This window comes from Mauremys reevesii, linkage group 4, assembly GCF_016161935.1.
Source record: "Mauremys reevesii isolate NIE-2019 linkage group 4, ASM1616193v1, whole genome shotgun sequence".
Lineage (NCBI taxonomy): Eukaryota > Metazoa > Chordata > Testudines > Geoemydidae > Mauremys > Mauremys reevesii.
This window is the reverse complement of record NC_052626.1, coordinates 109,864,873-109,972,381: the sequence shown is the minus strand read 5'-3', so window position 1 is coordinate 109,972,381 and position 107,509 is coordinate 109,864,873. Positions and strand designations below refer to the sequence as shown.

The following is a 107,509-nucleotide window of genomic DNA, read 5'->3' as shown; positions in this document are numbered from 1 at the left end:
TCTGAAAGTTTTTCGGACTTTCACATGATCCCCAGTTATTAAAAATTACTGCATTTGAAACTTATTTGGATGCATGAGCTGTAAAATAATCCAGCTCACTCTCCCATGGTGGGTTTTTAGTGCCAACATACTAACAGGAATAAAGTAATGAAAATGTCTCAAAGTAAGCTGATGGAAAACTGAATACACACAAGGGCCCATCTGCTAAGTAAAGTGGTATTGCTTTTTTTTTTTTTAACCACAACATCACTTATTTCAACATCAGAACTCCTTCATTGTGGTGCAGATTTTCAGAATTGCACATATTAAACTTGCATCACTCTAGTCAAGCAGTTGTGATTTGTAAAGCAAATTGTGCAAAGTTATAAAAACTTGCACTGATTTTCTGCACTTTCAAGTGAATTTGCAGGTAAATGACTTTTAAGGGTGTGGGGGGGTTTTTGTTTAAGAATTGTTGAGTAGCTTCATCCTAAAGTTTAATGGAGACTCCAGGTGCTCAGCATTTCTAAAAACCAGGCATTTTAATTCAGGTGCTACCATTCCTTCAAATCTTTTGTTCCATTTACACAGTTATCCTGTAGTATGTAACCACAAATTCAAATGATATGGGCTGGTTGTCTCTCTCAGTATCCAGTAAAATACATATCCTGAGTAAAATACTAGTCTCCTTGACAGTGTTTCAATGTGTTACTCTAATCTTAATAGGTTAGTTTTTTGCCTACCCTTTCTGTTTTGTACTAATTACTTATTGAAAATATTGGCAGCCATATTCTGAACAGCAAATTGGATCATTTCGCTATAGATTCCATTAGATATTAGCTAGTCTGGTTCCTGTCAGAGCAGGCTTGCTCCTTACTGTACATTTGTTGACATCCTGTACAAAAATGAGGTTTTCTCTGGATCCCCTAATATCTGGATTAATATTGATCACCTTACCTTTCATCTTCCTTTCAGTATAACTGGCAAGCTGCCTCAGCCTGACTTTCCTTTGCTCTTCAGTCCTTCTGTGCATCCAAGTAGTGCTCTTCCATTCCACTTGGAGCAGTTACAGCTTTGGCTGACCTTGTTGAGGCTGCTGCCCTCTTTCTTGAACTGCATGCATTGAGGTGCAGTGGGTGATTGCACACCACCAGGGCTTGGTGTGAATCTGGAACAGTTTTCAAACTCCCTGTGCAGTCAAATGCTGTATGTATCAGGGAAGAGGGCAGCTGGTGCACAGAGGTATCTGGGTCTGAAGTTTCTTGTTAATATCAGGAGGCTGGTGGGAGTTTTTCGGGGTAGGAGGGAGAGCCAGGGAGGGAGTCTAGAAGGCTAGGAAGGGTGAACAGCAGTGTCATCTCAATGTTAACAAATGCCTATTTCTAATCTGCCAGACTTTCCTGCACTCACAAGGAAAAGCTCTCGCTTCAGTCTATTCCATACCCACAATTTCGTTTGGGCCTGGAGGATTCTCTAGGAGCCCATTAACACTTTTTTCCCCTGCTACATAATTGTTTCAGAGCTATACATATAAACCATCCTCAGCAAGACTTGACCATCTGCCACCCTGAGGTAGTCAAAAACCAAACTATAGAACCCAAGTCTCCTGTGTGGCTATAAAATGCACTAATCATAGAACAAAATCATCCAACCATTAGGTAGACTTTTCATTAGTCAAATAATTGACACTTGTAAGTGTCTTATTAAAAAGAAATGTGTTGGCTGTTGCAGGTCTGTCTCCTATTATATGGTTTAATTGATTAAGAGAGTTCCATTAAAACTTGGTCTAGCACCTCACTAACTTTAATTTGGCATATGATTAATCTATTCTTGCTTTCATATGTAAGAAACAGGAATATGATGAATGCCCACTAGACAAAAATACCTGACCAAATCATGCAGGTGTGGGGAAACACCTGAGGAGCTGTGCTGGTTTCGATATTTCCCAGACTGGTGATCATCAGTTAAAAAGCTAATCATATCATATCTTATTGTAGCTGAATTAAAATACTGACATTTACCATTTAAATAATATTCCAAGGGTGTTACAGTACATTGTCTAATAACACCACATTTCTCCTTGTGTAAACTCTCTCAGCAACCTAACAATTTTTGTTGTCTGATCTCCATCTCATATGTTAGCTTTCTGACAATGAAGTGCCCAGAACTGAATTATTCCTGGTTAAGCTGCACTGGAATCATAGAAGATTAGGGTTGGAAGAGACCTCAGGAGGTGGTCTAGTCCAGCCCCCTGCTCAAAGCAGTACCAACACCGACTAAATCATTCCAGCCAGGGCTTTGTCAAGTCAGGCCTTAAAAACCTCTAATGATGGAGATTCCACCAACTCCCTAGGTAACCTATTCCAGTGCTTCACTACCCTCCTAGTGAAATAGTGTTTCCTAATATCCAACCTAGACCTCCCCCACTGCAACTTGAGACCATTGCTTCTTGTTCTGTCATCTGCAACTACTGAGAACAGCCAAACTCCATCCTTTTTGGAACCCCCCCTTCAGGTAGTTGAGGGCTGCTATCAAATCCCCCCTCACTCTACTCTTTTTGCAGACTAAACAAGCCCAGTTCCCTCAGCCTTTCCTCGTAAGTCATGTGCCCCAGCTCCCTGATCATTTTCATTGCTCTCCGCTGGACTCTCCAATTTGTCCACATCTTTTCTGTAGGGGTGGGAGGACCCAAAAGTGGACGCAATACTCCAGGTGTGGCAGGAGAGTCTGTCTGATGTGGGAGGAGAACGGGGCATGAAAGAAAGGAGAGGAGAGGGAAGGAAGATTCACGTGCAGACAGGGATGAAGGGGCAGTTGGGGGAAGAGTGTTTTATGGAGAGCTGCAGGTTGCAAATAGTTGAGGGTAGTAGGCATAGGAGCTTGAGAGGATGAAGTATTGCTGCTTATCCAAAAAGATGGCAAAACTGAAGAAGAGAAAACAGTGGCAGGAATTTGTGGTTATGGGACCTTCTCCAGAGGTATCCACTGGTGCAGGACTGGAGGAATGGAGTATGGAGTTTGTGCAATGAGACATTTTGGGGACCACTCAGATTGGTGAGAGGTTGTCACCACTTGCCCTTTAACCTTGGCCTTTGTGCTGTGCAACTATGGTTTAGATCCTTGGCACCGGTAGCCAGACCACAAGCATAAGGTCTCACCCTGGATTTCACCAGCCGAGTTACTCTGTGCAGGGTGACACCATTGCCCCTTCCAGTCCTGAGTCTCCCCAGGTTCTTTACCAGACAGACAGACTCCATTCTTCTCTGGTTTGTCACCCCTGCAGGTGTAAAATCAGCCCCCCAATTAGTTCAAATTGGCATACACACTCCCCACAGTTTGCATACCAGAGGCCTGCTTGGGATAAAAATAAAAAGTTTATTTAATAGAAAAATTTGATTCCATGATGAAATAGTAAAGAAAAGCAAATATACAAGTTACAAAGAAAATAAATACAAAGATGCAACCTTGGGCATTACACTTCCATAATAGATAAAGTCCCTTTTTTAATAAGATGCCCGTTGCCTAAAAGAGTTTTCCAGTGTACCCCTTACCTGTAGTAGTGATTCAGCGTTCATGGCAGCCTCCTGCTTCACAACTGTTCCTTAAATTCTGGATTAAAAAAGCTCACTTCCAAGCCTACTTTTAAAAGGCCTTTTTGTTCCTTTAGTCCACAGTAACTCATGGTTAATCAGAGTGGGGGGGAACTCCCTCCTGACTTGATGTTCAAGAGCCATGATTTTTTTTTTCTTTCAATTTGGAGTTCTCAGCATCTTTCCATGAACTCTAATGCTGCATCATTGTCTGTCTGTCTGTCTGTCTTTTCCTGGAATGGACACTGGGTAGTTATTTTAAACCAGTTTTGTGTAAACAACTGGCTTGGGAGATGCATTTCCCTGACTGCTCACCACCCTGCTGGGAGATGGAGCTAAAGTTTCATCACAGATGGGAAACACAGTTTTCTATATACACAAATACATAACCAGGGTCTGTAGGCATCTAATGACTATCAAGCTCAGAACTTTATAAGCTCTCATAAAAGACCTAACTTGATATATATTTTTATAGTATAATACAGTGTGCAATCACTTGGTTTAACTGCTTATTTGGGGGGGCTATAACAGTCTGTTCTCCCCTATGGGTGTCTGGACCCTGATTGTCACAGTATGTGTGTGGCAGGCAGGATTGGCTCTACAGTTTTCACCGCCCCAAGCAGCGCACTGAATTGCCGCCACGGGCGGCGGGGGCAGTCCGTGTGCCCTTAGGGCGGCAGGCATGTTACTGTAGCGGCGGCAATTCGGCGGCAGCTTCTAAGTTTAGCTGAAGCCGCTGCCGAATTGCCGCCACCGCGGAAATGTGCCTGCCACCCTCAGGGCACACGGACTGCCCCCGCCGCCTGTGGCGGCAATTTGGCGTGCTGCTTGGGGGCAAAACAGGGGCTGCCGCCCCTTGCAGATTGCCGCCCCAAGCACCAGCTTGGAATGCTGGTGCCTGGAGTCGGCCCTGGTGGCAGGGGAACGATGCAGAAGAATGAGAAATGATCATGTAGAAGGAGCCATTGCTGGTTAAAGTAATTTGTGGGCTTAATCACTGTAATTCTGTTACAAAGCCACTCTTGGTTCAGAAAAACAGCTGTTGCTTAGTGGCCCTCTGCTGTTCCCACCAAGTTTTGTTCTGCCTCCACAGTTGGCAGATTTGACAAGGAAGGGTTCCTTGCCACAGAGATTTACTGAGAGGAAAATGCTGACATTTTTTTTCAAACTCTTGGCTAACAGGTTGGTTCAATAATCTGGCTAATCCCCAGGTGCATCCAAGGCTGCCTCTGCCATTTGAGGACTTTTTCCTGATGCCCCTGCAGTCTTTAGGGAGAAGATTAAGCTGAGACAGCCAAAGGGAAAAGTCTCTTCTGCTTCACACTGCTGTGTGGTCTCACAGGGGAGTTCTGCTGTGGGAAGAAGGCAGTTATCACAGCCCAACACTGAGTGGGTTCACCTGTGTTCCCCCAGTTTTGTTGTGAACGGAACCCAGATGTGTTGGAAAGGCCAACTCTGGCTAAGATGCATGTCTCCCTCTCCTGAGCTAAAAAAGAGGCAGATACGATGGGAAAAGCCAGTTATCGTGGGATCTTTTCCCATCTCCATGACGGGAGTGACTCCAGAAAGAGGGTATGTCCACTGGAAGAATCTGTGTGAGTCCCTAGAGCCTGCACCAACTGCTTTGCTCCTGATTTGCAAACTTAGCTGCTTCCTCCCTTCAGACTCCAGATGGAGGATGTTAAACACAGAATGGATCCAGATAGTGGGGCAAGGATGGTAACCTGGTCCCTCCCATCTTCAGTACCAATATTCCAGGTTGGGTCAGAGCAGGCAAGGAGACAATCAGTCTTTGAGGGTAAGGAGAGTCCGAATCATCTGAAATATTTGAGTGATCTGAGCCTAATTTCACTCCTCCCTCTGAAGCAGGAGCATAGGCCTGGAAACACAAGGCAAACAAGTGAAAATTCATTCTCAGTGGAGGGAGAGTCAGCCATTTGAATCAGAGGCTCAAAAATATTTAAATAAAGGTATAAACTTTTTCACTCAGGATGGCTTGTACCAGAGCAGGTCTCTTGCTGCCCTAGGTAAGCTATAGTAACTCTCTCCTTCCCAAGCTGTGAAAAGTACTGGGCTCTTGTCCCCAGATGCTGCTGTGGGTCGCCATGTCTTGTTACTGCTAGCCCTCCCCGCCCCCCCAACCCCCGAAGCAAGCCCATGGATGTTTGAAACTGGGAGCAGCCCAGTTTTGGAAGAATAAGCAGCTCACCATTTCCTACTTTCCAGACCTCACCCCCATTTCAGGACCCTAAAAAGTTCCCCAGTGTGCACTGGTTCACGTTTAAGGATTTTGTTTCTTAACTAGTAGATTTTTTTTCACACATGAGTGGGCTCCTTGCTCAGGAGGAATTAAGGGATCATTCTTCTTTGTGAATCAGGGGTCAGATTCAGTTTCAGTCAGTAAAACTCAGCCTGCCTGTTGTGACTGCAGAGTTCCCCTCACCCTGCTTGAGCATGACCCTCTGTGTGCAAGGAACAGAGCTTTCTTGGCATTGGCCATGAATGATACCCACCACAGGAACAAAATGACTGACTGACACTTAGTAAAAGGGCACCACACTTGTCCCTATTGTAGGTGCCTGCTCTTCTGGGAAACATGGCTGCTAAGCCTTTAAGAGTTGTTGGAAGTTTAAGAGTCTGGATGGGCTGAGTAATAGGGGAATTTGGAATTGGCATCTGCATCTGCGCTGAGTTTTCTCAATTTTATTCCATTAAATTCTTACATGGCCAGGTACCTGTCTCATTAATGCTTGTTCAGTTCTTTTTCTTTTCTTCAGTGAGTGTGTTCTGAAGTGAGTTGGAGGAGTGAGAGAGAAGAGGGTCAGGATTGAGCTGTGCTGATGGTCACGTAGGGAAATAGGATTTTATTAGTATGGACTAGGGTTCAGGGGTTTGAGAAGCTTCACAATGGCTCACTGTACCCAAACACACACCATTTTATTGGGAGTGACGTGATTTTGGCATCTGCTGCAAGCTGTCTCACGGAGACAGAAGAAGCCATAGTGTTCATCCAGTTTTCAGAGAAAGGATTGTGGGATCATCTAGTCCTCCCCTCCTGTATAACACACACAAATAGAACTTCCCCAAACTAATTCCTAGCGCAGATCTTTTAGAAAATCGCTTTAACCTTCTCTTTGTTAGACTCAAAGAGCTCAGTCGAGCTTATCACTTTAAGGCATGTTTTCTAATCCTTCAGTCATTCTTGTGGTTCTTCTCTGAGGTGTGTGGTTGAGGGGGCAGAGCTGATGTAGTTCTGGGGGTTGGAGCAGATGTCAGGGCTGGTGGTACAAAATTGTGGGAGTGCATCACTGATGGGGGTTGGGGGACAGAATTAATTGGCATTTGGGGGTTTTGGAAAAAACCTGGAAGTTCTGCACCATTAGGCAGCACGTCATATATTTGTAACTTGATCTCAATCAAGTCTTTTAGAAAGAGCTCCTGTAGGTGGGCCTAAAGTGGCATGGACCACTATGAATTTGTGAGAATTGGCAACACTAGTTGTCACATCTGGGTGGTGTAGGCAGGGGAAATTCAAAAATCAAGAGGCAGACCAAAAATGTAATTGTTTTTGGCCAGTCTCCAGACTTTTGGAGTTGGCTCATAATTTTGACCTTTTTGGGGTTGGCAATATGCTATTCTCTCAGTTGCTCTAGTTCAGGGGTGGCCAACCTGTGGCTCCGGAGCCACATGCGGCTCTTCAGAAGTTAATATGCAGCTCCTTGTATAGGCACCGACTCCGGAGCTGGAGCTACAGGTGCCAACTTTCCAATGTGTCGGTGGGGTGCTCACTGCTCAACCCCAGCTCTGCCACAGGCCCTGCCCCCACTCCACCCTTTTCTACCCCCTCCCCTCAGCCTGTCGTGCTCTCACTCCTCCTCCGTCCCCGCCACGAGCCTCCCGCATCCCATGAAACAGCTGACCGGGAGGTTTGGAGAGGGAGGGGGAGGTGCTGATCCACTGCTGGTGGGTGGGAGGCACTGGGAGCTGGGGGGAGAGGGAGCTAATTGGGGGCTGCTGACGTATTACTGTGGCTCTTTGGCAATGTACATTGGTAAATCCGGCTCCTTCTCAGGCTCAGGTTGGCCACCCCTGCTGTAGGGCATGAACATGTTAAAATCCCCCTGCCACTCCTCCCCCATCAAATATATTTAGAAAAAAATGTATTTGTGTTAAATGAGAGATGGGAAAGGAAACTACTGAAGGAACACACAGATGACATCACTGCTGTGCTAGCTTTTTATTTGCAATTTATTAAACATACATTTAAAAAAGAAATGCATTTCTAACCCATAAAAGTGCAAATGAGAGCACACTTCTCGATAAAGGGCACTGAGCAACTATGGACAAACATTCTGTTAACAGGTGCCTCCTGCAAAAATGCTTCAACCTGACTCCAATTGTCCAGGCTGCCAAACTGTCCTGCAACTTCCAGGCAAACTACAGAAATCTCCACCTGCCTGACAAGTGATTCCTCACACGTTTCCAACTGTTAAATCTTCCCATAATATCCCTCATAGGTGCTCTGAGACCCAGCTACTGAACCCTCTCACACTCCCCAGAGAAACACTTTAACCCAGCCTCTCCTTTCTGCAGAAAGCCCTGCCTTACATCTTGCTGTATAACTTGCCTACAAACCCCTCCAACATCCAGCTGCTGACTCTGCCTCAAGACCCAGTAAGCATGGTGGACTTTCCTGCAATCCCCTCACTAAAGAGCATCCCATGTTTGCCAGCTCTCCCTATTTTTAGCAGAATATTTATTTTTCAGCTGCTGCTCATCCAAAAAGTTCCCCCAGTCTGCTGGTTCCGTGGCATTTTTAAAGGTTGTTTGTATTTTTTCCTGCCTATTTGTCTCTCTTTATAGTACTCATGTGTTGGCAGGTATGTTCCCTTCATCTCTAACACCCTCAGGAAACCCTCACCACTCACAAATAAGTGTGATGGCCTCCCTCCCGGATATCATACCATTCTCTCACTTCCTGGCAAGCCCCTAGGCTAACTTCTTCTCTCCTCTCCTAGTTACTCTTTTCAGATGTCATCCACTTAGCCACTGGCTAGCATTCTATGGATTAACAGATCATTTTATGAATTTACAGAAACACTGCAGCTGTTTACAGTAGAAAGCACATTCTAACCCAATCATCACTTGAACACAGATGTAAAGAATTAGCAGTTCATCACATTGTATTTGAAAGCGCAAAATCCCCATTAGTATTATATAGTACATAATCAGCCAGGCCAGCCTTCAGCATTTGGTTAAATAGTGTCTTGAGCAAGCCAGACACTCCTGGATCCTCCCTTACTCCCCCACAATTTAGAAATAAATTATTCACATCATTTTAATACTATAGTTATCTGCATTCTAGATAACTGCCCGTGTTGTCTCCCTACAAAGCTGGCCCACGTAATCAGCAGAAGTAGACATAAGAGAGGTCATAGTAATGAACAGTCATTGTTTGAAATGTTGTAAATTGTTACCGTGTAATTTCATTTAAAAAAAAATTCTGTTTTGATAGTTTGAAAAGCCCAGCTAGTGTGTGCAGCCATCGTAGTTACATACGCAGCCACCAAATATGATTATCTCCATAACGAGCCTCTTTCCAGGGTGATCTGGGTCTGGGCAAGGCATTTTCAGTTCCTTTTTATGCAGTGTGACTGGCATACAACAGCCACATTCCACATCTACCATCATCTTTGCGATATTTAGCCTGTTAAAATGAAGAGAAATCAAGTATTGGATTAGGCAAAAGAGCTGTTTGCAAGCCCTTAGCACAAGAGATGGGTTTACAGGCCATGTTCTCACTTGTATGGAAAGCGCATATCGTGTAGATTCATGAGAACTTGATCCAGCTGGTTCTGAAGGATTGTGTCATTAACCTGTGCTGCTGACAGTAAGGTCATTTTATGGATTCTGGACATAATACGCTGCTGTGGTGGCATTTAAAACTACAAAGGTCTGTGACATGAGTTAAACCCTTTTGTGCCTCAAACAGGTTAAAATATAAAAAGATATATCCAAATGAATAAATATAAAACTATGGGCCAGATCCTCAGCTGGGGCAAACTGGCACAGCTTCATTGAAGTCAATGATTTATACTATCTATTTGGCCCTAAGATCCTAAATAGATTCAGAAAGCTACATACGCTTAAATATTATAGATGTGTATTTTAAAAAGAAATTTGAAGATCATTCCCTCTTCTTCATATCCCTCCTGTTATAGTGCTGTTTTTCCTGCAAGAATTAATAGAATCCTTAATAGCTAAAGGTCTGTAAGCAATGCAACAACCTCCCCTGTTTTATGGGTTCATGATAACTTTTTGTGCAGGAGAAATATAGAGCCCTGAACTTCTACCCTAACAGATACAAAACAAAACTTTCAATTTACATTTTAAGGCTGGAGCTTCAAAAGGGCATATGGGACTTGCCCACTCAACTCCAATGAAAATTAGTGGGATTTGGTTGCCTAGTTCCCTTTGAATTCCCTTGAGAATTCCAACCTAAATTGTAATTTTAAGGCCATCCATTAAAATATGGCAGTTCTCTGCAAAATGGCTTTGAAATATCTATTGTTTATATGGTGGTTATATTATGCATTAACAACTTCTCTTTGCACAGTTTGCATGTTAAAAAAATGTTTTTTTCCCCTAGCTACCAGCACCAGAATCTCAGCTGAAAATCTGAGAGTCAGGCTATGTCATTTTCTGGTTCTGATGTCAATAACAGAGTAACAAGTAGGAAACTTCCTATGCTGTATCTGTGCTGGTGCTACAGAGCTAACAGGAGTAAAAGTAGTAAAAATTAATTTTAGACACTATGTAGATGAGACTCGGATTCTACCTTGAAGGTGCTATTTTTCACAGTTTTCTGCCTATAGCAAACTACATTTTAAAGAGCAAATTCTGTCACTGTGTGGGTGTGTGTATGGTAGAATTTGGCCTAGAGGTCTCAAACAATTTGTTTGTATTTACAGTAACAATTACATAAACATTTAAATTAGGGGAACTGGAAAATGAAAAGATATTGGTTTTGCCCTTTACTATTCTTATAGCATATGATCTATAAAATAAGGGAAAGATTGGCTCAATTTATATTAAATTATCTATGCTTTAGCCTCTCTTTCCTTGATGATGGTGAACATCCTTGGAAAGATAAGTGATCTCTCTCAAAAATCAGTTTCAGATATATTGTGGACCCTAAAATCTTTCTCCAATCTTAAGATCTTTATTTATTTTTATTTTTTAATTTTTTTTACCCATTTTGTGTTTGGCTACTAACCTGTATTTTAAACTGCTGATGGAAAACTGAACTCATTTATAAGCATGCAGCTTTTTGCTTCAGAATTTACTTATGTTAAATCTTGTAGCCGTTCACTGTTTTCTTTTCAATAGCCTTGCTCTTTATGTTGACTGCTGGGCGGATATAATAAACACTTCTATATTGTTCGAATTAGTGTGTATCACTGCTGGACCTCTCCATTCAAGAAGCAAATTCCTAGTTTTATTGGACCCTTGATCCCTTGCCTGTACAGCTCTATATAGTCACTGGGGCTGTCTGTTTGAGAAATCATTTTCATAACTGTAAACACAACTGATCTATATGCAGCATGATATAGCGGAGATTGCTGAAAAGCCATTATATATAATGTCACCAAATACGAAGTTGGGAGAAATTTCCTGGCTTACTTTCTACCTTTATTTGTAAACTTGGAGATTTTTGACAATTTTAGTCTGTGATGACCTCCTCTGTACAAGAGAACAGAGCAGCTTGGCATCCTTAGAAGTGCCACATGTCTTGGACGTTGATGTCCATGTTTTTATTTTAGGGAAGTGGGGAAATGTAGTTCTCTGCCTTGTAAAGCAGTTCAGCAGACTGGTGCTTAACAAAACACATTCTTTTTAAAAAAGGTAATAAAATAAAGCAGTGTGGTTTAGCTCATCTTTGCTGTGCAATTTCTCATAGATCCTTACTTTGCTGAAGATGGACACATTCCTTCACAGCGGGTCAAGGTGACATTTGTAGTACATCCTTTGTAAGTCACTTGCTCCTCATATTCAATCTCTCTACAACGTTCTGTCAAATGTAAAAGAAAAGAAATATAATGATCAGAAATCTAACTAGAGAAGATATTGAATTAGCTCTGATGGACTGAAAGCAGACAGGCAAAATCTTATGGGAAAACATTTCAATTAGACATTTCCAATAGGCTGAAGAGAACTGATAATTAACAAGCCAATAATACAAAACAAGTAATTTTTAACTTAGGCACCTAGGTTGAATCAGAGCTGAAACAAGAAAACACATTTGAGAAAAAGGTAAGAAACTGGAATCACTAATGAACAAAATAGAATCCAGTTTTAAAGAACAAAGTGAAAATGACACCCAACAGGGAAAACACTTGAACTGTATTACTGATGAGAATGGAAGGATACAAATAACACAGGCTATCAAGCCAGTTCTGGTTAAAAAATCTTTGATTTCTTTGCCTTCTAAATAGCATAGCGGTTAAGGACTTGAAGTATGTCTCTCTGATATAACATGTCCGAAAAGGAACGACAATCTGATATAGCCAACATTCAGAACATCCATGATGTAGCATCGATTGGGCTAATGTTATCAAGTTTTACCTCTCCTCTCCTCCCCACCAGACTTGCATTCTAGGTGGAACACACAATGCTACTTGTTGCTTGGTGACTATGCTCAATGAGGTTACCAAGTGAAATATATTGACATCTTATTTTATATCATGAGGTAACTCAAATTAACACTACACACTGAGCAGTAAGTTGACTGAAAGGTCTAATGGTCCTAGTCTGGGAGTGCTGTGAACAGAGATTGCTTTCCCTCTGTGGCTCAGCATCTCATTCTACTCTTAAGTTATCTTCTCTAATGAGTACTTAGAGCAGTGCTAAGCCACTCATCCAAAAGAAGGGTTGCTGGGCTGTAGGACCAGACTATAGTATTGACAAAGTGAATGGAATAAATTATTAGGAACCGGAAAGTCTATCCTATTAGACACAAGGATGGGATGCCTCCTTCCAACCATTATTTTATAGTCTGTATCTCAAGAGCAATTATTTGAGTCCTTCATTTTGATTAAAACACAGCTTTTTGAAAGGCATTGGTAATGTTCTGAAAGGTCAGGAAATGTATATGAGTTACCCACATAGGGGGTGATAAAGTGTTGGAGGAAAGAAAATAGCATTATAAATAACAAAACATCATGGAAGCCAACACAGCACTATTACATTACCCACTGACTGAGGAACTAACCTTTTGAAGGTGTTGTAGATAGTAAAGTAGACAGTGTGCCTGTGAAAAAGGAATACACAGTAAACCGTGTGAATGAAAAAAAAAGCAGATATCAAAACTTAAAAGATCAAATAGTGGAAGAAATCTTTTGAGATTTAATTTTTCTCCCATTCCAACAAGGGGCTCACTGCCTGAGTGACATCAAAGGCAGTATAGGGTATTTTAATCAGGTATAAATAGCAAAATGTCATATCCTTTAATCAAGGTGCTCAATCTTCATACTACAGAAATTATCTTGGATTTATATAGTCCCTTTCCTACTCCATGGTACAGAAAACACCTGACAAAATGAGTTATACAATCCATTTCAAATGATGGCTGTTGCATGAAATAAGATACTTTTCTCTTTCATCAGAAAAATAGATAGAGCTCTTAATCAGAATGCTTTTTCACATCAGTTACCAAAATAGTCAGCACTTTGGTACAAAGAGAGCATTTGGTTGTCAGACAGGTAATGTGAGTGACGGCAGAATTGTGACAGGCAGTTACACAATTGGTTAAGCAAGCAAAGATCTGCAAAATATAGAGAGCTGTTCTGACTGCAATTATCCTCCAAAATTTTCAAAAGTGTACCCTCCAAGTTATATTTTCAAAAGAGATGTAGGTACCTAAATAAGTCAATGAAACTTAGGTTCCCAAGTCACTAACATGCTTTTGAAAAACATTACCCTCTAACTTTTCCAAACAGCCTATCAAAGGAAAGATCTTCTGAATGAACAACTATGTAACCTTGGGGAAACTCAAGTAATTATCAAATTCTTAACAGGTATTCTCATGCTACATGCACCAACTCACAAACAGTTGGGAATTCATCACTCAAACACAACACTCCCATCCCGCTCTCGTAAAACTGGTGAACGGGAGAAGTAAGCTGAGAGAAAAGGAAGACTCAAATACAGGGGACAATTTAAATCTTCCCATCCTACAGTGTGAAGTACCAATTTTAACAGTAGTCGGTGGTACTTTCAGCTAATTCTAATGCATTTTCTGCTCTAAAAGCTAAAAGTGGAGCTGTTCAATTGTCAAAATTATTTTTATAACAACGAGTTGAAGATGATGGTTAAGCCGTAAACCAATGCTGACAGAACAGCAGGGTTTGTGGCAGGCAAGGAAGGAAAAGGTGTCTAAATACTCCACAGAGCCTAAAAAGAAAGAGAGAAAGGATCAGAAAAATAAATGCAAAATAAAAAAAAATAGTTGGGGAACTTTGTCATTTCCCTACTTTTTTGTCTTGTTGTAAAAGGAACTATTTTCACAGTAGAAAGGTACATAACATTGCAAAAGCTTGTAAAGTTAAAGCATACCAAATTAATAATATAACTAATAAGCTGTGACACTTCTTGGCTATTCTTGCATGAACAGTCTAATAAGGTGAAAAATTTGTCCTGGTTAATGGCTATATTGATGAATCTCTAAATGGCAGTGTTCTGTTCAGAATATAATGAAAAATAAAAAGGTTTTGAATATATCAAAAATGGCATATTATATCACCAAGAAACACTAATGATGATTGTTACATATTTAGTGGTGGGATCTGAAGAAGGCTGCTTAGCTGAATACATTCTGAATGAAATATATTACTTCACATAAAACCCATATTTTTCAGCTGCAGGAGTATGTGTATCAAAATAAAAAGGTGAAAGTGGAATGGAGATAGTGAATGCAATTAGGCACATTTGCTAATGTTCGTTTAACTATCATCTTGTTTGAGGCTTATGACTATAAGATGTATAAGCTCTTACATATAAACAGTCAGAAAAATGATTTTAAAATTATGTTAAAAGTGATTGTAGCCTGCAAAAAACACAACAAACTATAACTGATTGCATAATACTCCATTTAAAACTTACCAGAGGAGTGAAAGCTTGTAGTAAATGCAGTAGAAGCTGTAGTTGTTTCATTGAATAGAGCTGTGGTTTTTGTTGTGGTTGGTGTTATGTATGTAGTTGATTTGACTGTGGCTGTCTCAGTTGATGAACTAGTTGGGGTAGTTGAAAAAGTTGTGATTTTGATGGTTGTGGTTTTCGGAGTAGTGGATGTTATCATAGTGAGTGTTGAAGCCGTAGATGTGGGCGTAGTCATTTTTGATGTCGGTTTTTTGGTGATTGAGGTAGTGGCATTAGGCAGAGTGGTGGATTCCAATGTTGAAAATTCTGTTGAGGTAGAGATTGGAGTAGTTGTTGGTGAAGTGCTTGTAGTGGATTTAATAGAAGAACTGGAAGTTGTGGTTTTTCTAGTTGACTTCATTACTGCAAAGTAAGAGTTTAAAGAAAGGGAAAAATAAACATATGATGTGACTAAATGAAGACACCTCAAACTATCAAACAAGATATTTAAATTAGCATATATAGAATATTTTGGACCAGTGAGCTTTCTGAGATGATCAAAAGAAGGTAACACAGAGTAATGGTTCCAAAATTTTTGAATAAAGAAATCTGTGTTGCATGAAAGCAATTAAAAGACAGGTATTATACCAGTAATTTCCCATGCACAGAATGAAAGGAATGACTAAAATGTACCTGTTGGTGTTGGTGTTGTCCTCATTGTGGATTTAGTTGAAATAGTAGTAGAAGAAATTCCTGTCAGTGTTGTGGCTTTTATGGTGCTTGGGGTGATGGACTCTGATGTTGACCTAGCTGTAGGGACCATTGTCGTCAGAGTGACAGATGTGAGTGTAGTTGGGATGGTGGTTGTGCTGGATGTGGTAGAGGTAATGGAAGGTGTAGGGGTTGTCAGTGATGTGGTTTTTGTGGTGGTAGAGGTAATGGTATGCGGGGAGGTGGACTTTGACATAGTGGTCTCCGTTGAACTAGTGGTCAAGGTAGTTGTCGTCAGAGTGACGGTTGTGGGTATAGTTGGTGTGGCGGTTGTGCTGGACACCGTAGATGTAGTAGATGTCGTTGTCAGAGTTGTGGTTATCAGCCTAGTTTTTGGTGAGGAGGTTGGAGTAGACTCTGTAGAAATAGTAGTTTTGGATGTTGTAGAGACAGATGTTATTGGTGTTGTTTTCGTCGTACTGATGGGAGTAATTCTTTGTGGTGGTGTGCTTTTTATAGTCTTTGTTACTGTCAGGGAGAAATGTGAGTTGATATGGTGAGACTGACAAGAAAATGGTGGATTGCAGAAGAGTTTACCATAAAAAATTATATAAATATGAACAAGGTTTTTAGAGAGAGCCCAACTTTTGTGCTAGATTAAACAAGAAAAAAATTGGAAATAACTGACAAGTGACCCTCTCTCATCCTTCAGTAATGAAGAAATGGGGGAGCACTTCAGGGTGCAAGATTTGACTTGAGGCAGGAGTAGTAGGTTTAGATTACTCCTTTCATGCAAAGCAAGAGTGTAAAGAAAAGAAAACAGCTTGAACCCTATGAGTGTGACTAAAGGAAGTAGGCCTTCTCAAACCATTAACCAAGGCTATTATCAGAGGGGTAGCCGTGTTAGTCTGGATCTGTAAAAGCAACAAAGAATCCTGTGGCACCTTATAGACTAACAGACGTTCTGCAGCATGAGCTTTCGTGGGTGAATACCCACTTCTTCTTCTTCTTGTCTTGCTCTTCATCTGAAGAAGTGAAGTGCTGCAAAACAACTTCTTCTGTTAGTCTAAGTGCCCATTCTTTGTTGCTTTTACAAGGCTATTATATTCACCTAACTGGAAAATAGCTGTGGATATGCATGGAGTGCATATCTGAGAAAGACAGCACTCACATTCTATGACTCTTATTTACAACCCATTTCAAACTCTTGGGTGTGTTTCCTTTCAGCCACATGAGTGCAAATGGTTTTTGGTATGTGCCTTTCACAAGAAGGTGTAGAGATTGGTTTGCACTGGAATGAATCAGGTGTATTGGCCTCTGTGTCCGTACCCAGGAATTAGTTCAAGTTACATATTTACAAGGATCTATGCAATCCTAATGATTAAGAATCTGAAAAGCAGGTGAGATATATTGGAAGAGCGAGCTTTGTGTTGTGAGAAAAAGCAAGTTAGATAGAACAGGAAAAATGCTGTGTTTACACCATACACTTCCTACAAGAATCTCCTATAGTGGAGCTTTGTGACAGGGACTGCTCTTTTCTCACAGTTTCTCTTCCCTACAAGATTCCAAGTTTCCCCTATCCTGTAACTTGCTTCCTCCCCTTCCTTGGCAGTGAGCTCCATAGCAAGGAGACTTGGCTTTGCCTGCTAGGAGAAAAGATTGGGATCCCTCGCTCTGCCAGATTGGAGTGACTGCAGGGAACTGTGGAAGGGGACCTTTGCCAATTAGCCTAAACAAACAAATGTAAGAGGGGTTGGAGGGGTACACAGCAAAGCCAATGAATATAAATGTTGCTATGGCCTTTGTAGGTTTGTTTACCTGTTGGTGTTGATCCCGTTGTGGACTTAGTTGACTTAGTAGTTGGAGAAACTGTCGTCAGCATAGATGTTTTTGCGGTGCTTCGGCTAGTGGACTCTGATATGGTGCTCTTTGTTGAAGTACTGGTTGGGGCCATCGTCAGAGTGACGGTCGTGGGTGTAGTTGGTGTGGTGGTTATGCTGGACTTGGTAGAGGTAATGGAAAGGGTAGGGGATGTCAGCATTGTGGTTTTTGTGGTGGTAGAAGTAGTGGTTTGGGTGGAGGTGGACTCTGAGGTGGTGCTCTTCGCTGAACTAGTGGTCAAGGTAGTTGTTGTCAAGGTGACGGTTGTGGGTGTAGTTGGTGTGGCGGTTGTGCTGGACTGAGTAGACGTAGTGGAAGAAGTAGTCGTTGTCAGAGTTGTGGTTATCAGCCTAGTTTTTGGTATGGAGGTTGAAGTGGACTCTGTTGATGCAGTGGTTTTGGTTGTTGTGGAGACTGATGTGGTTGGTGAGGTTTTCGTCGTACTTCTGGGGGTTGTTCTTTGTGGTGGTGTGGTTCGTACGGCCTTTGTTACTGTGAGGGAGAAATGTGAGTTGATATGGTGAGATTGACAAAAAAATGGTAGACTACAAAAACAAGATTTAAAATGAATATATAATAACCTAAATTTGAACAAGCTTTTTAGAGAGAGCCCAACTTTGTGATAGATTAAATGAGAAAAATGTTGGAAATAACTGACAGGTGGCCAGCTCTCATTCTTTAGTAATAAAGAAATGGGGGAGCACTAGAAATAAGAACCATTAGGGCAAACTTTTTTAAAAAACCATAAACGTGCAATGGTTTCTACTGTTTTTGGAAAGAAACACAGATGTTCCTGAAGGGGAGAGAGAATATGGGTGATTTAATTTGTACTGATGGAAAATATATAAGGAGGGAAGAAACCATGCTGCACTATTTTGAATTAATACATGTCTAAAATGGAAATGGTTTTTGGTAAGTAGTTTTCTGAGGAAGCTATAGAGACTGGATTGCACTGGAATGAAGCAGCTGTATTGGACTCTGGGTCCATACCCAGAAATAGTTCGAGTACAATATCTATAAGAATCTATGTAATCCTCATGATTAAGAATCTGAAAAGGAGGTGCGATATATTGGAAGAGTGAGCTTTGTGTTGAGAGAAAAATCAAGTTAGATAGAAGAGGAAAAATGCTGTGTTTACACCATACACTTCCCACAAGAATGTGCTTCAGTCTCCTATGGTGGAGGTTTGTGTACCTGTTGGTGTTGACTTTGTTGACTTAGTAGTTGGAGAAACTGTCGTCAGTGTAGTTGTTTTTACAGTGCTTGGGGTGGTGGACTCAGATGCTGTGGTCTCCGGAGAAGTACTGGTCAGGGCCGTCGTCGTCAGAGTGACGGTTGTGAGTGTAGTTGGTGTGATGGTTGTGGTGGGCGTGGTAAAGGGAGTGGAAATGGTAGGGGTTGACTTTGATGTTGTGCTCTCTGGTGAGATAGTGGACAAGGTAGTTGTGGTGAAAGTGAGGGTTGTGGGTGTAGTTGGTGTGGCGGTTGTCCTGCTTTCTGTAGAATTGGTGGAAGGCATAGTCGTTGTCATAATTCTTATTGGAGCAGTTTTTGGTGATGAGGTGCTTCTTAGAATTGTTTTTGGTGTAGAGACAGATGTGGTTGGTGTTGTTTTCCTGGTACTTCTCGTTGTTGGGGTTTCTGCGGTCTTAGTTACTGTGAGGGAGAAATGTGAATCGATATGGTGACGTTGACAAGAATATGGTGGATTGCAGAGGAAGAGTTTACTAGGCGTAAGTAATTGTATCATTATGAACAGGGGTTTTAAAATGAGGGCAACTTTGTGCTGGATCAATGGCAATTTTTTTTTTGCAAAAAATTGCGATGTGGCCTTCTATCATCCTTTAGTAATAGAGAATGGGGCAGCGGTTGAAATAAATGATTTAATTACCAACCGTTGTAGAACTGCACCCATTTGCAAGGGTGTTTACTGGTTGGGAAAGTAGTGTGAGGGGGATACTTTCAATCATTCTTAGGGTCTAAAGTCAAAACAGATGAACAAGGCTGATCTAGAATTCAGTTTTTACCCACCAATTGTGGAACTCTCCCCTTGAGACAAGAGTAGTATATCTAGGTAACTCTTTTCATGGAAACCAAGAGTGTAAAGAAAAGAAAAAAGCTTGAATCCTGTCAGTGTGACTAAATGAAGTAGACCTTACCAAATCATCAACTGTGGCTGAGAAATTGACCTCACTGGCAAACAAAATCAATGGACCGGAGTGCATCAACGAGAGAGAAAGCAACCACATTGTTTGACTCGTCTCTGCAACCCATTTGAAACTCTCTTGGTCTCTTTCCTTTCAGCCACGTTGAGAGGAAATGGTTCTCAGTATGTGCCTTTCTCAGGAAGGTATAGAGACTGGATTGCACTGGAATGAAGCGGGTGTATTGGTCTCTGTGTCCATACCCAGGTATTAGTTTGAGTGAAATATCTACAAGGATCTATGCAAACCTAATGCTTAAGCATCTGAAAAGGAGGTGTGATATGTTGGAAGAGTGAGCTTTGTGTTGTGAGAAAAAGCAAGTTAGATAGAAGAGGAAATATGCTGTGTTTACAGCATACACTTCCCACATGAATGGGCTTCAATCGCCTATGGTGGAGGTTTGTTTACCTGTTGGTGTTGATCCCGTTGTGGACTTAGTTGACTTAGTAGTTGGAGAAACTGTCTTCAGCATAGTTGTTTTTGTGGTGCTCGGGGTGGTGGACTCAGATGCGGTGGTCTCCGGAGAAGTACTGGTCGGGGCCGTCGTCGTCAGAGTGACAGTTGTGAGTGGAGTTGGTGTGATGGTTGTGGTGGGCGTGGTAAAGGGAGTGGAAATGGTAGGGGTTGACTTTGATGTTGTGCTCTCTGGTGAGCTAGTGGACAAGGTAGTCATGGTGAGAGTGAGGGTTGTGGGTGTAGCTGGTATGGCGGTTGTACTGGTTTCAGTAGACTTGGTGGAAGATGTAGTCATTGTCAGAGTTGTGCTTCTTCGACTTGTTTTGGCTGAGGAGGTTGGGCTGGATTCTGTTGACGAAGTGGTTTTGGATGTTGTAGAGACAGATGTGGTTGGTGTTGTTTTCCTGGTACTTCTCGTTGTTGGGGTTTCTGCGGTCTTAGTTACTGTGAGGGAGAAATGTGAATCACTATGGTGACGTTGACAAGAATATGGAAGACTGCAGAGGAAAAGTTTACCAGGGCTAAATAACTGTATCACGATGAACAGGGGTTTTAGAATGAGGGTAACTTTCTGCTAGATCAATAGCAATATTTTTTACAAACAATTGCGATGTGGCCCTCTCTTATCCTTTCGTAATGGAGAATGGGTCAGTGGTTGAAATAAATGACCTAATTGCCAACCGTTTTAAAAAACTAGACATTTGCAAGGGTGTTTAGTGGTTCAAAAAGTAGTGGGAAGGGACAATTTAAGTTATTTTGAGTGGCTAAAGTCAGAACAGATGATCAAGGGTGATATACAATCTTGATTTTACTCACCGATTCTGGAACTCTTCCCTTGAAACAGGAGTACACCTCTACCCCGACAGAATGCAACCCGAGATAATATTAATTTGGATATAACGTGATAAAGCAGCGGGGAGCCCCGGGCCCTTTAAAGTGCCACCCGAGCCCCGCTGCTTTACCACGTTATATCCAAATTTGTGTGCAGCCCTGGGTCCTTTAAATCACTGCCCGAGCCCCGATGCCAGAACTCTGGTGGTGATTTAAAGGGACCGAGGCTTCCCGCAGCAGCTTGAGCATCGGATCCTTAAAACCCCCCGCCGGGGCTCTGACAGCCAGGCTCGGAAGGTGATCTAAAGGGCCAGACCTCTGGCTGCTGCGGGGAGCCTCAGGCCCTTTAAATCCCCACCGGGGCTCTGGCAGCTGGGCTCGGGCGGTGATTTAAAATGGTCAGAGGCTCCAGCTGCTGCGGGGAGCCCCGGCCCCTTTAAATCCCTAATCAAGGCCCACTGCCGGACCTTGGGCAGTAACTGAATCTGATATAACACAGTCTCACGCACAAAGCCGTGAGATTTTTTGGCCCCCGAGGACCGCGTTATACCAGGGTACTTCTCGTTGTTGGGGTTTCTGCGGTCTTAGTTACTATGAGGGAGAAATGTGAATCGATATCGTGACGTTGACAAGAATATGGCGGATTGCAGAGGAAGAGTTTACTAGGAGTAAATAATTGTATCATTATGAACTGGGGTTTTAGAGTGAGTGCACTGTTGTCCTAGTTCAGGGTTTCTCAAACAGGGGTCTCCGCTTCTATAGGGAAAGGCCATGGTGGGCCAGGCCGGTGTTTTTCCCTGCCTCGTCCGCAGGTCTGGCCGAGCACGGCTCCTACTGGGTGCGGATCACTGCTCTGGGCCAATGGGAGCTGCTGGAAGCAGTGTGGTCTGAGGGACGTACCGGCCACCACTTCCATTGGCCCGGAGTAGCAATCCGCAGCCAGTGGCAGCCGCGATCGTCTGGACCTGCTGAAGCGGCAGGTAAACACACCAGCTCGGCCCGCAAGGGGCTTTCCCTACAGAAGCAGCGACCCCTGTTTGAGAAACCCTGTGCTAGATTAAAAGCGACAAAATTGGGTAAACAATTTGGAAGTGGTGCCCTCATATCTTTAGTATTGGTGATATTTGGGAACATTGAAAATTGGTATCTTAACAGCCAATGTTGTGAAAATAACAATATTGCATAAAAGCAAATACATTTTCTGTTTTGTAAAGGAACCCACCATTTTTGGAAAGGAGAATCTTGTGATCTGTTGTGGTGGTTTAAATCCTCCAGATGGAAGATATATAGGGCGTCAACAACCCATTTCTGACTTTTGTAAGATAGTGTGTGCCTTTCTGGAAGGTTTTGTGTTATGTTTGTTGCTTCTTTGAGGTACGTTGATCTAAAGCTTTCTGGGTTACACCATACCTCCAGAGAGATAAACTCTTATTCCTATGCCAGCAAATGTTTCTAAGAGAGATTATGCTTGCAGACATTTACCAACCCACTGAAAATGAATGCTGGATTATTTATTCTTGCAAGTTTAGGTCCCTATTGCTGGAGTATGCTGAATGTGTTCTGCTTCCCCTGTTGAAGCTATACGTGGGAACTGGAATCTCTTCACCTCTCAGGGTAGGGTTCTTCATGCTTTGTTAACTCCCTAGCTCTGTTTAGCACTTCAGATGAGGGCACAGCTAGATCTGTGGAACCCTCTGTCTGCTTTTTAGGCCCAGAAAAGATACTAAGGTGCAGGGAGCTATTTTAGCTTCCAGAGGGCATCTTGCCCGTAGTGTCTTAGCAACTTTATCTGGAAGGGCTCAATATGAGGGTCTAAAATCGAGACGAGCAAGGCTAATCTGTAACTCTTATTTTACAAACTGACTGTCAACTCACCAGGTGAGGATGGAGTAGTAGGTTTAGTTGGCTCTTTTCCTGCAAAGGAAGAGTGAAGAGAAAAGAAAAGGGGTTGAATCCCGGGAAGGTGACTAAATGAAGTAGGCCTTCCTAAACCATCAATCAATGCAATTATATTGACCTAACTGGAAAATGCTCCTTGGCAGTGAGTACCACAGCAAGGAGACGGGGCTACGCCTCCTAGCGACATGATTGGGCCTCCATGCTCTCCGAGATGGGAGTGAATGCAAGCAACTGTGGAAGGAGACCTTTGCCAATTAGTCTAAAGAGAGAAATGTCAGAAGGAGCTGGGTAGGGGTCGGGAGGGGATGGGGAGCAGACAGCAAGGCCAATGAAGAAAAATATTCCCCATGCCTTTCGCCATCTAGGTACCAAAGTGTAACGCTTCAGTTATGTTTGGCTGAAGAAGTCTACGTAGCGTCACAACGAGTTGTTATACCAGTAATTGGCAAGGTACGGAAAGATGGCAATGACTAAAATGTACCTGTTGGTGTTGATCCCGTTGTGGACTTAGTTGACTTAGTAGTTGGAGAAATTGTTGTCAGCGTAGTTGTTTTTGCGGTGCTCGGGGTGGTGGACTCAGATGCGGTGGTCTCCGGAGAAGTACTGGTCGGGGCCGTCGTCCTCAGAGTGATGGTTGTGAGTGGAGTTGGTGTGATGGTTGTGGTGGGTGTGGTAAAGGGAGTGGAAATGGTAGGGGTTGACTTTGATGTTGTGCTCTCTGGTGAGCTAGTGGACAAGGTAGTCATGCTGAGAGTGAGGGTTGTGGGTGTAGCTGGTATGGCGGTTGTACTGGTTTCAGGAGATTTGGTGGAAGATGTAGTCATTGTCAGAGTTGTGCTTCTTCGACTTGTTTTGGCTGAGGAGGTTGGGCTGGATTCTGTTGACGCAGTGGTTTTGGATGTTGTAGAGACAGATGTGGTTGGTGTTGATTTCCTGGTACTTCTCGTTGTTGGGGTTTCTGCGGTCTTAGTTACTGTGAGGGAGAAATGTGAATTGATATGGTGACGTTGACAAGAATATGGCGGATTGCAGAGGAAGAGTTTACTAGGAGTAAATAATTGTATCCTTATCAACAGGGGTTTTAGAATGAGGGCAACTTTCTGCTAGATGAATGGCAATTTGTTTTGCAAACAATTGCGAAGTGGCCCTCTCTCATTCTGCAGTAATAGAGAATGGGCCAGCGGTTGAAATAAATGACTTCATTACCAACCATTGTAAAACTGCACCCATTTGCTAGGGTGTTTACTGGTTGGGAAAGTAGTGTGAGGGGGATACTTTCAATCATTCTGAGGGTCTAAAACAGATGAACAAGGCTGATCTAGAATTCAGTTTTTACCCATCAATTGTGGAACTCTCCCCTTGAGACAAGAGTAGTATATCTAGGTAACTCTTTTCATGGAAAGCAAGAGTGTAAAGAGAAGAAAAAAGCTTGAGTCCTGTCAGTGTGACTAAATGACGTAGACCTTACCAAATCATCAACTGTGGTTGAGAAATTGACCTCACTGGCAAACAAAATCAATGGACCGGAGTGCATCGACGAGAGAGAAAGCAACCACATTGTTTGACTCGTCTCTGCAACCCATTTGAAACTCTCTTGGTCTCTTTTCTTTCAGCCATGTTGAGAGGAAATGGTTCTCAGTATGTGACTTTCTCAGGAAGGTTTAGGGTACGTTTACACTTACCGGGACGGTCGACGCGGCGAGTTCGACTGCTCGTAGTTCGAACTATCGCGTCTGATCTAGACGCGATAGTTCGAACCCCGGAAGCGCTAGTTCGAACTCCGGTACTCCACCGCGGCAGGAGGAGTTGCCGGAGTCGACCTTGGAGCCGCGGAGTTCGCTTCCGCGGCGTCTGGACGGTAAGTAACTCAAACTAGGGTAGTTCGAATTCAGCTACGTTATTCACGTAGCTGAATTCGCGTACCCTAGTTCGACCCCCGAGCTTAGTGTAGACCAGGGCTTAGAGACTGGATTGCACTGGAATGAAGCGGGTGTATTGGTCTCTGTGTCCGTACCCAGGTATTGGTTTGAGTGAAATCTCTACAAGGAGCTATGCAACCCTAATGCTTAAGCATCTGAAAAGGAAATGCGATATGTTGGAAGAGTGGGCTTTGTGTTGTGAGAAAAAGAAGTTAGATAGAAGAGGAAATATGCTGTGTTTACAGCATACACTTCCCACATGAATGGCCTTCAATCTCCTATGGTGGAGGTTTGTTTACCTGTTGGTGTTGATCCCGTTGTGGACTTAGTTGACTTAGTAGTTGGAGAAACTGTCGTCAGCGTAGTTGTTTTTGCGGTGCTTGAGGTGGTGGACTCAGATGCGGTGGTCTCCGGAGAAGTACTGGTCGGGGCCGTCGTCGTCAGAGTGACGGTTGTGAGTGGAGTTGGTGTGATGGTTGTGGTGGGTGTGGTAAAGGGAGTGGAAATGGTAGGGGTTGACTTTGATGTTGTGCTCTCTGGTGAGCTAGTGGAAAAGGTAGTCGTGGTGAGAGTGAGGGTTGTGGGTTTAGCTGGTATGGCGGTTGTACTGGTTTCAGAAGACTTGGTGGAAGATGTAGTCATTGTCAGAGTTGTGCTTCTTCGACTTGTTTTGGCTGAGGAGGTTGGGCTGGATTCTGTTGACGCAGTGGTTTTGGATGTTGTAGAGACAGATGTGGTTGGTGTTGTTTTACTGGTACTTCTCGTTGTTGGGGTTTCTGCGGTCTTAGTTACTGTGAGGGAGAAATGTGAATCGATATGGTGATGTTGACAAGAATATGGAAGATTGCAGAGGAAGAGTGTACTAGGAGTAAATAATTGTATCCTTATGAACAGGGGTTTTAGAGTGAGGGTAACTTTCTGCTAGATCAATAGCAATATTTCTTACAAACAATTGCGATGTGTCCCTCTCTTATCCTTTCGTAATGGAGAATGGGCCAGTGGTTGAAATAAATGACCTAACTGCCAACCGTTTTAAAAATCTAGATATTTGCAAGGGTGTTTAGTGGTTCAAAAAGTAGTGGGAAGGGACAATTTAAGTTATTTTGAGTGGCTAAAGTCAGAACAGATGATCAAGGGTGATATACAATCTTGATTTTACTCACCGATTGTGGAACTCTTCCCTTGAAACAGGAGTACACCTCTACCCCAACAGAATGCAACCCGATATAATATTAATTTGGATATAACGTGATAAAGCAGCGGGGAGCCCCGGGCCCTTTAAAGTGCCACCCGAGCCCCGCTGCTTTACCACGTTATATCCAAATTCGTGTGGAGCCCTGGGTCCTTTAAATCACTGCCCGAGCCCCGATGCCAGAACTCTGGTGGTGATTTATAGGGACCGAGGCTTCCCGCAGCAGCTTGAGCATCGGATCCTTAAAACCCCCCGCCGGGGCTCTGGCAGCCAGGCTCGGGAGGTGACCTAAAGGGCCAGAGCTCTGGCCACTGTGGGGAGCCTCAGGCCCTTTAAATCCCCGCCGGGATTCTGGCAGCTGGGCTCGGGCAGTGATTTAAAATGGTCAGAGGCTCCAGCTGCTGTGGGGAGCCCCGGGCCCTTTAAATCCCTACTCAAGCCCCACTGCCGGATCTTGGGCAGTGACTGAATCTGATATAACACAGTCTCACCTACAAGGCGGTGAGATTTTTTGGCCCCCGAGGACCGCGTTATACCAGGGTAGAGGTGTAGTATTTCTAGGTGACTCCTTTCAAGCAAAGCAAGAGCGTAAAGAAAAGAAAAAAGCTTGAATCCTGTCAGTGTGACTAAATGAAGTAGACCTTACCAAATCATCAACTGTGGCTGACAACTGACCTAATTGGAAAACAAATTTCATGGACTGAAGTGCATCAATGAGAGAGAAAGCACCCACATTGTTTGACTGTATCTGCAACCTATTTTAAACTCTCTGGGTCTGTTTCCTTTCAGCGACATTGAGAGGAAATGGTTTTCAGTATGTGCCTTTTCCAGGAAGGTATACAGATTGGATTGCAATGGAATGAAGTGGGTGTATTGGCCTCTGTGTCCGTACCGAGGAATTAGTTCGACTGACATATCTACAAGGATCTATGAAATCCTAATGCTTAATAATCTGAAAAGGAGATGCAATATATTGGAAGAGTGAGCTTTAAGTTGTGAGAAAAAGCAAGTTAGATAGAAGAGGAAATATACTGTGTTTACAGCATTCACTTTCCACATGAATGGGCTTCAATCGCCTATGGTGGAGGTTTGTTTACCTGTTGGTGTTGATCCCGTTGTGGACTTAGTTGACTTAGTAGTTGGAGAAACTGTCGTCAGCATAGATGTTTTTGCGGTGCTTGAGGTGGTGGACTCAGATGCGGTGGTCTCCGGAGAAGTACTGGTCGGGGCCGTCGTCGTCAGAGTGACGGTTGTGAGTGGAGTTGGTGTGATGGTTGTGGTGGGCGTGGTAAAGGGAGTGGAAATGGTAGGGGTTGACTTTGATGTTGTGCTCTCTGGTGAGCTAGTGGACAAGGTAGTCGTGGTGAGAGTGAGGGTTGTGGGTGTAGCTGGTATGGCGGTTGTACTGGTTTCAGTAGACTTGGTGGAAGATGTAGTCATTGTCAGAGTTGTGCTTCTTCGACTTGTTTTGGCTGAGGAGGTTGGGCTGGATTCTGTTGACGCAGTGGTTTTGGATGTTGTAGAGACAGATGTGGTTGGTGTTGTTTTCCTGGTACTTCTCGTTGTTGGGGTTTCTGCGGTCTTAGTTACTGTGAGGGAGAAATGTGAATCGATATGGTGATGTTGACAAGAATATGGAAGATTGCAGAGGAAGAGTTTACTAGCAGTAAATAATTGTATCCTTATGAACAGGGGTTTTAGAATGAGGGCAACTTTCTGCTAGATGAATGGCAATTTGTTTTGCAAACAATTGCGAAGTGGCCCTCTCTCATTCTGCAGTAATAGAGAATGGGCCAGCGGTTGAAATAAATGACTTAATTACCAACCGTTGTAAAACTGCACCCATTTGCAAGGGTGTTTACTGGTTGGGAAAGTAGTGTGAGGGGGATACTTTCAATCATTCTGAGGGTCTAAAGTCAAAACAGATGAACAAGGCTGATCTAGAATTCAGTTTTTACCCACCAATTGTGGAACTCTCCCCTTGAGACAAGAGTAGTATATCAAGGTAACTCTCTTCATGGAAAGCAAGAGTGTAAAGAAAAGAAAAAAAGCTTGAGTCCTGTCAGTGTGACTAAATGACGTAGACCTTACCAAATCATCAACTGTGGCTGAGAAATTGACCTCACTGGCAAACAAAATCAATGGACTGGAGTGCATCGACGAGAGAAAGCAACCACATTGTTTGACTCGTCTCTGCAACCCATTTGAAACTCTCTTGGTCTCTTTCCTTTCAGCCACGTTGAGAGGAAATGGTTCTCAGTATGTGCCTTTCTTAGGAAGGTTTAGAGACTGGATTGCACTGGAATGAAGCGGGTGTATTGGTCTCTGTGTCCGTACCCAGGTATTAGTTTGAGTGAAATCTCTACAAGGATCTATGCAACCCTAATGCTTAAGCATCTGAAAAGGAGGTGCGATATGCTGGAAGAGTGAGCTTTGTGTTGTGAGAAAAAGCAAGTTAGATAGAAGAGGAAATATGCTGTGTTTACAGCATACACTTCCCACATGAATGGCCTTCAATCTCCTATGGTGGAGGTTTGTTTACCTGTTGGTGTTGATCCCGTTGTGGACTTAGTTGACTTAGTAGTTGGAGAAACTGTCGTCAGCGTAGTTGTTTTTGCAGTGCTCGGGGTGGTGGACTCAGATGCGGTGGTCTCCGGAGAAGTACTGGTCGGGGCTGTCGTCAGAGTGACGGTTGTGAGTGGAGTTGGTGTGATGGTTGTGGTGGGCGTGCTAAAGGGAGTGGAAATGGTAGGGGTTGACTTTGATGTTGTGCTCTCTGGTGAGCTAGTGGACAAGGTAGTCGTGGTGAGAGTGAGGGTTGTGGGTGTAGCTGGTATGGCGGTTGTACTGGTTTCAGTAGACTTGGTGGAAGATGTAGTCATTGTCAGAGTTGTGCTTCTTCGACTTGTTTTGGCTGAGGAGGTTGGGCTGGATTCTGTTGACGAAGTGGTTTTGGATGTTGTAGAGACAGATGTGGTTGGTGTTGTTTTACTGGTACTTCTTGTTGTTGGGGTTTCTGCGGTCTTAGTTACTATGAGGGAGAAATGTGAATCGATATGGTGACGTTGACAAGAATATGGCGGATTGCAGAGGAAGAGTTTACTAGGAGTAAATAATTGTATCATTATGAACAGGGGTTTTAGAGTGAGTGCACTGTTGTCCTAGATCAGGGTTTCTCAAACAGGGGTCTCCGCTTCTATAGGGAAAGGTCATGGTGGGCTAGGCCGGTGTTTTTCCCTGCCTCGTCCGCAGGTCTGGCCGAGCACGGCTCCTACTGGGTGCGGATCGCTGCTCCGGGCCAATGGGAGCTGCTGGAAGCAGCGTGGGCTGAGGGACGTACCGGCCACCACTTCCATTGGCCCGGAGCAGCGATCCGCAGCCAGTGGCAGCCGCGATCGGCTGGACCTGCTGAAGCGGCAGGTAAACACACCAGCTCGGCCCGCAAGGGGCTTTCCCTACAGAAGCAGCGACCCCTGTTTGAGAAACCCTGTGCTAGATTAAAAGCGATAAAATTGGGTAAACAATTTGGAAGTGGTGCCCTCATATCTTTAGTATTGGTGATATTTGGGAACATTGAAAATTGGTATCTTAACAGCCAATGTTGTGAAAATAACAATATTGCATAAAAGCAAATGCATTTTCTGTTTTGTAAAGGAACCCAGACATTTTTGGAAAGGAGAATCTTGTGATCTGTTGTGGTGGTTTAAATCCTCCAGATGAAAGATGTATAGGGCGTCAACAACCCATGTCTGACTTTTGTAAGATAGTGTGTGTCTTTGTGGAAGGGTTTGTGTTATGTTTGTTGCTTCTTTGAGGTACGTTGATCTAAAGCTTTCTGGGTTACACCATACCTCCAGAGAGATAAACTCTTATTCCTATGCCAGCAAATGTTTCTAAGAGAGATTATGCTTGCAGACATTTACCAACCCACTGAAAATGAATGCTGGATTATTTATTCTTGCAAGTTTAGGTCCCTATTGCTGGAGGATGCTGAATGTGTTCTGCTTCCCCTGTTGAAGCTATACATGGGAACTGGAATCTCTTCTCCTCTCAGGGTAGGGTTCTTCATGCTTTGTTAACTCCCTAGCTCTGTTTAGCTCTTCAGATGAGGGCACAGCTAGATCTGTGGAACCCTCTGTCTGCTTTTTAGGCCCAGAAAAGATACTAAGGTGCAGGGAGCTATTTTAGCTTCCAGAGGGCATCTTGCCCGTAGTGTCTTAGCAACTTTATCTGGAAGGGCTCAATATGAGGGTCTAAAATCGAGACGAGCAAGGCTAATCTGTAACTCTTATTTTACAAACTGACTGTCAACTCACCAGGTGAGGATGGAGTAGTAGGTTTAGTTGGCTCTTTTCCTGCAAAGGAAGAGTGAAGAGAAAAGAAAAAGGGTTGAATCCCGGGAAAGTGACTAAATGAAGTAGGCCTTCCTAAACCATCAATCAATGCAATTATATTGGCCTAACTGGAAAATGCTCCTTGGCAGTGAGTACCACAGCAATGAGACGGGGCTACGCCTCCTAGTGACATGATTGGGCCTCCATGCTCTCCGAGATGGGAGTGACTGCAAGGAACTGTGGAAGGAGACCTTTGCCAATTAGTCTAAACAGAGAAATGTCAGAAGGAGCTGGGTAGGGGTCGGGAGGGGATGGGGAGCAGAGAGCAAGGCCAATGAAGAAAAATATTCCCCATGCCTTTCGCCATCTAGGTACCAAAGTGTAACGCTTCAGTTATGTTTGGCTGAAGAAGTCTACGTAGCAACACAACGAGTTGTTATACCAGTAATTGGCAAGGTACGGAAAGATAGCAATGACTAAAATGTACCTGTTGGTGTTGATCCGGTTGTGGACTTAGTTGACTTAGTAGTTGGAGAAACTGTCGTCAGCGTAGTTGTTTTTGCGGTGCTCGGGGTGGTGGACTCAGATGCGGTGGTCTCCGGAGAAGTACTGGTTGGGGCCATCGTCGTCAGAGTGACGGTTGTGAGTGGAGTTGGTGTGATGGTTGTGGTGGGCGTGGTAAAGGGAGTGGAAATGGTAGGGGTTGACTTTGATGTTGTGCTCTCTGGTGAGCTAGTGGACAAGGTAGTCGTGGTGAGAGTGAGGGTTGTGGGTGTAGCTGGTATGGCGGTTGTACTGGTTTCAGGAGATTTGGTGGAAGATGTAGTCATTGTCAGAGTTGTGCTTCTTCGACTTGTTTTGGCTGAGGAGGTTGGGCTGGATTCTGTTGACGCAGTGGTTTTGGATGTTGTAGAGACAGATGTGGTTGGTGTTGTTTTCCTGGTACTTCTCGTTGTTGGGGTTTCTGCGGTCTTAGTTACTGTGAGGGAGAAATGTGAATCGATATGGTGATGTTTACAAGAATATGGAAGATTGCAGAGGAAGAGTTTACTAGGAGTAAATAATTGTATCCTTATGAACAGGGGTTTTAGAATGAGGGCAACTTTCTGCTAGATGAATGGCAATTTGTTTTGCAAACAATTGCGAAGTGGCCCTCTCTCATTCTGCAGTAATAGAGAATGGGTCAGTGGTTGAAATAAATGACTTAATTACCAACCGTTGTAAAACTGCACCCATTTGCTAGGGTGTTTACTGGTTGGGAAAGTAGTGTGAGGGGGATACTTTCAATCATTCTGAGGGTCTAAAGTCAAAATAGATGAACAAGGCTGATCTAGAATTCAGTTTTTACCCACCAATTGTGGAACTCTCCCCTTGAGACAAGAGTAGTATATCAAGGTAACTCTCTTCATGGAAAGCAAGAGTGTAAAGAAAAGAAAAAAAGCTTGAGTCCTGTCAGTGTGACTAAATGACGTAGACCTTACCAAATCATCAACTGTGGCTGAGAAATTGACCTCACTGGCAAACAAAATCAATGGACTGGAGTGCATCGACGAGAGAGAAAGCAACCACATTGTTTGACTCGTCTCTGCAACCCATTTGAAACTCTCTTGGTCTCTTTCCTTTCAGCCACGTTGAGAGGAAATGGTTCTCAGTATGTGCCTTTCTTAGGAAGGTTTAGAGACTGGATTGCACTGGAATGAAGCGGGTGTATTGGTCTCTGTGTCCGTACCCAGGTATTAGTTTGAGTGAAATCTCTACAAGGATCTATGCAACCCTAATGCTTAAGCATCTGAAAAGGAGGTGCGATATGTTGGAAGAGTGAGCTTTGTGTTGTGAGAAAAAGCAAGTTAGATAGAAGAGGAAATATGCTGTGTTTACAGCATACACTTCCCACATGAATGGCCTTCAATCTCCTATGGTGGAGGTTTGTTTACCTGTTGGTGTTGATCCTGTTGTGGACTTAGTTGACTTAGTAGTTGGAGAAACTGTCGTCAGCGTAGTTGTTTTTGCAGTGCTCGGGGTGGTGGACTCAGATGCGGTGGTCTCCGGAGAAGTACTGGTCGGGGCTGTCGTCGTCAGAGTGACGGTTGTGAGTGGAGTTGGTGTGATGGTTGTGGTGGGCGTGCTAAAGGGAGTGGAAATGGTAGGGGTTGACTTTGATGTTGTGCTCTCTGTTGAGCTAGTGGACAAGGTAGTCGTGGTGAGAGTGAGGGTTGTGGGTGTAGCTGGTATGGAGGTTGTACTGGTTTCAGTAGACTTGGCAGAAGGCATGGTCGTTGTCATAGTTCTTATTCGAGCGGTTTTTGGTGAGGAGGTTGGGCTGGATTCTGTTGACGAAGTGGTTTTGGATGTTGTAGAGACAGATGTGGTTGGTGTTGTTTTACTGGTACTTCTTGTTGTTGGGGTTTCTGCGGTCTTAGTTACTGTAAGGGAGAAATGTGAATCGATATGGTGACGTTGACAAGAATATGGAAGACTGCAGAGGAAACGTTTACCAGGACTAAATAATTGTATCACTATGAACAGGGGTTTTAGAGTGAGGGTAACTTTCTGCTAGATCAATAGCAATATTTTTTACAAACAATTGCGACGTGGCCCTCTCTTATCCTTTCGTAATGGAGAATGGGTCAGTGGTTGAAATAAATGACCTAATTGCCAGCCATTTTAAAAATCTAGATATTTGCAAGGGTGTTTAGTGGTTCAAAAAGTAGTGGGAAGGGACAATTTAAGTTATTTTGAGTGGCTAAAATCAGAACAGATGATAAAGGGTGATATACAATCTTGATTTTACTCACCGATTGTGGAACTCTTCCCTTGAAACAGGAGTACACCTCTACCACAACAGAATACAACCCGATATAATATTAATTTGGATATAACGTGATAAAGCAGCGGGGAGCCCCGGGCCCTTTAAAGTGCCACCCGAGCCCCGCTGCTTTACCACGTTATATTCAAATTCGTGTGGAGCCCTGGGTCCTTTAAATCACTGCCCGAGCCCCGATGCCAGAACTCTGGTGGTGATTTAAAGGGACCGAGGTTCCCGCAGCAGCTTGAGCATCGGATCCTTAAAACCCCCCGCCGGGGCTCTGGCAGCCAGGATCGGGAGGTGATCCAAAGGGCCAGAGCTCTGGCCACTGCGGGGAGCCTCAGGCCCTTTAAATCCCCGCCGGGATTCTGGCAGCTGGGCTCATGCAGTGATTTAAAATGGTCAGAGGCTCCAGCTGCTGCGGGGAGCCCCGGGCCCTTTAAATCCCTACTCAAGCCCCACTGCCGGATCTTGGGCAGTGACTGAATCTGATATAACACAGTCTCACCTACAAGGCGGTGAGATTTTTTGGCCCCCGAGGACCGCGTTATACCAGGGTAGAGGTGTAGTATTTCTAGGTGACTCCTTTCAAGCAAAGCAAGAGTGTAAAGAAAAGAAAAAAGCTTGAATCCTGTCAGTGTGACTAAATGAAGTAGACCTTACCAAATCATCAACTGTGGCTGACAACTGACCTAATTGGAAAACAAATTTCATGGACTGAAGTGCATCAATGAGAGAAAGCACCCACATTGTTTGACTGTATCTGCAACCTATTTTAAACTCTCTGGGTCTGTTTCCTTTCAGCGACATTGAGAGGAAATGGTTTTCAGTATGTGCCTTTTTCAGGAAGGTATACAGATTGGATTGCAATGGAATGAAGTGGGTGTATTGGCCTCTGTGTCCGTACCCAGGAATTAGTTCGACTGACATATCTACAAGGATCTATGAAATCCTAATGCTTAATAATCTGAAAAGGAGATGCAATATATTGGAAGAGTGAGCTTTATGTTGTGAGAAAAAGCAAGTTAGATAGAAGAGGAAATATGCTGTGTTTACAGCATTCACTTTCCACATGAATGGGCTTCAATCACCTATGGTGGAGGTTTGTTTACCTGTTGGTGTTGATCCCGTTGTGGACTTAGTTGACTTAGTAGTTGGAGAAACTGTCGTCAGCGTAGATGTTTTTGCGCTCCTTGAGGTGGTGGACTCAGATGCGGTGGTCTCCGGAGAAGTACTGGTCGGGGCCGTCGTCGTCAGAGTGACGGTTGTGAGTGGAGTTGGTGTGATGGTTGTGGTGGGCGTGGTAAAGGGAGTGGAAATGGTAGGGGTTGACTTTGATGTTGTGCTCTCTGGTGAGCTAGTGGACAAGGTAGTCGTGGTGAGAGTGAGGGTTGTGGGTGTAGCTGGTATGGCGGTTGTACTGGTTTCAGTAGACTTGGTGGAAGATGTAGTCATTGTCAGAGTTGTGCTTCTTCGACTTGTTTTGGCTGAGGAGGTTGGGCTGGATTCTGTTGACGCAGTGGTTTTGGATGTTGTAGAGACAGATGTGGTTGGTGTTGTTTTCCTGGTACTTCTTGTTGTTGGGGTTTCTGCGGTCTTAGTTACTGTGAGGGAGAAATGTGAATCGATATGGTGATGTTGACAAGAATATGGAAGATTGCAGAGGAAGAGTTTACTAGGTGTTAATAATTGTATCCTTATGAACAGGGGTTTTAGAATGAGGGCAACTTTCTGCTAGATGAATGGCAATTTGTTTTGCAAACAATTGCGAAGTGGCCCTCTCTCATTCTGCAGTAATAGAGAATGGGCCAGTGGTTGAAATAAATGACTTAATTACCAACCGTTGTAAAACTGCACCCATTTGCAAGGGTGTTTACTGGTTGGGAAAGTAGTGTGAGGGGGATACTTTCAATCATTCTGAGGGTCTAAAGTCAAAACAGATGAACAAGGCTGATCTAGAATTCAGTTTTTACCCACCAATTGTGGAACTCTCCCCTTGAGACAAGAGTAGTATATCAAGGTAACTCTCTTCATGGAAAGCAAGAGTGTAAAGAAAAGAAAAAAAGCTTGAGTCCTGTCAGTGTGACTAAATGACGTAGACCTTACCAAATCATCAACTGTGGCTGAGAAATTGACCTCACTGGCAAACAAAATCAATGGACTGGAGTGCATCGACGAGAGAGAAAGCAACCACATTGTTTGACTCGTCTCTGCAACCCATTTGAAACTCTCTTGGTCTCTTTCCTTTCAGCCACATTGAGAGGAAATGGTTCTCAGTATGTGCCTTTCTTAGGAAGGTTTAGAGACTGGATTGCACTGGAATGAAGCGGGTGTATTGGTCTCTGTGTCCGTACCCAGGTATTAGTTTGAGTGAAATCTCTACAAGGATCTATGCAACCCTAATGCTTAAGCATCTGAAAAGGAGGTGCGATATGCTGGAAGAGTGAGCTTTGTGTTGTGAGAAAAAGCAAGTTAGATAGAAGAGGAAATATGCTGTGTTTACAGCATACACTTCCCACATGAATGGCCTTCAATCTCCTATGGTGGAGGTTTGTTTACCTGTTGGTGTTGATCCCGTTGTGGACTTAGTTGACTTAGTAGTTGGAGAAACTGTCGTCAGCGTAGTTGTTTTTGCAGTGCTCGGGGTGGTGGACTCAGATGCGGTGGTCTCCGGAGAAGTACTGGTCGGGGCTGTCGTCGTCAGAGTGACGGTTGTGAGTGGAGTTGGTGTGATGGTTGTGGTGGGCGTGCTAAAGGGAGTGGAAATGGTAGGGGTTGACTTTGATGTTGTGCTCTCTGTTGAGCTAGTGGACAAGGTAGTCGTGGTGAGAGTGAGGGTTGTGGGTGTAGCTGGTATGGAGGTTGTACTGGTTTCAGTAGACTTGGCAGAAGGCATGGTCGTTGTCATAGTTCTTATTCGAGCGGTTTTTGGTGAGGAGGTTGGGCTGGATTCTGTTGACGAAGTGGTTTTGGATGTTGTAGAGACAGATGTGGTTGGTGTTGTTTTACTGGTACTTCTTGTTGTTGGGGTTTCTGCGGTCTTAGTTACTGTAAGGGAGAAATGTGAATCGATATGGTGACGTTGACAAGAATATGGAAGACTGCAGAGGAAACGTTTACCAGGACTAAATAATTGTATCACTATGAACAGGGGTTTTAGAGTGAGGGTAACTTTCTGCTAGATCAATAGCAATATTTTTTACAAACAATTGCGACGTGGCCCTCTCTTATCCTTTCGTAATGGAGAATGGGTCAGTGGTTGAAATAAATGACCTAATTGCCAACCGTTTTAAAAATCTAGATATTTGCAAGGGTGTTTAGTGGTTCAAAAAGTAGTGGGAAGGGACAATTTAAGTTATTTTGAGTGGCTAAAGTCAGAACAGATGATAAAGGGTGATATACAATCTTGATTTTACTCACCGATTGTGGAACTCTTCCCTTGAAACAGGAGTACACCTCTACCACAACAGAATACAACCCGATATAATATTAATTTGGATATAACGTGATAAAGCAGCGGGGAGCCACGGGCCCTTTAAAGTGCCACCCGAGCCCCGCTGCTTTACCACGTTATATTCAAATTCGTGTGGAGCCCTGGGTCCTTTAAATCACTGCCCGAGCCCCGATGCCAGAACTCTGGTGGTGATTTAAAGGGACCGAGGTTCCCGCAGCAGCTTGAGCATCGGATCCTTAAAACCCCCCGCCGGGGCTCTGGCAGCCAGGATCGGGAGGTGATCCAAAGGGCCAGAGCTCTGGCCACTGCGGGAAGCCTCAGGCCCTTTAAATCCCCGCCGGGATTCTGGCAGCTGGGCTCATGCAGTGATTTAAAATGGTCAGAGGCTCCAGCTGCTGCGGGGAGCCCCGGGCCCTTTAAATCCCTACTCAAGCCCCACTGCCGGATCTTGGGCAGTGACTGAATCTGATATAACACAGTCTCACCTACAAGGCGGTGAGATTTTTTGGCCCCCGAGGACCGCGTTATACCAGGGTAGAGGTGTAGTATTTCTAGGTGACTCCTTTCAAGCAAAGCAAGAGTGTAAAGAAAAGAAAAAAGCTTGAATCCTGTCAGTGTGACTAAATGAAGTAGACCTTACCAAATCAACAACTGTGGCTGACAACTGACCTAATTGGAAAACAAATTTCATGGACTGAAGTGCATCAATGAGAGAGAAAGCACCCACATTGTTTGACTGTATCTGCAACCTATTTTAAACTCTCTGGGTCTGTTTCCTTTCAGCGACATTGAGAGGAAATGGTTTTCAGTATGTGCCTTTTTCAGGAAGGTATACAGATTGGATTGCAATGGAATGAAGTGGGTGTATTGGCCTCTGTGTCCGTACCCAGGAATTAGTTCGACTGACATATCTACAAGGATCTATGAAATCCTAATGCTTAATAATCTGAAAAGGAGATGCAATATATTGGAAGAGTGAGCTTTATGTTGTGAGAAAAAGCAAGTTAGATAGAAGAGGAAATATGCTGTGTTTACAGCATTCACTTTCCACATGAATGGGCTTCAATCACCTATGGTGGAGGTTTGTTTACCTGTTGGTGTTGATCCCGTTGTGGACTTAGTTGACTTAGTAGTTGGAGAAACTGTCGTCAGCGTAGATGTTTTTGCGGTCCTTGAGGTGGTGGACTCAGATGCGGTGGTCTCCGGAGAAGTACTGGTCGGGGCCGTCGTCGTCAGAGTGACGGTTGTGAGTGGAGTTGGTGTGATGGTTGTGGTGGGCGTGGTAAAGGGAGTGGAAATGGTAGGGGTTGACTTTGATGTTGTGCTCTCTGGTGAGCTAGTGGACAAGGTAGTCGTGGTGAGAGTGAGGGTTGTGGGTGTAGCTGGTATGGCGGTTGTACTGGTTTCAGTAGACTTGGTGGAAGATGTAGTCATTGTCAGAGTTGTGCTTCTTCGACTTGTTTTGGCTGAGGAGGTTGGGCTGGATTCTGTTGACGCAGTGGTTTTGGATGTTGTAGAGACAGATGTGGTTGGTGTTGTTTTCCTGGTACTTCTCGTTGTTGGGGTTTCTGCGGTCTTAGTTACTGTGAGGGAGAAATGTGAATCGATATGGTGATGTTGACAAGAATATGGAAGATTGCAGAGGAAGAGTTTACTAGGAGTAAATAATTGTATCCTTATGAACAGGGGTTTTAGAATGAGGGCAACTTTCTGCTAGATGAATGGCAATTTGTTTTGCAAACAATTGCGAAGTGGCCCTCTCTCATTCTGCAGTAATAGAGAATGGGTCAGTGGTTGAAATAAATGACTTAATTACCAACCGTTGTAAAACTGCACCCATTTGCTAGGGTGTTTACTGGTTGGGAAAGTAGTGTGAGGGGGATACTTTCAATCATTCTGAGGGTCTAAAGTCAAAATAGATGAACAAGGCTGATCTAGAATTCAGTTTTTACCCACCAGTTGTGGAACTCTCCCCTTGAGACAAGAGTAGTATATCAAGGTAACTCTCTTCATGGAAAGCAAGAGTGTAAAGAAAAGAAAAAAAGCTTGAGTCCTGTCAGTGTGACTAAATGACGTAGACCTTACCAAATCATCAACTGTGGCTGAGAAATTGACCTCACTGGCAAACAAAATCAATGGACTGGAGTGCATCGACGAGAGAGAAAGCAACCACATTGTTTGACTCGTCTCTGCAACCCATTTGAAACTCTCTTGGTCTCTTTCCTTTCAGCCACATTGAGAGGAAATGGTTCTCAGTATGTGCCTTTCTTAGGAAGGTTTAGAGACTGGATTGCACTGGAATGAAGCGGGTGTATTGGTCTCTGTGTCCGTACCCAGGTATTAGTTTGAGTGAAATCTCTACAAGGATCTATGCAACCCTAATGCTTAAGCATCTGAAAAGGAGGTGCGATATGTTGGAAGAGTGAGCTTTGTGTTGTGAGAAAAAGCAAGTTAGATAGAAGAGGAAATATGCTGTGTTTACAGCATACACTTCCCACATGAATGGCCTTCAATCTCCTATGGTGGAGGTTTGTTTACCTGTTGGTGTTGATCCCGTTGTGGACTTAGTTGACTTAGTAGTTGGAGAAACTGTCATCAGCGTAGTTGTTTTTGCAGTGCTCGGGGTGGTGGACTCAGATGCGGTGGTCTCCGGAGAAGTACTGGTCGGGGCTGTCGTCGTCAGAGTGACGGTTGTGAGTGGAGTTGGTGTGATGGTTGTGGTGGGCGTGCTAAAGGGAGTGGAAATGGTAGGGGTTGACTTTGATGTTGTGCTCTCTGTTGAGCTAGTGGACAAGGTAGTCGTGGTGAGAGTGAGGGTTGTGGGTGTAGCTGGTATGGAGGTTGTACTGGTTTCAGTAGACTTGGCAGAAGGCATGGTCGTTGTCATAGTTCTTATTCGAGCGGTTTTTGGTGAGGAGGTTGGGCTGGATTCTGTTGACGAAGTGGTTTTGGATGTTGTAGAGACAGATGTGGTTGGTGTTGTTTTACTGGTACTTCTTGTTGTTGGGGTTTCTGCGGTCTTAGTTACTGTAAGGGAGAAATGTGAATCGATATGGTGACGTTGACAAGAATATGGAAGACTGCAGAGGAAACGTTTACCAGGACTAAATAATTGTATCACTATGAACAGGGGTTTTAGAGTGAGGGTAACTTTCTGCTAGATCAATAGCAATATTTTTTACAAACAATTGCGACGTGGCCCTCTCTTATCCTTTCGTAATGGAGAATGGGTCAGTGGTTGAAATAAATGACCTAATTGCCAACCGTTTTAAAAATCTAGATATTTGCAAGGGTGTTTAGTGGTTCAAAAAGTAGTGGGAAGGGACAATTTAAGTTATTTTGAGTGGCTAAAGTCAGAACAGATGATAAAGGGTGATATACAATCTTGATTTTACTCACCGATTGTGGAACTCTTCCCTTGAAACAGGAGTACACCTCTACCACAACAGAATACAACCCGATATAATATTAATTTGGATATAACGTGATAAAGCAGCGGGGAGCCCCGGGCCCTTTAAAGTGCCACCCGAGCCCCGCTGCTTTACCACGTTATATCCAAATTCGTGTGGAGCCCTGGGTCCTTTAAATCACTGCCCGAGCCCCGATGCCAGAACTCTGGTAGTGATTTAAAGGGACCAAGGTTCCCGCAGCAGCTTGAGCATCGGATCCTTAAAACCCCCCGCCGGGGCTCTGGCAGCCAGGATCGGGAGGTGATCCAAAGGGCCAGAGCTCTGGCCACTGCGGGGAGCCTCAGGCCCTTTAAATCCCCGCCGGGATTCTGGCAGCTGGGCTCATGCAGTGATTTAAAATGGTCAGAGGCTCCAGCTGCTGCGGGGAGCCCCGGGCCCTTTAAATCCCTACTCAAGCCCCACTGCCGGATCTTGGGCAGTGACTGAATCTGATATAACACAGTCTCACCTACAAGGCGGTGAGATTTTTTGGCCCCCGAGGACCGCGTTATACCAGGGTAGAGGTGTAGTATTTCTAGGTGACTCCTTTCAAGCAAAGCAAGAGTGTAAAGAAAAGAAAAAAGCTTGAATCCTGTCAGTGTGACTAAATGAAGTAGACCTTACCAAATCATCAACTGTGGCTGACAACTGACCTAATTGGAAAACAAATTTCATGGACTGAAGTGCATCAATGAGAGAGAAAGCACCCACATTGTTTGACTGTATCTGCAACCTATTTTAAACTCTCTGGGTCTGTTTCCTTTCAGCGACATTGAGAGGAAATGGTTTTCAGTATGTGCCTTTTTCAGGAAGGTATACAGATTGGATTGCAATGGAATGAAGTGGGTGTATTGGCCTCTGTGTCCGTACCCAGGAATTAGTTCGACTGACATATCTACAAGGATCTATGAAATCCTAATGCTTAATAATCTGAAAAGGAGATGCAATATATTGGAAGAGTGAGCTTTATGTTGTGAGAAAAAGCAAGTTAGATAGAAGAGGAAATATGCTGTGTTTACAGCATTCACTTTCCACATGAATGGGCTTCAATCACCTATGGTGGAGGTTTGTTTACCTGTTGGTGTTGATCCCGTTGTGGACTTAGTTGACTTAGTAGTTGGAGAAACTGTCGTCAGCGTAGATGTTTTTGCGGTCCTTGAGGTGGTGGACTCAGATGCGGTGGTCTCCGGAGAAGTACTGGTCGGGGCCGTCGTCGTCAGAGTGACGGTTGTGAGTGGAGTTGGTGTGATGGTTGTGGTGGGCGTGGTAAAGGGAGTGGAAATGGTAGGGGTTGACTTTGATGTTGTGCTCTCTGGTGAGCTAGTGGACAAGGTAGTCGTGGTGAGAGTGAGGGTTGTGGGTGTAGCTGGTATGGCGGTTGTACTGGTTTCAGTAGACTTGGTGGAAGATGTAGTCATTGTCAGAGTTGTGCTTCTTCGACTTGTTTTGGCTGAGGAGGTTGGGCTGGATTCTGTTGACGCAGTGGTTTTGGATGTTGTAGAGACAGATGTGGTTGGTGTTGTTTTCCTGGTACTTCTCGTTGTTGGGGTTTCTGCGGTCTTAGTTACTGTGAGGGAGAAATGTGAATCGATATGGTGATGTTGACAAGAATATGGAAGATTGCAGAGGAAGAGTTTACTAGGAGTAAATAATTGTATCCTTATGAACAGGGGTTTTAGAATGAGGGCAACTTTCTGCTAGATGAATGGCAATTTGTTTTGCAAACAATTGCGAAGTGGCCCTCTCTCATTCTGCAGTAATAGAGAATGGGCCAGTGGTTGAAATAAATGACTTAATTACCAACCGTTGTAAAACTGCACCCATTTGCAAGGGTGTTTACTGGTTGGGAAAGTAGTGTGAGGGGGATACTTTCAATCATTCTGAGGGTCTAAAGTCAAAACAGATGAACAAGGCTGATCTAGAATTCAGTTTTTACCCACCAATTGTGGAACTCTCCCCTTGAGACAAGAGTAGTATATCAAGGTAACTCTCTTCATGGAAAGCAAGAGTGTAAAGAAAAGAAAAAAAGCTTGAGTCCTGTCAGTGTGACTAAATGACGTAGACCTTACCAAATCATCAACTGTGGCTGAGAAATTGACCTCACTGGCAAACAAAATCAATGGACTGGAGTGCATCGACGAGAGAGAAAGCAACCACATTGTTTGACTCGTCTCTGCAACCCATTTGAAACTCTCTTGGTCTCTTTCCTTTCAGCCACGTTGAGAGGAAATGGTTCTCAGTATGTGCCTTTCTTAGGAAGGTTTAGAGACTGGACTGCACTGGAATGAAGCGGGGGTATTGGTCTCTGTGTCCGTACCCAGGTATTAGTTTGAGTGAAATCTCTACAAGGATCTATGCAACCCTAATGTTTAAGCATCTGAAAAGGAGGTGCGATATGTTGGAAGAGTGAGCTTTGTGTTGTGAGAAAAAGCAAGTTAGATAGAAGAGGAAATATGCTGTGTTTACAGCATACACTTCCCACATGAATGGCCTTCAATCTCCTATGGTGGAGGTTTGTTTACCTGTTGGTGTTGATCCCGTTGTGGACTTAGTTGACTTAGTAGTTGGAGAAACTGTCGTCAGCGTAGTTGTTTTTGCAGTGCTCGGGGTGGTGGACTCAGATGCGGTGGTCTCCGGAGAAGTACTGGTCGGGGCTGTCGTCGTCAGAGTGACGGTTGTGAGTGGAGTTGGTGTGATGGTTGTGGTGGGCGTGCTAAAGGGAGTGGAAATGGTAGGGGTTGACTTTGATGTTGTGCTCTCTGGTGAGCTAGTGGACAAGGTAGTCGTGGTGAGAGTGAGGGTTGTGGGTGTAGCTGGTATGGCGGTTGTACTGGTTTCAGTAGACTTGGTGGAAGATGTAGTCATTGTCAGAGTTGTGCTTCTTCGACTTGTTTTGGCTGAGGAGGTTGGGCTGGATTCTGTTGACGAAGTGGTTTTGGATGTTGTAGAGACAGATGTGGTTGGTGTTGTTTTCCTGGTACTTCTCGTTGTTGGGGTTTCTGCGGTCTTAGTTACTATGAGGGAGAAATGTGAATCGATATGGTGACGTTGACAAGAATATGGCGGATTGCAGAGGAAGAGTTTACTAGGAGTAAATAATTGTATCATTATGAACAGGGGTTTTAGAGTGAGTGCACTGTTGTCCTAGATCAGGGTTTCTCAAACAGGGGTCTCCGCTTCTATAGGGAAAGGTCATGGTGGGCTAGGCCGGTGTTTTTCCCTGCCTCGTCCGCAGGTCTGGCCGAGCACGGCTCCTACTGGGTGCGGATCGCTGCTCCGGGCCAATGGGAGCTGCTGGAAGCAGCGTGGGCTGAGGGACGTACCGGCCACCACTTCCATTGGCCCGGAGCAGCGATCCGCAGCCAGTGGCAGCCGCGATCGGCTGGACCTGCTGAAGCGGCAGGTAAACACACCAGCTCGGCCCGCAAGGGGCTTTCCCTACAGAAGCAGCGACCCCTGTTTGAGAAACCCTGTGCTAGATTAAAAGCGATAAAATTGGGTAAACAATTTGGAAGTGGTGCCCTCATATCTTTAGTATTGGTGATATTTGGGAACATTGAAAATTGGTATCTTAACAGCCAATGTTGTGAAAATAACAATATTGCATAAAAGCAAATACATTTTCTGTTTTGTAAAGGAACCCAGACATTTTTGGAAAGGAGAATCTTGTGATCTGTTGTGGTGGTTTAAATCCTCCAGATGAAAGATATATAGGGCGTCAACAACCCATGTCTGACTTTTGTAAGATAGTGTGTGTCTTTGTGGAAGGGTTTGTGTTATGTTTGTTGCTTCTTTGAGGTACGTTTATCTAAAGCTTTCTGGGTTACACCATACCTCCAGAGAGATAAACTCTTATTCCTATGCCACCAAATGTTTCTAAGAGAGATTATGCTTGCAGACATTTACCAACCCACTGAAAATGAATGCTGGATTATTTATTCTTGCAAGTTTAGGTCCCTATTGCCAGAGGATGCTGAATGTGTTCTGCTTCCCCTGTTGAAGCTATGCGTGGGAACTGGAATCTCTTCACCTCTCAGGGTAGGGTTCTTCATGCTTTGTTAACTCCCTAGCTCTGTTTAGCTCTTCAGATGAGGGCACAGCTAGATCTGTGGAACCCTCTGTCTGCTTTTTAGGCCCAGAAAAGATACTAAGGTGCAGGGAGCTATTTTAGCTTCCAGAGGGCATCTTGCCCGTAGTGTCTTAGCAACTTTATCTGGAAGGGCTCAATATGAGGGTCTAAAATCGAGACGAGCAAGGCTAATCTGTAACTCTTATTTTACAAACTGACTGTCAGCTCACCAGGTGAGGATGGAGTAGTAGGTTTAGTTGGCTCTTTTCCTGCAAAGGAAGGGTGAAGAGAAAAGAAAAAGGGTTGAATCCCGGGAAAGTGACTAAATGAAGTAGGCCTTCCTAAACCATCAATCAATGCAATTATATTGGCCTAACTGGAAAATGCTCCTTGGCAGTGAGTACCACAGCAAGGAGACGGGGCTACGCCTCCTAGCGACATGATTGGGCCTCCATGCTCTCCGAGATGGGAGTGACTGCAAGGAACTGTGGAAGGAGACCTTTGCCAATTAGTCTAAACAGAGAAATGTAAGAAGGAGCTGGGTAGGGGTCGGGAGGGGATGGGGAGCAGAGAGCAAGGCCAATGAAGAAAAATATTCCCCATGCCTTTCGCCATCTAGGTACCAAAGTGTAACGCTTCAGTTATGTTTGGCTGAAGAAGTCTACGTAGCGTCACAACGAGTTGTTATACCAGTAATTGGCAAGGTACGGAAAGATAGCAATGACTAAAATGTACCTGTTGGTGTTGATCCGGTTGTGAACTTAGTTGACTTAGTAGTTGGAGAAACTGTCGTCAGCGTAGTTGTTTTTGCGGTGCTCGGGGTGGTGGACTCAGATGCGGTGGTCTCCGGAGAAGTACTGGTCGGGGCCGTCGTCGTCAGAGTGACGGTTGTGAGTGGAGTTGGTGTGATGGTTGTGGTGGGCGTGGTAAAGGGAGTGGAAATGGTAGGGATTGACTTTGATGTTGTGCTCTCTGGTGAGCTAGTGGACAAGGTAGTCGTGGTGAGAGTGAGGGTTGTGGGTGTAGCTGGTATGGCGGTTGTACTGGTTTCAGTAGACTTGGTGGAAGATGTAGTCATTGTCAGAGTTGTGCTTCTTCGACTTGTTTTGGCTGAGGAGGTTGGGCTGGATTCTGTTGACGCAGTGGTTTTGGATGTTGTAGAGACAGATGTGGTTGGTGTTGTTTTCCTGGTACTTCTCGTTGTTGGGGTTTCTGCGGTCTTAGTTACTGTGAGGGAGAAATGTGAATCGATATGGTGATGTTGACAAGAATATGGAAGATTGCAGAGGAAGAGTTTACTAGGAGTAAATAATTGTATCCTTATGAACAGGGGTTTTAGAATGAGGGCAACTTTCTGCTAGATGAATGGCAATTTGTTTTGCAAACAATTGCGAAGTGGCCCTCTCTCATTCTGCAGTAATAGAGAATGGGTCAGTGGTTGAAATAAATGACTTAATTACCAACCGTTGTAAAACTGCACCCATTTGCTAGGGTGTTTACAGGTTGGGAAAGTAGTGTGAGGGGGATACTTTCAATCATTCTGAGGGTCTAAAGTCAAAACAGATGAACAAGGCTGATCTAGAATTCAGTTTTTACCCACCAATTGTGGAACTCTCCCCTTGAGACAAGAGTAGTATATCAAGGTAACTCTCTTCATGGAAAGCAAGAGTGTAAAGAAAAGAAAAAAAGCTTGAGTCCTGTCAGTGTGACTAAATGACGTAGACCTTACCAAATCATCAACTGTGGCTGAGAAATTGACCTCACTGGCAAACAAAATCAATGGACTGGAGTGCATCGACGAGAGAGAAAGCAACCACATTGTTTGACTCGTCTCTGCAACCCATTTGAAACTCTCTTGGTCTCTTTCCTTTCAGCCACGTTGAGAGGAAATGGTTCTCAGTATGTGCCTTTCTTAGGAAGGTTTAGAGACTGGATTGCACTGGAATGAAGCGGGTGTATTGGTCTCTGTGTCCGTACCCAGTTATTAGTTTGAGTGAAATCTCTACAAGGATCTATGCAACCCTAATGCTTAAGCATCTGAAAAGGAGGTGTGATATGTTGGAAGAGTGAGCTTTGTGTTGTGAGAAAAAGCAAGTTAGATAGAAGAGGAAATATGCTGTGTTTACAGCATACACTTCCCACATGAATGGCCTTCAATCTCCTATGGTGGAGGTTTGTTTACCTGTTGGTGTTGATCCCGTTGTGGACTTAGTTGACTTAGTAGTTGGAGAAACTGTCGTCAGCGTAGTTGTTTTTGCAGTGCTCGGGGTGGTGGACTCAGATGCGGTGGTCTCCGGAGAAGTACTGGTCGGGGCTGTCGTCGTCAGAGTGACGGTTGTGAGTGGAGTTGGTGTGATGGTTGTGGTGGGCGTGCTAAAGGGAGTGGAAATGGTAGGGGTTGACTTTGATGTTGTGCTCTCTGGTGAGCTAGTGGACAAGGTAGTCGTGGTGAGAGTGAGGGTTGTGGGTGTAGCTGGTATGGCGGTTGTACTGGTTTCAGTAGACTTGGCGGAAGGCATGGTCGTTGTCACAGTTCTTATTCGAGCGGTTTTTGGTGAGGAGGTTGGGCTGGATTCTGTTGACGCAGTGGTTTTTGATGTTGTAGAGACAGATGTGGTTGGTGTTGTTTTCCTGGTACTTCTCGTTGTTGGGGTTTCTGTGGTCTTAGTTACTGTGAGGGAGAAATGTGAATCGATATGGTGATGTTGACAAGAATATGGAAGACTGCAGAGGAAAACTTTACCAGGACTAAATAATTGTATCACTATGAACAGGGGGTTTAGAGTGAGGGTAACTTTCTGCTAGATGAATAGCAATATTTTTTACAAACAATTGCGACGTGGCCCTCTCTTATCCTTTCGTAATGGAGAATGGGCCAGTGGTTGAAAAAATTACCTAATTGCCAACCGTTTTAAAAATCTAGATATTTGCAAGGGTGTTTAGTGGTTCAAAAAGTAGTGGGAAGGGACAATTTAAGTTATTTTGAGTGGCTAAAGTCAGAACAGATGATCAAGGGTTATATACAATTTTGATTTTACTCACCGATTGTGGAACTCTTCCCTTGAAACAGGAGTACACCTCTACCCCAACAGAATGCAACCCGAGATAATATTAATTTGGATATAACGTAATAAAGCAGCGGGGAGCCCCGGGCCCTTTAAAGTGCCACCCGAGCCCCGCTGCTTTACCACGTTATGTCCAAATTCTTGTGGAGCCCTGGGTCCCTTAAATCACTGCCCGAGCCCCGATGCCAGAGCTCTGGTGGTGATTTAAAGGGACCGAGGCTTCCCAGAGCAGCTTGAGCATCGGATCCTTAAAACCCCCCGCCGGGGCTCTGGCAGCCAGGATCGGGAGGTGATTTAAAGGACCAGAGCTCTGGCCACTGCGGGGAACCTCAGGCCCTTTAAATCCCCGCCGGGACTCTGGCAGCTGGGCTCGGGCAGTGATTTAAAATGGTCAGAGGCTCCAGCTGCTGCGGGGAGCCCCGGGCCCTTTAAATCCCTACTCAAGCCCCACTGCCGGATCTTGGGCAGTGACTGAATCTGATATAACACAGTCTCACCTACAAGGCGGTGAGATTTTTTGGCCCCCGAGGACCGCGTTATACCAGGGTAGAGGTGTAGTATTTCTAGGTGACTCCTTTCAAGCAAAGCAAGAGTGTAAAGAAAAGAAAAAAGCTTGAATCCTGTCAGTGTGACTAAATGAAGTAGACCTTACCAAATCATCAACTGTGGCTGACAACTGACCTAATTGGAAAACAAATTTCATGGACTGAAGTGCATCAATGAGAGAGAAAGCACCCACATTGTTTGACTTGTATCTGCAACCAATTTTAAACTCTCTGGGTCTGTTTCCTTTCAGCGACATTGAGAGGAAATGGTTTTCAGTATGTGCCTTTTTCAGGAAGGTATACAGATTGGATTGCAATGGAATGAAGTGGGTGTAGTGGCCTCTGTGTCCGTACCCAGGAATTAGTTCGACTGACATATCTACAAGGATCTATGAAATCCTAATGCTTAATAATCTGAAAAGGAGATGCAATATATTGGAAGAGTGAGCTTTATGTTGTGAGAAAAAGCAAGTTAGAAGAGGAAATATGCTGTGTTTACAGCATTCACTTTCCACATGAATGGGCTTCAATCACCTATGGTGGAGGTTTGTTTACCTGTTGGTGTTGATCCCGTTGTGGACTTAGTTGACTTAGTAGTTGGAGAAACTGTCATCAACGTAGATGTTTTTGCGGTGCTTGAGGTGGTGGACTCAGATGCGGTGGTCTCCGGAGAAGTACTGGTCGGGGCCGTCGTAGTCAGAGTGATGGTTGTGAGTGGAGTTGGTGTGATGGTTGTGGTGGGCGTGGTAAAGGGAGTGGAAATGGTAGGGGTTGACTTTGATGTTGTGCTCTCTGGTGAGCTAGTGGACAAGGTAGTCGTGGTGAGAGTGAGGGTTGTGGGTGTAGCTGGTATGGCGGTTGTACTGGTTTCAGTAGACTTGGTGGAAGATGTAGTCATTGTCAGAGTTGTGCTTCTTCGACTTGTTTTGGCTGAGGAGGTTGGGCTGGATTCTGTTGACGCAGTGGTTTTGGATGTTGTAGAGACAGATGTGGTTGGTGTTGTTTTCCTGGTACTTCTCGTTGTTGGGGTTTCTGCGGTCTTAGTTACTGTGAGGGAGAAATGTGAATCGATATGGTGATGTTGACAAGAATATGGAAGATTGCAGAGGAAGAGTGTACTAGGAGTAAATAATTGTATCCTTATGAACAGGGGTTTTGGAATGAGGGCAACTTTGTGCTAGATGAATGGCAATTTGTTTTGCAAACAATTGCGAAGTGGCCCTCTCTCATTCTGCAGTAATAGAGAATGGGCCAGCGGTTGAAATAAATGACTTAATTACCAACCGTTGTAAAACTGCACCCATTTGCTAGGGTGTTTACTGGTTGTGAAAGTAGTGTGAGGGGGATACTTTGAATCATTCTGAGGGTCTAAAGTCAAAACAGATGAACAAGCCTGATCTAGAATTCAGTTTTTACCCACCAATTGTGGAACTCACCCCTTGAGACAAGAGTAGTATATCTAGGTAACTCTTTTCATGGAAAGCAAGAGTGTAAAGAAAAGAAAAAAAGCTTGAGTCCTGTCAGTGTGACTAAATGACGTAGACCTTACCAAATCATCAACTGTGGCTGAGAAATTGACGTCACTGGGAAACAAAATCAGTGGACCGGAGTACATCGACGAGAGAGAAAGCAACCACATTGTTTGACTCGTCTCTGCAACCCATTTGAAACTCTCTGGTCTGTTTCCTTTCAGCGACATTGAGAGGAAATGGTTTTCAGTATGTGCCTTTTTCAGGAAGGTATTTAGATTGGATTGCAATGGAATGGAGTGGGTGTATTGGCCTCTGTGTCCGTACCCATGAATTAGTTCGACTGACATATCTACAAGGATCTATGTAATCCTAATGCTTAATAATCTGAAAAGGAGATGCAATATATTGGAAGAGTGAGCTTTATGTTGTGAGAAAAAGCAAGTTAGAAGAGGAAATATGCTGTGTTTACAGCATTCACTTCCCACATGAATGGGCTTCAATCACCTATGGTGGAGGTTTGTTTACCTGTTGGTGTTGATCCCGTTGTGGACTTAGTTGACTTAGTAGTTGGAGAAACTGTCGTCAACGTAGATGTTTTTGCGGTGCTTGAGGTGGTGGACTCAGATGCGGTGGTCTCCGGAGAAGTACTGGTCGGGGCCGTCGTCGTCAGAGTGACGGTTGTGAGTGGAGTTGGTGTGATGGTTGTGGTGGGCGTGCTAAAGGGAGTGGAAATGGTAGGGGTTGATTTTGATGTTGTGCTCTCTGGTGAGCTAGTGGACAAGGTAGTCGAGGTGAGAGTGAGGGTTGTGGGTGTAGCTGGTATGGCGGTTGTACTGGTTTCAGTAGACTTGGTGGAAGATGTAGTCATTGTCAGAGTTGTGCTTCTTCGACTTGTTTTGGCTGAGGAAGTTGGGCTGGATTCTGTTGACGAAGTGGTTTTGGATGTTGTAGAGACAGATGTGGTTGGTGTTGTTTTACTGGTACTTCTTGTTGTTGGGGTTTCTGCGGTCTTTGTTACTGTAAGGGAGAAATGTGAATCGATATGGTGACGTTGACAAGAATATGGCGGATTGCAGAGGAAGACTTTACTAGGAGTAAATAATTGTATCATTATGAACAGGGGTTTTAGAGTGAGTGAACTGTTGTCCTAGATCAGGGTTTCTCAAACAGGGGTCTCCGCTTCTATAGGGAAAGGTCATGGTGGGCCAGGCCGGTGTTTTTCCCTGCCTCGTCCGCAGGTCTGGCCGAGCACGGCTCCTACTGGGTGCGGATCGCTGCTCCGGGCCAATGGGAGCTGCTGGAAGCAGCGTGGGCTGAGGGACCTACCGGCCACCAATTCCATTGGCCCGGAGCAGTGATCCTCAGCCAGTGGCAGCCGCGATCGGCTGGACCTGCTGAAGCGGCAGGTAAACACACCAGCTCGGCCCGCAAGGGGCTTTCCCTACAGAAGCAGCGACCCCTGTTTGAGAAACCCTGTGCTAGATTAAAAGCGATAAAATTGGGTAAACAATTTGGAAGTGGTGCCTTCATATCTTTAGTATTGGTGATATTTGGGGACATTGAAAATTGGTATCTTAAGAGCCAATGTTGTGAAAATAACAATATTGCATAAAAGCAAATGCATTTTCTGTTTTGTAAAGGAACCCAGACATTTTTGGAAAGGAGAATCTTGTGATCTGTTGTGGTGGTTTAAATCCTCCAGATGAAAGATATATAGGGCGTCAACAACCCATGTCTGACTTTTGTAAGATACTGTGTGTCTTTGTGGAAGGGTTTGTGTTATGTTTGTTGCTTCTTTGAGGTACGTTGATCTAAAGCTTTCTGGGTTACACCATATATCCAGAGAGATAAACTCTTATTCCTATGCCACCAAATGTTTCTAAGAGGGATTATGCTTGCAGACATTTACCAACCCACTGAAAATGAATGCTGGATTATTTATTCTTGCAAGTTTAGGTCCCTATTGCTGGAGGATGCTGAATGTGTTCTGCTTCCCCTGTTGAAGCTATGCGTGGGAACTGGAATCTCTTCACCTCTCAGGGTAGGGTTCTTCATGCTTTGTTAACTCCCTAGCTCTGTTTAGCTCTTCAGATGAGGGCACAGCTAGATCTGTGGAACCCTCTGTCTGCTTTATAGGCCCAGAAAAGATACTAAGGTGCAGGGAGCTATTTGAGTTTCCAGAGGGCATCTTGCCCGTAGTGTCTTAGCAACTTTATCTGGAAGGGCTCAATATGAGGGTCTAAAATCGAGACGAGCAAGGCTAATCTGTAACTCTTATTTTACAAACTGACTGTCAACTCACCAGGTGAGGATGGAGTAGTAGGTTTAGTTGGCTCTTTTCCTGCAAAGGAAGAGTGAAGAGAAAAGAAAAAGGGTTGAATCCCGGGAAGGTGACTAAATGAAGTAGGCCTTCCTAAACCATCAATCAATGCAATTATATTGGCCTAACTGGAAAATGCTCCTTGGCAGTGAGTACCACAGCAAGGAGACGGGGCTACGCCTCCTAGCGACATGATTGGGCCTCCATGCTCTCCGAGATGGGAGTGACTGCAAGGAACTGTGGAAGGAGACCTTTGCCAATTAGTCTAAAGAGAGAAATGTCAAAAGGAGCTGGGTAGGGGTCGGGAGGGGATGGGGAGCAGAGAGCAAGGCCAATGAAGAAAAATATTCCCCATGCCTTTCGCCATCTAGGTACCAAAGTGTAACGCTTCAGTTATGTTTGGCTGAAGAAGTCTACGTAGCGTCACAACGAGTTGTTATACCAGTAATTGGCCAGGTATGGAAAGATAGCAATGACTAAAATGTACCTGTTGGTGTTGATCCCGTTGTGGACTTAGTTGACTTAGTAGTTGGAGAAACTGTCGTCAGCGTAGTTGTTTTTGCGGTGCTCGGGGTGGTGGACTCAGATGCGGTGGTCTCCGGAGAAGTACTGGTCGGGGCCGTCGTCGTCAGAGTGACGGTTGTGAGTGGAGTTGGTGTGATGGTTGTGGTGGGCGTGGTAAAGGGAGTGGAAGTGGTAGGGGTTGACTTTGATGTTGTGCTCTCTGGTGAGCTAGTGGACAAGGTAGTCGTGCTGAGAGTGAGGGTTGTGGGTGTAGCTGGTATGGCGGTTGTACTGGTTTCAGTAGACTTGGTGGAAGATGTAGTCATTGTCAGAGTTGTGCTTCTTCGACTTGTTTTGGCTGAGGAGGTTGGGCTGGTTTCTGTTGACGAAGTGGTTTTGGATGTTGTAGAGACAGATGTGGTTGGTGTTGTTTTACTGGTACTTCTTGTTGTTGGGGTTTCTGCGGTCTTAGTTACTATGAGGGAGAAATGTGAATCGATATGGTGACGTTGACATGAATATGGCGGATTGCAGAGGAAGAGGTTACTAGGAGTAAATAATTGTATCATTATGAACAGGGGTTTTAGAGTGAGTGCACTGTTGTCGTAGATCAGGGTTTCTCAAACAGGGGGTCTCCGCTTCTGCAGGGAAAGGCCCTGGCGGTCCGGTCCGGCGTGTTTCCCTGCCTCGTCCGCATGTACGGTCGATCGCGGCTCCCACTGGCTGCAGATCGCTGCTCCGGGCCAATGGGAGCTGCTGGAAGCGGCGTGGGCTGAGGGACGTACTGGGCACCGCTTCCATTGGCCCGGAGCTGCGATCCACAGCCAGTGGCAGCCGCGATCGGCTGGACCTGCCGAAGGGGCAGGTAAACACACGGGCTTGGCCCGCCAGGGGCTTTCGCTACAGAAGCAGCGACCTCTGTTTGAGAAACCCTGTGCTAGATTAAAAGCGACAAAATTGGGTAAAGAATTTGGAAGTGGCGCTCTCACATCTTTAGTATTGGTGATATTTGGGAACGCTGACAATCAGTATCTTAACTGTCAATGTTGTGAACATAACAAAATTGCATAAAAGCAAGTGCATTTTCTGTTTTGTAAAGTAACTCAGACATTTCTGGAAAGGAGACTCTTGTGATCTGTTGTGGTGGTTTAAATCCTCCTGATGGAAGATATATAGGGCGTCAAAAACCCATGTCTGACTTTTGTAAGATCGTGTGTGTCTTTGTGGAAGGTTTTGTGTTATGTTTGTTGCTTCTTTGAGGTTCGTTGATCTAAAGCTTTCTGGGTTACACCATACCTCCAGAGAGATATACTCTCATTCCTATGCCACGAAATGTTTCTAAGAGAGGTTATGCTTGTAGACATTTACCAACCCACTGAAAATGAATACTGGATTATTTCTTCTTGCAAGTTTAGGTCCCTATTGCTGGAATGTGCTGAATGTGTTCTGCTCCCTCTGTTGAAGTTAGGTATGGGAGCTGGCATCCCTACACCTCTCAGGGTAGGGTTCTTCATGCTTTGTTAACTCCCTAGCTCTGTTTAGCTCTTCAGATCAGGGCACAGCTAGATCTGTGGAACCCTCTGTCTGCTTTTTAGGCCCAGAAAAGATACTAAGGTGCAGGGAGCTATTTTAGCTTCCAGAGGGCATCTTGCCCGTAGTGTCTTAGCAACTTTATCTGGAAGGGCTCAATATGAGGGTCTAAAATCAAGACGAGCAAGGCTAATCTGTAACTCTTATTTTACAAACTGACTGTCAGCTCACCAGGTGAGGATGGAGTAGTAGGTTCAGTTGGCTCTTTTCCTACAAAGGAAGAGTGAAGAGAAAAGAAAAAGGGTTGAATCCCGGGAAGGTGACTAAATGAAGTAGGCCTTTCTAAACCATCAATCAATGCAATTATATTGGCCTAACTGGAAAATGCTCCACAGCAAGGAGACGGGGCTACGCCTCCTAGCGACATGATTGGGCCTCCATGCTCTCCGAGATGGGAGAGACTGCAAGGAACTGTGGAAAGAGACCTTTGCCAATTAGTCTGAACAGAGAAATGTCAGAAGGAGCTGGGTAGGGGTCGGGAGGGGATGGGGAGCAGAGAGCAAGGCCAATGAAGAAAAATATTCCCCATGCCTTTCGCCATCTAGGTACCAAAGTGTAACGCTTCAGTTATGTTTGGCTGAAGAAGTCTACGTAGCGTCACAACGAGTTGTTATACCAGTAATTGGCCAGGTACGGAATGATAGCAATGACTAAAATGTACCTGTTGGTGTTGATCCCGTTGTGGACTTAGTTGACTTAGTAGTTGGAGAAACTGTCGTCAGCATAGTTGTTTTTGCGGTGCTCGGGGTGGTGGACTCAGATGCGGTGGTCTCCGGAGAAGTACTGGTCAGGGCCGTCGTTGTCAGAGTGACGGTTGTGAGTGGAGTTGGTGTGATGGTTGTGGTGGGCGTGGTAAAGGGAGTGGAAATGGTAGGGGTTGACTTTGATGTTGTGCTCTCTGGTGAGCTAGTGGACAAGGTAGTCGTGGTGAGAGTGAGAGTTGTGGGTGTAGCTGGTATGGCGGTTGTACTGGTTTCAGTAGACTTGGTGGAAGATGTAGTCATTGTCAGAGTTGTGCTTCTTCGACTTGTTTTGGCTGAGGAGGTTGGGCTGGATTCTGTTGACGCAGTGGTTTTGGATGTTGTAGAGACAGATGTGGTTGGTGTTGTTTTCCTGGTACTTCTTGTTGTTGGGGTTTCTGCGGTCTTAGTTACTGTGAGGGAGAAATGTGAATCGATATGGTGATGTTGACAAGAATATGGAAGATTGCAGAGGAAGAGTGTACTAGGAGTAAATAATTGTATCCTTATGAACAGGGGTTTTGGAATGAGGGCAACTTTGTGCTAGATGAATGGCAATTTGTTTTGCAAACAATTGCGAAGTGGCCCTCTCTCATTCTGCCGTAATAGAGAATGGGCCAGCGGTTGAAATAAATTACTTAATTACCAACCGTTGTAAAACTGCACCCATTTGCAAGGGTGTTTACTGGTTGGGAAAGTAGTGTGAGGGGGATACTTTCAATCATTCTGAGGGTCTAAAGTCAAAACAGATGAACAAGGCTGATCTAGAATTCAGTTTTTACCCACCAATTGTGGAACTCTCCCCTTGAGACAAGAGTAGTATATCTAGGTGACTCTTTTCATGGAAAGCAAGAGTGTAAAGAAAAGAAAAATGCTTGAATCCTGTCAGTGTGACTAAATGAAGTAGACCTTACCAAATCATCAACTGTGGCTGAGAAATTGACCTCACTGGGAAACAAAATCAATGGACCAGAGTGCATCAACGAGAGAGAAAGCAACCACATTGTTTGACTCGTCTCTGCAACCCATTTGAAACTCTCTGGGAAATTGTTTTCAGTATGTGACTTTCTCAGGAATGTATAGAGACTGGATTGCACTGGATTGAAGTGGGTGTATTGGCCTCTGTGTCCATACATAGGTATTAGTTCGAGTGAAATATCTACAAGGTTCTATGTAACTGTAATGCTTAAGAATCTGAAAAGGAGGTGCGGTATGTTGGAAGTGTGAGCTTTGTGTTGTGAGAAAAAGCAAGTTAGATAGAAGAGGAAATATGCTGCGTTACACCATACACTTCCCACATGAATGGGCTTCAATCTCCTATGATGGAGGTGTGTTTACCTGTTGGTGTTGATCCCGTTGTGGACTTAGTTGACTTAGTAGTTGGAGAAACTGTCGTCAGGGTAGTTGTTTTTGCGGTGCTTGGGGTGGTGGACTCTGATGCGGTGCTCTCTGTTGAGCTTGTGGGTAGAGATATCGTTATTAGAGTTTCAGTCGTGTGCGCAGTTGGAGTGACAGTTTTTCTGGTTTTCGTTGACGTAGTGTATGTAGTAGGCGGTGATGAAGTAGTTGGTGATGTCTTTGTAATACTTGGTGTTGTAATGGTTGTTGTCATACGTGGAGTTGTTAGTTTCTTTGCTTTTTAAAGAAAATATATTATATTAATATAGTTGTAATAATATGATATATAGGAGAATATATTGACAATTTTGTAAAGTATGAACTAATGATAGGTGCAGCTGTTAATGTCACTTATTTTTAAGGTTGCCCGATGCTTCCTATTGTAAAGCCCTATTTTCAGTTGGCTATAACTTTGCCAACTTTAATTATTTGGCTGAAACTTTCTATTTCCTGTGCCTTCATCAACCTCAATTTTTCTGGAAAATCTGCCCCAATTGGTTCATGTTATTAGGTTTTGAAAAATCGCATTTCACACATCCTCAGAGAAGACTTCTCTGATTCTTTGTCAAGTAGATGGAATTATGTATTCCATATAGGTAAGCATGCCCAGTGCACCAAAGCCAGAAAACTCTGCCTACTAGTACCCATAGGGCAATGCTGATATCCTGTGGCCCTAGCCCCTCCCTTAGTTATATAATGGCTGCACCACCCCAACCCCCACTCAGTTCATTCTCACACCCCTCAGCTAGACTTCACATTTTCAGTCTGAGCTTTCTGAGAGATTTTTCTTTTTTCCTCTAGATAACAGTTAGTAGTATCTCAGGTGTAGCTTAGTGTTAGTGTAGTGGTAGTTAGAGTAGTTGTCTGCTGTGTGTCATGCCCCCAACAGAGTTCAAGGATTGTCCATCATGTTGGGGCGGCATTCCCAACAGTGATCCCCACATGAGATACTTGTTATAGCTCGGCAAAGGACACACTAAGGAATGATGTTCCATCTATAAGTCACTTACAGATTGGGAGGGATAGCTCGATGGTTTGAGCATTGGTCTGCGAAACCCACGGTTGTGAGTTCAATCCTTGAGGGGGCCACTTAGGGATTTCAGGCAAAAATCAGTACTTGGTCCTCCTGGTGAAGGCAGGAGGCTGGACTCAATGACCTTTCAAGGTCCCTTCCAGTTCTAGGAGATAGGTATATCTCCTATTATTATTAAAAGAGGACGCAGGTGGCAAGAGACTTATAACTGAAGCAGCACCTTCTTGGAGCAGCTTATGAGGCCTGGTTTGGCATCGATGCCTTAGTGTAATTTGTGGCTGCCTCGGGAACTAGCAGGTGATGCTGCTCCACATTCAAACCCTGCTGTTTCCTGCAAAGGGAAGATGATTCATTCTCCTTCCTCTGGTGCAGGGAGGAAGAGCTTCCATAAAACTAATTGGGAGCACTCCAGAGCTCAGGGAGACTCTTTCTCATTTTACAAGAGGAGTGCTGACCAGCACTGTACTCCTTCTGGCACGTGGGATAGAAAAGGCCCATTTACCTGCTCCACAGTATTGCTCTGAGATCAGCGAAAGCTTGTACCATCGACTCTTGTTCTGGCCAGGGGAGTGTCCATTGAGTCCAATACTGATGACGTCAGCACCAGCACTGACTGTCTCCACACTGGTGGCATATCAGGTGGCTTCAGACCTGCTTTGCCCCTCACTCTCTGACTCTCTACTAGTTCAGCAGTTTTCCAGCACCATAGTTTCTACCACTTTGCTCTCCGTTGTGCCCTTGGCACCTTCAAGCTATATCACATTGCTGCCGGGTTCATTGGCACTGCAGCTCATACCACCCACAATGGAATTGAGGCTGACACCAAGCTCGGCACCAAAGTCCTCCTCAATGCTGGTGCATCCCTTGACACAGTCACTGCTCTGGCAGCAGATCTTGTTATTGAGCTTGGTACCATCGTTGACCTCAGTGCTAGCACCTCCTCGAGTACTGGGTGGAAGTGTGTCTTGCTCAGTATCACTGGTGCCAAGTCCCTGTTCCTCTTCGGCACTGATGCTGTCCCCATTTTGGACTTTGGATGAGTCTGATTGTTTGTTTGCCTCATCAGGGATGGCTCTCCTGTTGTCAACAGGGTCTCTCCGGGACTCCTTGAAATCCAGGTGTCATCCTCCCCTTCTTTCTCACCCAATAGGCACCAGAGACCATCTTTGGATCACTATGGGTAACAAGATTGGCATTGTTCCTGCAGTCAAGACAGGGCTCTTGCCCAGTGCCCACTGGTCATCAATGCCATATTCATTTGCCCAGTGGCCTCCTTGGGGTGCTCGTTGGTCTTTGAGGTCTCATTTGTTGACCTGCTCCACATCGAGATCGCGAGTTCCGTTGATGGCTCCTGTTCCTGAACCATTGCAGCTAGAAGTGACCACTGAACCTGTCCCCTCTGGGCCTTCAGGATTATCCGACTGGTTCCTGTTGTTCAAGAACAGGATCCATTGTTGGCACAGCAAACCACTTCTTCGTCCTCTCCAGATGACTCTACTGTGCCAGGCTTCTCCTCTTCCTTGATGCCTGGGGACTTACAGACATATCAGGACTTCCTGAGGTATATGGCCAGTATCTTAGGCATCCAGGCTGAATTTCTGCAGGAGGATTTGCATAAGCTGCTGGATATTCTTCACTCATCACACGATCCACCTCCTGATAAATGAGGCTCTCTTGGAGCCAACAAAGGCCCTCTGGAACACTCCCACATCATTGCCTCCCACAGCAAAACATGCATAGAAGCAGTACCTCATCCCCCATGTGGGATTTTGAGGGTTTCTACTCCCACCTGGCCCCTAACTCTTGTGGTAATTGCAGAAAATGACAGGACACAACAGGGAAGGTATAAACGTATGGCTAAGGGCAAGAAGTCCAAAAGGATGGACTTTATAGGGAGGAGGCAGATTTATTTCTACTATTTCCTCCAGATGTGCATCATGAACCAGAAGGCATTGTTCTCTAAATAGAACTTTGTTAATTGGGCGGCTATGTCTAAGTTGAGGACAAGTTGCCAGAATCCTCCAGGGAAGAGTTTAAGGCATTCATTTCACTGGGCTTTATTGTAGCCAAGACTTTATTACAGTCATCCATGGAGGTGGCAAATGCCTCGGGCAAAATTATGGCATCAGATGTGATCATGAGGAGGGCCTCATGGCTGCAGAATTCACCCAATGGACTTAACTTTTGATGGTTGGGTTTTGTTTTTGGAAAAGACTGATGGGACCCTGCAGTCTTCTAAGAAGGGCTGCCACTTGGTCCTTTGTACATATGTTTACAAACCACTATGCTGTTGCTACTGCATCCAGCTAAGGTGAAAACTTTGGGAAGGCAATCCTGCAGTCCTTGTTTAAATAGACTCCAAGCCCCACCTTCTGTGAGTACTACTTGTGAGTCACCTACATTGAATACATGGCTGCATCCACTCAAAGAAGGAAAAAAGGTTACTTAACTATATTATAACAGTTGTTCTTCAAGATGCAATGCAGATGTGCATTTCACAACCCACTCTGTGTTCCCCTCTGCACTGCGGTCTGTGCTCCGGATATTCGGTGCAAAGGAAGTTAGGAGGGTGAGGGAGGTGCTGCCCTTATGTAGCCAGGGGACGAACTAGGGCCACAGGCTGCAAGTGCTGCCAATATAGATACTGCTGGCTTCTATGTTCTGGGTGTATGCACACCCACATGGAATACACATCTGCATCACATCTCAAAGAACAATAGTTACAATACAGGTAACTAACCATTTTTTAGAAGCTAAATTCCATTAAGATGCTATCTGCATTGCTCATGTCCAAGTCTGGTGCGGAGCACGACTTTCTCTGCAATTGCAATTCTTGCAAGTTGAGGATGCTCCTAGTATTTATTTTAGTGCATGACAAACTGAAATTAGAGTCCTCTGCTGTTCACAATAAAGTTTCACTTTCATGGCATTTATATAACAAACAAAACATTAATTGTTAATATCGACAGTGCTATTTGAATAGGTAAGATTTTCAGTTCTCGAGGCATAAATGATGTATATTGCAAAAATCTAAGGATAGGGAATAACTTTTTTATTTTTAAAAGAGCACAGTATTGAGTGTACAATTTGTACAATAGAATGGGAATTAAGTCTAGGTAAAATTAATGGTGCTTCCTGTGTCTCTCATAAACTCAGTCTTTCTTGAATATGGATTGAATTTCATAGTGACACAAAACCCCATATTCTTCACACTTTTAAATGCTTCCATTCTGCAGCCTACACATGTTTTTTTTAAACAGTGTACTTTTTTTAAACATGCAGACAATTGGATACATGTAATTTATTAGAAACAATGGCAGTAATGAGAAAAAACCCAAAAAACGTACCAGTTGTTGAGACGACTGTGACTGTAGGGGTGATTGGCGTTTCTGAGGTTGGTGATTTGGTTGTTTTGGTGGTGGTTATTGGTGAAGTAATCTCAGTTACTGTTATGATTGGGGTAGTTGACAGTGTTGTCTTTTTCGTAATGGTGGTTACTGGTATGGAGTGAGTAGTGGATTTGATTGTGATAGGTGTTTTTATGGTTACTTTTGTAGTAGATAGGGTGGTTGGTGCAGTGCTTAAAATAGTGTGCATGGTGGACTCTGTAGATGTAGTGGCTGTTGGTGGTACGGTAGTAGTTGGTGTTTCAACTGTAGTAGTGCTTCTTGGTGTTTTAGTTTGTACTGTTGTTGTAACTACAAGAAAAAATAATAGAAATGTGGATATGGAGTACAAGAAATATATTTATAGATATTCATTACTAAAAATTATGTCATATGAATAGAAAAATTATTTTAGGAAGAAGTAATATTACAAATATCTTTGTAATTTGACACAACTTAACTACTCTCCCCTTCTCTGTCCCTCTTAATAATGTACTGATAAATGACCCATAGTAGGAAGATGTCACAAAAACTTTATTCATTTTTTCTTTCTTCAATATACTTTTAAGTTATTTCAGCATTCATAAATAATGCTAACAGCTATGGAAATTAGTCTATTATCCTCTGAATTTTACAGCGTGGACAGTTGGCACTGTAATCTTTTCAACACTGCCCTTCCATTGGCCTTGATTTTACAAAGACATACTCTTGCTTTGAGTTCCAGTGACGACATAGGAATTCCATGCAAGTGTAAGGGTCAGCAACTTTAGATCTCTTTAACATATTGGGCGAGTATGTCTTGACTGTTATGTGATGCATACACCTCTCCACTAAGAACTGGGCTGAGACTACTGATTAATTTCATATACAAGTAGGCCAAGTCAGGTAATAATTGTCTTTTGTCGACCTCAGCTTGTCCTGAATTTTAATCAGTAGAGATATCTCATTGCTAATGTCTTGAAGCATTCAGTAATCACAATCCCGCTATAACTTCCTTCTGAATTTAAGACAAAATGTTCAAGAGAGTTTTGTAGAATGCCAAGATATATTTCATTATTGTATCTTAAGCATTTCAAAGGAAGGTGAAATAATCTTACAAGGACAAAAAAGTGCTTACCATTGAAAATGAGAAGTCAATAATATATATCTGGAAGATAATATGTGACTATTATATCACATATTATTTCCACTGACTACAGAACTCACCTGTTGAAGGTGTAGAGGTTTCAGGGGTCGTCCTAATGGGCTCAGGTCCTACTGTGTACAGATAGAAGAAAAGTTTTAACATGTGAAAGAGAACAAATTAAGAAGCTATTTCAAAGGGGAGAGTTTACAGAATGAGTGAAAAATGAAAGAATTGCAACAGTCAGCAAGACATCCCTGAAAATGCTCAATTCTTATACATTTCATTGCAAATCTTTATTTCAGTAGAAACAAACAATATTGAGGAAATCAGTACTTTGTTTTAATGGCCATGCTTTTTCTATCTTTGTCACTGTGTTCATATTTAAGGATAGCTTTACTTCTCAGGAAAATGTACATATGGATTTTCTGCAGATTGTATAGACCCAATAACTAGGAGCCTGGAATGAAGGTTGTTACTATATAACATGGAAATGGCCCTGGATCCAACATCTGGATGCAGATCCAAATTTTGCAGCTTTGGGCCTATCTGTAATATTATCTACCTATCTATATTTTTATAAGATTCCTCATCACTGTGATATAGGGGGACCACTTTAAAAAGTAATATAAAGCAGGCATGTTAGAAAAAGGAACTTGTTGGATAAAGTCTAGGAACCGGATTCTGTCCAGTGCCAGAACTCTGCTCACTGTGGGAAAGGTGTCAGGGAGCCAGTTATTTTCAGGAGCACTGAGGCATTTATAAAATGCTCAAGCTTAGAATGAGGGTAACCTTTCATCACAGCTATTAAAATCAATGTGAGCATTCCAACTACTATTGAATTTACAATGCTTCACAGCCTGACGTTTTTTAGTTGCCTGTTTTCATTTAACCATCTGATGACGAGTTAGCAGTAGAGCAATGCAATTATTACAGAGGAGATTTGTGCTTGGATGAGCAGTTATTATTAACCAATAGCTATTAAAAACAAACTCCTCCTTCAAAGTATTCAGTTTATTCAATTTTCAATGCTTCTAGCTTTTGCAGAGAAAGAGAGTGATGGTATAAATCTCTACTTACTGCAGGGCTTGCACTGTCCCTCCTCGTGATCAAAGTATTCATTGTGTGAGCAGTTGTAACAGCCTGGAGATTGTGGAGAGAATTTCATTACTCAGTCCTCAGATAATAGCAGTTTTCTATAACCTTTCTTCCTAAACATGTAGGTACCAATATAATAATATGAAGTTAACAGAAAATGAACATGTCTTGCCCAAAAGCTGTGTCTGTCATTTAACCAGTGGCATCTACAAACTCCTTAAGGACATTTCTCTTGATATGGTAAGAATTAGAAGCTTCACATTCAAGACAGGCTGAGCTCATTAAAACCCTCAGTGTACTATGGAGTCTATGTCAATTACTTATCATTGTGATATTAGTAAGAGAAGGTGAAGATGAACATACTACAGTAAGACTATGTAACCACTGCTCCAAAAATTATGCCAGTAGAAACATCATTGTCTTAACCATTGGTTAATACAATAAAGATAACTATTGCATTATTATTTTCAGCTTTATAAAGTCATTGTGACAGATATTGCAACCACATGCAATATCTTTGAGGACCATATTGTATTAAATTAATGAATGGTTTATATAGCACTGTAGGCCAGGGACTGTATGCAACTCCAGGTGGGGAGCTTACCACAGCTCCTCCAGGAACCAAAAAAGTAAGGTGTGATTAAAGTGAATCACTCAGGTTGTTCTCTGGAGAGGTGTCACACCAAAGTGAGCTTGCATATACTGATTCAAACTGGGTTTTCCAGAGACCACCAGACAAAGAACGGACCTTCTGGTACAAAATGTCAGAGTTTAAACTAACACAGGGCCTTCTTCTGATTCAGCAAATGGACAGGACCCTTGTGGAAGAGTTGGAAGAACTTTGACTTACTAGGACCCTATAAGGCTGATAGGTGACCTCTGAGAAGTTTTTAGCATGCATGTAAGAACTTTTATTGTTTTTATGTGTTTTCTCTGTAATGCTTTTACCCTAAGAATACATGTATTTAGTTTTTGTGAAGGCTTAGTGGTAACTGGTATACACTGCTGTAGCCCCTGGAGAAAGGTTAACCACAGGTACTGGACCTGGGTCCAGCGTGCTGGGGAAATCACAGTGAAGTGGAGAGGGACTGCAAGCCTAAACCTTGAGTCTGGAGGGAGAGAGGCACGGAGCTCTGCCTGAGAGGCATGATGGCTAGGAGCTTGAAACCATAAGTGGGTGTCCTCAAGGAAGACCTGGGGTGGAAAGGTGGTCAAAAGTGCAGCTAACCCTGAAACTGTGAAATCATTACCTTCAATGTTGACATATTTGTAGCTTTGCTGTGGGCAATTACAAGGTCGGTAATGCCAGGTGCAATTTTGTTCATCCCAATAATTGTAGCTGTAGGTGCCCTCACTGCCTGACTTTCGGTGTGTGTTGAAGTAGTCACAATAGACGGCTGAAAAAAGCAAAAACAGAATGAAAGGTTGAATTTTTCAATTTATGGAATGTAATTCCTCAAAGGATTCAGAATAGGAGGAAGAAAGCGACTCAGTGGTACTTGGTGACTCAAGGTAAGCCCTCCAACCTCGACCAGGGCCGCCCAGAGGATTCCGGGGGCCCGGGGTCTTCGGCGGCGGGGGGCCCCACTTCGGCGGTAAGTTGGCGGCGGGGGGTCCTTCCGTTCCGGGACCTGCTGCCAAAGTGCCCCAAAGACCCACGGCGGGGACCCCCCTCCACCGAATTACCGCCGAAGCGGGACCCGCCGCCGAAGTGCAGCCCCCACCGCGGGTCTTCAGGGCACTTTGGCGGCGGGTCCTGGAAAGGAAGGACCCCCCCGCCGCCAAATTACCGCCGAAGACCCGGCTGCACTCCGGCGGTGGGTCCCGCTTCAGCTGTAATTCGGTGGGGGGTGTGTCCTTCTATCCCGGAGAGGAAGGACCCCCCCACCAGCGAAGACCGGGAGTGAAGACGCTCCGGGGGCCCGGGCCCCGCGAGAGTTTTCCGGGGCCCCCGGAGCGAGTGAAGGACCCCGCTCCAGGGGCCCCGAAAAACTCTCGTGGGGGCCCCTGCTCGGCCCGGGGCCTGGGGTAAATTGCCCCACTTGCCCCCCCCTCTGGGCGGCCCTGACCTCGACTGTGGGAGAACTGATTTGAATCTGTGTTCTAGTGAAGTGTGAGTTAATTTCCTCCTTTCAAAAGAAAAGGGGCAGATGTAGGCATTTAAATATTTGTAATGTATAATATATTGATGTGTTAAATGGAAGCTATCAAGAACTATAGCTTTAAAGGTTTGATTATAACACTCTGTGAAGCCTATGCATAAAATTTCTTCTATATAACAACCACTGATAATTTTTCTTGCTTTATGGAGCCCCAGCCAACCCAGCTTTCTCTGTTTATTTCCTTGCAATCTGCACAAAGATGATTTCATCACAACTATGAGAACAGGTTTTTTGTTTTGTTTTTTTTACAATATTGTGTTCCCTCTACTGTCTAGTTGGCTGTCAGTTCTGCAGTAGCAACAGGGAAAATATATTGCAAGATTATTATTTGTGACTGCTAGATTTTTCTCCCTCATTTCTCCATGACATGGTAATGTGTTTCTGGTGAGGTTAATGCTGATGAAATGTGCAAGGTTAAGAGCACTACAGGATGAAGTCATCCATTTATCTAGAACACAGATACAACATGGGTAGTGGCTACACAAGCAATCCCCCATGCTGCTCTATCAATGTACCTTAATCCTGTAATAATAATGTGTCCCTTAAGCCCCTTTATAATTGGACAAAGCGTAAAATGAATTGAAAACAAAAGCTAGTAATAAAAATCACATATGTCATTTTTTAAAGGTGTTCAAGAAACTTACGACAGAACTCTGGGGCTCTCCAGTCAATGCAGACACCTACATCTAAGCATGCCTTGGCATATACTGCAATGGCATCACACATGCATTCACAGTCTCCTCCAGAGTCACACCCACAGGAGTCTCGGACACAGGCATCATAATAAGGCATGCGGTATACCTTTGATTGAGAGAGAAGGAATAAATTGGTTAACCAGGATTCTCTTGTACGTGTGCATTGGTCAATAAGGTTTCTTTCCTGTTTCTAGCTGGGCTAAACTACAGATGTTAGCTCAGGGTAAAGGGAGAACATTCAGAACATAATCTGCTCTGCTACGTGAGAGTATGAATTCTTCCTCTAGTTGTTGTGTAGTAAAATAAGCACAGCAATAATACAATTCCAGTTCAAACCGTAATCTCTAGTAAAAACTTAGGCACTGCAAAATATCAATAGAAAATTATGACATTTTGAAGGCTATCTCTAGATCCGTATGTGTACTTGAACAGCTATATATAGTTTCCATGTGATTAGGCAGCAAAACACACCCACTCAAATAGAGGCACCTAAGTTCAGCAGTTTCATACCCTGCACGGACCCACATGAACACTGTTCACATTTCTCACTTGAGCTCACTTCTTGAAGACATGTTACAAACAGGAGGTACAAAAGATTAAAGTGAAGCAGGTGCAAGAATACATTTCATGCATCCTGGGGAGGAGGAAGGTACACACTGAAGTATGAGGGGATCATCCTTTGGAAGTCTGTAGACTATGTGTAAAGAAGGCCAAAAGCTTGCTTACCTTACTGTGACATGGAGCAAAGACCTGGCTGTTGATGATGGAACACTTCCTCTCTGCCCAAGCTTTACGATAAGGGTTCTTGCTACAGGGATCAACTACAAAGAACACATCCCCGCACATAGGGTTTTCCTTCCAAGAATTTACAAACTCCAGTTCATTTGCTGCCACGTATTTGCTTCGAGTTTCAAAGTCATCTCTCATGTTCCCATTGTAATTCCCACACAAACCGCAGAGGTGATCCTACATGAAGAAATGAAAGCGTTAATATTAGGTTGCCCCTTATTTGCTAATTGCAACCAATTGTCTGAATTATCTTTCTGTTATCTGCACCACTTCCTGTTTCTGATCCGTGATTGCAATCTGTAAATACTGTGCCAGATACCATTAGTTTTTTGTATGTATAGCCTTTCTCGTTAAATGAACAATGGAAGGAAATAGTGGACTTCTTCCTCAATAGTTTTCACACACACAGATATAATCTGCACCTTTATGAGGTCAAAATACATTCAAATGCCCTGTACAAATTTCCCTGCCCTTCTGGGGGATGAAAGGATGTGTTGTCATTTGGACAACACATTAGCTATCAGCCCAATATTCATGTTGTGAAGTTGGGTAAGCAGCTAATAAGCAGCCTCCAGTGAAGATCTCTGCTGCTCCGGGAGGGATGGGAGTTATGAGAGGCCTTTCTAGGAGACCCCTGCTGGTGTAGAAAGTTGTTACAATTGCCATCTCATGTGCAGTTTGATTTGAATGTGGGGGTAAATGTATTTAACAAAGAAAGTTAAGGAAAGTATATTAGGAAGTTACTCTGAATTACCTGTGCTTCTCTGAAGATCTTGATGAAAATATTCATGTGCTTGTTCCAGATAAGAGTCATGTTGTATTTTCCTGGGATAATGATATCGAACATCAGGTGAAGGGCATTCTTTTTCACATGGAATTGTGTCAGAGGATTGTCCCCATATACAAAGTAGGTTTCCTCTGCCAGTATAAGTGTCATATTCTGAAAGCAAATTGGCCTGTAAGTTATAATATACCTCTCAGTATGTCCCTTTCTGTCTTTGTAACATTACCAGGAATCACTAAAGGGTGCTGCTACAGATTGTCATTTCTCTGTTTTTCTGAACTGACTGATTGTGGTTAGCTCTTGGAAAATTATTTATTGTCAGCTGAGTCACAGTCCCTAGATGATGAGCATCTCTGCCTGAGGCCTGGTCTACACTACAGACCTATATCAGTATAAACATGAGTGATGTAGTTGTACTGACCTAACCCCCCCATGTAGACAGCGCTAAGTCAGTGAGAGAGCTTCTCCCCTAGACAGAGTTACCGCCTGTCAGAGAGGTGGATTAACTACACTGATGGGAGAACTCTCTCCTCAGTGTAGAGCATCTTCATTAAAGCACCACAGCAGCGCGGCTGCATTAGTGCAGCTGTGCCAATGCAGTGTTTTAAGGGTAGATGTGCCCAGAGTGTCTATTTCTCAACATAATTTCGGAGGTGTAGATGTAGCCTATGTTATGCTTATGTAAGAAAGCAAAGCAGTGCATGATGCCAAAACATTATTCTCTTCCATCTACACCTATCCCATGCAAAGGTAAAACCTAGCCTGCCCCTAGCTGCCTCGATCTGTTCTATGAATATCCAAGTTTTGATGAACATGAAACAAACCCACCATGTTTCATGGTCAGTGTAGGGTGCAACAGCACTTTGTAATGGATTGTTTTGTTGTATATAACACTGCCATCACACTTATTTTATCTGTGTGCAACAGGCTGAAGCACAGAGTTTTATTTCCATGATTTAAAATGAGTAGATGCAAAGTTACATGGAGAGATGGTAGCTAATACTGAGTTGATCAGTTTTGCCTTTCATGCACTCTTGTACTTTTACATCTTTCCTGAGAGCAGTGGTGCACAACAACAGTTGCTTTTGGACCAATAATAGTGTTCCTCTGGAGCAAGTATTTAGGAGTTAAGTGCAAAAGAAGCTACTAGCTTCTTCAGTAAAGCATTGGCATTTTGCCTTTGCTGTTGCTAATTAACCAGGTGGCAAGTGTGTACTGTATGTAGTGACAGTTCCCTGGTCAAAAACTCAACAGTCTGTGGTCCTCATTTGGTTTGCTATTGAAGCATGACTCTGAGATAATCTAATATTGATGTACTTTTGGTTCCCTCAGGACTAAGAACCACAAACCTACAAGGGAGGATGGAAGTTCTTTGGTAATACAAAAAATAAGAATAATCAATTTTTCTGGTTTATGTATGCACCAGCAGTGAGATAGTAGAGGAACTAGAGGCAATTGGAGCCAAAACCCACTAGCTGGATTACAGGGATTTTTTTAGGATTCATACGCTGACCATGATGAGTCTTCCTTAATTTCACACACTGCCTTCTTGGCTTCAGTCTGTGGCTCAGGCAACATGACTGATACTCTTCCGTTGCAGGATTTTCCAGTGTGAGGGTAAAATCCAAGGCTTTACTCTCATGGCTTTTAGACAGACCACAACTTCGGGGAGTGAAAGACTGAGCTAGGGATTTCAAACCCTACTCCAAAGCTCTAGGTCACCAAGTAGATTGCCCTATAAGACTTGACTGTAGACTCCTACACTGATATGAGGGCCATCTTGGATGGATAACAGCAGCATGATGTTCTTACCCCAAGGTGGATCTTGATGGACCTGGAACAGGTGACTCCTGATTTCCCACAGATGACATTCTCAGTCACAATTTTAAAGGTGGAGTGAGAGCTGTTCATACCACAACCATCCTAAAGGAGAGAAACTGAATTGCTTAACCATTTGAGAGTTCAAAGTAACAAGGTGAACAAGAAGATTCAATGTGCTGAACTATCGCTTCAGGGAGTTTGCCTCTCAGCAAGACAGGCCAGCCTCACACACAATATCCTCAGTCACTGTGGAACATTCTATAATTCCATTCTATAATTCCGATATCAAGGAAATCATTTCAGTGGAATTTGTATACGTGCATCCCTCAGCTTCTGGGGTATTCTATGGCTTGTGGCAGCTTGGTCATGTTATCCATTTCAGAAACCACATTTTTGCAGGGGGAAAGGAGGGAGTCTGTAGGGTACTTCGCCCTTGCATGGTGTTACTCTTAGAAGTACCAATGATCAAACTGCTGATCTGGTTTTAAGAATTACATCACTTCACTAGAAAACATCGTCTAGCTGGTGTAATATGCCTATGTGGGTAGGTCATCCACAGGCACTCAAGTATGTTAGGAAATTTTCTTTGTGTCTTTTGTGATTTCATATAAAATGTTGGGAGTATGTTTGGTTGGTGTTGTTTTGTTTTTTGTTGGGGGGGTGGGTGGGTTTGTGTGTGTGTGTGTGTGTGTGTGTGTGTGTGTGTGTGTGTGTGTGTGTAAAGGATTTTCAGATGAGGTCTTCAAATGAGCCCTAAATATGTCAGAGTTCATAAATCAAGCCATTTCTTGGCAATGAGTACATTGCCATAAGAAGCACTAGCACTGATGTTACCGTAGCTAGTATGTATTCGCAGTTGCCATCAAACACAAAGCGCTGTCCATCAAAAGTGGTGACATGTCCTTCTCCATAGAGGGTACATGTTGAGGAGCATTTAGATTTCTGAACACATTTCCATTTGCCTCTTGTACAGGTGCTAGCGATGAGAAGAAAATTCTTGTTAGGAAGTTTTCAAGGGTATGCAGCTTTAACTCATCACTACATACACACATTTTGTATATGCTGTATTAACTTCATTGATTAGTTTATATATGCAATGTGGTCAAATTATGATTAATATGGGAACTGTAACTTCAAATTTCCTGACTTTTGTGAAAATTAATGCATACTAAAGATGAAATTTTAAGTATATTTTTCCATTTAATTTACTTTAAAAAAGAGAAAACATGAGGCATGACAGGTTACATTGCCTTGAGTAAACAGCTCTTCTTGTCACTAAAGCAGATTTTGCTGTCCCTTTGGTTATTTTAATGAGAAGGTGTGGACAGGGGTGCTGGAACAATTTTTATGGTGGGGGTGCTGAGAGCCATTGAACCAAACTGTAAACCCTGTCTATAATGGAAACCATTTCAAGTCAGGAGGTGCTGCCGCACCTCCCTGCACCCCTAGTCCAGCACCTATGAGTGTGGAACTGGAAATGGTAGCAACTGCTGATTGAGAATGTAGCTAGAAAAGATGGAAGTAATATCGATGGGTCAGTTGATCTATCTAGAGAAAGGGAAGAAGAGGCACTTTCAATTATGGTGGAATTGATATACTTTTCTAGTATGGCTTATAGTTTGAGGGCGCTATTGGATCCCACACTGCTGCTGGATGTGCATATAGCAGCAATTGTCATTATAGCCTGTTTGTGGCTGACCAGGAGACCACGACCTTTCCTCTTAGATATAGACATTGTCACAGTTATCTGTGGTTTTGTCACTTTCACACTTTATGATTATGGCAGAATTTGTTTAGCTCCGACCCTCAACTGCTACCTATTCTTCTTCTCCTTGCAACCATACTGTTGCACTGTATGCTTGTACAGTCTAGACAAATAAATAACTAGCAAGGAGAAAACTTGTAGATTCTTACCAGGTTTTGCATTCGGTGTGGATTTCTTCCCCTTTTTTATAAGAGATGCCACCATATTCACAGGGACACTCATCAGGTGGTACACACATTCCATCTAGATTCTCATATAGCCCATCAGTGCAGACACAGCCTGATTCACACCTAGTGGGTACCTAGGAGAGATCAGGAAATTGCAACATCAGTCATAAAAAATGACGCATGAAGGAAAGGATGGAAGAGAATGGATTGAAACATTTTGTTTTTATTGACCTATCGCCTCTCTTCAGTTTTGCTTTGCGTTATTTATTTGGTGCCAAGAATCAGCCTATGCTATTACTTAAATCACTTTTACTTGTGCAAGTTAATGCCCTGTTATACAAGTTTTACTGCAGTTGTAAAATATAGCTAGTGTCTGAGGCAATAAGCTTTCTGGGGACTCCTTGAAAAAAGTTGTATTTCATGGGTACCAGCTGCTCAGACAATTGAAGAATAATGTATATTTCTTTCCAGCACAGAAGTCTGTTACACTATAATTCTGCTAATTGCTGTTTCTTTATTTAATAAGAAACCTTTATTACATTATGAAATATATATATTGTTAGGTATATATATCAATATATACTGTGATTTGTAACTCTTTTCCTGTAATCAGTCAATATTTGGTGCACTTGAATTTTTTTTTACAAAGTTCTATTTCTTGATATATCATCTTTTATTGTTTGGCATGGAAATCTACAAGGCAGTTTATTAAGTAAGTATTGCAATTTTCATGAAGATTCACTGTCTCACTATCATTTATTGATAGTTCTTTTATGGCCTCCATTACAGTGGTATCAGAATACCTATCTGAAACGTATTTATTCTCACAACACTTCTGTGATTTAGGCAAGTACTTTTGTCTCATTTTACAGATGAGGAACTGAGAGATTAAGGGCCAGATTATTTAAGGTATTTAGGTGCCTTGTGTGATTTTTTTTTAAAAACTAGTTGATTTCAATGGGTGCTAGATGCTTTTGAAAATTCCACTAGGCATCTAAGTATCTTAAAAAATCTGGCACTAGGAGGCTTGCCCAAGGCTGCATAGGAAGACCGTGACTAAGCAAGGAATTGAATGTGGGTCTTCCCAAGCCTCAGGCAACCACTGCTCCACCTTTTCTCTCACAGTGTGTTTCCATCACCGAGATGTGATCATAAAGATGTGGAACTCACACATTCAATTCCAGTGGCCAGCATCTGACAGGTAGGGGAACAGGAGGCTCCATATTTGTTCTCTGAGTTCTGTGAACATGACACATATTTTCTGGGAGGCTTGCAGTTTTCTAGCAGAAAAAAAAAGAGAAACAGAAAGTTATGAAGGGATAATTCGTTACATGGGGAAAATAATGCTTTTGAAGGCGAAGGTAACTGTAGCCAAATGCATACCTGAAGGATCTTGAGGTTTACCAGTGCAACTCATCTTTCCATTAACACAATAGCTAGAAAAGAAAAGAGTATTTCAGTGTGCATCCCTTACTAAACAGGACAATTAAAGCTCAAGTTGGTTTATGGTTTTAATTTTTCCTCTTTGAATGTGATACGCTCCTAAGAAAACAATGTTCAGGCTTTTTGTCAAATAACTTCATCCTTTTCCAAGAAGCAAACGTTCCAGCTATGCCTCTTGAGCCTCCCAGTTCCTTCAACATGGAATACAAGCCAACATGCCTCTGCTTACTCTTTGGACTGCAACAATATAACCAATAGTGTCAGTAATGTATGCAATGTGAGGCAGGGATCCTGTTTATGTGTTGGCACAGCACCTGGCAGCATAATTCTTATACCTCCTAGTGCTTCTCCAACATTTTCAGGGAAGACTAGATTTTATGTGCCTAATATTTCCAAGGTAAAAGAGAAACAAATTAAAAAAAAAAAGGGGGGGGGCAAACAGGCCTATTGTAAAAAAAAAAAATCTCTGCAGTTTGACAAAACCAAACACATGAACAAGCCCTCCCTTTGCAGTATGTTCATTTCTTTTAACTCACAAACTTACCAGGTAATGCCACCAATTATAGTCGACTGGTCAGGTAGTATGAACCTCTTATCTTCCAGGTAGCAGGGACACATGGATTTACGCACACATTCACTTCTGTGGTTCAAGTAGGTACCTTTAGGACAGTTGCAGCCATCAATAGGGATGTCAGTAGGATAACATTCCAGGGTTTGGTCGGAAAGTGACAGGCACGTCCTATCACAGGCTTCAGTGTGGTAACTGAATGTCTGATTGCCAGTACAGGGAATGGCTGTAAAATGAAGAAAAGCATGTGAGTTATACTTCATTTCCCTGATTTTTCCTCAAAGGGGTGCTGGAGCCAGGGGAAGGTGCTGAATTATATAATGCCAACAGTTTCAGTGTTAACTGCTGTCTTTGCTTCCCTCTCTCAGAGTGTACAGCCAATCAAAGCATGGCTCCTTAGTGCGCTTTGCTGTGAGGAGCAGGAGGGTCTCTGGGAGTAGAGTAGGCCCTGCAGGCCATCCTTGTAGAAACCTCAGGAGCTGCAGGATTTCCCCTAGATGAAAAATCAACTGACCCTCTGGGTGATATCAAAGGATGATGACTATAGAGCTGTGTGTGCTGAAGTTTCATGAGTAACTTTAGTCATCTTTGTGCTTCTTCCATGGGAGTCGGTGATAAAGCTCAGAGAACATCCTACTTTTTGGGGTATTTTTCATTTACATTCTTTATGAAATCAAGCCACTCCTAAAATGCAAATTCAGTAGAATTACCTACAAAAGTGATTTTTTTTGTGCCTGAAACTACTCCATGATACTTAATGATATTCCAGCAGCTTAGAGAGAATTTTAGAAGTAGAACTGGTCTTAACCCAGGAGAAGACAAACCCAGCCCAATTTTGTTCCATATCAAACACTGGAATTTTCCAAATGAAGGTATGTTTTTCTGAGTTTTCTAGGTAGCAGTGATGATATAGATATGCATCTGATTACAAACTTTTAAGAGCTAGTTGGGGTCACTTACTGCAGTTGTCTACAGTGTCCCTCCAGTTTACAAGGATCAGCCCCATTGAAGCACACACTCTTGCATAAGATCCCAGGGCAGAACAAATATAAGGAAAAGTCTCCTCATAGTTACAGGCTTGGTAGATGCATCTCTGAAAACAAACACAGAGTATTCTGTTAGGTCAGATGTTTGGAAGTCATCAGCATGCTCGGAAATAAATAATGCATTTAATAGATTACATGGAACAATTGAAAATGAACATATGTGTCTGAGTGGCTGATGTAAGTAAAATATACTTAGCACTTATACAGTGCTTTTCATCCTTAGATTTCAAAATGCTCCACAAAGCTGAGTGTAAGTATCATTATCTCTATTTTACAGGTAGGAAAACTATGCTCAAAAAGGTTAAATACCTTTGACGTTGTTCATTTGGGGAAGTTTCTTGGGAAATACTAAATCAATTAGCTTTGTGAGACAAAAACCTATCTTCTCCTTCCTAGTGACTAGGGGATAGCAGTCTGTGATCATACCAGACCTCGCCTGGCTAGGAGAGAGGTGTTTTTGAATGATTCTTGGTCCTGAGCCCCTCTTGTGCTCCCACACCATGTAGTGCTTCTCACTGCCTCACCTCAAGACCTTAGTAGAAGCTCCTACCTTGTAAAAAGGAGCAGGATTCACCACAGAATGGCATTTCTCAAACACTGTGCCCTTCTTAGTAAGAATGGAGCAATGGGTCTCTGCAGACATTTCTAAACGAGAGAAACAGTCATGGATGTTAAGCAATGGAGAGGTCAAGAATAAGAGATAAGGAAGTGGCTGTGTCTGTCTTATTTAATTCATTGAGAAGGTAATACTAGTTTTCAGTCACAGAGTTGGAAAGCCAGAGACTAAGATCTCAAAGGTCTTCAGGATATCAGTGGGAGTATCAAGAGGAACTCTTCCAACTTATCAAGGGTACTTCAAACCCATAGTCAGATCTTTAGAGAGAGATCTTGTCATAGATTGGCTTATATAAGTATATTCTAGAAATCTACATCTTCCTATAGATGAAGGAATCAGTGATGTACAGTCCTCTTCTTCTCGCTTAGACCCTTTGTTCCCCTGTGGATGAGCTTATGGTAATCATTCAGAAAGAGCAAGTCAGTTGGGGTGATCTGATAGGTCAGGGTATTCGACTTACTGTTCAGTTGACTCATAGAGCAAGGGTCTGTGTCCCTCTCTGCAGCAGAGTGGCAGTTCCCTGATCTCCAGGAGTCCACAAACAGGGCTGCTGTGCCTTCAATAATATCCATGCTGGTCATGAAATCGTCTGTAGTGTCTCCATTGTAATTGCCACACAACCCTGATCACATGGGGAACACAAGGGACGAATGAAAAACAAGGAACATTTATTCACTAATAATGATATGTCTTTGCTGTATAGTAATAATAAAATGTATCAGTAATTATAACTGGAGTGATAATGAGTACTATAGATTAAATGGGTTAAGCATTTCTGTTATAAAACTGTTTTCAATCACTCATAATTTTGTCTGTTTCACTTAGTAAGTTAAAATTCACCAAGTCTGTTCACTTCCTTCAGGTGAATTTGTATGGAAAGCTTTTTGGAGAAAAATAATTCAGTTATTTTAAAAAATAAAAAGAAAGGGAGAAAATACTCTCCCAATTCCAACCGAAAAAAGTTATTGTTACTTTTTTTGAATGGCTCTAACACTAACATCAAAACAATTAGGTATAGAAAGTTAGAATGTGGCATGGAATATAGCCCTCACTGAGCACTGGAATTGAGTGTTCCAGTAAAAGTTGGCTTTGATTTGGCTGAGTTTTGAGAGCTTGAAGAAATTTCTCTTTCTGCACATGCAGTGATCTGGTGCTGTTTACAGCATTCTAAACAAAAAGTTGTGCAGAATATGTATTCCTGGCTAAATCTGCTGCACAGTAAATACGTGTATCCCCTAAGGTGCCCATTGGTCAAGAGAACCATTGGGTTCTTGAATAATCAATGTAATCTTCTAAGATGCACCTTGAATTAGGTTGGGCTATATAGGTGCCCTGACTCAATTGATGTGTGGTAAAGTACATGTTGGACAAGGCAGGGTTTCACAGGCACTCTTGCCTTTTACAAAGCACACCTTGTAGAAGCTAGGTTGGGAAATCAATGTTATTACAAAAGAGTGTGGATATTGCGCCTAGTCTGTGCTACTTCAAATTGTATCAATTGCTTTTGTTAAGGTTTCTGGAAAAAAGTTCTTATCAACACACAATAGCTTTCCATTGTAGTTTTTTAGAATCATAGGAAGACTCTATCCATTATACAATGGCCATTTAAAGACACAATTTCACCGCCTCCCTCCTTCTTAGTGAAATGTGGAGGAGGCTGGATTTCTTACCTAGGGTTCTGCCTTTGAAGAGAAGTCCAACTTTTATATAGACGTGAAACACTGGCCAAGTTTGAATTATTAGCTCCAGCCCAAAGGTGGTATACATTTGAATGTGGGTGGAGGACTGTCTGAAAATGGTGATGTCACCTAAAATAAATTAGATCATTTAAAATAATTACTTTGATTTATCTGTTTATTTTAAAATCAGATGAATGAAATGTCTAATCCAGTCTTGCACATTCCACATTCTCCCTTGTTCTGTACCTGATCTATAAGGCAGCCACCTGAGTTCATCATCTGTGAGAAGTTCATTTTGAGAAATCACAATTTTGTCCTGTGAAGAAGAGGGCACAGAGTCATCGGATCATAGAAATGTAGGGATGAAAGGGATCTTGAGAGGTCATTTAGTCCATCTCTTCACACGGAGGTAGGATTAAGGATACGTAGACATCCCTGATGGGTTTTTGTCCAACCCATTCTTAAAAATCTCCAGTAACAGGGATTTCACAACCTCCCTTGGTAACCTATTCCAGTACTTAACTATTCTTGCAGTTAAAGTTTCTCCTAATATCTAACCTTAATCTCCTTTACTGCAGATTAAGATGATTACTGCTTGTCCTACCCTCTGTGGACATGGAGAACAATAGACCAAAATCCTCTTTGTAACAGCCCTTAACTTATTTTACGACTGTTATCAGGCTTCTTTTCTCAATTAATCTTCATCATTAAAAAATGTCTCAATCTGGACATTAATTGAGTCATTACTGCATAGCTGGGCTGAAGGCCAAGTGCCTTTTACTTCCTGAGACCTGCAGGCAAACCAGTGTACCCACAGAGTGGGAGAGAGTTAGTATTTCTATTATCTTTATTTTAATCAACTATTACTGCCATCATGATATTTAGTGAGAAAAGATTCATTAATTTTTTTCCCTAGCAGACATCCTGCCACCCTGTTCTGATTTTTCACTTTTTTTAAAACTGGTCATTCTATGTTCAGCACCCCTAACTTGCTGAACTAATGTGACATCACACATCTCATTGAAGTTATCTTTCCATTATGGAATACACTACCATTCGAAGCAACTATTTTCCCCCTTTCCCCAGATTTTCATATGACGACACCTGCAATGCCTCTGAACATTAACTTTGATAGACTGGCTACTGAAATGTTGCATAGGACTTGTGTATTGCACTCTTACCTTTGCAGAAAGGTAAATTATAGCAGTTAATGATGTTTCAGAATGAGAGTAACCAGACTTATCATACACAGCCATCAGGGTTCCATTGTACGGAAGGCTGGGACTCTGAAGGAAAACAAAAAAACACGGTTATGTTGGGGAAAAAATAAACTATACCCCAAGTCCATTTATCACCACAGAATCTTGTATTGTTCTTGCTGTTTTACCCTGAAATTGCACTTTTTGGTGGTGTTCATATAAGATGCCTTGTAACCCTTTTCATTCTCACAAAATGTAAGTGAACTTGAAGCAATGGAGGAAGAAGGTATTCTGTGGTGCATTTCCAATACATCTTTAACATTTTATTTCTACAGAGTGACCCTTCTTGTATCACAGCACATTACTAACACTGGGCACAGCCTGGTCTCTCCAACCTCTCTTTCAAAGAGAATATAGCGTGCTCCATTTTCAAATGTGGGTTCCATTAATGCAGGATTTCAACATGCTACTTAAATGCTAAAAAACCTGACACTTAGGAATGAATATTTAAAATAGCTGCATTAAAAACTCAACATTTTTCAACTGTTACCAGTCAGTGATATCTTAGATACTGCAGTTTTATCCCATTCTATGTATAGGGAAATATTGTGGTGTCTCAGATACTAGGATTTCACTGTTAGCAAATGTTGACTTTTTTAATGATGGCCATAGTAATGTATGGGGTGAAATGCAAAAAATTGGGTTTCCTGTGTATCCATTCACAGCCAATACCTTATCAGCATTTGCATCAAGGAAACCTATTTTGGCGATCCTTGGATTTTGGGCTTTTTAATTTTGCAGTTTGGGCCCTTTATTAGTTACTAAGAGACTTTACTGGTGATACAAATGTCAGAGACAACTTAAGCTGTTTGAATCCTTGGTGGCCAATTGCTGCTTATCTCTGCTTCTTTAACAAAAACAGTGTGGACCAACCAATAACTCTTTCAAGACTTCAACTAAACTATGAATAGTATTTTTTCCTCTAACAAGTGGCAGCCCTTTCTAGGGCAGATACTCAATGTCTGTTCTGGGGAAATTTCATTTCAGGTTTCTGTTTGTTCCAAGGTGATGAACAAGCAGATGGCATCTTCTTTGTGTCTGAAGCTAGGTCAGCCCTGTAAGTAAATATTTTTTACCTGTGGCAATTGTTGGTCAATCTTATGATGGATTCTGAATTACAAAGTTTCCATTTTGTAATTATGTTTACTTGCAAGTTGGAGCCATTGAGTACAAACTGTTGAGACGTTATCAAAGATTTCCTGTTATATCTATATAATCTTACCCTTTGGACCTGGAAGTGATGTTGGAAATAAATTTAACAAAGAACTTCTGTGTGATCTATCTGGGACAACTGTTCCTGACAGCTTCAACCATCCTTATAATGATTATAGTGTGTTATAAAGTTAACTAATTATCCCACAGCCAATTGTGCATAGTTTCATTTCCTAATGCTTGGAGTTTGGGGGTTTCCTGACATTACATTATGCAACAATGCAAAACACTTGCCAGCTTTTTCAACACCAAATTGCTACTTGGCATCACATATGATATGTGGGATAAATGGAGGTCATTGGAAGATTTTAGTTTATACGGGGGCTGGGGGAGAGTGGGAATAAAGGTAGATTGTAAGTATGACACTTCTCTTCTGTTGATCTTGTATAGTTCACGATCTCTGCAGCTTACCTTCATGAGGATATATGTGCAGACTCCATGAAACCTGTATGACCTGGAATCAAACGTGGTGACAAAAGAGCCTCCCTCCAGGGAACATCTTCCTGGGCAGGGTAGTTCATTGCAATTCCACTGGCCCATTGTACATTTACTGGGGAAAACAAGAACATGCGTTAAATGACTATGACCAGTCTAGTGCGATTTGGTCTGACTCTCTGGGGGATTTGTTGTTTTTTGATTGCCTTACAACAGCATGTCTATGGTCATATCTCTGTGTAGCAGTATTTTGAAGTTGACAGCCTCAGGCTCTTCCCTTGTGGAAATCTGAAGATGACTGAACTGATCATCTTGGATAGTGGTCGATGTATGCCACAACGAGTAGCCAACATGATATAGTACCTTACATGTTCTAAACTTTCATTTCCATTATCTCCTGAATTCTTTTTTTTTTTTGGCACTAAATGTTCAGTAACTTCTTAGTAAGGAAATGTATATATTAATATGTATATATTCCTTTTCCTCTGTGAATTTTTTGTGTTTTGCATTATCATTTGCTAAATATATTAGTAGACACTATTTATCTCAATCTGTAGCTGATGAGACACTTGTGTGATGGGGTGTCCACCTCACACAAGACTGGAAGGGGTTAAGCTGGCTGAGTAGGCCAATTAGCTCCACAGATTGCACCTAGAAGAGGAGCCAGGGAGCAGGTAGTTGAGTGAAAGGAACAGGCGGGGCCTATGAAGTCAGGTAATGGGCTACAGATAGGGCTGTTGGGAAAAGCAGTCAGCAGTCACTCCCTGGGAAGAGGGAGGAGGGTTGGTGGAGCTGGTATGCCCAGGGAGAGTGGGAGCCAGAGGATAAGAAGAAGGCCAGGGAAGGAGCAGTGAGGGCAGAGGGAGGAAGCTGAGAACTGCTGAGCTGAGGGTCCCTGCACTCGAAACTGGAGAAGAGGGTGGGCCTGGGTTCCACTACCAGCCATCAAGGGTGTGGCATAGAACTGGGCAGCCATAGGGAATGACTGCCTAGGGCTGCTGATGTACTGTTCCCCAAAAGGGGAGGACGTTAGTAACCTAGCTGGAGTGCCAAGCCACAAAGAAGAAGCTGCAGTTGAGAGTGGGGCTGCAGAGTGAGACAATGGGAGAAGACACCACCAGAGGGAAAGCCTGAGCTGCCAGAGCTAATCTCCATTACGGCCGGCAGGAGGCACCACTGTGGTCAGTGAACCTTCTGACACCTTGTACAGCTTGGGTCTCCATCAGCCATGTAAATCATAAATAAATCAATGATGAACAGTGTTGCATTGGAAATCAAATTCCTTTCTTTATCCACAGAATAGATACAACATGGAAAACAGTAGAGCAATATTCTCCACATTGCAACACCAAATTATTAAAACATTAACCCAGGGGAACCATTTCTAGTGGTAAAAGGGGAGTTTAGTCTCCATGGTCCATTCAATGCTTTAAAGCCTCCTGCTCAGTTTGCCAGCAAAGTTGACCATTAGTAATAACTTTGGTGATAGTTATTGTACATTTGCACAGAAAAAGGTTATATTTGTTTTTGTACACATAGATAAGGAAATTAGGCATTGTGGCAAACTCAGGACAAATGGCTACAAAGGGAGGGGTAGTAATTAGTCCCAGAGAGGTTAAAAGGCCTCTCCCTATCCATTGAGGAGAGAGAGCCCTGGAGAAATAAGGTTCAGCTGGAACAGGGGTTACCAGGGAACTAATTAGGTTCAGCTGGCTCCAATTGCTGGAGACCTTTTAAAACCCTCCCTGGCATGGAAGCAGGGGGGGAGAGTGAGAGCAGCAGAGAAGCTGCCAGCAAGTAGGTGCAGCAGGACTCTGAACTCTTCCAGCAAGGAAGACTGCACTCTGTCCCCAGAAGGGAGAAAACCAGCACAAGGGACTGACTGAGAGAAGGCTCAGCCAGACCCTGCGCGACCTGGAAGGACTTTGCTTTGCCCAAGCCTGTGTCTCCAAGGCAAAAAGTGACTGAGCCAGCTGAGGAGAAGCAGGTACTTTGCCACAGCATACATTACTCTATCAGCAATTGCAGATGTAGGGTCCTGAGCGTTCAAAACAGCGTTTGTGTCTAGATGATGTAAACACATTTGTGTCTGTCTTCTGAAAGTCTGGAACACAATTACGTCAAATTTTCCAGCCACTTGGCCAGGATGCTTTCCACACTTTTCAAAGAAATCTGCCACCACTCACCAGGTCCTGCATGTTGCTTTCATGGTAACGCCAGGATCATATCTCTCCCCATTCAGTGTACATGGGCACTGGTCAATGGGAACACATGTTCGATTTTTTGAGATGTCATCAAGAACAGTGCCTATCAAGAGAAGCAAATACATTAGGTAGATCGTCATTTTCAGATGCTTAGCTACCACTTAGCTCCTAAGCACTCAGAACTGTTATATTATGTACCCTGTGTCTTGCAGAGGCAACATTTCAGAGAGTGTCATTTCAGCACAGCCTTTTGTACAGACTCAGAGATGTTGTGTATAGTGTGTTTTTCCATAGCTGCTAAATGTTAACTCCCTTGTTTAGAATAAGATTAAGTCTCTATAAAGAATAACAGATTTTGGCCAGGTAATGGGAATGAATTAGCTTTACATTTTACTACTGAAATGTCAGGAAATGCCCAAGAATAATGAGAATAAACTGAATTTTTGTAGAACAGTTCAACTTGAAGTATGCTTCGGGCTTTTACAAACTCTGCATAACAAAGCACAATCTCTCTATTCGCCAATGAAATGCAGCCACTTCTGGATGGCAACTGTCTAACAGCGCATGGCAACACCACATAAGAGATTAGCACAACAAGTTAATTTAAATTATAGGGGGGAACTTTAAGTAGGCAGGGTATAATTATCCCATGTTGGCCAGAATGGGGGTATTACTTCTCTATTCTTGCAAAAAGTGTCAAGGGATCTTTAATGGCCTCAATGGGTCAGAAATGGCACTTCCAGCAGTACAGTGTCCAATACAACAATGTGGTATATTAATTAAATGGACAATTTTTATCTGCTGGATATGTGCCAAAACTATTGGCATGGACGATTTATGATGAAATCAATACTAGTTTTATGGTAATACTTTACCTTCTGGGCAGAAGCAACCATATGTACAGTAACTGGAACAGCTGTACTCTGGGTTGGAACAGGTTTTAACACATGGAGAACCACACTCCTTGTAGATTTGGTCAGCTGAACATTTTCCTACAGCTTCAATACAACAACAATGAAAAGTATTAAGGCATCTTTCTAAATATGAACAAAGAAAAACTTCTCACCTACCCTAGAGACTGGAGATGAGGCTCTCCCCACCCTCCTGGTATCTGGCACTTCCTGTAGCACAAGAACCTTCATTCCCCATCCCCAGTGTATCACCTCACCATAGCCCAGACATCCACTCTATTCATTTTTCATTCTTTATCCCAGACATACTGGAGACCACATATTCCAGACAAAGGCTAGAGATCAGATCACCTTTTCTACATGCACCCTACACTTATAGGCATCAGACCCCTGAAACCATGCACACTTCTGAAATATGAGCCTGAGGTCTCGCTGTATCTGTGACAGGCTGGGACAGTGACAGCAGATTATATTAGTTACAATAAAAGCCATAGGTGTGTTTTTTAAAAGTGCCTATGTGACTTCAGGCACAATCTTATTGACTTTCAGTGGGATTTGTGCTCCTAAGTCACTTAGGTGTTTTTGAAAATCCCACCCGATAGCATTATTAATATACAGAACAAGGGACACGTCAGTTTTTCATGTGACAACTAGTAGGATTCTCCTATTAGGAAGGGAAAGATAAGTGGGAGAAGGGAAAGTTAAGATTAGCATTGGAATTTCAGGCACCAGATCCTCCACTGCCTTGCATCTTCTGTAGTGACTTTTACTGCCAAAATCATTGCCAGGCTCATTAAGTAATATTTGGCACCCATTTTGCAGAAGTATCAATGACTATGAACAGGGGATAATCAGACCCTTGATGTTTTCAGAGTTTTGGACACTTGTTTTTTGGAGTATAATATTTTTATTTCCTAACTCGCAAATATTTGTTTTTTAACTTCACTCTGAATAGCCTCACTTTCGATTTTTTTATAACTACAAGTTCTAGTAATGTTTCTTTTTAAGTGAATAGCCTGCTTGCAACATTAACATTATCATAACAAAGGCTAGACTGGGGATATTATTTTTAGTATGATTAACGAGCGTTATTATATAGCATTGTAAACATGTACAGTGCCTTACAAATATTGACAGGCTTGCTGCCCTGAGGACTTTACAGTCTAAGAGAGGCAAGACAAATTGAATGCTAAACAAAACTGGGACACCCATTTAGGGAAAGGAGATTCAGGGGAGAATATTGGAGGGATGAAGAAAAGAACAATTTCAGGAAGAAGTGGGATTTGGAGGAGGGGGAGGGGGCACTTGGCATGCAGGAAGCAGGAGATTTCCCTTAGCACAGGGAGAAGCATGACAGAAGGCAGAAAGCCACAAGTGTACAAAGAGCTGGAGAGCAGTCGTACATGAAGACTGGGAGGAGTACAGGGATTAAGCGAAGAGACGGATACGAGATCAGAGATGTAGGCAGGGTAAGAGGATACAAGGCCTAGAAGATGAGGATAAGGAACATGTGATAAAACATCAGAAGTCAATTATTGGATTCAGGAATATAATCCTGTCTGGATTATATTCATCTCCCTTCTCATGCTAAACTCCAAATAAATAGTAGCAGATGTTGAAGTCACATGTAACAGAATAAGGAGGAAGGAGAAAGATGTTCCTGTTAAAGCAATTTATTTAAAAAAATAAGTTATGTTTGGGTACTGAACATCAGTTATAGAGTGTGAGGCAGCTCAACATTCCCATTAACTAGGTGCTTGGAGTTTATCCTTCACTGCCTTAGACTCTGAATGTCACTGAGTGTCATTTGGCATCTTGATCTCTTCCCAAAATTCTGCCTAGAATTCTGTCTTCTGTCTTATCCATTAAGCTTTCAACTGGGCTGCATTGTGTTGTAATTAAAATTAATGAATATGCTTTTTAAGAGTCCTTTGCCAAAGGGCTGCCACATCATGCCTCCTGCTTTGTTAAACTTCAAAGCAGGCATGATGAAATCAAACAATTTTGATCCATAAAGGGTTGTACTTTCAGTCTCTTGAGCTCCATTTAAAGTTACAAGGAAATATACACATCAAAACAAAATTCACTTGATGCTGCTTAGCTGATTTCACTTCATAACTAGTAATTTCATATGATTTCAATGCAAACTAAAATATAATGCAAACATAAACTAGCCATTTGTGACTTTTGCTGAGCCTGATCTGATTTGTATTTGTAATGAAGCCTCTAACCTGGAGAATTGAATAGTTTTGAGTTTAATTGCAAACAATTAGCACAGGTGTAGCTGAAAGTAGCACAGCACCTTTGCTAAGATGACCAGTAATTTAAAAACAATAGGACAATCACTGAAATTAATTTGAACGGTTAGTCCCTGCATATTTCTTAATAGATGAAATATTACTTTGCCTGTAATGGCTTGTCAACACTGCAGTTTAGCTGACAGAAGAATCAAAAGCAAGCATTTCAGAATATGGTTTGTTTCTTTAAAAAAATATTATTTTAAGGTGTTTGATAAAGAAACAGCTTCAGGAATGTGTGACCTGGTCAGCTGACTTAGCTGTTGAGCTACGGGGACACAATTTGAGTTATAAATTCATCTTTATTTTTTTTGCAGGATACCAAACTCTGACTCTTGCAGGTTACCATTTGCTCAAAGATCATCCCAGGGTCTACAACCCAACCCAACCCCTCCTTGATTTATATGGGTGGAAGCTTTCCTAGTGGCTTTTTAAAATTTCATTAATCATTCTTTCTCTATATGACATATACATAAAGTTGTGGCATAAAACATGATAACTTACAGCAGAAGTCTGCACTCCTCCAATCAGACACTACTTGATTGGACATGGCACATTGCCTAGAGTACTCTGACAGTGTAGCACAAGTACAGTTTCTTTGCCCTGGATCACTACAGTCCTGCATATCAAGCTGACAATGGATGACAAATGCTTTCTTGGACACGTTGCAAGCCGGAGACACAAGGTTGAGCAGCTGGGAGCAGATCCTAGCCTAAATAAATAATAAAAAATAATTGGAAAGTGGATGCTAGTCATGTCCTTGCTATGTTGAAATGTCAATGAAACAAGCAGATCTTGAGCTTTTAATTACTAGAAGAATTGTTTGCAGCTCTCAATTATACTATTGTATTGATTTGGATCAAAGTGGTAATTCTGGAAATGGAAGAGAATACAAATGATACATTTTAAAGGGGAAAGGCTCTGTAAATATTTAATCAATTTTCCCTCTCATCATACTAAAAGCTAATCATTCTTTTACTGCCATCACACTTCCATGACCATGGATTACAGTGTTACATGCAGGGATTATGTTCTCTCATGAAGAATTAGCAGAAGGAAGAATGTATTTTGGAACAGCAATGCTATGGACACCTCCTAAAAACCCCTCAATATGCAGACGTGCCTGACAGCCCAATAGCACATTGGACATTTAGTGAACCTATGTCTGATTACAAGAAGTAGCACAATGTTTTCTGTAGTATGTCTGGGTGACATTACTCCTTATTGTCCAGACAATGATCCTTTTAGGAATGTAATCAATGTTGAATTTTTTAAAAAATATTGTTTTTATTTTGCTGGTATTGCACATGTTATCTGCTGAAATACAACATCTCAAAGGAAAACAATGTTAACGTAGCAGACCCGTGACTGATTGAGCCAAAAGAAATACTCCACCAGTTCAAAGCAAGATTATTGTAACAAGCTGGGCTAGAACCCTGCATCACTGTAGCTCCTCACCTCCAGATGATAATTTTCCACTCAGTGATATACAGTGGCTCTTGTCCAAATGAATAGTCAGTTCCCTTCCTTATATCCTGCCATTTGTTGCCTTCCCCCTAGAATGGTATTCTAATTGCCTGCTTGTTCTATGGAGCACTAGAGCTAGCCGTTCCAGGAGAGGGGCTGTTTTTTACAGGCGAATCTAACGGAATTCTTGGATTGTCAAATGAATGGTAGAAAAATATCCTTAAAATAGGAGGGATGGGAGGGAAAGTGTAATGCTGCCCATTTCAAGAGAAAAATCACTGTCCTTTCAGTACACTCTCTTTACATAGTGCCTACATACAGTAAAAAAATAACCACTTTGTAACAGCTGCAATATAAGTGCATATTCTGACCCACGGTTACAATTAGTCCAAAATGAACAAGCATATCTGTAATCTGCCCCGCCATTTCAAAGACAGAAATAAGTATTTGCTTTTTAGGTACGTGGTATTAACTAGACTCCAGAAAATCTTCTAGATAGGAAAATCTGTGATGCAATGAGATAGCAGAAACTCCATTAGTGAGAAGAATGGGTTTATTCCACATGAAACTGCTGGGGGTTCTGCAGATCCCTTGACATCCAGCCGGTCTTATATCTCTCAACTGTCTCCTGCCTCCGCCCCCATCATCCTCAGTACAATGGATTCTGTGCTTCCATGCTTGCAGGTGCTCATCCATCACACCTCTGGTATAAATTCACTTGATGGTGACAGACACCATGTGAGATGCTGCTGCCTGGTAAAATGATCATTGCACACTGAATGTCTTTGAGTTTACACAGTACTTAGTGTGGAGTCATACTGGCCTAATACAAAGATCAGTGAAACCACACTGACCTCAGCGGGATTTGTATAAGGACCTGTAGGCTGAGAAAGCGGGGTGCTAAGCTTTTCTGTTTCCATTTGTGAGCTGTATAAATCCACACCTGGTAGTATTTCTGGACTGTTTAAAACATGTGTAACACTGACAGACCCCAGTTTTACAGTGGGCAGGATTGAACCTGGGACCTCTGGAGCTAAATGCATGAGCCTCAAGCCATAAGCTAAGGCAGTAGAGCAAACTCATTAATCTCTCTAAGTGGTCTCAGGGCCACTAGAGAGGACAGCACACCACACCCAGGAAGTGTGTGGGTTACATACTTTCCCTCGCTGAGGAAGCACATCCTGTGCTTCAGAGACTTCCCAGTTGAAATCCTGGATGAGCCCCTACTTGTAACACTGATAGACCCCGATCATCGGCGAGCAGGATCAAACCTGGGACCTCAGTGCATGAGTCTCTACAGCATGAGCTATAAGCCAACTGGCCATTAGTTAAGGCTGTAGAGCAAACTCCATTAATCTCTCTCTAAGTGGTCTCGGTTCCACTAAATGGGACAGAACACCACACCCATGAGGAGGGTGGGTCACACATGCATTCTGGTGCAAAGAGCCTCTTTTCTTCATCTCCATACACTAAATCTGTTGGTGATGTTAACCACTATCCTATCAACTACCATCTCTGAGTTAATGATTCCCAATTCATCTACTTCTCTGTTCAAGTTTATGTTGTAGGCAAGGCCAGAAATGTGATACTTACATATTTTTTGCGAGGAATATTGGGAATTGCCATCTCCTCAGATGGGCAGATCTCTGACGGGTCATCCATTTTTTGTAAAGTGGCAAATTGGTAAGCATCCAGCAATTTACCTGCAAGTTGAGGTACAGAGTAGATCAGAAAAAGGTCTATCTAGACTAGTTTGAGCTGATGGTAGTGTCCTGCACTGCCATGCAGAAAAAATCATGTTTGAGTCTCTCACCCTACAATGTGTTAGTGAGCAACTGTGTAGTTAAATATGTTGCTAAAAATAATGGAACATAATTTATAATAAGACCATACCAGCATATCTACATTGAAAGGAAGTGTGTGGACACTTAATGGAAGACATGATTGCTGGTATGTACTGGGTTTGGGGAAAAATTTGATTTCCATGATTAGTTGTGTTTGAGGCTGTTGCTTGCACTCCCTAAAAGCAGACATCAGCCTGGAGCATCCAGATGAGTATAGCAATGTATGTACCAGCTCCTGCACTTATGCTGCCTGAAAGGCGTTGGATGATATAAACTCTCACTTATCAAATGGCTTTAGTAAAGTTCCTATGTTACCTCCTAATAAGTAGCTATATGACTCACAAATCTACTTCTCTACATGTCTTCCTCTGTTCAAATCCAAATCTCAGTGTATCTCTTGGATGACTCCTTATGGATGTCCAGCTATCAAGTTTAAATTCCACCCCAAACTGAACACTCAATGTCCCTCTAAGTGCTCCTCTCTCCTCCCTTTCTCTGTCAACCTGGATAATAACACCATTCTCCCATCACTCCTGTCTGAAATCCAGGTATCATCTTTGACTCAGGCCACTCTCTAGACCCAAGATGTGCCTAAATCTTGAAGATTCTCCCTACCTTATATATTTAAGATCTGGCCTTTCCTCTCTTTCTCCACATCACCAAAACTCCCATCTTGACTACTTGCAACCTACTTTTTCCCCGGCATTGATGACTACAACTATGCCTCTCTGCCCCGCTGGAAGTCCATTCAAAAGGCTGCTGCTAGAATCCTCTATGTGGTTCATTACTCTGAGAATGTCATCCCTCTTTTTGACTCCCTCCACGGGCTCCATTTTTTCCACCACATTAAACACAAGATTTTTTAAAAACCTTTTAAGGCCCTTCACATGTTAGCCCTATCTTACCTATCAGATCTATTATCTTACTAAATGCCTTTGCTCTGCCAACAATACCTCTTTTTACTGCCTGTTAGGGTGAAGGTGTTTGTGGGAAAAATAAACTTTCTCCTGTGAGGGCCTCTACAAGTGGGGTAAAATTAATCAAACTCTTTAAAGCTATCATATTGCCCTTCAGTTTCCTCCTTAAAACTCACCTTTGTGCTGTGTACAGTAAACTGCATTTGACAAAGGCTAGCCAAGTATTGAGCTAAGACTACAGAATGTTGTGCAAAAAGCGTGTTTGTTTTACTGTTACCTCATTCTCCCCACTTTGGCTGTTTCATCCACATGTCATGTTTTGTCATAAACCTAGATTGTGTAAATTCTCTGAGGCAGGGTGATTGCTCTTTACCACATTTGTACAGTGCCTAGCACAATGTGGTTTGATAACTGATTTGAGGGCCCTTAGAGGTTACTGTAATACAAATAGAAATTGGCCCTGTTCTGGAGAACCAGGGTGTGATGGCTGAGAGGCCTGTGGGTGAATTATGTGGGGGTCTTATTGATTTCAGAAACAGTATGGATAATCTGAGCACAGGAATCTTCTAGCTGTTAAATTTGCTCATTGATCTGGTGTGGTTAGCCCCTTGTGTTTGGTTTGGCCTTAGCTCTTACCTTCACTCAGAAACTCATTTAGTTCCTGTCCATCAAAATTCCCACACATTCCACAAGTTTTCCTCATATATTTTCTCTCAACCATAACCTAAAATAAAAAAAAATATATATATATATAATTAAGAAATGTCTGTGGGCCAAGATATCTTCTCAACTAACCTTTGTTGGGATACCCAGGTAAAGTCACCCCTTTCAGTCAGGGGCGGCTCTAGGCACCAGCAAAACAAGCTGGTGCCTAGGGCGGCAACATCTAGGGGGCGTCCCCTGCTGCCGGGGTGGGGGCGGAGGCTGGGCCGGCGGACCTGCCGCAGTCATGCCTGCGGGAGGTCCACCGGAGCCCCGGGACGACTGGACCCGCCGCAGGCATGACTGCGGAGGGGGCGCTCGTCCTCGTCCCGCGGCTCGGCTGGACCTCCCGCAGGCGTGACTGCGGCAGCTCAAGCGGAGCCGCCGGACCCGCGAGCCGCCCGCAGCTGCGGGAGGTCCAGCCGAGCCACGCGGGACCAGCGGTCCCTCTGCAGTCATGCCCGCGGGAGGTCCGCTGCTCCCGCGGCTCCGGGGCGCCTCCCGCGCATGACTGCTTGGGGCGGCCAAAAAGCTAGAGCCGCCCCTGCTTTCAGTTAATTTCTGCGATTTGAGGGAAGAGAATAGAAAGTGATATGCTCCTTTTCCTAGTCAGGTATTCTTTTCCTCTACTCAGTAAGTGGTGATAAGAAATGTGGATCTGGCATTCACATCTGTGCCAAAGCAAACCCAGGTATTGAATATTTTTTTAAAAGAACATGTTGACCAGATTTATTGGGTTTATCAATATATTTTATATATCTGTTTGGTATCTTTCAATGAGGTGGTAGATTTGGTACTCTTTAAAGTGAGGGCCTAGTATGGTAGCTGTAAGAAGGCAAGATGTATGAAGACCACGTGCTAGTTTCCACCGTACAGCACTATCAATACATCTCAATCCTGACCTGCAAGCACTTATTGCTGTTTCACTGTTGAGTTTCTCCTGAACAAGCATTGCAAATTGTGTGGAGGTGGACATGGGTTAGGTGGATTATATTTCTGCTGCAACAATGCCTTAGGGCTTCAGAGCATCAATTGCTCTTCTTTCTTCCATACCCGGTGTAGAGAGAGTAAGAGGAAATGGGCATCAGCTCAACAGATCTGCTCAGACAGGGGTCTTTGTAAGTTTTTGTCCTTGTCCATTACATTTGTTTTACATTTCTCCCTGCTTTCTCTAAACTCCACCTCCATGATATTCACAGCCCTAGACACTGGAGAAACAGGAGCTGTTCTTAAAAATGGAGCATTTAATTCTTCTTTTATTTATTTCAGTTTTACTCCTGTGTCACTCTGTTTACTCCCCTGACTTCAATGAAGTTGCTGCTGATTTACACCAGTGTACATGAGAAGAGAATTGGGTCTGAATTTCCTGCAAAGAAGTGTATGAGATGGTGCTCTAGGTTAGACCCATGCTCATCAAGTACTGTACTACATTTCTTTAAAGACAAGCATCTGGATCATACTCTCAGAAGTTATGTGGTCTTTAACGTAGTCCCAAGTAATTTATTTCTATATCTAGATACCCAACATGACTCCCTATACCTCTCTGGAATATCAGTGATGCACATAAATGACAATATCTGTTACTAACCTGAATTATAGCCAGCGAGAAGAAAACTGGGTTTTATGTATTTTTATGTGCACTAACTGTCCCCCTATTTATACATCCATTAATAAGGCGAGTAAATGCCTATACTGCCCTCACCTTGGAGGGCTATGAGCCATTATGCCATATATTTAAGGGCACATTCACAATCTTCGTACAAATAAAAACAATGAATGCATGTCAAGACACCCACTTAGGGATAGCGAGTTTTTAGTATTCCAGCAAAAGTTTCTCCTTTGCTTTGTGACAAGATTTTACTCACCATGAGATAGTCATCATTGTTCCAGACAACTTCCAGCTCCATCTCCATCAGCTTGGTCACCAGGCGGACAGTGCGTCCAAAAGGAGCAATTTGGATTCCATTGCTGGTATATGGCAACTTGATGATACTGTTATGAGGAAGAGAAAAAAAATTGATTCTATTATGTAACAGAGTGTGCGGTGGCGTCGCATAATGGGAGCTGTGTAGCAGGAATGGGACTTGGGAGTAGTGGCTGAATTCTAATGCTAGAGACCAGTGGGAAAAAAGAACCAATATAAATATGTATTGAATATATTTCGTCATTGCTAGTCTGGGGACACCATGTTTAAAATGCAGGCTCTGGGGCTAGTTCCATTCATTTACACAGTTGTCCTTGCAAATCAATCAGTAAGCCAAGTATTTTTCAGTGCAGTTTGCCAAATTGAGGTACAGTTACAAGAGCAGCTGGGTGAATTAATTTTTTGGTTCACTGGCAGTTCCAAAGAATTGGAAAAGAAATTGGGTTGAGTCTAACTGAATTTGAAAACTTCAAAAAGAATTTGGAAAAGCAAAGAAGTCCACTTCAGGTCTTATGCAACATTTTGTCTGACCTGAAACGTTTTGTTCCTGGGTGTTTTTAAAGGGGCTTGATTCATATAACATATGATAATACTGGTACCACTTCTCTTATAAGCTTTAGCCCCGTGGTTAGAGGCACTCATGTGGGAGGTAAAGGTTCAATTCTCCCCTTTACCTGGTGGTGAGAAGGGATCTGAACTTTGGTCTCCCCTGTTGCATAAGAGTGCTCTAGCTATTGAGCTATGGGATATTCTCATGTGGGTCTCTCTGGTTGAAGCTGATCCATTGTCGATAAATAATTTATTATTGGGCCAGAGAGACAGAGAGAGACTCGATAGTGAGGTGGTTAGGATGCCTGCCTGAGAGGTGGGAGACTCAAGTCCCTGAATCAATGGCTATTTATTTATACAAAGTGAATTTACAGTTTGTTGAAAAAAATGTGTCCAGCTGTAGGTACAAGTCTTGTTTTTCTGCTGACCATAGTTGTAAATACATGGGTGAATATACAAACTTTTTACAGCCATCCGTATCCTTCCTCTGCATTCATCCATAGGCAAAAACTCAGAGTTGCCCAACTCATGAACATTGCTGAAATTTCATTTTGGGAATTTCAGCTTCTGGAAGGCAATGATCACATTTCCCAAATCTCCCCAGCAAACCGTTTCTCATGAATTTGCTGCCTTCTGGACGTTGTAGTTCCAGCAATAATGAGACCAAAAAGCAGCCATGACAAGTAGGGAATTCCCAGCAAATCTCCAGATGTTCCCCTATTTTTTGTTCCCCTACCAAAGTGCAAAACTCATAAGTTTGGGTTCACAGTCATTGAAATTCAAATTCAAATGACCTCAAAGCAAAACACACTTAAACCTCTAAATTTCACCTAGTTTCAGGAGCTGGCCCACGTGAATTTGAAACTAGAACTAGGCCCACTTAGGAGGACTGCTAAGCTTTAAGTCAATGTAGTTTTAATTTGGGAATTATTGCAAGATGAGAAATTTCACCTGCTCTTTTGGCTTCACACTGTACAGATGTAGTCTATGCTTGATTTACATTTATTTGGCAGTTACACTCTATTTTGGTAGGAGGAGATAAAGTCAGTCTCTAGCTAGTGTCTCTAGCTAGGTCATTTGTGTCTAATTTCTAATTTATTAATCCATTTTGGGCACGAAATGGATAAGTGAAATGGACATACTGAGCTTTCCCTGCAGTACAATCACAGACTTATCTAGTGTATCTCACATAACTCTTTGCTTTTCTATACCCACTGCTATTCAATATATCCCTGAAGCTTACCCAACACCCTTGAGCACAATGATGTTCTTTTCAACTATGATGACGACAGGTCCCAACTCTATGATGATTCTTGTAATTTTTTTGTTCACCCCGCGGCGGAACTGGATGTTGAAGTCCGGGCTAACATCATTGCACACGGTGGTGAAGATGTAGTTGCAGGACCCAGAGAAGTCATACAAATAATTATCAAAGGTGGAGAAATGCCCTGCACCCCAAGTAGAACATGAGCCCTTGTCTAAGAAATGAAAGAGAAAATATATTTAGGTTATCTTGTGTCATGTTTGATGAGACTGACATGCACTCCAAACACGACCAGTTGTGTTCTAATAGCAGGAAAAGGTGATGAGCTTAGAATTTAAATAAACTCTCAGAGAAAATGAATTCATATTCATATTCAGTTTAGGATTCTTTTTCCAGAGTATCTATACCTTTAATTCTTCTCCTTTATTTTTTGTCCATGAATGACATTTGCATTAGAGCATCTGATTTTTTTTTCTCCTTAAATTTTAAGTCAATACAGTGCTGGTGAAAGATGCTCTGAAACACATTTGGGCTGTCTATTTATACACAGGGCAAATACAGCATGGACAACACCACTGCAATCTTCCTTCTCACTGCCCCAGAAAATGTGTCTTAATCCCAGGGGTTAAAGGAAGGAAGGTTGGGGGGGAGTGCAGTTCTCTTTCTCTTTCCTTTGCTATAAGTAGAGGGGAGCTTTCCATCTCTCTATAGCTTGGGAAAGCATTGCTTCCCCAGAGCCCCCGCTCCTCCTTGGCTGGCATCTCCTACTTTAGTTATTGCTTAACTCTAATTTTGAGGGACTATATCTAAGTACTTGAGAGGGTAGCTCAGGGTTCATGTCCACATGCCCATTCAGTCTCTGGAATTTGCTGAGATGCCGATCAGGGGACCCGATTAGTGACAGTGAGGTGTAGAGCTAGGTGACATTTTTTGGTACAATTTTTTTGGGGGGTGAAAAATGCAGATTTGGCAACACAGAACCATTTCGCAAATTCATGTTGTTTTGGAAAAATTGTTTTGGCCGGAAAAAAACGTGAAAACATCAAACCATTTCATTACATTTTCAAAACAAAACATTAAAATCTTTTAAATTGATTTTTGTTTCAAAAGTTCCTTCAGTTTTATTTTAAAAACTGAACATTGAAAAATGATCAAAATCTAAATATTTTATGAAACATGTTAAATGAAACATTAAGATCTTGTTTGGTATCAAATGACTTTTTTCTCAACTTTTTGATTTGCTGAAAATTTAAAAAAAATTATTTTTGGTTTGACCTAAAACAAAACTTTTTCTGGTATTTTTGGAACTGCCAGTGAACTGAAAAATCTGTTATTTGCACAGCTTTAGTTGTGCGTAATGTAATCACTTGTGCTTGATAGAACCAGCCCGAATCTTAAAGGCATGAGATCTTTTTGGGTAAAAATTGGAGGTGTACATGCAATTGGTAAATCACATAATAATAATGGGCTAGCAGAGACATGGTTAGCCTTCAGCCAGACATGCCATGTGTGAGTGGCGGGGGGGTACGTGGGTAAATAATATAGTGAACTGAACTGTGCCGTGGTTTTCCTGAAACCCCGATGTTTTAATCAAAATAGTTATTGATTCATTAAATTCAATATTCCAATAACCATTTTGATAATGGTCTTGATAAACTTTTGAGTAACCATTTCAGTTAAAAAAATGGAGAAAAATTGCACAGAATAATGGGTTCATTTTGAAACAGGGTGTATAAAAATTATTTAAAAATATACAGAAAAGTTCTATTTAAATTGGTTTTTAAAGGATTTATATGTTTCTACTGTTTTACTTTTGTCCCATTTTAGTGTTTTAAATTGCTAAAGAGGATGTTTAGTACTTGGTTCTTTTGTTTCCTAATTGTTAAAATTTCATATTTTACCAAGAATGTTCACATTTTAAATCTTCATGTATGATGTAAAGACTATATCAGGGCTTCATAAATATCCTGACATTGAGAGCAGGCTATCAGGGTTTGTGGTTTGAAGTAAATGGGACTTGTGCTCCTAAATCACTTAGATGCCTTCCTACTTCCCACTCTTAGTTGCCTAAATACAGGTTTATGAGCCTAACTTGAGTTCTGTATTTTTGAAAATGTTGGCTTGTGTGAATAAAAAAGTTTACAATAACAAAGTATTGAAAGTCTAAATAATTTTTCATGGTTACTGTGATAAAATTTCATTTTGAAGTGGCAAGGATTTTATGCCACTAGGAGAATTTTTAATAAAAAATATACTTTTAGCTCCTGATGCTGCTAACATTTAGAGGTACATACTTCAGCACATGAGTAATCCCACTGAAGTCAATGATTCATGTGAGTTAACCTGCTAGAATCTTAACAGGATCAGGACCTTAATTTTCAGTAGTTTGGGGTTTTTTGCTTGTAGCTGTTTTGTAAAAGTCAAGTAAGAGACCTTATCATTAGTGGTATTTTTTTTTTAAAAAAAAGCATTTATTATAAATTTTAATCTAAAGTTTCAATAACACAAATTTTAAAAGTAGTTTTACAAAGCCTAAACCTCATTTAAATTCATTATTTTTGAAAATATTATTATTTAAATCACCACACCCAATTTCAAACTTGCAAAATGGAAACAACTTCAAAACACTGGCATTTTCCATGACATTTTTCACTTTATTTTTCAATCTGCTCTAAAGGATACAATGCTCACCCTAAATGCTTCTGAAGGAAGGTCCTTACAAAATACTTCGCCACTTTTATCCAACAAGTGTAAAAGAAACTGTTACCTGAACGCAGCATACCATCATCTTCTGCGCTTCTGGACTCTTCACTGTCGTCATCTGGAAAATAGGAATTGGTTAAATATTGCCACTGATTCTTCCAGCCAAACCTTGCATATTTTAACATTAATACAATACTACTCTTTGCACTTGCTAGCGAGCCTAACTTGTTTGGATCTTGCCTATTTTCCATTCACCAAATAGGTATTAGTGGGACATATGAAGATAGTGCCATAAATGGTATTTTCTATAAACACAGGAATGCTGTGATAACTAGGAGTAAAGTGTTTCAGTTGAAATTCCAATGTAGATAAATAATAAACAGGAATGCCAAAGTATATAATCAGTGTACTGAGTGCAATTTTTGCCAAATGACTTTAGCTGACTTTGTTTCATTTTGTGTATAAGCAAGAGCAAGGCTTTGATAATTATTATAAGCAAATTATGAGCAGAGATGGGGATGCAGAGGAGAATTTTTCTCCTTGATCTCTGCTGCACAGGGAATTTTGCTCCCTTCCGGGTTCTCTTCCTATAGCTTTTACCCACTTACGACTAATAAAATACTCACTTAATCTGAGCCAGTCATTGCCCCTGCTGCCTGAAGGAAAATAAATAGCTACAGTTAAGAATCATCTTAGTATAACAAAGCTAACATTTATACAGTGCCTCTCACCCTAAAACTCTTTACAAACTAGATTCAGGAATCTCATCATCCATCAGTGAAATGCAAACAATTATGGGATAAATGCAACAGCATGTTAACTGTACATAGTTTAAGATAGAAAGTAAAGAAAATAAAATACTGTATTTTTTCCATGAAGAATTTTAAATAGTCAGAATATGAGAGATAATTTATTCAGAATACTAGAACTGACATGCTAAGCCATATTTATTTAATTTTTTGTAAAGGTATCAAAGGTTGTTGTTGTTTTTTTTTTTAACTGTACGTGCTTAGGAGTACGGATGGATGAAATTTTCACACACAACTTTTTTCAGAAAAATATAGTCAGCAGCGCCAAAACGTTTTGTGAATTCATGTCAGTTTTAGTTAATTATTTCAGTCAAAAAAATTCTAAAAAAGTTTCAAAAAAGTTTAAACATTTTATTTTGACATTTTTGAAAACAACTGATTTTTCAGTTCAAAATGACTTTGTACAAAATTTCCTATAATTTTATTTAAAAAAAGTCAAAACATTTAAAAATGCTTGAAATCAAAACAAAACATTTCAACCCAAAATTACTTTTTAAAACGTTTTGATTCACCACATATTTTTTAAAACTTCATGTTTAGTTTGACCTGAAACATTTTTTTTAATTGTCAGCAAACTGAAAAATCCATTATTTGTGCAGCTCTGCGCAGGAGCCTGGACCCTTCTATATTCTGTCTCAGGAGACTGACAGCACCTCCAGCAGTATAGTGCCTCCAATGTTGTCATTGCTTCAATGTACAGAGTGACTTTGATGTATAAAATCAAAGTGGTCAGGGAAGGCCGTTAAAAATTAAATATTCACTGTCCCAGATACCTTCAGAAATGTGGTATCTTCACTTGGACTAGAGGGTACCACAATCACTGCCAGGGAGCAAATGCTGAATTTTTAATGATATCCACTGTATTAATATTACTACTAAGCACTTAGCATGTGCACTGCTGCCTCACTCTATGGGTATGTATACATAAGGACAAAAAAACCCATGGCAGGCCTGAGTCATTTGACTTTGGCTCATGGGACCCAGGCTCTGGGGCTGAAAAATTGTCTGTAAACATTTGGGCTCAGGTTGGAGGCTGAAATCTGGGACCCTGCGAGTTACTATTTCTTTGTAGGCTAACCTGCAGTCCGAATTCATAAAGGTAGTGTTTTACACGAGCTCCTTGATGCAGGGACTTTCTTACTATGTGGTTCGTTCAGTGCCTTGTACAAGCGGTCCCTGATCCATATTGGAGCTGATTGGGCACAACCTCATCTTAAATGTGTAATAACAGGCAAAGTATTTACCTCTTTTCAGAAGCTCCTTCTGCCTGTAGAGAAATTGATGGGATATATAACTCCCTTCAAGCCCTGTGAAAGCAAAAGTTATAGATAAGTCATCATCACAAGACAAAACAGAAATGCAGCATCAGTTTTTAAAAGTTCCTTCCTGTCCTTTGATTTACTATGCTCATCACTGTCATATGGATAACAGTTACTGTGCTTGTGTCAATGCATGCACAGCTTGTAATGAACTGCTTCTCTTCAACTGGTAGGAAGGTACTTTAAGTGGCAAGAGCAAAGAGCATCCCACAGAAGCCACACATCACTCTGTTGTGCCTTTTACATGTTGCACAACATACATAGTATGAAGAAACAACCCAAAAGTTTGCTAATCATATATAACGTACAAGGCCTAGCTATATGTATACACAGCTGTTCTGCAGAGTTCTGGTGGCTTCTGAAACACAAAAGACACTGATGGCCACTAGAGGGCTCATTAACTGTTTAAACAGATATTACCCAGTTCCTATACAGTGCACCCTCAGTGCTTGATTGAGTGTGATGAAACAGTTGGCACTGTGAGTAGTGAGTAGAGAGGATGGCTGAGGTGCTCTCTCCTGTTTGTATGTGGGCTGATGTTGAGACCTATCTGTGTTTAAAATAGCTTTGATTCTCAGGCTTCAGCCTTTGTCTCCCTTAAGCAGAATTTGATTTAAATAGATAGCCAGCTAATGAAAAGAGGTATTCCCACTAGTGCTTATTGGAGAGAAGAGCTTGAATACTCAAGTGTTTCTTGGAAGAGCAAAGATGGTAGTAGGGATAGAAGACTGTGAACAATTCTCTGCTATGGCATCTTTTATGAGCAGGAACAATTTAAATATTGAATGACTCAACTTTCTGCAGGGCCTGCTCCAGGCCCCAGCATGCCAAGCGCGTGCTTGGGGCGGCATGCCGAGGGGGGCGCTCTGCCAGTCGCCGGGAGGGCGGCAGGCGGCTCCGGTGGACCTCCCACAGGCTTGCCTGCGGAGGGTCCGCTGGTCCCGCAGCTCCGGTGGACCTCCCGCAGGCATGCCTGCGGATGCTCCACTGGAACCGCAGGACCAGCGGACCCTCTGCAGGCACATCTGCAGGAGGTCCACCGGAGCCGCGGGACCGGCGACCGGCAGAGCACCCCCCGCGGTGTGCCGCCGTGCTTGGGGCAGCGAAATTGCTAGATCCGCCCCTGCCTTCTGCATGGTCTCGTGGCCGCATATGATATAGTGTTTTCTGGCATTTTTACAGAAGTGAGGCGTGTGGAAGGGATCCTGATACTTCAATCAAATTAAGCCTAGTTGAATCTTATTTTTGAAGAGCCTCGTTGCACATAGAGGAGTTACTGCAGCATCTGCAGCAGCCAGGTTTGATAGTTCCCCAGGTGTTGGTGTGTGATGCTGAGACAGGAGAGGAAAGAAAGAAAGCTAACAAGATGATTCTCTTCTTACATTTTGTAAAGCCGTAGAAAATCCGGAGAGAACCAGGGCAGCCAAACTGGATTACAAGTAAATGTATTTTAAATGCACAAACTCCTCATTTGAAGAGATATGAGGCAAGATAATCTTCTGGTTAAGGCAATGAGCTGCAACTCAAGGAGATCATGGTTCAATTCCTGTGGCTCTGGCAAATTACCTAATCTCCCTGTCTCAGTTTCCCACTGGAATAGTACTTATCACACATGCTGTTGTGAGGATAAATTCAGTTATGTTTGTGAGAGCTAAGATACTGCAGTGATGATAGCTATCTCTGGGAAGTGCCCTAAACAGATTGGAAATTACTGAAGTGATGGAAATCTATCTACCAACAATGCTTTCTTCACAACCTATGACAACATCAGAGGTGTGCTGTCTCACAGAGGAAACAAGTAACTACAGAGTTCAAAATAAATGAAATTTCATAACCTTAGGGCTTGTGTGTATGAAGACATAGTTTGCAGCAACCTGCAGTGTAAATCTACCCTACAATAGCCTGCTGTGCACTAAGTGTCTGTGAAGACCTTGCTGTCATGCACTAAATGTTCCTTAGTGCACTTTAATCTACAATTTGTTCTAAGAGGGGTAGATCAAAGTACACAAAGGAACTTCTAATGCACGGCAGCAGGGTTCACATGGATGCTTAGTGCGTGAGAAGGTTAGTATGGGGTAGATTTACACTAGCTTGCTGCTAACTAAGTATTCATATAGCCAAACCCTTAGAATCAGTAATGGTTATAATGTAACAATTTTTATTGTCTTCAAGTGATGAGAGAAAAACTTTGTGGAACTACTTCACTAGTCACTCGACCACCAGCTGCCAGTCACCTCACCAGGCAATCAGCACTTTTAGTTCCACAATGGTCTGAGATAGCTAATATCAGAGCATGACAGACTATACCTGTATACCCTCAGATCCTGGGCTTGGCCAAGGCTGGTCTCAGCTTCTGGCATAATTTAGAACAGAATAGGCCACTGGTTGCTCTTAATTTTGCCATCTTGGAATAATCCCTATGAGTTGTTATGCATGTCAGGTATTTACAGAGGACAATGTGCTCCAGTTATGCCCTCTTCTGCCCCTGGTATGTTCCCAGTGCGTCCGTTACAATGAGGAGCAAAAAGAGAGGAACACATAATTAGGTAAGAAGGCTGCATGGTGAGTGAGGTTTCATTGTTCAGATCCAGTGTGGTGGCTGAACTTTCCAAGTCTTTTGTATGGAGTCATCTGTTTGTTCATGAATCCACTGAAGGTGGGTGAAAAGTTCCACAGTTGCTACACCTAAATCCCAGGCTGTGAAACCTGAGTCACTCCTACCCCTATTCACAGAAGTTGATGCCTTTTGTAGATATTTGCTAAGCAGGACTTGAGAGAGAGCCTTAAAGCATCACTTGAAAGGCAGACTCATCTAGTGAGCCTGATGTAAAACATGAGGTCTATGCTTCTGAGCCCCAAAAGTGCATAATCTTTTAGCTCAGAATAGATAGTGTGCTGATTTTTAATGCTGTCACAGTTCAAGCATGCCAAACAGCTTCAAAATGCTAAGTCTATGCTACTCTTACTTTGTTTCAGGAAGCAGAATAACTAATTGGAATAAATAGTATTGAGTAAAGGGACATGCAAATGTAACAGAGATAATTAAGTACATTAAATTTGCACTAACTTTTTTGCTCCAAAAATTTCTGCTCTTCAAAATATGGATTCATATTTTAACTACGCAAATGATTATAATACAGTAATTTTGCTCACCAGGCATATTCACCCTTCCTTGTCTAGCTCTAAAAAGATTTTGTGAGAACATCCTGGTAATTTTATTAACCAAAATGTAACTCGTGTGCAGTCCTATGTAAGAGCTCGGTGGGAATTTTCCATCAAAATGGTTTTCTGACAGAAAATGCACTTTCTGAAAAATGGAAATTTTCCATTTGAAAAATTAGATGTTGCCAGAATTTGCTATTTTCTGTTGGGAAAATTGAAATGAAGAATTTGGGTTTTTGAGCTGACTCATAACTTTCTGTACTGAACTTCTTAACAATGATATTAAACTGCATTTCCCTATCAATGCATTGTTTTATGGGAGTTGTACTTTGGGCCTTTATTTTCTCCTGTGGGCTGGGCTTCCTGGAGGACTAAATCTTCCCATAATGCAATGTGGATTTTCCTCTGACCAAGCTGCTTTTGGTGCACCGTGAGAGTCACATGACTCTGGGTGTACTATGGGAGATGTAGTCCATCCAGAGAGCCTGGTTCATTGGGGATCATGGCGGGCATTGGATTCCCAAACTACAGTTCCCATGAGGCCATGCACCACTATGTGAAAATGCAGTTAAATATTGAACTGACTTGAAACACAACATTTCTATTTTGGGAATGTCAGAATGTTTCATTTTAATTAAAATGTTGAAATGAAATTGTTTGATATTTCCATATCAAAATTTTTCAGAATTTCTGGACTGTGAAAATTCTTGCAATTTCAACTTTTTGTCACAATTTGGGGTGAAAACCTTTGTTGGAATTTCCCATGAGATGGACATTTCAAATTTTGCTCAGCATTAGTTGTGTCATTTTAAAACCACTTACATTCCTACAAAATATCATTGCTTCAAAGGAATTTTGCCATGTTCCACTGCAGCATGGAACTTCAGCAAAACATAGCAGAGAAGGGGTTAATACACTAGGTAACATATTATCTACACACCTCCTGGAATAGTTGCATTAATGGGAGCTTATCCTCACATTAAGAGTAAAAATACTCTTAAATTTGTAATCAAGCTTAGAACTTGTTTTTTTTTAAATTTGTTTTTACTGGCACTTTTTTAAGATGATAGATATACACATAGATTTATAAATGAAACAGTATTTCTTTTGGTACAGCATTGTTAAAACTGAATAAAACATGTTTTGGAGAAGTATATATAAAATAACATACACATTTACAAGTGTGAATGTATGTTGTGAAATTACTTATGCATAGGTAGACAAGCAGAAGTTGTAGAAATTTGTATGCTGTAGCTAGCTGTGTGGTGGGTTGGGGTATGCGCTGTATTGATACTTTGTAACTCTGGAGAAACAGATAGGAGGGTTAAAATAAATAACCAAAAAATATAAGATGAATTTGCATGATGATAATTAAAGATAATGCCAACGCTCAACTTGTAACTGCAATAGTAAAAATCTAATCTAACTACAATATGTTCACCATTATTTCTAGTCAGTCTGAAGTTATTAAATTACTTTTATCTCTTTCTCAACTAGGTGACAGCATAGCATGATTACCTCCATGGGAGTACCTAGCTATGCACATCGTTATAGTAAGTACTGTATAAGTATACAATATCTCTTTAGGATCCAAGGCTGGCTAAGTCTACTGTGACAGTCAAACTAAGTAAGCCACAATTAAATATCAGTAAAGTAGGAGCCCTTATATCAAGATATAGTTAAAACTAACCATCTTAATCCAGTTTGCATTATCAGTCATGTTTGCTGTATAAAGCTAATGTACACTTATTTGAGTTGGCTCCAGAACAAGTAACCAAGACTCAAGATTTCCGAGAGCTTTTTTACCATATACACACTGTAACAATGAATATATCAATTTAAAATTAGAGATGGGCGTAAGCTGCAAAATTTGGATATAGATTTGAAACTCCCAGAGTTCAGGGGAGGGAGATTGGATCTAGGGAATTTGGTTTAGTCCATTATACAGATAAGGGCTAGTCATGCAGTTTGGATCCAGATTATAAAACTCTGAAAACTCCAAACCAAAGATCAGGGGGTTCAGATCACAGGTTTAGGTGCAGATTCATGTCCACTTAAAATTATTATATTTTAAAGACTTGTTTGAAATAACTAATTCAGCATTTACTTTTATGATCCCAACTGAACAATGTGAATATTATGTGTAAAATGTACAATTGTAATGTTAAATCCTTCATCCAAAACATGGCTGCTTGTCAGGGAATGATTCTGGGAATAGCTAATCATTGTATTGGTAGTGCAGCACACATTCTATTTATTTATTGGGTACTTATATGGGCCATATCATGGTAATAGCTGAGTGCCTCACAAACTTTAATGTATTTATCATGGAATCATAGAATAATAGAATATCAGGGTTGGAAGGGACCTCAGGAGGTCATCTAGTCCACTCCCCTGCTCAAAGCAGGACCTAATCCCCAACTAAATCATCCCAGCCAGGGTTTTGTCAAGCCTGACCTTAAAAACCTCTAAGGAAGGAGATTCCACCACCTCCCTAGGTTACCCAGGCCAGTGCTTCACCACCCTCCTAGTGACAAAGTTTTTCCTAATATCCAACCTAAACCTTTCCTACTGCAACTTGAGACCATTACAACTCACCTCTGAGGTAGGACAGTGTTACTATCCCCATTTTACAGACGGAGAACTGACGATATGTCTATACAAACATTTAGTTTGTGGTATGCTGGGGTGTGAATCTACCCCACACTAGCTTGCCACAGACCTACTGTCCCAGGGCGCAGCGGGTTAGTGTGGGGTATGTTCACACCCAGCTTGCTGTGAACTAAATGTTTGTGTAGACAAGCCCTGAGGCCCAAATATATGTCTGTACTACAATGGGGGTGAGTGATTGCAGCACCCAAACTAGCTCACTCAAAATGGCAGTGAAGCCATGGCAGCATGACAGTGGTGTGGGCTAGCTGCCTAAGTATGTACCCATGCTCTGGGGTGGGCTTTTTCCTGGGTGGCTAGCTCATGCCATTGTCTGTGCTGCCATGGCATTGCTGTTATTTTTAGCAAGCTAACTTGATCACAGCTAGCTCTGGTATGCCTATACATGCTACAATGGCACCTCCCAATTGCAGGGTAGACATACCCAGGGAGGCTAAGTGACTTACCCAAGGTCACACAGGAAATCTGTGGAGGAGCAGGGTTCAACAGTAAATTCTCAATTTACTGTGAATGTGTGGGTTAACATTTAAACATAACATGTGAGTATAGGCAAAATATGCAAAAATGACACTCAACATCTTACTCAACATTTCTGTTCCCAGTGTGTCTGAGTCTAGCTGTATGCTTCATAGGCAAAATAAGATTTATTCCTCTTAGCACTGCAGAGCCATTGGAGCTATGGAAGAACAAGCTAGGCTCTAGTTTGCTTCATGCTTCCTTAGTGGACTTACCCCTTAATGGATCTTTTAAAAAATGTGCATTTAGTATTCATGAAAGCTTCTACATTTGATAGGCCTGGAGCCATAGATATAGAATCATAGAGTGGCAGGCCAGAATGGGCCACCAGCTCATCTAGTCAGAACTGCTGTATATCATAGACCACCAAACAGCATCCAGCTTCCCCAATGCCAAGCCCAACAACCACAATTAGACCAAAGTATTACAGCCCACAGAAAACTAAACAATTGTGTGCTATGGACAGAGAAGAGGAAGGACTGAGGTGCATCAAAGCCTGAGGCCCCTACAGTGGCAGGGAATTGATTAAATGAGATATACCCAGATGATCCTAGCAAGTGACTTAAGTCCTATAGTTTTCTATATTAGACGTACAACTGCACTGTCCCATCAGTGTGCCTCAAACTTTGACCAGGAGGGTTTATCTTTAGAGGTAAGAAATTTCAGCCTCCATATTTATTCATTCCTTGGTCCTTCTCCAGTGACTATCAACAAGGATATCAACTGTAGGACTTGACCACTAGGAACTACATTGAAACTACCACCTAAGCTAACCAAATAGCAATGGTAGTAGCTTTTGGCTACTATCTATCTGGGCTCATCTTAAAACAATGACAGTGATAAGGGCTCTGTACTATCCCTAAGCTATCGCTTAGGTTCTGATTACAGAACCTTTATTACCGGTGGTTAGGTGAGAAAAAAAAAAACAACAACCCAGTTTGATTTTTCACATTCTAGGTTGATTATGCAGGGATGTCAATTAGATAAATAATTTTTTTACTTCAAAATGGGATGCATTTGATCTGGATGTGAGTGACCCTGAGCAAATATGGAACCCCACTATATAATTTTATAGACACCTTTACTTTTATTAAAACTGCACTTTAAGCCTCCTTGATGATGACTTATTACAGAACTCAAATCTAATACTTGATACCATGTTGATAAGTAACTTGGCACCTGACTTAGATTTAGGATTCAGGGGGCATATTCTGATCTTGGTTCAATGGTGTTAATGAAGTCAGTAGAGATATTGTGGGATTTATACCTGTATAACTGAGATCAAAAATTGGCCTGTGGAGTTTACATAAGGTTTTAATTGTTCATATTTTTCTTTCTCCAGTTACAGTACAAATCTCTGATTTAAGAATAATATGTACTGTTACTGGATTAGTATTATATGGGCCATTAAGTGTGGTAAACACAATACAGAAGAAATAAATATAGCTTTGTTCAAACTAAGCTAAATAAATTATGCGTTTTAACAGCTTGGACCATGTGCTTGAAACATTTTTGGCAGCCTTCAGAGCAATTGTAATAGCTGATAATTATGAAGCAGACATAGAACAAATAGAAGAAAAGGAAACCACAGTCTAAAACAACACAAATTAATCACAAAGTAAAGAAGGCCCTCAAATAATCTAGTGCAAGTACTTGCAGGAAAAAGAGGCACATTACAGATTCAACATATTTGCTTTTCAGCCTAAAAATAAATAAATAAATAATCGATGACATCCAAAAAGGTTGGGCGGGTAGATCCCTTAATAAAACATAAATTGATTAGTTTTATATAAAGAGCTAGAAAAACACATTGAGAGATTTCATTTGAGCATTTTATAGATTTGAACAATTTCCCACATTTCAAGCATGGAAGTCCTCTTTTAAAGAATGTTCTTAATCAAGAAAAAATATACCCTTTCTCTGACACGTATTTAAGACCTGGTGCACCATTCTTAACAGGCGCAATTCTACAGAGGGTACATAGGCAGGTCTCCCACTAGCATCAATGTGAGCGCTCCATGTAGAGCTACTGCAGGATGCAGACCCTTTGTGTTTGCAAACACAATATACAATTTACCATTGGCCTGTGAAGGTTCTATGTTTTTGAGGGATGTGACATAATTCACTTACTATGTACCAAGCAGTAAATGATCCACCAAGAGCCTCACTAACCAGAAATTCCAAATAGAGAGAGTAGGTAGGGGAAAAAAATAATTTAAAATTGTTCTATTGGGTCGTATTTTCAGTCATGTGTTTGTAAAATATGCAGCTGCATATTTTAAATTTCTGATGGGAAAAACATAAATGGAAATGATTGTAATTCCACTGAGGATGGGGAAAAAGTCTGCATCCCATGTACTGTTAGTATAATAATGGAATCTTCTAACATCACACACTGCCATGTCCCCTTGTTTCATTATATACCTATTTCCCTTTGAATAACACTTAGACATCCATCCAAAGAAATCTCATGTCTAGCTAGAGATCTTAGACTTACCTGTGCAGTGTAGAAAACTGCAGGAAATTATTAGTAGTAGTGCCAAAAGCATGGTGTTTGCCTTGAGTGAAGAGTTTCTTTTTTCAGGGCTTTCCGCCCCTACCTGCTCAAAAGGGGCAGTGCTGCTGCTGCCACCTTCAAAGCTTGCCTTTTCAAGCTTGGATGCTTTATATATAGAATGGCAAAGCCCTCCCTCATTCCCATGGACTTCAGAAATTGCAACAGCTGGCAAAGTGGAGTAATCGCCAAACAGGATCTTTCACCTTATCAGGCTCAACACACCTAAATGCAGACTTATAAAAGAAGAAAAGAAAAAAAAAAAAAAGAAAACACAAAACTCCTCCAGTTCATTATCATTTTTCCAAGGGCAGTTTAATGGATGTTTTGCAATAGTTCAAACACATTTAACTATATTTACTGTACAAATTTGGTATCACGTCCAAAAGAAATGCAGATCGGTAGTGCGTAAATTGTGATAGGATCTGATAAGGAGAAGAGTAACTTTGGGATCAATACCCCAAGTGGGAATAAGAGGTGGGGTGAACTGGAATGGGGAGGGGGGAGTAGGGAGAGAGATGCTAAAGTGTGAGTGAACAGTACAGACCTCAAACCTTCTGATTAACTCTTTTTCTCTCATAACTGTCTTATTCGTCTTTTTCTTGATTGACTTTCCAAGCAAAATGGCGAGAAACTTTTCTTCCATAGAAGTGATAGTATTTGCTTCCTCTTGAGGGATGGGGGAAATTTCATCTCAGCTCCGGATATCCTACTTTCATTTGCACTGACACGTTAGTTTCCATACTGGGCTATCCAATCATAACACGGTTTAGTACCCCTCTAGAAGTAATCCCTTCAGCCAGAGTTGAGGCATGTTAAGTGGATCAAGGTGGTAGCTTGTAGCATCGCTGCTACCTTTGTACCAATGCTGTGTAGAGGATGTCAGTCCTCATGGTGATTGATGTGGCATATTTATCTGAGACAAAAAGATGTGGAATTAAGTTACAGATGTTCTTCCAATATTATAACAATAAGATATATTTAAAAGATGCCTTTCCCTGTGAAAATACCATGTTTATGGGTCACTTCTCCATATGCATTCTCCTTGGATTCTATTTTTTACATATGGACC

At 42.4% G+C, this 107,509-nt stretch overlaps 1 protein-coding gene across 1 annotated transcript; it reads right to left on the bottom strand.

Moving 5' to 3' along the window:
- Window positions 1-7,798: 7,798 nt before the first annotated feature.
- On the bottom strand, window positions 7,799-106,504 carry LOC120403969 (mucin-6-like). The gene is made up of 60 exons (XM_039535991.1): window positions 106,381-106,504; window positions 97,461-97,523; window positions 96,034-96,063; window positions 95,472-95,525; window positions 92,684-92,918; window positions 90,833-90,959; window positions 88,902-88,989; window positions 87,098-87,207; window positions 84,542-84,749; window positions 81,705-81,827; window positions 80,812-80,932; window positions 78,602-78,740; window positions 76,901-77,005; window positions 75,966-76,035; window positions 75,711-75,848; window positions 74,501-74,662; window positions 73,975-74,069; window positions 73,339-73,471; window positions 72,355-72,604; window positions 71,751-71,803; window positions 71,538-71,647; window positions 70,350-70,501; window positions 69,270-69,411; window positions 68,427-68,537; window positions 66,585-66,770; window positions 65,768-66,007; window positions 64,991-65,147; window positions 63,435-63,581; window positions 62,167-62,229; window positions 61,170-61,220; window positions 59,925-60,275; window positions 55,485-55,781; window positions 54,068-54,559; window positions 51,800-52,291; window positions 51,295-51,333; window positions 49,518-50,009; window positions 48,076-48,567; window positions 46,093-46,581; window positions 44,646-45,137; window positions 44,141-44,179; window positions 42,364-42,855; window positions 40,917-41,408; window positions 37,484-37,975; window positions 35,498-35,986; window positions 34,051-34,542; window positions 32,067-32,555; window positions 30,620-31,111; window positions 30,115-30,153; window positions 26,896-27,387; window positions 24,906-25,397; window positions 23,169-23,660; window positions 22,664-22,702; window positions 19,910-20,401; window positions 18,492-18,953; window positions 17,235-17,789; window positions 15,399-15,944; window positions 14,730-15,128; window positions 12,841-12,879; window positions 11,538-11,640; window positions 7,799-9,276 (listed from the first exon to the last, which is right to left on the bottom strand). Exons 1-60 carry the CDS (start codon window positions 106,430-106,432, stop codon window positions 9,099-9,101), a joined length of 15,156 nt encoding a protein of 5,051 aa, XP_039391925.1. The 5' UTR covers window positions 106,433-106,504; the 3' UTR covers window positions 7,799-9,098.
- Between the last annotated feature and the right edge of the window lie 1,005 nt (window positions 106,505-107,509).

What these genes read in the sequence shown, in the direction of transcription:
- LOC120403969 (XM_039535991.1), bottom strand. Translation starts at nt 106,432, where the DNA reads ATGCTTTTGGCACTACTACTAATAATTTCCTGCAGTTTTCTACACTGC. An exon ending in AACCTCTACACCTTCAACAG is followed by an intron (nt 60,276 to 61,169) that starts GTGAGTTCTGTA and finishes TTTTTCTTGTAG; the next exon opens with TTACAACAACAGTACAAACT. An exon ending in AACGGGATCAACACCAACAG is followed by an intron (nt 25,398 to 26,895) that starts GTAAACAAACCT and finishes TCTCCCTCACAG; the next exon opens with TAACTAAGACCGCAGAAACC.